Here is a 133742-nt window from a genome sequence, read left to right on the forward strand (position 1 = left end):
GAAATTTACAGTGCTAGGTTTTTACCATCTGCGCAGACTGTCAGATCTCATAGTTTCAGCTGCAGTCATGTACTTGCCTCCAAGTTGCCTCAATGAAGTCCTCTCTCTCTCGCACCAGAACTTCTCTTTGCAGGCAGCCCACACTGGCTTTTGTGCCATAGTCCACTTCTGATATGTGTGTGAAAAGCTTAAATTGGAATTGGGCCCATTTCCCCCTTTTTGTGTGTGTTTTTTTAGGCATTTTTTTAGGCATGGTTTAACACAGTAATCATACATGTGGAAGAAAGCAACAGCAGGACGCAGATCAAGATACAAGTGGTCTAGTTCCAGTCCCCGTAGCATTTTGAGGTGAGGATGTGATCTGACCTTGGTCTAACCAGACACATGTATATCCTCCTGAAGCCATGTGTGCATGTGCAAACCTTAGCAGCTTGTGTTGTTGTAGTTGTAGAAAGCTGGAGAATGAACTATAAGGTCTCAGTTGGACTAACAATCAACATAAATATTCTCTAGTGCCGGACACAGGACCTTCTTCTTGTGTTTGATTTCTTGCTTCTAACCCAGGTACATCTGATTAAAACGCATCAACTGATTGAAATACAAAATAATAAAATAGCGAAAAGTTGAACATTTGAAAAATGCACATGGATTTCAGAATATCTCGGTATTTGGTATGTTCCCCGTGTGCTTTTACAAGAGTGATATTACAGGATGATTAGACAACGTGTCACAAAATGCTCGGCTTCACAAACCTTCACTTGCCCACTTACAATCTCCATCAGGGTTCAGATCAGGTGACTGTGGAGGAAAGTCTATGACCCTCTGGACCTCCAGGTATTCTTTGTTCTTCAATATGTTCTTGCAAAGCTTTGAGAAGATTTGTGGCTCATTATCCTGCTGCAGTCGATCCCTCTCCACAAACATGCAAACCAGAGGGTGTAGTGTGCCTCTGAAGAAAGTAGTGGTACTTTTCCCTGGTCAGTGCAACTCCGAAGGAAAACATCATATCTAGACTTATGATAAAGTGCTATCATATTTATCTCCTTACATACACATTTCAGTTCATCCATCAATCTAAAACTTTGTCAGTAAATAGGACTTTCTTTGCTGTGAAACTGAGATGCGGGTGTTTCTTGGCCCACCCCGAGCGTTTGGCCTCATTTCCCCTCCAGAGAAGTGGTTTAGAAAACTGCTCCTTGTCCTCGGAGGCCTCTTCAAGGCAGTTTTATTTCGACAGTGTTTGGCTGATAGGAGCACATTTTGTATCTGTGATGAAGTTGCTTCTCTGTCTCACAGAGAACTCAGCTTTATGCCTTGATCTTCTGTGGTCACATTTGGTCTCCCCGATCGTGCTTTGCATACAACTGGTCCACTTTCTTCAACACAGTTTAGAGCTTGATCGGGAGCAGAAAAATCCCTTTTCTCAATTCCACTTATTTCTTAAACCAGTATACCCACTATCACATGGCTTCTTATATTAAGCAATGATCTACGTTGAGTTACTTGAATGTGCATCTGATGAGTTAGTCTATGCCTGACCTCTATAAACACATTGTCTATGTGAATATACAGAACCTGTAGGTGAGGGACAGTGATACATATATTGATACATAATAATAATCTGATCCATTCTAATGTTTATCCTGTCCCACCTAGGATGCATTGAATATGGGGAAGTTGTGTCAGAATCTTGGATTCCACTGTACGACACATCTATACACATGCAGTGCAAATCCTCGACCTGCATATCCTCCTTTTGCTGCTTGATTAAAGCAGAGTGGGCGTCATATATTTATATAGTGTACATTGTAAGTAGTCATTGAGGTCATTACATTTCTCCTGTGTCATTAATCTGATGTGGTTGTGGCTGTGCTTTACCCTGGTCAATCATATGCAGTACAAGTTAACAGAGCACTATTAAAGCTACGTGAAGTGTAATCAGGCTTTTCCTCTGGAGCAGGAGGGCAGCGCATTGATTCTTTTCTCCATTATTTACCTCCTTCCTGGGCAGAATTAAGGTGTAGTGGCTGAATAAGGACGTTTTAAATGCCAAACACGCCCATCTGAACAGGAGGCAAATGTCATTTAGAAGGTCAGTGTTCCATGATTGTAAGTAGGTGAAAAGGTAAACACTATATGTGATGGGCTTTTAACGTTTCCTCAATTTGGTGTGTGCAAAAATCCTCTTACTCATACCAGGTTATTCATATTAAGCTGCAATATGATAACATACTTTCTGTGTTATTGCATTTTGAGTACTCCTTCTGCTTATATTGCTTTATCCTGCTTGTATTGCCCACATACACACTGAAAGCATAAACAACAGTTTTAATCTCCAGACTCTGCTCGAGCTGCTGGTTCACAGGGAATATTTACGCTGAGAATATTTACTCTTCCCTTCTGCCGCTGCTGCAGCGAGAATGAAAAGCGAACAATACAGTAGAGGTGGGACTGGGTAATCATCAGGACACATGGGTTTATTAACCGCGCTGACCAGTGGAGAAGCCAACAAAACTGCCGTGGCCCCAGCCACAAACTGGGTTTATTGGGGGAATGTAGTGTTGCTGCTCACACCTGAAAGAAAGATATAAAAGCCAGGATATTTGTTTGTGTTGCACTACAATACAGACAAGCAGGGGCTCACCTTTACAGGCCCACATAACTGCACAGTTACTTAGCAGATTACAGCCTCGACAGCCTTTTGCTCTGCACCGATGAATAAGTAATAATCAGATAAGAAATTTATTGTCTGCAATGGTGTGTGTCAGGTATAATTGATCCAGTGGCTGAAAGCGCTCACTCAGCTGGGGCCCTTATGATTTCTGGCTCGGTCATATTACGGCTGCCTTTGACCTATTAAAAAACAACTTCTCCTTTTTGTCTGTTTTAGTTTTTTTTATATCCGTAGGTGTATTGATGGGTGGGTTGGGGGTGGGAACACGAACAGATGGACTTTAATCTCAAATTTCACACAGCCGAGGAACCACTTCAAAGTGGAACGGCCTGAAGGATGGAAGCAGCAAGAGAGTGGGGGGGCTGGAAGAATAAAGAACGGCAGCATTTACATGAGGAGAGAGATGTATCCAAGGCTGCAGTGGAGGGGAACATACAATATTTAAAAGGTTGGAGACTGAGACAGCCTTTGCAACACAAACTTGTTTGAGCTGTAAGTATTATTTCAAGGGCGTATCAAGGTAAATAGTATCCCTGCAGTGGTGAGGTTTTGAAGTTAGAAAAACATGCCAACTGCCAAAGCTCATCATGAGCGTTTCCCCATCGGATTTAATAGAACTATATTTAGTCCAGACTTCAATACTAACACTCATCAACCCTCAACAGTCGAAACAGTGGAATTGCCTTTATGATTTGTTTCCCAACATGACACACTGAGGTGAACACATACCCACTTTGAAGTGTGGTATCAAAGGAAAACCAGCTTTGCATTGTTGTCAGTACTTCACAATCACAACACACATTTTATTTTATCAGCAAGACGAGCGACTTTATTACTGGTATGTTTACAATCTAAACATGTTATCACTTAAAGCCTCAGTGAGTATAACACATAACAAAATGTGCACAATTCTTACACAGCATATGGTTGACGAGTACTGTACATACATAGACTTTACATTGGCATTTACTGGATTTAAACACATTCTTTGTCTCGGTTTTTCATCATGTGCTTCTCTGCCCTGGTGCCCACTCTTTCTCTCCCATTCCACTCGCTCGCTTTTTCACCTCTTGCTCTTAGATTTGACTCAAGGGCTAATTGCAAAAGTAATTACATTCCCTATACAAATGAGGAAAGGTTTAATGAGTGTATTGTCACCCTCCTTCTCATTATGTCTATTGGTTAGAATTACGAATGCGGAACATTCCCTCCTCTTGTCTTATTGCTTTTATTCACCCTTGATCATCCAAAGCCCGTGCAATAATCGATCTTTCACAATCAGAGCTTCCACTTAGCGTGCGACGCGAACTGACCCGTGGTCACATCAGTGCTCGCCATTAAAGGAGACAAAGGAACACATCAGCATTGATCAGAGTGTTTTAATCTCCATATTAAGATTAAGAGCACTCCAGTTAATTACAGAACAAAAGGCAGAACATGATGAAGTTCACTTCGCATATCAAAACACTATTGCTTTTTAAGACCAGAACATTTTGGTAAACACAGGGACATGTATAATTTCAAGCATGTTTAACTGATAGAAGATAATGAGCTTTGAATGTGCTGGTAATTTTTTATTTTTTTTTTAACCTTTGGCTATGCTAATCCTACATCCAGTCCATAGAATGTCCAGTCTTAGCTAAGCTACCAATTGCTGGATTCAGCTACATTCATAACAAGGAAAACTTATCATCTTTATATAAATGCTCTGATTGGTGTATCGAAATACATGGTAACACCGTTGTGCAACGAAACCCAACCTACTTCAAAGCAGTGATCAGAGGCAAATGGACAAATGGCAGACTCTATATAAAGATAGATGACATGACTGATATGAAAAGTGATGCCAAAACTCACTTATAGATATGTGTTTTAAGTGTTCATCCTTCTGGTAACTTTGGTTTTAATTAGTGACTGATAGTATGAATATGGGTTGCAACACCTTGATAGACAGCTAAGACAGACTTGCAATTTGTCATGTTCCTGTATTGGCAGGACCTCCATCTCCATAATCATGGAGTGGAGCTGGGAGCTAACCCTAACCCCTAACCCTCTACCGGACTGGCTCCAAATGATAGCAGTGCCCGTATCTGGGGTATTTTGGCTTCAATTTTGTAAAACCAGAAGAAGTGGAGACATGTTGTCCTTTTTTATTTACAGTCTGTGGGTGGAATACAGAACATTCCCATTTCAAACATTCAAAACTGTTCAAATATTGACAGAATAGTGTGTTGCATTAAAGGCTTCATTGCTCCTAGTAAAAAAAAAAAAACGATTGCGGAAAAAAGAGGGGTTCAGGGACTTAAGGATATTTCTAATTTTGTTCCAGATCCTCTGAAGCCTTTATTTAAAACAACAGCTTGTCCCTGTGACCAAAGTTCAGGACCAATCCATCTGTTTTCTAGATTTGAAATGGACTCGTCTGTCAGTGACTGATCACTACATCCTCCTTTGTGTGCATTCTTAATCAAATAAGCTGCTCTTGCCTTATTAACTTCGACATGCTTACTTCAGATAAGCCTGTTGTTTAAAGCCACTTCAGAAGGGGAATCCGTCCCTCGGGGTGATGAGCGTGGACTCCGGGAGCCCGAGATGCGAGCTCTGGGTTGCCATGTTATTGTCTGTGGCTTGGCCCGCGGCTCCAGAGAGAATCACTCCCTCTAATGGAAAACTATTGTCTGCCGCTAAGGACATATGACGGTGCGCACTGCGGATCAGCCTATCTGGACTTATGGACAAGACAGAATGAAGCTCTCTATCCCATAGAAAGCTATTTTCGAATTGTAATATCCACTGAAGTCGACTCTGATTAAGCAATACATCTGGAATAGAGTTGCTTTTATGTGGCTGAGTGGTGTTTTCCAGCACTATGGTAATGCATAAAGAAAACCTAGAAGCAGCATTAAAGAGGAAAACATAGCTACCGTTTCTAGCGTACTGCCTCGTATTTTAACTCCAGCAACAGGCCTAAGCATTCAAACCTGTCATGACAATGCAACAATAAGGCACTTGGTGAATTATTTATTCATTGGAGTGGATTGGATATAGGTTAATGAGCACAACAATATGGGTTTTAGAAGTGTCTTTGCGAGAAATATGTTGTTTTCCCCTCAGCATATCCTATTATTTATTTACTGATCTTGCCTGGTAGGCGACAGTCAGGCTAATGTAAGAGGTAGACACATCCACCCTCTCACAATTCAGAATCAAGAGAGACGTGGGGCAGGCTCGCAGTCGGATCACAGCACTCCTGGGTAGATGTAAAATGTAAACAGTGCCGGTGAAGCTCTGAAATGAATATTCTCCAACAGATCATCCCAGAGGATGAGGAACTCCATTTGCCTCACGGGTTTCCTCTTTCCCCTCTCTTTCACAGGAAAAGCACGATGTGCGATATATTTATTACTTCGCCTTCCCCGACCACCACCCCACCCCTCTACCCCTCTTCTCAGCAGGTCAGTCCACATCTCGTCCTCCGCAGGATTCACCTAGAGTCTGGACTGTGAGAGTTTGAAAGTCCACCCGAGGTTGTTTTTTCGTGACTCTGGATGATGGCCTTTTTTGGGATTCACTTCGACAGCGCAGGCTTGGATGTTTGGAGGAAAGCTTGCGTGTGGTTTGTCAAGTCTGTCAGGAAAGGAAGGAAAAGAGAGAGAGGAACAATATGAGCTTCAGCGGGAATGAAAAGAGAGATTTCTCCCCTAACTGTCTTTGTCACAATCTGTTAACTGCACTTCAATTTTCTTCGGGACTAACGCAATCAGGCATTACATGGCTCCACTTAATTCAAGCCCAGTGTCATTTTCAAACTGCAGCAACAAGGGCCCCATAGTGGTGCAGATGACACAGAGTGCTCTTATACACTAATTGCAGAGGTACACAGTGAGGCAGAGAGTCCGGCGGGACAGGAATCCCCTTGAGAGGATTGTGGGAGGCTATAAGAGGAGAACTGAAGGTCAACGCTCCGAACAAGGGGCGAAGCGAAAGGATTTCACAACTTCCCGAAAATATTTTCCACGTTAAACATGTCAAGAGAACATCAAGTTGCCTCAAAGGCACATTAATATTTGATGTATCAAGATAACGCTGTGTCCTCTGTAGAATATTTCATTTTGTACTTTCTTTGGAAATTGATATCCAGACAGGTCACCCCTTCATATGGGAGGATTTCTGTTGCTAGATTGTTGCTTATACTGGAAGGTTCAGGTCAGTACATTTAATTGTTTCCATAAGTAATACAACAACCTTAATCACAGCCGGTATGGTATGTTTAAAACCACAGTGTAAAGTAAAGGGTGTGTACAACATTAACGAAATTAAAAGTATCCCAGAGAAAACACAAACGTAGAAATGAGTTTGTAGTCTACATTCGCAGTCTCTTTGTGCATCTGCTTGATAATAGAGACTGTATACACACTGCATAGTTATGAACCGTTTAAGTCTTATTTAGCAATCAATGAATAAAACAAAATATAACTAAAATACAAAATGAAAATTCATTATATAAAAGGTTCCAACCATAATATTCAGGAAACAGTATTTTGCGGAAAGAAGAACTTCCAGTTAATTATTCATCTATGAATTTATTTGTATCTATTTATAAATGAGGTGTTCATATAAAGCTGTTTCTATTTAAGGGTATTAAACACGTCTTGATAATTTTGAGGTTCACTCTTCCTTCAAGCAGAGGCTGTGCAGTTTGATTGCACATCTTTTCATAATTGAATGAACAGTTCATTTGAGATTTTCAGTCGATGTTATGAAACCTTTTTCAGAAATCTTTATGTGTACATTAAACCTTAAAGCTCAAACTATTTCTGACTCATTTGACCCTTAAAAGGTTCTCATCATATTTACTTGTTTAAAATAAACAGAAACCGGAGACATAACATGCAAATTAACTAATTAACTAAAACTAAGATCCAACCTTCAGATTTGAAATACTTTTGACCTTTTTATTTGACACTATAGGTCATGTATCTTATATCACATTTAAACATGCATAATCAAAGTCAGATACATTAGAGCCATTACTCTTTAACGAATTGAGAGCTCCCTTACATTATTGAAAAAATGTTGCAGACCTCTTGGTAGTTTTGAGATAATCCCCAGGGTTTACCACATCCAACCTGCAAGCGTCTAATATTTCTCACCCTTATTCAACCCCATATATTTTGTATATCCTCATATTTATATCTATCCCATAGATCAATACACAAGGACGTGCATCTTTTAACAACTTAAATAACACTGTGCACTTCTAAGACGCATTTGAAGGATCCCTGTGGGTCCCCCAGATTTTACCTTGAAGCTTTCTGACCCCTTGTTGACCCCTTGATTCACTGTATCGCTGTGAGAGTTAAATAGTTGAAACTATTTTTTAATTTTTTAATGGATATCTTCCGAACCTTTTCATGAACGCCCGAAAGCTCAGGATATTTTTTACCCTCATTTAATCCTGTAACTTCAACGATTTCAGCGTTGTCATTCAAATCAGTATTATAAAAGCCTGAGAATAAAACTATAAATAAATAAACACCTTACCTTTTGCAGCGGGGAGATTGTTGGATAGATGTTCTGGTGTAGCTGGGACATCAACCTAAAAAAGGAATATAAACAACACTATGACCATGTAAGTTCACAACATAGACATATTTGACATCTATTCACATGAGAAGACATCATAATATGATATGGTTCAATTATTGTAACAGAGGACATATTTTATCAATGTCTTAGAATAAAGTTATTTCACTACACAGTTCGCTGAAACATGACTGCTATTTATCCAACTTATTTTCTTTTTACAGTGTGCTGTTACAGACGTCTAATTATTCCTAGCTTTGTGTCTAGATTATGGACTTAACAGAGACAGGAAAACATGTTACATTTAAGTTTAGAGAGGGTTTATGAGCAACTGCGTTAGGGGAGAGGTTAAACTGGGTCAGGTTGTTTACCTTGTGGGACGGAGGTCTTTTTAAACAGCTACTGCCATCCTCTCTCTGCGGAGGTCAGCTGGGGGTCATTTAGAGTCTCTTTAATGGACGGGGCAAAGGCAGGCTCTTTAAGCGACTGAGAGAGGGTCACATGACCGGAGGAGAACAGAAAGAGCAGAACAAGAAGAGAGAGCAGTCCCGTCCCACCCCCGACTGCGCCAAAGCGAACAAGGCGTAGAGGAGGTCAAGGAGGTTTTTGGTGCGGCGCTATGAACCGTCTCTGTCGGGGTAAACACTCAGGGAAGTTAATGCGTGTTTACTGATGATGCCCGACGTGATCGGCGTTCACCTCACATTGAATTATATGAACAAACACAGTAGATAGTGTTTCTAGAGCGGCGATGTCGCTATCGCTAAATCCCCTAAATCTCGGTCGGAGAGAGATTTTCCACAAAATGCATCACATGGCGTTCAAATACAAACGGGAAAAGCATTCTTATCAGATTACCAAGGTCAGCGACAAGGTCATAAGTAGCCATTTGCTGTTTGCACTGTTTATAAGTATTTTGGGTAATGTTCCGACACACATTGGATTTCATGTCCGGACATATGATGTTTTATTTAGTTTTTTGCGCAATTAAATATATCCAGCCCGTTTAATTAATGAGAGGCTTCCAAAATTGTCCAGCTTTATTTTCATTTGGATTATGTTAGTTTATATTATGAGTCCTTTTTATGAGGCCGTAATTATTCTCTCAAACACCAGTGTTTTCTTTCAAAATGTTTATTCAGCATCAACAAAGAGGAAAATATTAAAGGGCTTACATAAGCTCAAAATCAGTATCGTTGAACAAATCTCTACATGGAGATGATCACCAACTCACCAGCATGTGATTTAGTATCTCAAAATTGATTGTTATGCCTACAAAGTCAGAAAAAGGATGTTGTTTTAAATCAAAGAAATGACATCAAAATCCTTATTTAGAGCATCTAAAAAAATCACAAAAATCAAAAAAAGCTCCCGGACTGTTTTGCATCTCTGGTTGACGGGTGTACATAATGTATGAGCAGCTATTTATAGATGTATTAAGTGGATGTTTGGGGGCATGAACACAACTACACAGGCTTTTCAGAATAAAACAGCCGACAATATCCACATTTGCACACCATGCTTTTATAAGCCCTTTAACACTAAAGAACTATTATTTTACAAAAAGGAGGGAACAGCAATACAATATGTATACAGTATGTATGACGTTTCTCTTTTCTCAGATTGTAAATGCTCAATTTACAAGGGACACAATTCCACCAATTACCCTTCAGAAAGAAATATCTACTGTACTGCACTTTCCTAGAACTAAGCTACTACATTTTAAAGTGATCAACCACGCAGTTCAAGGTTTAAAGAATAGGGAGCGATAAATTACGTTGCGGCGGCAGCTGTGGAGAAACATTGTATCAAACCGCTTGCAGTGATTTACGAATCATTACCAAGTAAAATAGCTTGATACAATGTCATTCTTCACAATCACATCGAGAAACTTAATGTACTATGGCGTCTTTCTTTATCTCAACGTCCAGTCGATTTCTGCCCAGGAAAGGATAGATTACCTTAATTACTTACATAGTTTACCCAGCGGGAGTATGATTTAATAATCAGAGGGATTTTTTGTTTTTGCAAACCAGTTTTTAACTATTTCAGTGTTGTGCTATCTGTGTCTCATTTGCTTTTTAGTTTTTCAGCTCTAAAAAGGAGGGAGCGTCCATAAAAAATCCATTACTTGGGTTGAAACAGCCATGGGGACTCAGGTGCGGGTTGTATAAACAGTTCAATATCTGGTGTATGGCTGATCTCTGTACACTCCCTTGGCTGCTCGTGCCGACGTTGCCTTGCCGCGGTTGTTTGCCCACTCTTCCTGACCTGATTAAGAAGAACATAGAAGAAACAGATGGAGAGTGATCACAGGGACATGAAACTTAAATCATTCATTCAGAACAAAACCACGGTAAGTCTTTCGAGCTCTAGGCAAATGTGCACTGAAAATTATGCAGCAGGAAAATTTCTCAGAACTTTTGAGTGTCTGGTATTGACGTGGTTCATACAAAAGAGCCGTTGCAGCCCTTGAATGCAAACAGTGACTCACCCCGAGACATCGGACTTTCACCTCGAAAGATGCATCTCAGATAATTGAATGAGAGGATCAAATAGCTACTTGAAAAGGACCCATTTAGTGGCTCCCAGCAAAAAGGTCACAATTACCATTTTCCCAAATCAGCCTCTGTTCACCCCCTGGTACTGTCAATGGGAAAGTGCCAGTATCGATGGCACCCTTTGTCTGATCTTCAACCAGCGCTGAGACTTCCCTTGAGCTGCTGTTCACAAAGGTTTTTTTTTGTATGTGTACAGCCTCTCTCTGTTGGCAGCACACAGCCAATACCCCTTAATTAAACCTGTCACCCTTTCACTGACAGTCACTTTGAAGAAACACACCAAGGTAACCTTGTGTTTCTAGAACAGGGAGGCGCATCAGCACTGTTTATCTGTTTTATTTGAACTGTCGCCTTCTTTCTGTGTGACCCGAGCACCTGCAGTTTTTATTTCACTCAAATGAGTTGAAGGCTCTTAGTTCCTTCCGTTTGTGCCGTCAAAAAAGTTGGGGGAAGTTGATTCATTAGCAGTGACTCACTTTCAAAAAAACACATTTTAATCTCTAAAAGTATCAAAAGAGCACACACACAGTAGGTTCAATGATGCAGAGGACAGCCGCTTTCAATTAGAATGGATATTTGCATTTTAAAGGGAGAAAACCTCCCAGAACAAAATCATCTTCATTCTACTTAACGACATGACAAATATGCAACATATATCTTTATAAAAAAGAAATGATGCACTCTAACTAACAATATTAAAAATAGATTTTCATATAATGCATTGCACATGTAGAAAATCTTGTCTGAGAGCTGAATTAAAACTCCCCGGAAGATACAAGGGCAAAAATCAGTGCAGCTCAGTTTGAACACTGTTTATAAATGGGTCGCCAAGTGCTTGCTCACTTTGGAAACTGTTTCTATATTGTAAGGTCTTGAGTGCCTTGATATAACGTATGGCGTGATTTTGTGAAATACAAATAGCATTGAATTGAAATTGCATTCATTAACAGAACCAGAGCCTTATTATCTGCTATAATGACTTCATCATGATCAGGTGCCATATCTATTTAGTTCTAGGTTAACAATATGCTACATTTATTTGGAAATGACAAGTCGTACCAGCCGCCTGAGGATGACTCTCAGTTTGACCTGTTTTGTTTGTTTTGTGCTACTTCAAGTTTCCGGCTTAGATTTGTTTGTAAGGGCCCAAGAGCTGATGGCATGGAATTATCTCTGTCCACCAAGTGTGTCTTCCTGATTCAATATCTACTTCTGGCCTTGAAATTGCAGAGCACCCGTACCAATACATCAAAGCACTACCATGGTTATTATCAAAGAAGCAGCCTGGCTTATTATTCACTTGTTGCAAAAGCTCCACATACAATATTAGCTTTAGCGCAACCTTCAGCGGCACAGCTGCACGGTCTACTGTACTTTACATTAGCTGCACTATCATTTGAGTGCTGCGGCAGAAATGACCTTGGCCCACATTTCCCTGGATGTGACAGTAAGCTGACACAGTATTGTCGAACATCATCTCAGTGCTGTTAACTTTGTATGAACTTTGTGGCAACTGGAGCTTTTAAAACCCTCTTCAGACATAATAAAGGGCCTTCAAACAGGAAACCAGTCATTATTAAGTGGCCAGTGGCCTTAAACATAAAGCTGATCTATTTAACTGAGTGCGAGGGCAGACATAAGAATAAAACTAACTAAAGTTAAATGGTGGCTTGGGAAGAAGGACTTGGATTCTTGAATTCCCTCTTACTTGATTCGCTTGTATCATTGTATGATATGCGTACAATATAAAAAGGGGGATTTTCTAAATTAGATTTTCTTATATACATAAATGTCCACATATAACCCACTACGTGGAAGTATTGCGGGTAATGCTTAAAAATTAAGAACATTTGCTCATTCCACGAGAACTGCTCTAAATTCTTCAGGATCAGTATCATGGAGTAAAATCTTTCATTTGTGAATCACTTGTGCTTATTATGGCCGTATTTGCAATGCATCTAAGACCTCATGTAATAACCCAGGTGCTATGGCAACTGAGATGTTGCCAGCAGGACGAAGTCAGGAAATGCATATTTATATAGTTCTGACAACTGAAGATATATATATATAATGGAGAGAGAAAGGTTTGCAACTCACCATACGAATCATACGATTCCCCATTGTTTCCATATTCATAGTAGTCATCTGAGCTGTAAACAGACAGAACAGAAAGGTGAATACAAGTCTTCATGAGACGAGAGAAAAACAATACGCTCTGCATTGAATAAATTGCACTTATCAGGAAATGGAAAACAAAAACGGAATGAAACTTAATTTTTGTTCTATTGTTCAAAGTCATATGTATTATCAGAGCAATCATACACTAATTTATTCAGTGGTAATAAAGGAATGCATAGAGGAAGTTTCTTTCCCAGACACACACTGCTGAATATAAAAAGTAATGAACAAACAAGAGGCAGCTTTCAATCACTCAAAAGTTTGGCCACATTTGTGGTTCAACAAGGCAATTTCCTCCACCCTATATCTGCAGCAGCTTCCAGTTCCATATCACTGCATATGGAGATCAATGAGCGGTGGCAACTTTAATGAAAAATAAAAAGATGGGGAGGCGAGTTGCACAGCGGTTCGTTCCTCCCTTACTTATTTATTTATTTTTGCAGTCAGCGGTGAGATGCTGACAGAACAATCCAGCGTCAGTATCATTCAGTAACAGCGCTATCATTCAAGAGAGGCAATTCATCATAAGGCTGCCACTGAGCCGACACCAGCCATCACAGCTGGGTCCTCTCCGCCTGCCTGTCAGTCTGTCAGCGACAGCAGCACCTTCCTGCTCTCCGGATTAGAGAGCTGAAGGCGCCATCCAAAGCACCAACACATCACATCAACACCGCCCGACTGCTGAGGGCAAAGAGATGACAGTAATGACACACCAGTGTGGAAGTAACGAATTACATTTTTCTCTTGTTACTGTAATGGAGTAGCGTTTTGCGGTGTGATCTTTAAAAGCCAAACTGAGCTCCCAGAGTAATGGTTGAGACACTCTGCTCCTTTATCAGATTACACCAGTTTGCAGCTCTCCAGCAAATCAATTTCTACAAATTCACTCTGCTACTAACTTCCTTTATAGATAAGAAGCTGGACCAATTAGAACAAGTTTAGATGATTTACAACATTTACAGACTCAGAAAATATAAAGAGGATCAATTAATCCAATGTCTGATGTTGCTCTCTGCCTTTAATCTATTAGTTTTCATAAAGTGCCGCTATATATTTGTGTGTGGAAACAGAAATCTATTTGACTAAATTATTTTGTGATCATACGAGACATCACACATTCCATTTAACCTTTAGTATTCATTTAGTTGAAAATCACCTTTAATCCTGTCAAAGTATATTGACAACATCTTAATGTTTGGCTAAATGATAATCTGCTACACTAAACTAATTAGTAGCATTAGCATAAACTAGCATAGTGTACTTGTTAACCTCTTGTTGTAGGCAGAGGTAATTACTCCACACTAATACAACTAGAGTGACACGAATTTCAATTGTAGTGCTTGAAGAACCTACTTAAAAAAAGAATTGTAGAACTTTCTTTTTCTAGAAGCAGTTTTCTTGATACTCCTAGTGGGGCTGCATCCTTCTGCAAGACTGTAAGACATCCATTGAAGGTTCTGACAAATGTGTCCTTTTGTTCTCAAGCAACAAAGGATCCTACGGGTGGACCCCTCTTGGGCCAATCTATGCCAATAGGATAAGTGTTTAGGTTTGACAGAGCTAACTAGCTATGCCGGCTGCAGTAAGTGAAGCGGTTTAAAGTCGCTAAGTATTCAATGGAAAAGGCGGGAAAAGCTGGTGTCGCAAACAGGAAATCCTCTGTGGACTAGACATTTGGTTAGCCCTCTTGTTAGCCCCAAAATCTGCAATTCTCAGTGGAAGTGGATTTTACTGTTCTTCAATTCACTGCCATTTGATGGAAGCAAATATCTCAACAACACAGACATCAAACCCTGAGCAACATACTGTCAAATATTATTTGTGGCTAGACATCAGTAAAGGTTGTAATTTGATGCTTACTTTGTCAGCCTCTCTCGCTCTGATAATGCCTCTCAACAGCAAGAGCATGACAAAGTGATTGACTCCATTGTTTCCTGCAACATTTTCTTGGTAAGGATGAACAAGACAACATGACCAATTGAGGACAGTGGGAGGCGTCATTTTAAGAGCGCTATAGCGGCTCAATGAGACATGAGACAGCTCCCTAAAGAGGCTTGTGCCTTAAGTCAGGCTTAGCATAAATTTTACACAGTCCATAATTCAGCAACAAACAATGCCAAGCCAGCGGGAGCAAACAAGGCTTTTCCCCTGTGCTAATGCAGTCTCTCTCTGCAAGAAGTTAGGCCAGCTGCTATTGCTGTGAGCACAAGGTTTCCAGTCAGCCCCCGTGGCTGAGGTGCCACCATGCATCTGCCGCAAACGTTAAGTCACTGGAATATCACTGACACCCACCATTGGCCAACAGAGACACAGAATGGGAGGAGAGAGCGAGACAGCGATACATGTGACAAGTGAAGGCATGTTTTGGCTCGTCAGCGTGCAGCCCGAGACACGAGCTGACAGGATACTAAATAATTAGATTTCACACCATGCTAAAATGCAGGGGTGTATTCCAGAGAGGTTGCCTTTGAAATAAACATCAATTTTTATGAATGTCAGAAAATCAATTTGCCACAATTCACAGGTGCTTGCAGACATATTGTGGAGTATGTGAAATACTGGATTACTTGGGATCTTGTGCACAGCGCTTACAACAACAATGGAAAACATCCAGATAATACAAACCAGGATACAGCTCTGCTAAAACCATCTCAGAGGCTTGCTTACATGCTGTTGGCTGTCAGCATTTTTCCCTGTAATTTATTCCCATTATGTTCGTTTCACAAAAAAAAGGGAGCCAAGATTCTTCTAAAAAAAATAAACCTTTACTCACTTAACCCTTCTTGTTTCTCTGTTGCTAAAGGCAAAAAGGAAAGAACCGATAAAAGCAGCTGTCCGTGCTGAGAGCTGCCAGTGCAGACCTCCTCCTTACACAAAGGAGAAGAGGGCAACAAAAGCTGTTAGGCGCCTCTAATTTCCGAGGTGACATTTTATCAATAATGCTGCCCAACTTCTCTGCATAGTTACTTTCCCATCTCAGTTACAGAGGCCGGTGATTCTTGAGATGCAACCTGAAGGTCAATCCCTGCTACTCATTAAAATTAGACATGTTGCGCAGAAAATCGTCAAATGTGTGGGACCATTTCAAGCACAGAAAAGATGGTCCGTACAGGATGACTTGCAAACTCTGCAAGCAAAAATGTGCAAGTCATCGGCAGTGAAGAGTTCCTCGAGGTACCAACATATGGAACTCTAACCAGACGGAGGAATACATTACTGTCACTGCACAATTCATGTGTGAAGATTGGAAACAAAGATGTTGGAGGTAAACCACACAGCTGCCATCAACTCAGAGCAACCCCGGGAAGTGATAGAGAAATTTAAAGATCCCTACCAAGAAGAAGGTTGCAGTTGTAGACAATGATGCAGGGAATATGGTGCTGTGCCTTGAAATATTAACCAATGACCCATCCTTGGTCTACATACAGGGAGAAAATTGAAGGTGAAAAAAACTGATCTGAAACAAGACAGTCTGTTTTTGCAATCAGACGCCTTGTGGTGCATTTCAAGACACTGCCAACCAAAAAACTAAAACACGTGCCTGAACACAAATGCTTCCAACATAGAACTTCACATGCCTCATGCTGGAGTGCCTGCTAGAGCAGAGGGGGACAGTTACACTGTGCTTTCAAACCAATTACCAACCAATGGTCTGAGCTGAAACCTTTGATCACACTCACAGAGCTGCTCTCTGTAAATGCAAATGCATCTCTGTCTGCTATGCTGCCCATGCTAATAAATATAAAGAGACACCACTTGTTGCTGGATGATAGCATGACCGTGACAACCCACTCCTAGCTGCTGTGCTAGACCCATGTTTTAAGAACTTGACATTCCTGGATACACAGAAATGGGACATAGAACACTTGACGATGTTAGATCTTGCTGGAGGTTTATCTGCAGCAGCTGCTCAGAGAAAGAGAGAGAAGACCATAACAGCAGTGCAGAGTAGAGAGAGGCCACACCAGAGAAGAAAAAGGAGAAACAGCAGGAGATATGCATGGTGATGGCTACTGATGAAGAACAGCCACAGAGGGAGATAATGATGAAATCAAATCGTACTTGTAAGACCAAGGTTGATTCAGGTTGTCTGATTGCCACTATCTTAAGCTTGCCTGAACAGCTAAGTGCATGGGATCCATCTTTTCCACATCCACGCCATCAAAGTGCATCTTCTCCAACGGCAGCTTTACTGTGAGCAAGACACAGAGCTGGCTTCTGCTCAACAGTGGGGGCAAACTTGTGTTTCTATCTCAGAATATGAGAAGACTGAGAGAAGACAATTGTGAGTCATATTTGTGAAAAAACTAAATATGTATTCATATTTTTTTCTCATTCTAAACTATTTAGTTTGATTCCTGGCTACCTCTCCATAGACATATTTATTATTTAATATTCATTTAATTTATATAGTTTACATTTAATTTTAGACTTGGTAAGGTGCATGTAGCTTTTTTTTTAAAAACATATATTTTTTGGTATTCCATGTTCAGTAAACACACTTAAAAATAATAAATATTGCCATATAACAGCGTGCTATATGATATTACATTTTTAAAGGCTAATTATTACAGTTCTGTATTTCTCTGTATTTTAGTACCGAGTTAACATTGTTTCTGACACCATTCTAGCTCAGTTCTTGAACTTCTGTGATGCTCCAAAAATGTTGGCTTGAACTGACATATTGGTCTACTTAGTAATTCTTTGAAAGGAGGCAGCAATAAAACGCATTAAACATTAAAGTCATTCAGGGTGTCTCATTATGTACTTTATAATAATATGAGAAAAAGATACAAGAAAAACAACTCTACTCAAACAATATAATTTCTTACCATTGATCCCAAATCGCAGCTTCACCCAATTAAAAGTGTTCAGCTGGCAGCACAAACACATTATAGGCGTTAGATGAGGTGACCCAGGTGGTTAGTTTTTACTTGGGGATATCTTTCTATCATAGGTGTGAAAGTGCTCTGACTTTCTAAATAGGTCGGCTTTTGATTTGACATTCATTAGCAGGAGGCGTCCGCTGCTTTGTGTCTCCCTCAACTCGCCGGGCCAAGAAGAAGCGGAGGAGAGAGGGAAAAAAACACACACGCAGCTGTCTAAAGTGTCAGCGAGGAACGTGTGAGGCCAACACAACGCCCATTAGATAAGAGTGTCTCTTTCATCAGGCATCCGACGCCAGGCCTACTTTTCCACAGGTAGAGACGCAGCTCCTCTAACACATCTGTCATCTCTGTAAATGCTTTGTCTTGAGCCCTGATGTTGCTGTTCCTGGGCATCACGAAACAGATGGCGGTGTTAAATCTGAATGATGTAGTACATGTCCCTAGCGGTCTTTGTTTTCTTTCATCGCCATCACTCTTCCAGTCGTCTGTGATGAATTTGAAGAAATCGTGTAGGACATTACAGAAGGGCTGCAGAGGTAATACAGCACCGATCTGAAGTGGCAGAAGGCTGCTTTTCTCCTGTTCGCTCAGTTTCTTGATGCCTCTCGTGTGATGATCTTTTTCATTAATTCTTGCCACAAGGTTGAAAATGTAAACCGCTAAGAGGAAAAGCCTCACAGTGGTGATTTCCACAGATAACGATACACAAAACTAGCACTACCCTTTTTTTCTTACAATTTAGTATGAATTGAAGCTCTCATCATTTCAAATGGAAACCCTTCTCAGGGATACAATGGTGATTGCTCAATGTGGTGGCTGATTGCAAAGCCATCTCCACTGCTGACCTCCTGCTGAAGAGTCACAAAGACAGACACAATGGCCTAAAGCAAAGATTTGATTTTATAAATGAGACTTCACCCTGGTTTTCAGCTGAGCATTTATGCTACTTTCCTCCCTTTTTTGAAAAAAATCCTTCAGGGAAAGTAGTTTCTATTGTAGTCAAGTCGGTCTCCACTTTTCTCTCTAGAGGAATGTGTGGGGTTGTAACACTGACTGTGACTACCTGGATTCTGTGGCTTTGTTGTTGTTTTATGGAAAGAGCTTCATATTTACAATATGCCACTCTTTGTCTTGGGACAGAGAGACTGGTGTAAATTCCGCCCTCTGTCCCTTCAGATGGTCTAATTCCCTCCACAGCACCTGTCACTCATCTTGACAAGCTGTCCATATTAAAAACAGCATCTAGGTGCCCAGTATCTGTGAGACAATCACAGGTCTTTTTTCAAAATCAGACAGAGAACACAGCCAATCTGAGCTATGAAAAAAACACTGAATGTCTTGTAGTAAATGGCTGATGTCTGCCTTGGGGCTGCGACACCACGAGCAAACCTTGGAAAAGTGTCATTGATAAAGGCTATCAAACCTTTTGCATTACGTACAATTGAACACACAAAGACAACAACTAAATTCAAACGGGTATGTCCAACCTGTGCCTTTGTGAGGGGGCAGAACAAATCACAGTTCTGTATATGTAATTTGAATAGCATCGCAGAACAGAAGCACCCAACTGGCCTACCGTTTTACAGCCCAGCGTGAATCTTCTGTAAATGGTTTCATTATTTGCTCTGAATACACTGGCTTTGCTTTGGCATTGTCACCACAGGGCCCTCTTATAATAGTGAAATAAAATGGGGCCTGAGAAATATGCAACAGATTGCTCTTGTACCTAACTATTAACTGGTGCCAAGGGTTCTGGTAATACTACAAAATAAATTAATTGCTATGGAATTGTATACGAAAATTGGCGGTTCCCAGAGGATGAATCGTACTGACTTCGGTGATCCTGTTGTTAAGGCTCTCAGTGTCATTGGGAGCTTTTTGCTTTCACTGTAGGTAGATTCATCCTGCCTGCTACACCGTAGGCGAACAAATCAATGAATCAATAAATGACCACAATACTGTTTCCTTCGTGCCCAATCATGCTACCTACTCAAAAACATTTATTTTAGTAAATGTATGTCATCAGTCAGTTTGGTGGACAGACTGACAGAAACATGTAGAGCAGGTCTATTTTACCCACTGCCTCCCTGAACTGTCACCAACGTTACATTGCAATAGATGACTTTCTGATAACTCTGCTGTTAAGCTGCGTTAATGACCACAACACAGCTTATCCCTGGTAGCACCATATATATGAAACACTATAATTGTCTATCTTTAAACCTCTCGTCCTTACTTCTGTATTCATAGGCCTCTAGTATCCAATGACTCACTGCTATAATGACCACATCTTATAGCTGGAAGCTGGATGCTGGTGGCAATTATCTTATATTTTCTTTTCTTACAACCATAAGCAAATTGCTTCAAGCACACTTATGAACTTACCTTAGCATAAGCTTTTGTTATCTACCTCAAGTTCTCCCTTTGCTTTGTATAATGGGTGTATTTAGTGAGGGGATTCGTATTCAGAAAAATTCTACATGGACAAAACCGTCAAGGGTATAGTTCCATGTCTCACTATACAGCCCCTGTAGATATATTGTAGACATTTGAAGAATAAAGCAGTGTAAAAGATGACTGAATGGATTCACTGAGCAGTATTCTACCTGGAGGTTTGTCTGTGTGTTGATGTTGATGCTAGTTTGTGTAATTCAGGGGATCTCATGAGCAACCTAATCTAAAGTGCTTCACCATGAAACTTAGAAATCCGGCCACTCTCTCTTCCCTGTTCTCTTCTGTGCCCGTCTCCTGTGCTAAGATTTACAGTTGTTCCTTGGGGACATATCTGCCCTTTTAAAGCACTGTTATAGAGCTATCCTTGCACCCGCAGGCCTCAGGGATCCGGCCTGCAATGCAAAGCGTACCACAGCAAGATGCAAGGGAAGGTGCGAGGTGTCAGCAGCCGGCAGTCTCTGAGGTGTCAAGTATGAAATAATGCTTTGATTGCACCCGAGCTGCAGGAGACGACCTCGCCGTGACCTCGCCAAGTGTCCAGCCAGGGTTACGCCACAGCTGTCATCCTCCTCATTTCCCTACAGAGACATCACCTCCTCACTGCTAATAAAATTAGAGACGCTCCCCACAAAAGCAGTGTCCTCAAACCTCCTTGACCTTAGCACTTCATTGGTACCTAACCACTGCAGCGTCTGATAACCCTCCTGAGATAAAGCCCTCTGCCTCCTCTCCAAAAAAGGTTGTTAGGAAAGTGCTCTGTGTTGTATAAACATGGTTAGAGGAGGCTGTGATCTGGGAGCTGGCGGACGGACTGCCATGGCTGTCATGCTGAGGTAGCGTTCCACAAGGTTCCCACCAGGCGTCAGCGCTCTTCTGAAAAATGTAAATGTCGAGAAACGTCTTCGGGCGGTCTAAAAACTGCTTTTCAGTTCAAGTCTCATGTCTCATGGTTGAGGGTGCCTTATTTGCCTTTCAAATTTAATTATGTCTAAATTACCCTATTCTTGCTGCTCTGTGTGACACAATGTGTATAGTGTAGTTACACAGGTTGTCTTGTCGCATTTGTCAGTGGGTACTGTTTTTGCCTTTGTGGACAGTAATATGCAGTATAACAGTTTAACGCAGCACTAAACATTAAGATGTTATCATCTTGGTGTACAGTTGTTAAGCAGCTGAGTACAGTACAATTTTAAAGCCACTTTCAAATACTACTACAGATAGTAGCTTTAAAGTAGGAGTACATTTCCTGAGTGTTACCAGTTTGCCCCCTTCCTAAAAAAGTTTATTGGACTACTGCAACACAAAATGTGCCGTTCAACATTGTAAGTAGTCCCAGTCCACTTTAGCAAAATGTCTACGCCACTGTCTCATTAATAAATCCTCATCATGAGTCCTATTTAAAAAAAAAAAAAAAAAAATCCATTAATTACATCATGCTTGTGACAGTATGCTTATTTTATCTTTAGCTGAGGAGCTCAAATTAAGTCACAATTTGTCAAAATGGTAACGTAACTAACGATAAAGTAGTATTATTGGAGGCCTACAAGTAACATTAAAGTTACTCTAGCTCACAGAATGTTAAGTCAATGCATGACAGGGTGAAAGATTCAAGTAACTGACACTTAATTTTCAATGATTGAAAAAACAAGCAAATGTTGGTTGTAAGGATTTAAATTAATGATTTAAACATTTGTCAAAAGAGAATTATAATAATATTCTGATGGAAACTAATCAATTTAGCAACTTATGTATGGTCTTTTTCTTTGTGACTGCTCGCAGGGTTAGGGTGAGACGTTGTAGTAGACGTAAATCAATTGATCTTTTGTGGAGTTTACTGTAAATGTACACTATGGTAGTATAGTTGTTTTTAACAGGAAACCCATTAGCACCACCTACACCTAAATTAATTACATTAGTATTTCAAGTTAATTAATGGGTCAGTAAAGCCACTGCGGCTCCACATTTTTTTGTCAGAGCAGAAATAAAAAACACCCTCTGTCTTTCCCGTCATGTTCACAAATGGCAGGCCTGTTTCTAGCATGAGCCATCGGGGTAATACTATGACAGAGAGACTGTAAATTGTTCTGCTTGTTATCCTACGGCAACTGAAATCCTGCCACGCAGTCGGAGCTCAGATTGGTGAGTGGGAGCTCCTTAGGCTGCGAGAAACATTGTTAGGAGACTTCTTTTCCACACTAACACCCTCACACACACACATCAGCACACACTCTCCTCGAGGCCCTGCAGCAGCTGGGACCTGCGATGACTTTCCTCGGGCTTGGACTGAAAATAATGCACCTCTGTCCATCACTTGGCTAAATAGGATTGTGAACGTGAAGCAGCAGCTATGGGGCCTAGTATTATGTTGCAGCATTAAAGGTGCAGTAAGTTTAATATACTATCTGTCAAATTCAGTGACGATCTCATCATGGTGCGCTAGCTGTCCGTCCTGTCTGTGTGAAAAAATAGACAACCTCTGGGTTTTGTAGGCAGCCCTGGCTTTTTAATGGGAAAGTAATTAAAAAGCCAGAGCTTTGACATACAACACTATTACAGCCAATCAGCAACAGGGGGCTCATGCAGACAGGGTTAAGGTGAAGTTTAGGTTTCATCTGGTGATAGATCTGATCTGGTCTGCAGACTGCATCCGTGTCACAAAGTGGAAAAAATGGCAGGAGAACAGCAAAAGGAAATGGTCAGTAAAAGTAAGATTTAAAAAGAAGTGCTCTGATTAAATGCGAAAAGAAACGGGTTGCCTCTGGAGGAGCCTATAAATGGTTAGAATGGGAAGTAATTTCTGTCCTTGACCTATCCACTGGGACCACACATTGAGGGTGTGGCTAAAGAGACTGACGTGGATGGTGATACATTTTAAAACTTTCTGGAGAGACCTCTGAGAGTTGAAAGGCTTGAAGATATATTCAGAGCTTGCTCTGTTTCTGGCTGGCAAGCTGGTAACATTAGTTGTTCCATGTTTCATAGACCCAATAGATTTGTATTTATGTTTTCATGTTTGCTATGGGGTGTATTTGTTTGGTTGTGTGGATTTTCTCCAAAATTGCTCACTATACCTTTATTCCATGTTACTAAAATGCAATACTAAAAGGTAATTAATTGATTTCTATGAACATGTCGTCTGGTCTTGTGATCCCGAATAGAAGGATTTAAGATTTAAGAGAATAATAGAGTATCATATTGTAATAATTATATAGACAGGAGTAAACCGAGGACATTTAAACAGAACCCTAAGTTAATGGAATTTGATCAGTCACAAGACTGTGTATTGAAGTGCTGTGAACAGCTTCTAAAGTTGTGTACATGCATATCATATTGACGGCCTGCACCAACAGTAACTTTGAAACCAAATCCAGGACACGGGACACAAAAATATAAGAAGAAGAAAGTGAATCATCCGTCTCTGGAGGCACAGGCTTAGCTGTCTGGTCCCTATTAGTTGCTTCGTCTCTCGCCAGATAAGAGACATGAAAATCCCTGCGAGTCGACCCAGCCTCCAGCCTGTACTTGATGGACTCCCTTTTTCTTCTGCGCTGCCATCAAACCCCGCCCAATCCCCCACCCCCCAGCCCCATTATTCACAGGGCTGCTTTTAAAACAAATCGCTGCAGATTCCAGAGGCAGACCTGCATCCGCCCAGCGAGCATCTGCACACCACGCCGCGATACATCCCTCAGCGTGTTAGGAGAAGAGGAATGTCTGTACGTGTGGGTGTGTGATTTGGCCCAAAGAAAGAGAGCGAAAGATAGCACAGAAGATGGATGCAGCCTGGGTGACATACATCCTGACACCCCCACAAAATAAAACATTGACCACCTGACTCACAAGAGCCGAGAGACAGAATAATGTTTTTGTTTCCTCCTCTGTTTCCTCCTCCCTTTTTTCCTGCTGCTGCCAATACAATCCAATTTTGACACAAATGTGGCACAATCATTTCTCCTTTCATGGGGCACACACCGGCATACATACATGTAGCACATTATGTGCTGATTAAATACAGTGGGACAACAACTAACAAAAGCAAAAGCCTTTGACCTTGTGTGGCTTGCAGAGTGGGATAGCGGCCTGGGTATGAGAAAATCAATATTCTGCATTTAGCCGTGCAGGACCCTATGTTAAATGGAGCAGCATACCACTAAGACTGTTTGTTCTGCATTGAGAAACACATTGAAGTAAAAATGCACCTTTGGCCATATATTTTTCAGGCTGATTAAAATAATGATAATGCATTTAACGTAATGAGCTCCATTTAATTCCTTGGAGGGAAATCGGATTTCGTCACTGAGTCTACAGAGTGGTTTCATTTGAGGAAAGAGATTGGCTACTTAATAACTACAAGACTAATAGTTAAGGATCCCGCTCTGCATCCGGCCTTTTAAAATCTTCCACACCTCTACTTTTCTCTTAACTGCCATTTGGACATTGGAGACGTCCACGTTAAGTTCTGCCTCTCTGAGTTAATCTTAAAGGACAACTCAAAGGTCGGTCAAAACACTTAATTTCACCCTTCACAAAACACTTAACTAACAGGAAGTGATCTTTAGAGTTTCAAGCGGTGCAGAAAATGGGAAGAAATTACTCTTAAAAGCTCATGCACCATAATCCAGCTGTTCACGACCCTCAAAGATATATATTTTTATCTCATCTCACCTCTTACATTTACTCGAATGGCCAGCCAGCAGGCAAAACACACTGCTCTCAGGTGCTGTTCATAAACTAGTGAGTAATAATAACCATTATCCAAGTGCTATTTAATTGCACTGACTTGTTGGTTTGGAGTCCTGTGTGTGTGTTTTTTTTTCAAATGAGCAGTTTACTAGATACACCCTCCTAAATAACCGGACCTGTGAAACCTAGCTGTTGATTATACTGTGCTTGTGTCATTGTGTAGGATGCATGTTCTGATGCAGTAGAATTAAATTGTATTCATCTTCATTGATATAAATGAAGTGGATAAAGTGATACAGACAACTTGAAACAGATAATTCCAGATTTTATTCATGTATATTTTATATACAGTATGGTTAGGGTGTAGGGAGACGCTGTTTGCTGTTGTTGTGGTTTTAAAAATCAAACAATTAATGAAAAATTAAACATCAGAGTTATTTTTTGGGTCCTTTTTTTCACTTTAGTTTAAAATCCACTAATCAATTTTTAAAACATGTTAACATGTCCCTCTTGCACCTTTTATATGATTAAATATATATGTAGAACTGAATAAGCAGTATTTCCACTGCAGGAAATCTGTGATATTCACCTGCGTTCATGTCTGTGTGACTGCACTCTAACAGTGAAGTAAACAAAAGCCAGTTTAAAAAAAATTATAATACGAATTGGAACAGCCAGGGTTTGTGATGTCACAAACCTATGAAATGGTGTGGAAAGATGGGGGCAGGGCAGGGCCATAACAGCATATTCATAGCTCCAGGCAAGAAATGTGGAAAGAAATAGTAGCGTTACACTCGAGCAATTTCGAGGCCACGGGTTGAATATTTTTCAGGACAAACCTTTTGAATATATAATTTGAGGGTTCAAATCTTTGAGGATGTAATAAGAAAACATGTGGCTATTTATCCAGCAAACACCAAGTAACATCAGCATCTGAGGCTGGGTTTCCTGTTGCCATTTACATTTAGATCCTTGCCTCAGTTATTGGTCTCTACCAAATCCCGTATGACAGATCTAGCTCATCAGTCGCTTAGTATTGAATAGTGAGAGTTTGTTCGTCACTTACTTTTGTCCTTGATTAGTGTAGGTGTTGTCGTACGATTCGTATCCCTGGTCATCATAAGCTGTTCCGTAGTCTTCGTCATATTCCTGCAGTGGCAGACACAAAATGCAACCAGTAAGGTGAGGCAGAGAAGGCGAGTGCCGGTAAACGTTTTCACATTGAAGATAAGTTACGACGACCTCTGCACCGTCACAAACCTGTTGACATGAAGAGTGAGGAGGTTGAAAAGACTGTTTGTAGAAGGAGATCTGCTTTGTGCTGTGTTGTTTGGTATTCTATTGTACAATCCATCAAAGTCTTATCAGGTTCTTGAGTTGTAACATACATCACAATGCACTGAACTTCTCTTTAGCAGATATGTAGGTCAAACAGCTTCATGTGGGTACAGTGGAGCCTGTGCAGCAGCGAGTCAGTGGAAGCTGCAGCCCTGCCCTTGTCTCTGTGTCAAATGACTGACAGTGGGATGTAAAGACTCTCGCTGTGGCTACGTTTCATCACCACCTCAAAGGATGAGCCTTGAACATCTGTTTGTGCTGCGGCAATCTGCCCCGCCTCCCCCATCCGCACCCCACCCAGGCTCCCGCCAAGACGAACATCAAAGGAAACCAGTGCCGCACCCGTCCTAATTTGGGATAAATGGGACTTATGTTCCACAAAAGGCGTCGACCCCTTGCGACACATCTTTCATCCCCCCACACACGTCCTGGCTAATTCCATCTGCCCCTGATTTGCATGCTAGAAATGAATGTCTGTAAGATTTAGCAGCAGAAGAAAGTGCTCATCACATCTCATATTATTATTAAGGCCCCAAATCCTGATTAGAAACATGCATTTGGCAAATGACAGCATTTGAATTGACTCTTTTATCTTTAATCCTCCAGTAGCGAAGTGCCTGTGACGGAACTACGTACGTATGACTCTCATCAAAGAGACTGGTGAAGTGAGACTTCCTTGTTCTTAGTGCTAGGTCTGGTGCACTAGTTGCTTTAACAGTGCGTTACACTGTGGAGTGTCGGGCAGGTGCATTGTAGCAACATACGTGTTCGTGCGCAAACATTTCTCCATGGTCCTCCAAGGGGCGGATGGCCTTCAGGAACTATTTAACATGACCGTTTGTGTGATAGTGGGAGTTCTGTTGGTTTTTATGGAGGTTCTTTGTCAGCTCTGTTCTATTTGTCTAGTTCCAGCTCAAAGGGAATTCAAGTCCCTATTGGCCTTGTGGTTCTGCAGCTACAAGAGCTTTTGCAAAGTCAACAATTCCCCATGCTAATGCAAGGACTAAGTTTATTCAACCACGGTACTTTTGGCAATAGTAAACCCCCCTGAACCCATTTTGTGTCAATGTTGATTTGGTTTCAAGCACTTTTAAACAGGCTATTAACTTTCATTTGCACTTTTTCACCATGACCCTTTTCTGCTGGCTAAAAGAGAAAAGATGAAATAATTACCCTCGTGGAACAGGTCTTGTCAAAGTAAATCACAACACTGACATATTCATAAGTAACACATAAGGTAAAGTGGACTGTGGATGGGATTTCTTCCGGGAGTGGGCTTCAAAAGGCAAAGGGGGGGAAAAGGAGATACGATTCTTTAATTTTGGGAGAATTTGTAGTTCTGTTTATAGTCCTGGAATCAAAAATACATACAATTCATGTTAGTGACCAATTTAACATTATTAATTCTCTGTATAATAAATACTGCAATTGTGGAGAGATTTATTCAACTTACTCTTGATTTTAAGGCACTTTGTGTTGCCTCACACTGTATTGTACAGATGTTTTACAGTTATGTAATGTACTGTTTTGTGATTAAAATATAGCATTTATTCTTGAGCCATCTGCAAGCGATGATTCATTCTTTATCATTGTAATGTCAAAGACAAATTCATATTAATAACTGAACGTCCTGTGTCAACCTCTCAAACAGTAAAACATTCTGTAGCCAACCGCATGACAGGAGTATTTCTTTACAAAAATAAATACTCCTGTCATTTTTGTAGCATAAATCTTCCCAGCTAATGACTTTCCCAACACGAGATCGACCTCACATCACACCCGATACCGTGTTACCCCTTCAGTCCCGTCAGATCCACTTGGATATTGGACATTTTGACAAACAGACCTGAGTAAAACACAGACGGCAGTAAAACAAGACCCTGCCCGACACAATTAGACCGGGTAGAATTTAGATCTGGCCTGACTTGTCGACCTCGACAAGACATGTGAAGACCTCTACCGACAAGTGCTGATACCGATACCCAGTGATGAACGGATCCTTTACGTTATTCATGCCAGAAAACAGATGGAAAGTCAGTAGAGGGATCGGCCCAATAGATATTAATAATCATCAGTTTTATACTGATCTGACACCGGAACCAGGCCTGACTATGACTATGTATCAGAACAAAGATACTGATGATACTGTACTTTGTGGTCTAAGTCAACCAACGCTATTCTCTCATTAGTTCGCCAGACATCTTGATCTTTGGAATCTGTCTGTTTTCTTGCCGCTGCTCTCTTATATTCTTAGTGGTAGTTTATTACACTACAAAGGTCAGGGTACAGAAAAAACAATTGCATCCAACAATACAGATGCTTTTCCTCACATATACTTTAAATGGAGATCAGGCAACAATCTGTATTTTATATATGAAGTGATAATACTTCAAAATACAATGTGGCCCACACTATTTGCTCAAAGTCCAAACTCCAGTCTTTAGAAGCTGAAACTTCTGAAAGAGCTTTGAGTAAAAGGCCCGACAGAAGTTTTCTGTGTCGCCAGAAATGTCAGCACAGCTTTAAATTGAAATAAAGTCTGTGTTCTTATCGGACGCACGCCAATTATTGTCCAAAAAATTCCACTTGTTTGAGATCAATCTATTTCAAAGGTGTCTCTATTATACAGTGCCTACTGCAGGCTGGAATAAACAAGCATGCTTATGAATACTGAATGATCTCTGTGGCACAACAAGTGAAACCATGTAGCTGAGGTTGTAAAGGCAGCCTGGATGTCAAGTAAGATGCTGCCTTTGAGCACAGAAACATGAATGCAGTCAGAACCTGTACAAGACGACAAAACCAACTGTCTCCACCGAGCACTGCACACTGACCACAGACACATAAAATAAAGCCATGGCTATGTGTTGTTGCAATACGAAATGTCATCTTGCAAACTACAGGCAGAGACTGACCAGGTTGTTTGTTTTGTTAGGTATCAGTTCAACGTTAGTCTTGTTTGTGGTTACAACTATGGCAAAAATATATTAGATATACTATCATAATATTCCAAGGCCTAAAATTTAGATTTTTTAAATTTTATAGGGTTAGGGGTTAGGGACCGAGTGGAACCCTGGACAACTAAAGTGCATGTTAGAAACCATCTTTGAGAAAATTGTATATGAATTTTATGCAAAGTTTGATTATTTAAAATGTTTTCAGTACAATCGCACTGCAAGCCTCAGTGCTCGATTCAGATATTTTTTCCTAGATCCAATTTTTTCAAGAGAGCTGTTCACATTATCTTATCTAAGCCTGGATCAGAGTCCAATGTGAACTGGTCAGGGCCCTGATGTGAGTCGCATGCACAGAAGAACCATAAGACCTCACATGCAAGCTGTGTAGGGGAGTAAAAGAGGAGAAGAAGTCAGTAATAAAAATGGAGGCTACAGATGTGAGCATTTACAGTTTAAACTTAAGAAACACATGTCCATAATTTGCATTTCATGATCTTAAACCAAACTAACACAGTATATTAGCCCCCAGGATGTGAACTTGTGAAGGTCAGAAATGAAGCAACAAAGAAATACTAAGTCTGAGGACCACACTTCCTCGCTGCAGATATTTAAAATCTGCTGTGGAAAAATAATTCATCAAGGAATCAGAAACACAGACATCTGACTTCCTTTAGGGCTGAGTTTTCAGCGTTTGATGACAGAGCAGCAGTTATGATGAAACGCTGGCAGCAGCATACTGACGAGCAGGGTTAATTACAAATAACGAGCTGTGTGGGCTGGTTCCCGTCACATAAGCGGCGGATAGCGTGAACTTTTATAAAAGTTTTTTTTTCATTTTTTATATTATTTCACATCAATAGTACAAGTATCAATTCACAGCTGAAGCCCAGCAGAGATCAAAAAGGAACCATCTCCTACACCTTTTGAATGTTTACTTTGATTTTTTCTAAATTAGTTTAATGAATTCCATTTCCTTGTGCATAAGAGAAAGTAATTAAATAGACTTTTTTCATACATTCATTATTATGTTCCTGTGCTACAGAGGCAGCAGCAGATGTTTCACAGCGTGTCTCAATGAAATTTTCCTCATCATCACCTCAACTATCCATTATTCATGCTGTATTATCACTCAGTGATTTAAAGAAAAGTTCTTGTGCAAACAGAAATTGACTGCACCCGATTAATGTACTCGGTCTGAGATGAACATTTTGGGAAGAAATGTACCTAATGTTATGAAAGGAATAAGCACTGTGTTCGTCTGTAGTAATATAATATTACCGTAGGGAATTAAAATGATCCAGTAGAGCTTAGTGATGATACCCTGGCTTGCTTTTAACTATTCAATGAAATCATTAATACTACTATGGCATTAAATTAACACTTGTCACATTCTTCATCAATGAATATAGATTCTAAATGTAATTGCTCGCTGTCTTTACATTTGTCTCTGTTTATATTCTTGTACAAATGCTCAAGAATGAGATTATATAAATGGAATACTTTTTCATATTAAAGAGAGAGGGTGCTTGATTCTATAAAGGGATCGCATTTATTCTGAGCTTTTCTCAAAAACATTCTACGATTAGCTTCTCAATCAACAATCCACACACAGAATCACACACACAGCTCCCATTCAAAGCCCAGGCCTGAGCCTCAGGACCAGCTGGGGCTCAGCATATTGCTCAAACAGACTTTGCTTGAATTTTATTTTGCCAGTTCAGTCTGTGCAGGACATCCTGGGGCTATCCACACTATGCTAGGACTTGGTTTGCCAGTTGGTTCATTGAGACACATTTTATGCATTACATGATTTTATGCAATGACAACATGGCATCACTGGCTCATTTTCAAAAAAGCCTACTGGCAGCCCCAAAAGGCTGAAATGATGGCCCATTACGCACCCTGGTACTAAAAAGTTGGATGAAGTCGACAAAATAAAGATGTTGCTGCCAAATGGTTCGTTATAATCAAAAGACTTCACCCCCTCCAGAGTATGAATTCCATGGCATTCTACCAAGAAGGTTTTCCAGACAAGTAGTGGACTGATGGTGGCACTGTATGAACGAGTGAAGAGTAGACTTTATGATAAGTGGTCATCCTCTAATGAACATGGATGTTTTAAAGCAACAAATTCTGCCAAGAACATGAGGGCTTGAGGAAACTTTGGACAGTCTGAATTATTCACTGGGGGCTATCCACCGTTGATTTCACTGGAGTCGGTTCATTATTTTTGGAGTTAAAATGAGAAAACACGAAAACGTTTGATCTCTTCAATCCAGGCCTCTGAAGAAGTAGCATCAGGTCTGTGTATTGAAGGGAAACAGTCCTTCATCATAGTAAAGAGACAGCTACACACTCACACACAACAGGCGGCAAAATGTGGCCGTCAGCACAACTATAAGAGCCTCTGAAGACGTGCAGGGGCTGTCAGATCAATCAGGACGATGTGAGAGGCAGGCAGTGTTTTGCATCATTATTAGGCACACCCAGTTAAAACCATTATACTTAAACACAACAGTCCTGCAATAAACCCTATGAAGGGGTTGTTCTCTCTACAGTTGCCAAGTGTTTGCTAGTTGAGCGCCCTGTTGGGTTTCTCTATAATACTGTTAGGTCTCAACATTGACAGGTAAAGTTCCGTCAAATATTGTTTTGATATCATTCGGAGCTGTATAAATGTATTTAAATGTAGCTGAATTGAAGGGGGGGGGGGGGGGTTATTGGACTGTTGAATGAGACTGCATTGGTTCTAGATAGGGGTACCTAATGAGCTGGCAGCTGAGTATGGTCACAAGAGCTTATTCCCAGAAAATATTCAGACATTACATGTGGATGCATGTAAAACATTGGCAATGATCCCTAAGATGTCATTACTTAACTCCTATGACAGAGAAATGTAATTGAGACTTGATGTTTTATAGTTTAACCATAAACTTTACTCTTAATTACTATAAATAGAAAGAACAAGAACAAAACCAAATCAATCAAATAAATAAATGTACATATTTTTAGGTATTTAGGTATTATATATCATATGTAAAGTTTTCATAATGGCAAAAACATTAACACATATAGCAAAAATGTACGTGAAAGCTTGATTTAATAAGCTAATCGATAAAGGGAAAGGGCTCTGGTTATAGGTCAAATTCTTTATTGACTTTAGTTGCACTGAACGAACAGTAAATGGACTGTTCGTTCAGTGCAACGTCTAAAATCGTCTTTACAACAACTCTAAGTGCTTCACACGAGTCACATTCACCCACTCACACACACACACACATCCAGCGCTGCTACATATAGGGATTCTCTAAAGCATGCACATCCATTCATCAGTGTGTCATGGGCAAATTGGGGTTCAGATGTTTTTTCCCCCCCCAAGGACACTTCAACGGCCAGGGGATCGAACCACCGACCTTTCAATTAGTGGGATCTACCTTCACTCGACCTCCTGAGCCGCTGCCGCCCTGACCTTTTGTCTTGACCTTTTGTCAGGAGGTCACCAAATCAGAGGGAGGAATCATTCTCTCCTACATGGTGCATCCATCACAATTCCCGGGTTCAGTAGCTGTTAAAGTATCAGGACTAAAGTGTGTGAGACGGACTGACCCATATCCATGTTGTTACTGTGAGCAATAACAGAAGATGAACTTATCATCAAAGACTTTGTTTTTATGACTCCTGCTGTGACTGTGTGAAGATTAGTTTTCAGCACAGGCCCACGTGCCGCTGTTGTAAACTGGACCCTCTGCTCATCTTGATGGCGACTGTATAGATGCTGTCTACTCGCTCTGGAGCAGCACTGGTCTGGTATTAAGGAACACATTTAACTTTAACAAAGGCACATTACTGCCATTTATTAGAACAGCTATTCTGTAATTGAGTTACAAGCAAGCGGAGAGGAGAAACATACCTGGGTTTATAAATCATGTTGGCACATTTAAAGGGATTTCTCTGGTGCCACACATGACACGCGAGTGAGGCCGTTATATCATATCTCATGTGTTCGTATTGATATATCGCTTCCCGGGAATATCTTGGAAGGCACAATAGCGCAATGACACCGCAGTGCTGCGTTTCCAACACTAAACAGGATTAGTGTGACAGTGAGAGGTTGAGGGAGGGGAGTAGAGACACAGAAGGGAGAGAGAGATCAGCCCCTAAGTGAGTCTTTCATTTGTATGCCAGTGGATGGCTGAGAGGCGTGTTGTTAAAAGATAAGGACTGGCCTCTGAGGCCACTGAAGACTTACAGAGGGCCTGGCACTGCATGTTACAACAGCAGTATCGCAGCCGCTCCACTGTGCTCGACAATATCACTGTAACAGATAGGATGACACTGACGCCCAGAGCCGGCTTTTCAGGCACTGGATTTGTTCCCTGCACAGCACATTTAATCCAAATGAGTTTGACGGCACACCGCAACCGCATCATGGAATCGTGGAGAGACGCAAAAGGTGTCACAAATGCGAGCAACAAAGCAAGAGAATTAAGCAAATCAAACGAGAACAAAGCCTTGTTCTACCCAGACGGCTAAATGATGATACCATCTGCTGAAAGAAAAATGGCTTGCCTCCATACAGCTGTGCCAAACACTGCTATTAGCTTCTTAACGATAAAAGCAAAATGAGACACCATGGAAGAAAACAAATAATCGCGTACTTGTAACCCTCGGTCATCTGTCTTGGTCTCTAATCTCTCGAAGAAGCTGCGTGTCATTTATTTAGCTTTTTTTCTGCCAGCATATCTCAGACTGGAATTTGGTGAGGCCTTTCTTATGACTGAAGAGAACCCAACCCATGGGGTACATTGACTTTCTGTTGTACAAAAGACCCTATTGTGTCAATGTAAACAGGTTTTGTAGATATATTTTGTAAATTTGTATAAAAGTGAAGAAATTTAGAATACTAAGGTACACCATATTTCTATTGGATTGACACAACCTGTAAATAACCCCAACAGAGGCCACTACCAATATGATTATAATACCTATTATTAATTCCACTCCTTTATCATTGAAGACCATTCATCACTCTGTAAAAGTAGTTTTTGACCTTCTGATGGTGCAACAGGAAAAGGCGGAGGATCACCAGACCCATTGTGTCCGCTGAACAAATTTCATGTTGAACCATTCAACAGTCATTGAGATATTTCAGTCTGTACCGATTTCAGTCTGTACCTAAGTTGTGGGATCACCCACACTCTGCCATTGCCTTCCTTAGAGCCATGCTGCACGGATGCATATCTAATAAAAACAATTTGCTCGACAAAAACAAATTACAGCTTTGTTTACAAAAACATTAACAGGGAATTACTGAGATCTGTGATTCGTGGAGGAAAATGGAGAAGATTCACATTAGCAAGAGATAAAAAAAATATGACATTTTCTCTGCAATTATTATAAATCGTAGGTTTTGTCCCACATGAACAGGTTTCAAACTTATCTTCATGACCGGTCTTGTCTGCCACACCAGTTGGAAGCAGCCTTTTTGTGAGTGTATGTGAAATATTTTTCTACCCATTACACCCAATTCAGATTAAAACAGTTCCATAGAGGAGACAATTCAATTAACAACGCTTGGCCCTCAACAGGGCTCGACATGCGGAGAAGAGCCTGAGGGGGATGAGTTTTTTTTTCTTTTTTTTTTCATTGCAGCAACAGTCAGCAAGGAGCCACTACGCTCAGAATGGATTATTGTATCTGGAGGATTTAACATAAATAATGCCGCCCCATGTGCATTGTACATGTCTTGGTCCTCACACCCAAAGGAATTAAGCTTCCGTGTAAACACAAACAAACACAGTTACACAAGCATAAAGTTTTGGATTTAGCATGAAAATGAAGTTCTGCTACTTTGCTTCGCCTCGTGTTTCCACATTGGCAACACTCCATCTGCTCTGAAAGATGATGCGTTACCTCATTTATGACTTGAGAATTACATCATGTTTAATTCTTCTCCAATGGGATTAGCAGCAGGTACGACACAGACCTCAATGCATCTAATGAGTTATCTGAAATAAGATTTGGCTGCGATCATAGTCACCACCAAGACTGATGGGGCTGCCAAGACTGGATCATGGGGTAGTAACATATCTGTGATTTAGTTTGGTAACAATTAGACCCAGAGTAATTTGATAGGGATGCATCTAGTACAAACCAAGGCTTTAAAAGAGGTGGATTATGGAAGACAAAGAAACTGTACACCCTTGCTTTACAATGACAAAAACCATCAAGAGGTAACCCACGGCGGATCTCTTTTGTCTGAACAGGAGAGAAGAGACTGCCTCCAGCTGAACACAAGTTTTGGCCCGTGGCGATGCTGCTCAGAGGAAACAGAGCGCGAGTGAGCCCTAAGCAGCGATAAATGAAGGCGACAAATGTGAGCAAGAAACATCTCTTTGTCATTTCATTGATGAATACCAGAAGCTATTTGTTAGCACCCGATGGAGAACACTTGTCCTGGGATGGCTATGTGTTCCCATAATACAGAGCAGCTCATTCAGCCTCTAATTTGCAGCGATGTGGTTAGATTTATCATCTGGCAGATGCTGGGGGTCTTGTTTTTTTCTTCCCACCACTCAGATACACAGGTGCAGGTGTTGGGGGATGCAGTTTACAACTGTGACAATGATGGGAAACAGCTGGTCCAGGAGTCATTCTCCACGACCTCCGCGCATTTGAATTGCAACCTCTGAATAAACCTGTCAGATGTGGTTAGGTATGGGCCGCCAGGGCAATTTTCCAACATGGGCCATCTCCCCTCTGCTTCTATCTGCTAAATATGCGATGCTGATGCTGGCGTCCCGGGGGGAACTTGCCTTGACAGTGCTGCAGGAGACTCTCTTGGCGGATGCACAAAGGCTCTGACGCTAAGCCTAATATATTCGTCTCTGGCAGCTGTTGATATTAGAGCCAGGTTTCCCACAAGGCTGGGCAGGTGAGCCACAAAACTAATGACTACAATAACAACATCACACTTTATGCTAACACTCGATGTGTCCAGACACACGCCTCAATAGGACTGGCTGTGCAGTGTTCCATGTTTGAAGTCAGGCTCATATCTTACTACTCATGCATATATTTAGCTGAAAGGGGCATTTAAGGGGCCATTTCACTCAAATGAGAGGAACCATCATATTTTCTTTTATTAAGACGTATGTAGTGATGTAGATCAGTGGTTTACAAATTGTATCTACCCAAGGCACACCTGTATTCTTATTCATAACCCTTGATATCATCCAGAATTTCGGTGCACTACCCAATTTTTCACTGCGCCTTTTGACACCGCAGTAATTCAACTATTATAACTTTTCTTGACCACTCCCAGAGGCTTTGGTAATTTATTTACTAGGGCTTGATTCGATTCCATTCGATTTGTTCAATTGATTTAGTAAAACCTCTTGAAAATATAAAGGTAGGCCCTTCACAATGATCAATGTTGGTATGTGTGTGTGTGTGCACGACTGCACGCGCTTGTCATATTTTCAATGTGATTAAATACATGTCTTCTAAACTCTTGAGTTTACTGTTATGCCGAGATGATTTTCAAATAATAAGATCATTTCATCATTGTGACAAGTATGAGCTTGTCATGTTATACAAAAATACCTTTCTCCTTATTGCAATATACTCTTCAGCATGTCATAACATAACATGCTTAGTGTTATAACAAGATAACTCCTTCCAAGACAAACCTTTTTAAGGTTCAATTGAAGAATATTGCAAATTTTTTGATTTCAATGAAAAACACAATATGTCATTTTACTTGGCGCACAGTAGCAGCAGAAGAGCTGCTAGTGCTCTGGCCATAGCTTACATCTGCTAACATCACTGTAGCCAATTTGCATGTGTCTAACAAACGCTGACATTTTGTCACAACTATCAGACGTTTGGGGTCGATGCGTTTAACTGAAAAAGTTGGCGACCTTCTATCCTCCTACTCCAGTCCATGTTTGCATTTTACCATGATGAAACTGCCGGGCTGCCGACAACAATTGCTCTGATAAATGTTTGTGAAGAAATTATCAAGATCTAAAGTTTATTGTAAAAAAAAAAAAAAAAAAAAGGCTTAATTTAAAATTCACATCTGTCAGACAACCACAACACTGACGCAATCATAAAGAGGATATGATGTCATTGATGCGTGACGTAATGAACTGGATCATTATCTTGACTAAGATTAGGATCTGAAAAGTGCTGGGAGGACTTGGGATAATATAACTAGACATCTGTAATATAGGTGTAGTGATGACACAACATTTTAAATGTAGAAAAGTTACATATTTTAAATTTAAGTTCTACTTAATGTGCGGGTTGACAGTGAAGGATATTGTGCCACTCCACTAAGAGCATTATCAAATGCATGTGGCTGTCGTGAAGAATGAGTGTGTCACTCTGGAGGTAGCATCATTTGTTATGGATCAGATGAAGCAGCATTGACGGCTCCATGGATACAAGTGACGCCAGCTGCATCCATACTTGTAGGCTGTGAGGCATTTGTTAAAGTGTCGATACCCTCAGTTTATCATTGAGAAATGACGCTTCCTTCAGGGTCTGACTCATTCTTCACAATATCATCCAACTAGTCTCAACCTGCATGAAGTTAAACTTAAATTGTGTAAATTTGGATGCTTTCATTTCTGATGTTACCTTTACCTTGAGATCTGGCTCTTGTATACAAGCTGATTACAGTAAAACAATACAACCACATGAAAGTTACCGTGTACATAAATTACACAACAAATAGGTCAAGGACATGAACAAAAGGAATCCATTCAAAGAAAACATATTCACTGTTCTATGTCAGTCAGAAGGGATTTCAATTAATTAAAAGGGATTAGCTTTATGGATTTAGGGATTAGCTAAATGAGCCATATCCTGAATTTATCCGCACACATTTATTCATTCACTCAACTTTTACGTCATGACAATATTGGCTAAGTTATAACTTAAAACGTTTCACGTTACAACAAGATGAATAGTGTATTGTTAGGTCTGCTCAGGAGGTTATGTTTCCGCCTCTGTCCGTTCAATGGTTGGTTTTCATTTTTGTTTGTTTATGAACAAAATTGCACAAAGTCATTTTTTAGGGAGCTTGGTGGAATAGGATTGCAGGGCACAACCATGTTTGCAGTGTTTGTCAGTGTCTAAACCAAATGAATGGGACAATCTATGTTTAGAGCTCTCTTCTCTACTGCTCAGGGACAGAGGGGGTTTTGTGTTGGCCTGAATATAAGACAACAGACATTTAAGACTTTTTTTTCTGTGTGGAAGTTTAAAAAGTTGGGCATGTCTTATATTTAGACAACACAAGTGTGTCACTTCATTACACAGCGCATTCTTTTGAATGGAGAGCATATGAGTGTAACTACTGTCATTTACATTGTTGCATTATGGGTTATTTAAAGCCTAGTTATGTGGCTAGCCGAGTGAGCTTCTTCAAGTCTGTCTCTACTGTGTTTCTACCAAATAAATAAACGTTTAATGTGTCTGTTAGGGATGTTTGACCTTCAGGAGTCTATAAAGACTGCTGTAACACATTCTGTTGAAATATATTCATGACCAGTGAAAACAAGTTCTAAGCGTCATCCCAGATCTTACTGTCAAACAACCAAGAATTAGGTCTGTCACAGACTGAGTTCAACAAGACTGAAAAACTGTCAGACAAAATGATAATGTGAAAGTAAATAATGTTTGTGGAAATCTCATCCAAAAACTTAAGGTAAAACGTGGTTTTGTTTACATATCTCAACGGTGAATTGCACTTGAACCCATTTGCATACAGATGTTCATACTCACATATTCACCATACGTGTCCTGGACAATGGGAGGAGCTAGTCTGTATCCAGCAGCTGGTGGTGCACCTCTGGCTCTCTGCACCCCCCTCCCTCTGGAGGAGGGGGCGCGGCTGAGTGGGGCTCCTCTGGGTGCTGCTCCTCTGGGCACAGCAGCATGCAGGGAGGGAACTCCTCCTCGAGTCCTGACACAAGACACAAACATCAGGTTTAGATGAAAGAGCAGATATGCATTTTCATAAATATATTTCTTTGGAGCGAGATAGTCATGTATTCACAGACTGGATGTATTAGATAACATCTGAAAGACTCTCTTCTTACAAAACATGTTGAAACGATGACATTAAAAGGATATTATTACAGAGATACTATAATATATCATCAATGCGTGATGTCCAGCGCACTCCACGTCTTTATTATGAGCTGCAGTTACTTATATTTGTAGTCGAGCTGTCCTCTCTGCCTCCACTCCAGCAAATGATTTCCTACATTGGCTAGAACGACTTGATGAATTTGATACATTCAGCGTCGGGTTAGATGTGTAGGTGGAGAGAGAGGAACAGCGAGGGTGGAGGGCAAGTTTCTCCAGTCGAGAAAAAAGTGAGTCACATCCATTTCTCAAACCCATTTCTTGTGTCTGAATTGCTTTCTTGTCTATTAAAGAAAATGGACGTGTTTCTATCAGTTCAGTGAAGGATGCGTCGTGCAGTGTGTTACTGAATGTATCTTCCGTCTTGAAGTAAACCAAAAACCCCACAAAACGCACATTATTTTAATGTAAAACCTGCTTTAGATATCGAAGGGCAAATTTCTGGGTCTTACCTTTAACATTGAGTTAAACAAGTATGTCTCTCTGCAGAGAAACAGCCACAGTGAGATATTGATCTCTACAGTCATCTAGATGAATTAACACTGAACCCATGAGTCGATCCTGCTCTGTAATCAAAATGGAAGCAGAGTCAAGCTCCTCTGTTGGAAATGAAAGGCAGTCTGACCTTGTGGTTTGGTGAAACCTTGTTTGGGATTTTACCGCCGACTGAGCTTTCCTTTAAAAGCGGTTAACTGATCTGAAACAGCAGCAGAAAACCACCAAGGTTGCTCTCCAGGTCATTCTCACATTCTGTGCTCTCGTTTCAGCGGTGCTGCACACTGCAGAGGTGGATCATCACAGATTTGGGGCAGAAGTACAAAAAAAAAAAACACTGACTGATATCTCAAATTTTCGGACTAACGAGGACAGCGATAGATGTTTACTTGATAGAAATTGGGCCGCCCTCAAGCGCAGAATAAAAAAAAAACTGTTGAGTACTAAGAGTTTATTTAAGAGCGTCTCCTCCAGCAGCAGTTCAAGTCAAAGGAAAAATAAGAGAGGAATATGTGACGGCGACAAAGTCGAGCAGTTGGCGCTGATCAAAATCAAGCACATGTGAGTTCCACCATGTATAAAATATTGCTTGCTACTTCCTGTGCAGCAGCCTGTGGGACTTTTGTCTTATCACCCCCAAATTAGGCATGGTTAATGCTAATTACAGAGTAATTTAAAGCATGGGCAATTATATTCTGACTCAGAGCAATACAAACACCACATCTCGGTGACCTTGTTTATCTCGAAATGTGATGAAAGAAGTGTGTTTTCTTTTATAAACACAGAATAAACAAACAGTTCTTTTTTTGCAGTGCAGCGTTGACTCAAGGTATACTTTGACCCACAATCCAAGGTCATGCAGATGGAGACACTAAATGTACCATTGGTGTGAATGTGAGTGTGATGTCTTTGTATGTTGGCCTTGTGATATGCTGGAAACCTAGGTGTCATCTGCCTTTCACCCAATTTGGATGGATGGGACCAATGGATCAGGATGTAGTGCCTGAAGTCAGCTGTGAGATGAGGAGTTTCAGGCAAAAAGAACATTTCAGACTCGAAGACTACCAGCTGTGTGACTGGGCTGAGCTGGGCACTTGTGTAAAGCATGAAATCAGACTTTGGTTAGTAAGTTTGTTAAAGCACAATGAGGCTGTTTAGTTGCACCAGCTGTTATCCACTGCAACTTTAAAACCTGTCGCCAAATCAACCAGGATTGAATATACAAGTTTCACAATTCGATTTTCTATACGATTTCATTTTGTATAAAGGATTTGATTTTACAACGACCATAAATTGTCTTAGTCTGTCCCATTTAACATAAGGTGTCTAAAAGTGCAACTTTTCAACCAAACGACAAACGGCACTTTTACTGTAGCACATCTGACACCAGTTTGCCTCTGTCTGACTCTAAAGACAGCCTGACCAAGAGGATACATTGTTTCAACAGCAGAGGACAGTTGATTACGCTGTTGTTTTGAATTATGGCTGCAAGGAGAGTTTTATGGTTTTTCAAGCACACTGCCATTAACAACATGTCGAATCATGCAGAGGATGCATGATGACGGGAACAGTAAACAGAAAGGGAAGACGAGTTGTTCAGCTTTACAATGTTTACACGTCAACCTTACTGCTGAATAAAACAGCTTTATCTTATTTTCTCACCTAGTGTTCAAACTGCACCCCAAGGAGACGACACCCTGCAGTAATTGGGTAATTTGACACTCTATCCTGATTTGTGTACAGGTAAGTTAAAAAAACAAGTCAAATACCCAACACCGTAAGCATAATGCATATTCATTGTAGGGTTTAGCTCAGGTTTGCAAGTGAGCACTCACATGTTTATGTTACTTCACCACTTGATGGTGAGCGTGCTCGGCGACTTTCCTGCTTGGGACCCACACCATAGCTATTTTTTCTTGCTAATGTGCCATGCTAGCTGTCCATGCAATGCTTGAGGGACACTCATAGGAAATAATCTCCACAATGAAATGAATAAACCAGATATGTAACTTTTACGAACAGTTTTTACAACTAGATGAACATGCAGAATCTGTAGGCTAGGAAAAAAAATTGGGGGGCTGGAAGACTTCTGATTTCAGTTCCTAGTTTAACCAATCACGTTTGAGCAAGCTGCAGGTTCAGTGCGCGGGAGAGCAAAAGAGAGCAAAAGTCATTGGCTATTGGCTTTTTTAATTATTTACAATTCAATGCAGGTTGTCCTAACCCTAACGAACAAAGGGTGTGATATTTGCTTTTTACACAGGAAGAAGTTAAATGTTGGCCTTCGCCCCCTGAGGCTAATTTGTTCAGAATCAGAATCAGAATCAGAAGTTATTTATTTATTACAGGCAGTAGCCGATTGGCTCTGACAATGCTCCCCCTGTTACTTTTAAAGTGACAGGCAGCACGTGTATTTGCAACAATGTGCCTGGATTGGCTTTGCTGCAACTTGAAAAGTTTAGCTTTAACTTCCGCTGCTTGCCGTGCCAGTGAAGCAAAGCAACAAACTCATAGCCCATTATTGTGTTATACAGGATGATAGGGAAGGAGTGAGTAAATAAACGGAAATGATACAATGGTTGTGACAGTGATCTTTGAAAGAAAAGAGAAGATTTAATGTGTTTCTTAATTGAGCTTTCATTTGTGACTGCTCAGTCCAGGGGAAACTGGACTCACTGGTATTAGATGTATAACCTGTCACGTTGTCTTCACTCTGGGGAACAGGAAACATGCCGCTACGTTCATTAAATAACATCCATTTGCAAAGTCGCACAGAGCAACTTTAAAGAGATATGCGACACGTTTTGGTTTGTAGTTTCATGCCAATCATCGATATTTTCTCCTCCTCTTTGTAATTCCTGCTGAGGTCTGTACACAGTCAGTAGAGTTAGGCATATCAGGGCTCATTTTCCCTGCCTTCAGAGGAAGCTGTTTTTGCTGCCATTCATTCTTGGAGAATATGAGAAACAACTTCTACAGAGAGGGAGCGATAACACCTCCCGTTAAACAGGAAGTCTTTGTCTAGTCTCTTTGAGGTTTGATTTGTTCTGTATCAGTTTGTGCTTGTGCATTGTGATTTACTGTGCTCGCAGTCAATCAACACCAACAAGTCTTTGGGTGTCGTGTGTCAGTGCCTCCAGAAATGGCTCACTTCACTCTTGCAAAAACAGTTTCTCCCCGGATGGGAATCCCAGTTGCTTCACCATTGTTCTTATTTTAAGGGCCATTGATATAAAGTTATCCCATCATCAATCAATGCAAAGTATCAGTAAACAAATAAGATATACCCTGAACTAAATCTGGTTCTTAATATTTGTTTGTGTTGTTTTTGTCTTATTTTTTTGTTTGGGACTAAACAATCACATGACATCTGTGCATCCTGTCATCATTGTTTTGGGTTGCATCCAACGATACTTGGTTTTGAAATGGTTTGTAGACTGGTGTGTATCTGATGGTGACATGTTGTCAACTTGCTGGCACATCTCTCTGTTTGAACCAGTTCATTTTCGTTAATTCCAATATCATTATGTCATTACTACCAGCTTCAAACACAGTACTTGACACTAATTCAAATGCACGAAAAGAACATTGACGTTGAGAAATGCAAGTGATCCTGCGATACACTTATTTTTCAATCATATCTCAACTTCCTGTGACTTTTCAAAAGTCTTTTTTTGATCCACTTGGTCCGTGGCATGGTCCTAGAAACGTTTCACCCTTAATATGTTGGTCCAGATTAAAGAACCAAGAGAGTCTGAAGGTCTGGACCAAAAAAGGTAGATGTGAATGTGTCCAATTACTGTGTTATGAAATCCTACAGGATGCATCACTGCTGCCCTGTATTATGATTTTTTGTTCCTGTAATGATTTGAAAGTGTTCAACTCAGTATTGTAATGATACACCTTCTGTTTCTCCACCTGCTGCAGACTCAGGGCTGGGGCTTCGACCATGCCTTCACCATTCATATTTATTTGCACTTAATTGCATCTCTTTATTTAATTACTAACAAAGTCATAGAGATTGTCATTTTATAATTTTGTCAGGATTATATAATTGTTTTGCCTTTGGAGTTTATCTAAGTAAATGTTGTGGAATCAAGATCCCAGGGTTATCTTTTTATTTTTTCTAATCTATCACATTCCACACTCTGACCTGCGCCTGTGAGCTGCGTTCACTTGCAGCCGGCTCCTGCGGTGCCGTCCCAGGACCAGCACGGGAGCCGACTGCGTAATGAGCTGCTGCCTTCGTAAATCAGGAGCCAACACATTACAACCGCTGCCAACATTTGCGCTGACACATTTAGTAAATCTGGCCCAAATTGTTTAGTCATTTGAACAGAAAACCAGACTCATATGCATACAGAGAAAGAAAAATTGAAAGGTCTCTATCAAGAAATAAAACCTAAAAAACATAGTAAACTTTAATGTGACAAGAGTGTGTTTTATTATAAAAAACGGCACAAGGGAGAAGAATTTATCACTCGTATTATTGTAGCAGACACAGGCACTCGTAAATGTGCTCTAACTCTAAATGACACCATTAACTCTGGAATTGCAACAGGACACCGTACACATCCATTTACGGAGCAAAAAAACACTGCCTTCCCTGTCGCTGCCTAACTGTAAATAATACGTGGTCCCCAGCTGAGCCAAAGTGTGTGCCCAACACATGCATATACGTCCACACACAAACACACACATGGTTACCTGGGAGGCCCCGGAACAGGTGTCCCTCTTCCACGGACGGCTGCCTTGCCCCTCACCGCTGGCACCTTGGCATCCTCCGAGCCACCATTCAGGTACGTGAGCTCCTGCAGCTGGGCCTGTCTGATCTCATCATTGTAATCCTGCACACACAGAAGCAACATGTTCACACACACACACACAATAACACACCAGCAGCAGTTACTCCATATTAAATTACGTACTTTATCTCCAAGGCTACAGCCCCGGGAGTATCTAATTAATGTACTTTACAGTACTGCCGTGACCGCTGTTCCTGAGGCAGCTAAACATTTCAGATCTCCCGCTGATAAATCTTCGGGATCCGATTTGCCTTTATCTTCTCACACAGTAGTTTTTTTGCCCCCCCCCACAAAATTTCAACACATAGATAATTAACATGTAAATAGGTCTTTAATCTTAGAAACGATTGATATGATTGTCATGTGTCTATCGATAAATATGTTTTACGGCAACGGTGAGAAGAGGTTACATGGAGTGGGAGGGGGCGGCGGTGGGGGATAGATAATTAATGATGAGATGTAAGTCGTCATAGCTCTGAGCGTTGGAGAGATCATCCATAATGAATGGAGGAAGAGTAAATAAGCTCCATGCTGTCTGTCGCTGCCAACCAGGGTTTGGCCGATAGAGGACAAAATCCCCTCCTGTGCTCTTTTTATTTTGTGTTATATCCACGGTTTTTAACCCAAATCACACACTCTCACAAACACAAACCCACGCACACACACACTCAGATACACACACCGACAGAATTCCAGTGTAAGTTACAGACAGAGAGTGAGTAAAAGAGCAGGCTGTCTCTGCTGTTTCTCTCTGGATTCACTGTGAACAGGCTGAGAATTAGTTTGCCTTGTCCAAAGAGCAGCAGCAAAGCAAAGAGGTTCAGGAGGAGGAAGAAGACGGACAACCTAAGGAAAATGTCTGTGTGTGTGTGTGTGTGTGTGCGGGCGGCGTGGAGAGACAAGGGAACGCACTGGTATGAGAAACTTCTTGATCTCCTCCAGAGCGTGACCCATCCTGGCGTAGGCCTCAGATGGGGGGGCGAACACCTCGATGAGAACGTGCAGGTCTTCATTCAGGTGGTGATATTTGGCCTCGCCGCTCTGCCGTAGCTCCTCTTCCTGATGGAATAAGAACATAAAAAAGTCATACTTGTGAGTTGGCTGTCAGAGTCCATGATATTTATCTTTTTTTTTTGTCTTTATTTCATGCAAAGGATTTACTGCAGAAAATGTATCCATAATGGTAACATAATGAGGTTTGATGCTTCCGTTCTACGAAAAGACAAACGGAAAATGTTTGTGTGGGTTGTTGTAAACTTGTTTTTCCTGCGCACAGGAAATCCCGGCAATCTTTTCAGCTGCAGGTGTCAAATGTAACCGATTGCCTCTGTCCTCACACAGCTGCCTGTCTTCATAACAAATGTACAGATGAACAATGTGCTCTCATGCACTTCATCATAATATCTCCTCTCTTTGTTGCACTGTTTCTTATATTTATAATGCAGCAACTCTGGAAAGACAAGATTATATTTTATGGCACGGGATATTTGCATGTTTTGAAACTAGCATTGGCTCGTTAAAAGAAAGTCAGGCATGTTTTATTAGGTTTGGATTTTATTTCACTCTGTACATGGTCTAAGAAGTTATTGGAGTGTAAATAATATTTGCTGCATGGTCAATTATCTGTCATAGTGCAATGGGAAATCATACCATTCATGATTTGTCCAGACTTTATTTCTTACAAATCACAATCTTGTTGTCTGTGACAGTACAAGATAAATAACTAAATAAGAGTTGTTGTACAGTCAGTTTCATCAACAGACCAGAAGGGAAATCATTATACCAGTATACCACAACCAAGGCCCAACATGAAAACCCATTTAAATTCACTAGATTCCGATATTTATTTTGATCTGCACCAAATTGCTCACTCTCATAAAAATCAGTCCCTTAAACAGGCCTTTTTTCCCATGAATTATTTAAAATGTTGTTTAACATCATATCTCACAATGTTAAAGATAGTCATACAAAAAATCCTAATCCTGGATCTGCCCTCTGCACGAATTCAAATGGGTTTTTTCTTGATCCATAACAAATCCTTCCACCTAGTGTCATGGTAACCCATTCGTAATACCGCTCACTTACATTCAGACAGACACAAAAACACAGATGACAATATGAAAACGTAACCTCCTCGGCACTGTAATCTTACCAAAGTGGATCCAATCGTGGACACCCTGTTCCAGTAAGAGGAGATCATCCTGTACTAAGCCTGAGTGATTTGCTTTGCCACCTATATTGTTCCTAGTAGCTGTTGAGGTTAACTTTATTATAGAGATCTTCACATGGCAATCAACCTGTATTGGGGCCTTTCTAGGCAAATATTATTGGATCAGTTTCAGCCAAAACAGAGCGTTTCATATTTTTTTTGCAATGTTCAGCTAGTTTTTAGGGATGTTCACCATCTTGAGTCTGTTAGTGTGCAAACATTAGCACACTGGCATTGTAGCTATAAGGCTAATAGGAATCCCCTCGGCTCTTGTCAGGAAACAATTAATTGAACACATTTTGAGTACAATTCATTATTCGGAGAAAAATAGTGTCTGTAATAAATTTCATGACTATATATTTAATCCTATTCAGTATATTTTAAATATCACAAAAGTCAGCTGCATGACCAACTGAATGTCAGGACTTCATCAAAATTATGATAATTCATAATTTGAGGGTCATAAATATCTTCTAATAGTTGCTGAGAAATTTGTACCAGTGAGGGGGACTAACCAAACAAAGCAACCCTGCAGATACGATGCTAAAAATGTTAGTTTACTATTTCACTTTTGTTCTGTGTGTTAAAAGTATCGTAAAAAAAATGCAACAGTCAGCTAGTTGGGTCAGACATGTCATCAAATCCAACAACATAGAACCAACAGTAACTCAATTAATCATGTAAGAATATAGCCAATTTTCTAGAGCCGTGTTTCGACACCATTCACCATACAATTCAAAAACCTGTGACCATCACAGAAAGCATCAACTTAAGGACATTCACAGATTTGAGCTTTTAAGGGACCGCTGTGTTGGGTTCAGCTGCATCACGTGGCAGAAGTTGTATAAAACAAACACTAATTATAATTATTTATGTTTATTGTCACCTGGCACTAAGAACTGTTGCACATCTTTATCTGTTATATCTATACTAACAGCAGGTCATTTTCCATGGAGTCCTCCATGTTGCACCACCATGTTTCTAGTGGCCCATAAAGGACAAAGCAAGCAGTGGATCAAGAGAGGGCCTGGCTCCGCCACACACATGGAGAGGGAGGGGTGTTGAGTTGATTGCAATTTTGATCTACACCTCTAGATGTTACTTAGTCCTACATGCTGTTCCTTTAAGCAGGTGCAAGTAGACCTGAATGACTAAAAAGCATGAATTTGTTCCATTCAAACTGCTGAAAGTGGAGCAGATGTAACCTCTGCCTTCTGATGCACAGTTCATTTTGACAGAAACAGTAAAGTGTACCATGTAAACAGTGAGGGGCCGATCAGGCCTGACAGAAGCAGGCCAGTATAATGATATTGATGGCAGGAAATAGGACAGAAAAAAACCCATATGTCTCCCACCAAAGTGCACAAAGGAAACAACAGGTTTAGCGTCCCAGTTTCTCCTTTTCCAAAAAAAAAAGTCTTCTCCGGGGCCTTTCCAATGGCAGCAACTTCCTCTCCCCCCTTTTCCCTCTCCAGCGCCATGCAACTCAGTGTCTCTGATGTCACCTAATTATAAATAACCTTCTTTTAAGAGTGCCTGTGGTATGTTAATGATATGTTAATTTCCCCCATAAATCGGTGCTTTACGAGCAGAGGGCTCTTTTGCACATAGCTCCAGCACTGACTGTGAAGAGCAGCGAGGGTAAGCAGGGTGTTGGAAAGAGACGACATCATGCAGATCTGTCTCACTTCTTCCCTTTTATGTGTTTTTTAGTATATTTGCATGGAATACTAGGAAGGGAAAAAACAGTCATTATCTTGCCCTTTAACTCATGAGCGGAAAAAACATACAGCTGAGTCTATTGTTAGCATCTGTCATTTGTCAGGACTTTCCAAAGTACTGCTCCATCTACACGATCCATCTAACTTCATAAGCAATCTGTACGTGTGTCCACATCACTCGCATGTGATATCAGGTATATATTACAGATAGGTATTAAAGCAGTTTTCTAACATGGCGGGCCCCTCGCCCAGCGCCGATAAGAAGCATTCATCATCCAGCTCAGTGCTATAGCAGCTAAGCAGCCCACAGCAGGAGATTACAGCTGTCTGTTTGTCATATCTATTGCCAGCATCTTCCTACGGTTTACATGTTTGTTTTCACAGTAAATCTGCTTATGAAAAGCCGTTCACCCGGGAAACAAAGGCCACGGCGCTCTGGACGCAGGAGCTCCTGCAGACGGAGCTTATGGAGGTAACGTATGATGTCAGCTCTCAAAATATCCACGTTCAAATGAAATATTTAAGGACAGATGCTGGAAAATGGAGCTAATTTTCTATTATTCTGTCTGAATGACAGGGCTCCTCAGCTCTATCAGCCCTGCTCATCTACACTTCTGAAAGTCAAAGTGGCTTCTAAATACAGAGACTAGATTTTATGATTAATGAATGGTTTTGTGTCTGTCTACAGCAGAATCCTCATCTGTAACTAAAACAGAGTGTCTCCCCTGCACCGAGTTGAGATTATTTTATCTATTTTACCTCCAGGTCCCTGAGATCTACTGACCAATCAGCGCTCTTAACTTCACACACAAAGATCCAACATTTTCAGCTGTTGTACCACTGTTTTATATTAGATTTGAATCACCTTTTAAAAGGTCTTCACAACTATTGGATGAATTGCCATGAATGTTGGTTAACTTAATGATTTTGTTTATTCTCGTCATCAGGTCAAACTTAGGATTTATTCAGTATTTATGACCAAACTGAGTCCTTCTAAACTTGAATGGTGACCATGGGGGAAACAACATGGGGGAAAAAGTGCACCTGCTACACTGCAACATGCTAACATTGTCACATGAATATGTTGAACATGCTGAGCTCAGCATGTAGCTCAAAGCACCACTTTGCTCAGGTTCAGCCTCACAGGGCTGCTACCAGGGTCCACGCTCAGACATTTTTTTAATCCATTGTTGAGCGAAGCTGTGGGTGGTTTCTCAGTTGAAATATTAATTCCACATTTATCAAAAATGTTGAATGTATCACTTCCTGTGTGTCACATGATGTTTTTTTCCTGAGGACTATACGAGACTGAAAACAGAAAGTGATTCAATCAATATAGTGTATTGTACAAGAGTGTTAATTCCACAAGAGCTTTGGGCAAGACAAGAAGAATTCTCCATAAAAAACGTTCTCCCTCATAGTGGATGAGTTGACAAAAGATAGAGGGACGGAGCATTAAATAGAAATCAACAAGTAAACAATGACAATAAGAGAATGATAACGAAACATTAATTATAATAATTTGAACCAAACCGATATATTGCATTGTCCAATAATATCGACCGATATGAGCCTATCACAGATTGTATTAGTATCAGCATTTATACTTGCAGATATGTGCTAACAGTATACTTTTATCACACAGAATAAAACATGTAGAGAACATATTAATTTAAGTTTATTTTCTTAATTCAAGTTCCATATATTTGGTTTTATTTGTCCTTTTTTCTTTTTAGCTTGCGGGTACAATAACATGTGTTGTTTGCTCAAACTCTGTTTGGCCTTTATCTCCTGTAATTCATTTCCATCGTAATGTGATTTTAAGCACCAACCACTATCAATGTATCTGAAAGGATCACACACAGTATCTTCTGATTGGAGGACAGTTCTGACATATGCAGTTCAGACCAGTCGTCACCAGCACTGAAGGTATGACTCCGCTCGCCAAAAGTAACACAAAGAAAATGGGGTTGATTGTTTTGTCCGTCAGGAAAATTAAAACGGAGAGTACAAGTCCCAGGGATCCAAATGGATGAGTTAATCAAGGCGCTAACGAGGAGGAGAGGGTGGGGGTGTGGAGCGCAGACTCCTTTACATCTTCCCGCTCTGACAGCAGCGGGACAACTGAGGTGCCATAACCGGGGGGGGGGGGGCTCCGACAGCTCTGTGCCTTTCAACCTCTCCGCACTAACATTCTCGTCAAGATCCAGGTCACTGCAGCAGCAAATATTTGAGCAATTATCTCAGCTCTTTGTAGCGTCTCCAGCAAACATAAGAGCTTATAAAAGGAAGGTACTGAAGGCTGTACAGTTTCATCCTGCAGCGGTTGTACTGTATGTTTTTGTCTATGCCAGGATAAAACCTGTACATTAGTCCTTTCCTGTCAGTCAGGTGCCCCCCAGAAGCAAAGTACAGGATGTGTATTGTATCAATATATGTAGGAACATGTTGTTTAAGGCGACAGAGTCTCTGTCTGTGCTTCTGAAAAATAACAGCTTTGTTGTTGACTTGAAAAAAGCCTTTTAGTAAAAGTTGACCTGTCTTTTTGCTCTGCAGGGGCCCGGCGGTCTGACCTACACCAGGAATTTTAAGTGCCAAAGAGAACAATGACACATGCTGCGCAGCAACCAGCTGAAGATAAAGCAGCAGATTTGTAGCGATGGGTGTGTCCCTCTCTCCTGCTTTACTAGAGGAAGCAGCTCTGCGCAGGGACGGCTGTCACTCATAAATCCCGCAGTGGGCTTGTGCAGACAGGTGAGGGCTGCCGAGGTCAGCACATCTCTATTTGGATCTTTTATTATTTTTTCTCCAGGAGTCGACCATCAAAGAGTATTGATCACAGTAATCAAAAAGAATGTGCTGCGTGATGGAGAAAATCATCGGCACCAACAAATCACCTCCGACGAACAGAGAGAGGGAGATGAGCTAAGTGTAGTCGATTTATTCCCAGTTAGCCAGTCCACTGTGCAATCAAGTCACTGTTAGAGCCTTTTATATCCTCTCTTTATGTGACAATATGATTATGGATGATGGAGGTCATTTAACTGGATTTCCATTAAACGCTTTTTCATTAAATCCATTCTTTCTTGGACCAACACCACAACTACAATATCTACTGCACAAATCATGAAGCCTGTTTCAGACTCCATATGAAAACAATACATATTTTCTAATTTCAATTTACAATTACTTCAGTGTTTAATCAGGAAATTTAAACAAACAAATCTTTAGGCAGCCCTGACAAACGAAATTATCTCTTTTAATGGTTAATTACATAATTACATTAAAGCATTGCTTGATTATGGTTGTATTATGTTAATATAAATACATAATCTTAAATGAACTGTTATTATTATTATTAATAATTTGATTATAAATGATTCATATTCATTAAATTCAATCTAATGGATTAATTAACGTGAAATAAGATACTAACCTAAAAACCCCATGGATAAATATAGATCTTTTAAGTGGTTTTCTATCAGATTTGTTTTACAGTACGATGTTGTCTTGTTCAGCTGATCTGACTCGGTTCTCCTTCCTTTGAGAGAGAGAGAGAGAGAGAGCGATGGAGAGCAGGCTCTGAAAGCTGTCACACCGTCTTTGGCAAACCTCCCCATCGTTCAAATTTACATAAACCTCTGAAATTTGTTTTTTAAGAAGAGGCTGTTTTTCAAATCAGTGCAGAGTCCATGTGATCCGAGAGCTGTCAGTCAAATATAGTCCGAGCTACAGGAAGTGATCAGCTCCCGTCTGACATACTGTGTTCTAGCTGTTTTTCTTTTCTTCTAAGTATGAAGTAGTAATTTGTAATGTAATTGAAGCAAGTACTTTAGAACTCAATTAAAAGTTTCAAAGTATCTGTTTAATTAACTCACGACATTTCAAACAAGCTGCAGTTGTTGAATTCAAACAGAGAGTTGGTTAGGAAATGTATCTCTGTAGAGTTGAAAACATGAAAACCAGTTAGTTGACTGAGATCAAATTAATCAGCAACACTTAATTTGGATTTAAGCCAAATAGAGAAAAATCACCAGTTTCGGTTTCTAAAAGGTGAATATTTTATTGTTTTTTTAATCCTTAATGAAACTTCAGTGAATATTTTGCATATTGTTAGTCAGAGAAAAACAAGATAATTATCGCATTGGCCTCTTGGGAGCTCTTACTATTTTAAACATTTTATCCACCTAAAAAATTGTTTTAGATAATTGATTGTTAATTGAAATAATCAAACACAGCCCTAATTCCAATCATAAATATGACTCAACTTCATTAAAAGCAAGACTCTTAACTTTTGTTAATTTGATCTGTCGCCCTGCAGAAATACAACTAAGTTGGAACATTTGGGGAAAGTGAAACAAGAGGAGAAGAGTCGTCCTGTGTCAATGCATTTGCTTCAGATTTGAGTTGGATCGTACATAAAACTGTTTCTCTTCCTCTACTTCAAAGCCATGTCCAGTCCACCTTGACTTCAAACCATGTGAAAGACTTAGAGCAGCAGACCGAGATAAAATGATGTGCAGGTAAAAGAGTGGCAGGAGAGGCGCGAGCAGGATTAAAGCAGGAAATAAAAAAAAGAAAAAGGGGGCTGGAGTGTTACCTTCTCTTTGTCTCTCATGGATCCTTTTCCGAGAATTGACATCTTCGTGAGGGTGTCCTCCTGTAGCCTCTTTAACGAGTTCCCGCGTGGCCCGAGGAGTTTGCCGACGAAGTTAAACTGCAACAGAGAGCGAGAGCGCCGATCAGTCAGGATGTTTGTGTTTGAGATACAGAGCAAAGACATCTCTCATGTCAATCGCACACGAGTCAAACAGTGACTGAAGCTAATGAAAACGTATGAGCAGTGTTTCTGGCCCATGTTAAGACAGAATCAATGTGACAGCATTCTGAGCATCTTATATCACAGGTTCACATGTGTCAGCCTTACATGGGTTTAAGTAAAATTCTTCTACATGATTGACATAAAATGTGAACACAATGAAGTATTTGAAGATGAATAATGATTCCTTTATAGATTTGATAGCTGTATAACATTTAAAAGACAACATTCTGTATATATTTCTCTATAAGCAATAAGAAACTTAAGGGCTGCCTGACACCCAGGTTTATTCCTTACACATCTGACTCACGTATTTATCATTCATATGATAAATCAGAATCAGCTTTATTCGCCATGTTTGCATGAACATATAAGGAATTTGACCTTTTGCCATTGCTCTCAACACAAAGAAACAGACAAATTAGCATAGTAGAACACAGTTAAGCAAACATTTAACTACTATGTAGAAGTATGAATATAAATATTTATGCAAAAAGTATGTGTAATTGTACATACAAAATGATGTAGTTTCCATGTTTCCTGTAAAGCAGGGGTCGGCAACCTTTTGTTAACATGTTCTTGTTAATTAGTGTGCCATATCAACATCATTTTTCACATTAAGTTTTATTATTGAACCACATTATTTTTTGGGGGGGGGGTATCTTTGCACGCGCAGTCCATTTACTCGAGCAGCGGCTGGAACTGTCCGTGCGTCAGTGAAGATCGCTTAACTGTAAAGTTAATCCTCTTTACCACTGTAGCCATTACCTCAAATTCAGATCTGACTTTGACAGAGGTTTTCTTGGTGTATTATGCAGTGGAGTTTCATGATGGGGTGACCGGCTTTTCTTCTATTAATCCGACTGCTCCCCTCTGTCTGCCGACCAAGGCAGGGGTGCCATCTGTTGTTACTGCAAAAAATCGTACCGATGTCAATGTCCCTGGCTATGTCCTCACCTTTGGTTGTGTCAGACATTGGCTTTAGACGATAGGGGGTTCTCTCTTACAGTCGAATCACAGAATTTTGCCATGACTGCCAAGCGTGGTACGTCATTCACGCCGACTCTCTCATCGAGTGTAATGCTAAATACCGTGGCATCTTTTATCCCAGCTGTTTGCTGCGCCCCCTGACATTTTCTGCCATTTCTTAGATGCGTCGCTCAACACTCTAATTCTTGATTTGATTGTCTGTTTGTTTGATAGTCCTTCAAACAGAACCTCAGAGCTACAGAGGAACGCCTCCTTTATATATTTTGCCATCAGTAAATGGCTTTCCATGTTTCACTATGCATTTAGCAACGCGAAAGCTTGCTTCAGTCGCACTGGTAAAGCCCCAATGACATCAAACTAAAAGTTTAAAAAGTAAATGGATTACATTGGATCTTTCCAATCTTATCAACCAAGTGCTTGAAAGTACAAGTCATATTCACACACACATTCATACAGTGTGTCTATCTGTGGAACTTGTTCTATTCATACATTCATTACTGTTGGCACAGCTGTCAGGGGCAATTTGGGGTTCAGTATCTTGCCCAAAGACACTTCAGAATACAGACTGGAGTCGAGCCACGGATGTTCTAGTTAGCGGACGACCCTCTCTACAACTCTAACTTTTACCAACTACAATCTAGAGAAACCTCAAAGGGTCAGACTGGTCAGATCTAACCTCTCAGACTGGAATTACTTCTCAAATTAGGCAACATTACATAAGAAAGTATAACAACATCATTACATCTACATTATATTAAATGGGAAATTTCACCAGTACATGCAAAAATCATGTATGTACTATGTATGTTATAATACCCAAACATGCATACAGACTTTCAGTATGATCCCATTGTGTTCGGGCAAAGTTTGAACTCTGCCACATCTGGCACGTTGTCGTCCATCACCGGCTCCCCGGCTGTAGATTGCTTCACAAGGTCACTGCTTTTTAGCCGTAAAAACCCAAATGTTGTGCACGACTATGTCGGAGTATGTACTGAGCAGACACCTATCAAAGTCATACAGCCTTAACACGGGCGAAGCACAATTCCACCAGCAGCTGGAGGTGGTCGGAGAGACAAAGGGAGAGCGATGCTTTGCTCCCCCTTCCCATGTTTCCCTTTAACAGTGAGTTATACAGCTGTCTCCCTCAACTATCTAGGTCATCAATTAGCTGGCAGGAGGTAAAAAACAGCCAGTTTTGCTCCACACCTCACACATACCTCTCCTGCCTTTTGTCGAGGAAGCGAGTGCTTATTAGGAGGCTGCCGCCAATTCCTGGGTGAGGGATTTGAGAGGTGAGCTTTAGTGATTCGCTCTAATGCAGTAACTGACTGTTGGCTTTTCATCCCGGTCAGGCTGAACACCAGCAGCTCTCGGCTACAGTATCTTCCACAATGTTCCGAAAAGTCCTGTGACTGGATCTGAGCATGCAGTGTTCAGCCCTTGCCTCACAGTAAATACCATGCCCCACTGTGCTAATTCCAACCCTGCCATTGCAAATGGGAATAAGTGGCCCCCTGCAAAGTTCCGACCTTGGTCGGATAAATATGTAAGACGAGTTCGCTCTCACATTGAAATGTGTGCAGACTTTTATGCGCCGGATCTCCATTCAAATCACCTAAAAGGCTGCAGCACCTCTGCTCAAATTGACAAACTGATTAACCTGAAATACAATTTATCGAATACGACATGAATTGTTGTTTCATGAAAATTCAATTTAAAGTTATCTAAGCAAACAAAATGTGGTCTGCCTCTAATGTATTCAAGTTTACAAAGGGATGATCAGAGCAGACAGTAGCGCCCGGGCGAACAGAGGGTGTCAGGAAATGTTTTAAATGTGCTGAGTTTAACCGATGTCCTGCGCATCCATCATTTCCACCTGGATAGTGCCTTGATCACTGAGCTGAGCCGTCTCTTGAACAATGATTTGCGGAGCCAGATCACACAGCCGACATCTCTCAGTGTTACTACAGCTTTCGTGCATCCGTTCCTCCTGACGGGTTGAGAATGGGACAAGCTGTCCACGATGTGTTGGCGTGGATCTCTCAGCTCCTCCCATTGCTAAGGGATAAATAAGCTTGAACAAGGGGAAAAGCTTTTTTTTTTTCCCTGATCAAGAAGTACTGTTAGTGCCTCTGCGTTGTTTTCAACATTATATTGCCGGAGCTATTATCCACTGTGTTTGGCATTAGCATCAGACAGCAAACACAAAGGAGCAAATTTACAGAAACAAGAAAATGAGACAGACTGTGAAACTGAATGTAATGCAGACATAAATGTACTGTCTGCAGACAGGGTTTCATCAGGGAAACAATTAGAGGCTGGCTTGTTATTGAACTGAGGCCAGAACAAATCAGTTTTTTTTTCTATTTTAGAAAATACAACATTGTCTGTTGTGAAGAGTTAAGAGTAAAAAAACCTGAATCTGCTGAAGCGGAAAATTGTGACAATGTTCTTTGTCTGAATCCAAATTCATCTTCAGCTATAACTGAGGTGCCAGTTTCACCTGAAGAAACGAAGCTACTGAAATGACACACTTTTAATTACTGGTCACTTACATTTCAGAATTTAATTATGTCCGATTTTGTGAACGGTGAGAATTGATTCAATAAATAACCTGTTTGCAAGTTTGTAATTGAATCAATCTGTCATGAAAACTAATTAAAGGCACACATACTGAAAAAGAAAAAAAACACAATTGTATTAATTGGCTGGCGGCTTTTATCCTATTACAGTGGAAACCGCTTATCGTGATTTCAGATATAGTGATCATGGACATAGTGATCAAATATTTATATTGATCAAAAGCTTGGGACACTTCCAATACAAATGTTGTTTACAATATTTGGTTATAGTGATCAAGTAGTCTGCTCACAGTGTTCATTTTGAGTCTTTTCATTCACGGTTGGACTGTAAACCATTTATTTAATTAATCTTTTACAGTGTTTACAGGCTCTGTTAGTAATTTACTGCTGCAATGTGTCTCTATCATTCGTGCAGTGCACTGCCAACTGAATGTAGCCAAACCAAGCATGCCCCGTCATTTTTAAATGCTCAGGGTTTAAGCCTGCAATTTCTGTACCTGTAAATCTAATCTATAATAATGACTTAAATGCCCCAAAAAGACATCATGAGCTTCCAGCTTCACAGCCTCATCATCCGGCGTCAACACCCTTCCATTTATTTAATCGTAAGGTTATGGTTATATATGGGTGAATGACGCCTCTAAAGCACAATAGCTGGACATGATAAGGGCTAAGTACCATTTACATACTAACTTGTTTGGCCAGTTATGTTCTGATGAGAAATGTAATTACTGCCTGGATGTATTTTTTCCTCAGTCAAGTACAGGAGAGTATTTCTGTATGCAAGTTGTAGGTAGGGAGTCGTGGTGATGTTCGGGTTAAGGCATAGATGTTACCTGTTGTCTCAGGTCAGCATACACCAGCATATTTCTTTATCTTTAATCAAGTACCTATAACATTACTGTGGTTTAGTGGATTTAAGCATGTATCGTATTGCTGCAGCGGATATTGTATGGGGAATAACATATATCAACATTTAGAGTATGTGGAGGAGATAAATTATTTCCATATTCAGGCAAGTTTGACTTGTGTTATAACTTGAAAAATGTTCTCTTTTCAGCCTGTTTAAAACACTTGGTTTTAGCTCCTGTCTCTCTAGGCAGCCCCTCTCGATAAAACTCAGTCTGCTCTGATTGGTCAGCTGACCCACACTGCTGTGATTGGTGAACCGCTTCCAGTGTTTGTAGGAAATTTTGGCTTCCGCTGTTGTTTATTGGATTTATTAAGTGTCGGCCAAACTACTGACAAGGTGTTTCAGGGGAGCTCCCTTTCCCAAAGACTTTGGGCTTTCTAAATAAACTCAAACACTACAGGAAAGAAAAACAGTCAAAACATAGAACTTCTGCTTTAATAAAATAATATAAATTATATAAGTTAGATAGTTTCCGAGAGATAGAGTTACATTTTGGGGTTTAAATCAAATCCAGAACTTTACTGTTAGGGCTGATTGTGCTTAAATCTTGTATATTGCAATTTTCATTTGTTTAATCAAATCGCCAAATAGAAAAACCTTAGTCTGAGTAAAACGCTGTAGTCAATGTTGAGTGAAGGGGACAAACAGAGACCCTGTAAATCTTCCCTAGGCTCTATAAAAAAAGCTGATTAATGTAGGCGTACAACTTCTTGCAACTTGTTCACGTATTCGATTTACACAGTTTTTATCCACTTCAGACAATCACATGTGCATGATATAGTGATATTGGTTTCTGACCATTTTAACTTCTTCACTATTTAACAAGAGATCAGGAGGATTTGCTTGATATTTATTCGACTAATGCCAGTAAATGTCAGACAGAAGTCTTAATCTTGATATTTAAACACATCAGCTTTCAGTTAATACATTTGCAGAGACACACACAAAAACACACACAAACACACACACACACATCTCCTCATATGGACAATCCAAATATATGAGTCTTACTGAACACATAACTGTAATCCCCGCTGTTTATCAGATATCAAAATCCGTCTGGGGTTTTTGCTAATGCTTACGTTATCACGAGGGATTATGAGGCTTACGAAAACCTGCCTGGGCTCCTGTACCGGTTCATGTCATTAGACTTTGTGAGAGGATTGTGCTGCCTCTGTCTGTAATCACCAGAATAAAAGCCGATGTGTTTAATCACAGGTTGCTTCCTGCTGCGGCGCCGTGCTGCCAGTTGCACGCAAGAAAAATGGCCGAAAATAAAATACGCAAACGAAGCAATGACTAAAATTATACAAAAAAACGGATTCGATCTGTTTGCACCATATCCCAGTTGTCTGTCGAGCGAGAGAGGAAATGGATGAATGGAGAGACAGCGGACACAAGTAGAGAGATAACGTATGATTAATCACACGCAACTTGGTTTGGGGGGATGGTGGCGAGGGGGGTGGGCTTCTGAGATCTGTTCATCATGTGCTGAATGTATATCTGCGAGGCTGGCGAAGGTGCGCTCGCAGAGAGCCGCCGCAGTGATTGTGCTGAGGACAGCAGGACGGGAGCGACAGCAGAAGGATAAATCACCGCTCCCAGCGCAGAGAAAAGCCACAGTCTGAACTGGAAATAAACCAGTGGGACTCCTTACGCCTCGCTAATGGCCTGCAGTGCTGTCTGCCAAAATGTGCTCTCTGAGATGGGCCCTGCAGTTTTGGTGGCTGTACAGATAATAGCACATGCTTGTTCCAAAGGTGGAATAGTTTTTTTTCCTGAGTAGGGGTGACATCATGCTATTATCAGTTAAATCATGGTTTAAAATCTTTCTGCTGATAATCTTACATGTAGAAGGCTGTCCACACAGTATACTCACTGGCATAGTAACATGGTCGTGATGTTCTGAATCAAACATGGCTGTCAAATATTTGACAGCCTGCTTTGCACACATATGTGTCACGCCATATGTCCTCCTTCATCAACCACCCTTTTTCACAAATTAGAAAAAATAATAGTGCATTTCCCATAATAAACTCCGTTTGGAATAGGCTGTTAGTTTCACCGGTGGTAATGCTAGTTGCAGTTTTATTTCTGAAACTGTAAAAGTGACCTGCAGTTGTTGAGCTGCGGCAAATCAAGACCTGCTGCAGGACTCAGTCCACAGAACCATGAAGCTGCTCCACCGCTGCTGCATGAAGAGCTGTTCACATATTTACTCAAATTCCTGTGAAGACTCAGCATGCAGAACCCCCAACTGGAGAATCAGTTGTCGTTGCTGCAGTTGAGTCCCAGCCCCCCCACTGCTACAGAGCGCCTGTCTATTCAAAGTTTAATAATATTCAGCGTATTTCGATTCAAGATTGCACCAAATTCGATACTGCTCTTCCTTGTGTGTTTAACAATACACACGCCAAGTGGGAAGCCATTCGAATGAGCAGTTCTCAAGATATGCATTTTACAGACAGACAGAGATGGCGACCATTTTGACCAATGTTATGTCCTAATACCTGCCAGTGTGATGGCACTAACAGACTCAACTGTAAGAATAGGAGTATTGGAAGCGAGACACAGAATTAGACTCTTTCTATTACATAGAAAATGTTTTAATTATGTCTCCTCTTCTTTTTTTTTATAAATAAATGGCTCTTGGGTGAGGATAAAGAAAAGGTGAAGAAGTGACAGAAAAGACCTATCCCATGTAACACTATAATATAATCACTCTTCTAAACATCTTAGAAAGTCTAGAAATCCATCAGTGTTTGGTTTTAAAAAATCCCTTGCGAGGAACAGCTCTATCACTGGGAATCAGCAGAGTGGAACCTGCAGCGTGGTGTCCTTACCTGCTTCATTTTGATGAAAAGCTATGTTTGTGGAGGATGGATTTAACCTCTCTGCACATGCCTCTAAATGTCTATTTGGAAAATGGCTGTGCCACTTCAATGCCAGAAGCCAAAAGGTGATGCTCGCAGCTCAGAAGCAAACCCATTCAAGTCAAACCGATCACTCTTGCCATTGCTACCTGTCAGACAGAACAAATTGAATTTGTCTTCCTCTGCTGGCTTGTTGGAGCTCTAAACAGCGTATTAGTGGCTCTACTTATCAAAGCTGTCAAAGCAAATCTGTTTAGCTGTGAACCTAGGAGACTCAGATCAGCTTTCTGAGGACACGGCATACAGTACATATGTAGTACATCAGTGCTCATCAAGATTGTTTTCGGAGAATTAATGTCAGCTCTACATGTCATCACCTAATGACTCAGAATTCAAGCAAAGTTTCCTAAAGATCATAACTACACTGATATATGGTCACCTATGTCAGGTTGAAATGCTGCTAGTTAGGTTAGCTTTTAGTGTCACGTAAATGTACATAAATATGAACATGCAGTACTTATTGATATATGAGACTTTTTATATGTTGAAAATTCGTTTTTTTCTAGTCACTGTGGCCACTTCATAACTGATATACTGTAAAAACTATCAATGTAAAGGACGGTACAAAAAACAATATAATCTTAAAGATGTGGCATCTCCCAACCTAGAAAACAGTCTGACATTTCAACAATGCAATTCAGCTGGAGCATCAGCAAAAGCCCACGGATTGTACTTGATATTGTAAGCTGTCCTTGGGTGTCTAGAAAGGCACAGTGGAATATGTGTATTATTATTATTATTATTATTATTATTATTATTATTGACAGTAATGTAGGTCTGTCAGTCTAACAATTTGATCCTGACGGAAATATCCTAACAACTGTTGGATGCATGCAGCTTGCTACAGACCTTACTGCTCTCAGGGTGAATAATATTACCATTTGAATATTTAAAAGAAAAATATCATTTTGATTTGACCAGCACAGATTTGAAGGTAGTAAAGGTAACACTTCCTCTGAAGATAAACCAGTTTCACCACATGCATGACAGATCATCATCTGTGTGTGTGTTACAAGCAGAGTATACATATGTAGGTGTTTAACCAGCCTTTAAAATAATCATAAAGTGAAATAGAGTGCAAATGACTTCAGACCATGTTTGTTTGCTCGAGTCCGATTCTATTGTGGTGCTTGGCTTTGGTTCTAAGGCCCAAAATCTTTTTAACAATAGTTTAGAATTTGGAAAGATCTTTACTACCAATATAACCTGTGTTATAAATATTATTACAACTATTGTTTCACTTTTGCCTGGTACTCAATCTTTCCTTATTTTAAATTAAAGAGTCTTGTGGAGTGAGGATGTGTCACTGAACTGATACGACTCTGTGGTGGGTCTTTAAAGCCACAATGAAGTGTTGGAGTAAACGCTGGGTGTGCTGTGGACTAATATAAAATCTGGTATATTGCTGGTTTTTACACCCAGAAACTGGGTATGTCATTAAAATGCATTAAAATGCTCGTGATTTTGATGAGGAAAAGCTCCAGGAAACCAAACCCAAATCCACCTCAAGGGTATTATTGGTACAGTGTCTAACACCTGTGCTGTTTCCTCCCTGCTCCCTCCATCCACTCACTGAAGGTCTCCACTCCCCTCCCCCCTGGAGGGCCGAGGTGAAAACTGGAGAGACGTATAAGAGTGGCCCTCTTACTCTAACATCAGCCTCCCCATCCCGCTCCCAGTGGGAAATCCCTGTCGTGCACAGTGTGTGTGGCGCCAATAAACCGCTGCATGGCTCCTTGTGAGGCTGAAGTGCTCTCGAATGTGGCAACTGCAAAACGACTTCACATGGAGGTCACGCCGAAGCTGACTGTCGAGTACTCGATACATGTGAGTTCTGTGTCGAGTTGCACATACACTCTCAGCTGAGGCACGGATCTACAATGTATCAGAGGAAATCTACTGTACCCTCAAAACAATGATTTAATTATTAATCAATATTCATTGACCAACTTCCTTGGGAGGGGTTGTTGAGCCAAATGTATCTGACACGATTGTCTATCTCGAAGCCCTTCGGCTGTCGTTCTATGAATAGGGGCAAGGGCCAATATTTTGTGTCTTCCTGTGTAGACAGCAGGAATATTTTCCGCTCACTGTTTACTGTTCAAAGTCTGACTACGTTCTTTAATCACATGAGTATCCACACAAAACATCAGCAGTGAAACTTATTGTAGGTGATTTAGGTCCAGACGACATCTCAGCAAATGTTTAACATCTATCTGCCTATGACTTCAGGTAAATTAAACAGCAGATAGCCAATGTATTTCTGTCAATGTGTTCCCTCTCTTTTGCTCTGTTTAACAGCGGGCAACCAAAGCCTGCTTAAACATGATCAGTCAAACTAGAAGGCAGACGGTTTGCGTATCCACAAACACTTGTTCATCTCACACACCTCAATATTGATGAACTTGTCATTCAAAATACAGAAAGTCCTGGTTCAAATATTTTATATACGGTTTGTGAGCGTATGTCATCAATATTATTTCATTAAAAATTAATTTCGAAAAATGCCATTCCTGACAGAGACATGGAACAAAACACTAAGACGTCTCACTCTGTTAGATTTGTTAGAACTGGTTGTGCTGTTGTGTTACAGAGTGTCAGTTTCTCTTGGACAAACTATCTTTGACAAGACAGAGAGCGCACAAACTGACAACAGTTTCACTTAGGCCTGCCTTCAACTCAATTAGCTGCAGTCACCATCAGCAGAAGATGGAAATGAGAAGCCGCAGCTGAATGTTTTCTACACAGCGTTGCATTTCACTGCACACATGGTCATACGTCAAATCAGCAGACATCCCCCAACTCAGAGATATCAGCCCATCTTTGACCAATGTCAGAGCGATGGAGAGGTGTGTGTCTGAGGGAGGAGCGAGGTTTACAGTTGCAACATTTCAGAAGCTCCAATGATCCTTCAGACAGGAAGTAACTTCCCTTATATAGTTCTACCCCAGTTCTGTCAGCCGACACTCCGCCTGTTTGCCGTCTTCCAGATACGCTACATCTAATAACATGAAGCATCAACAAAAACTGTCAAGTGGCTGTTGTAGGAAATTTAAATCAAAACCAGAGCAACTGTATTTGGCTTCATTATCTATAAATAACACTATCTAAAATTCTCTATCTGTGCACATCACATTCTTGAAGAAGTCTCTGGAGGTGGTACTATAGCACTTACTTTAGGAAACTGCTTGACTGGTATTAAAACTTTCTGGCCCAGTTTCATGTTCTTGTTGATGACAACGTCGATGAACTTCTCCTCCTCCTTCCCCTCGTCTTTCTGAATTTTTTCGATCTCTAAAAAAGAAAGGCAAGAAGAAGAGTAATGGGTTAGTGATGAAAATCAGCAGATATTAGATAAGCAGGATTGTAACTTCAGATATTAACACCATCATCGGTTAAAAGCATATATTTATGTCATGAAATTCACTTGTTTTTTCATTTCCCAAAGAATCGAGATTCCATGTTCTTGTTACCCAGGTTTCTGTCCGCTCTCAAGTACAAGGAGATTTATGTGCTGCAACTGTTTCAGTCCACCTGCATTTCTGTGCATGCGCTCAGGCTGGAACTCTGGTTGCCAGGTCAGCGAGCACAGGTTTGGGTTTTGGCTCGGGACAACCACATTGGTACCAAAAACTTACTGTGGCAACAATAATCAGGCACCCTTCGCCCAACAGAAGGTTTCAGCATGCAACGAACCCTCAAACTAGAAACAGCTCCTCCTCCATTACTGTTTGTTTTTGTAAATTGCAGGTTAATAAGGGAACTCTGAATGTGTTGGCAGTTGTATTTTTGATCGCGAGCCAGGTGTTTATCCCTGCTCACAGTTTTTACTGAAAGCAATGCTTTCACCTCCAATTTCTATATTGGTAGAGCAATAAAATGAGAGATTAAGTAATAAGTACTTATTTTACAGAAAATTAATTAGCTATTGACTATTTTCATGACTGATTAATCACTTAAGCCAATTGTAAAGCCAACTGTGAATATATATGTATGCTTCGTCTATGATGATTAACCACATATCTCTGGCGTCGTGCATGGTCTTACAAAAAAAGGAATCTGAATATGACAGCTTGGGCTTTAGTACATTGTGATGGGTGTTTTCTTTTTTAATATTTTCTGACATGTATATACCAAGCAAGCTGTTTATGGAAACACTCTTTACGTTGCTGACCAATTTGTCAGGATGTTCTTATCTCAAAAATGATGTGGCAAATTAGATTAATTTCCCAAATTGTTTGACTGTTCTTGTAATCTTGTGATTTGTATCGGTTGATAGACTGTTCAGAAGGAATTCAAAGTCATATCTTCAAACTCCAAAGATATCAAAAGCAGAAAATCTTTAGATTTAATAAGATGGAAAAAGCTAATGTTTAGTCATTTTACTTGATAGTTCTCCCAGAGGGAAGCTCCACCATATCACAAATTCAGGTCAAGGTTCATAGTCATGACGACTTCGACACATCTGTGGCTCTGGAGGCGTTGGACAAGGACTGACAAAGTATCCTTTGATGACTTCATGGACTTAGCTCTGGGATTGAAGACTACAAATAAAAAGCAGTCAGCGTAACACACTGGCAGCAACTGGGAGACAGTTGAATCATCGTCAGCAGATTTGCTCAACAATTTGACGGTCAGCTTTGCGAACCCTACAAATTCTGCTTCTTTTGACAAATGAAAAATTGTTAGGATTCTTTAGCGTCATTCATCTCCCCTTTTGAGAGGACACACCAATTTACTTGTACAGATACGACATGTGCTAGAGTCCCTTTCATGTTCCTAATAAAAAAAATGATGGGGAGGACACTGGAGCCTGCACCTCCGGGCAACCCAAAAATATTGGCTGTCACGCTTCTTCATTTGGGAGAGGTAGACTTTGATGTATTTGGAGATGTAACCTTGAAAGTTTAATCAGATGGATAACATCTGTGTTTCAGTGCCAGGAAAATTGTTTTGCAGAGAGGGCAGCTGAGAGGTGCAGGAGGGCTACGACAAAGACTCCAGGCTAAAAGCCCAGCAGGGGAAAGGGTAAGGCAGCGAGTGAACTCCATCACAGATTTACTTCTCCTACGCAAAGTGATTTTAAATGGAAAAAACACAGCAATCGTGATGCTTTAGCTTTTCATTTTTTGAAGCGTGCTTAAAAATCCGAAGTGATGATTAGATTCAGGCAGAAATAAGGTCTGTTATGTAAAAGCATGATAAACTCAAACATGTTCGTGTGTTTAAACACCCAGATTCACCACATGCCCATATTTTTCAATTACACAAGATGAGAAATGAGCCAGGCAAACAAGAAACTAAAAAGGTGCTTGTGATTCCTCAGCAAAGCTCTGCAGCGTTCATTCTGGAATGTAATGAAAACCTCTGATATGAGGTTTAACGAGGATAAAAGACATATCTTCAGATGGAGATATCTTTAAGCTTCAGTTTATCCCAAGGGAGGGCTTTAATATTAATGCATTGCCTAGCAACATGCCAAGATGGAGTTTCCTCCTGTACACCAAGCCTTGTCCTCAAAACATTCAGGCTCTGATATGTTGGGAGATTAAGAACGAAAACATTTCAACTAAAAACCATCCTCTCTCTCAAGCTTTCAGCACAATTTCCAGTTTTGCCCCAAAAATATTTTTTTTGCATTTCAAGAGCAAACAAACCCCAGAGGGGTCTCTACAATCAGCCGGTGTAATAAGCAGCCAAAGTAAATGACTCTGAACACGGCAATAGAGAATCGACGGTGTGAATTAACTAACCACAGTGAGAAGAACCCTCCACCTTCGAGTCATAACAAAGTGTTCAAAAGAAAGAGATTTGAACATGAATCACTGACACAAGCACAGTATGCCTGCTGTCGAAAGTCCTCTCTTCTGGCTGCAAGTGGATCTTGCGTAGCTTGATATTCCCTTTTTGATCCTTTGAGAAATAGCATCGGTAAAGATCTCTTTGTCTATTGTCATGGCTGCAGTTCCTGCTAAAATGTCCTCATGGTCTGCCAGCTGTAACTTCTGAGTGTGTGCTGTAAAACATTACTGTCTAAAAGCACAGCACACAGGGGGTGAAGGGGAAGTGGGAGGGGGACCAAGGTAAAACAAGGAAACATTACGTGTAAAATCTCAAACAAGATAATGTAATCATTGTTTTGCCTTCTCTTATCAGATAACGTACAACAGTTTCAGAATAAAACAACTAGTGTTAGTCACTGGAAATGCTTACAGCACCATGGCTAACCCTCTGAATGAAACTCTTCAGTGGCCAATATGTGTCTCAGCTGCTCGAACATTCAAATGAAATGACTCAAAGAAATATTGTATGTTGAAGATGTCCTTATTTCTGAATCTATGAGCTCTGGGGGCGTCCCTCTGTGTATATATTATTGAATATGCATGTACACCGTGTTCCCCTGATAAAGGTCGGTGCTGCTTATACATGATTTCCTTTTCTTACTCCTGAACAGCAGATACAACCTTTTCATTGCTTTGCTTCTAATTGAGGATGGCAGGAGCAGCACACTTTCAACTGAGTCCTATATGTGTATATATATTTATTATTGTTCTGATTAAATTTGAATAGATTTAATCCAAAATCCAAGTATAAATACGTGACATTACCACTATCGAGTCTGACATGATAAGTAAGACGATTAGTAAGTAGTAAAAGTAACATGATTACTTTATGTGAAGGAGAAACTGAGAGCAATAACACCTGACATGTCAGTAATAAACCCTTTTTCTGCACCAAAATAATTGATACATGCAAACTGGATATTGTACTCAAAGAAGTGTCAACTTGCAAGGTGCCATGTTTTTTTGATTTGAAACCAACAATCCAAATGTCTTAATCAGTCCAGGTATGCAGAGGTAGGAAAGTTGGAAGAATTTGAACTTCCCTTTAGATAAAGTTCTCTTTCTTTGGTCTTCAGACACTCAAACAAGTAAAAAACCAAGGCTGCCTCTGAGGGAAGACAGTTGAGACGTGTGTAGCTGTTTTCCCCATTGGTACGACAGGCCCTCTAAAAGAGAGCAGGTTTTCCATTCCACCTTCAAGTGTGGCCGTTCGGGACAGCTCTGCCTTTAGACATGATCAGATGACATACTGAAAAAATCTGCTTTGTTCCATGCAAACATCAGCTATAAAAACAAGAATTTAAAATGAAACAAAGACATAGAATTAAATAAAAATGTAAATCTTATATACATATTCAAATCATTTTGGAGAGCTAAAAAAAGCAAAGCAGATAAAAACTACTGAATGTGTTGCATATTAGCAGCTTCTCTAAGCTGCTTTTCAGTTATAACCAACATGTCCCAGCTGCATCAGATCTCATCATACATATTCAACAATATACTGTATAGATCAAGCGGCTGCTCCAAAGCCCAAAGAGTCAAACCGTGCCAAGAATAACTTAAATAAATTCAATATTTTATTCAATAACTCAATATTTCCTTCATTAGTTGGTTTGAATCTGTTAGCAGGTAATGCATTTTGGTTTATAGAGATGAACTGCCTTTATTTTTCAAAGATTTAGAAATAAACTGAGTACACAACTTCAAAAAAAAAAACAGAGTTGTAACCAACCATTTTTATACTTTTCATTTGAGATGAGAGCATGAGCATCTCAGAATATGGTGTCCCCCCCGAGTTCTTCATGTTTACAATCTACAAAGACAGATGGTCCCGCTTGAAACATCTCAACTTTACAACCTTTGCACACATTAAAAATGTATTTATCGTCTCTAAAATGCATCCGGCTTCGTGATGACACCCCACAATGGGAAAGCATCCCAGCTGTCTGCTTTTCTATTAGAAATGCTCTCGCCTAAAAGCAGCTCTATGATTTAGGCCTCCCCATTTAAAATTCATAAGCCGGGTAGATTTGGTGGGATTATGCATGACTTCAGCTGCGTGCTGGAGAGTCGAGATGGGGACGGAGGCAACTGGGTCATTAAGTCGACCAATTTCATGTTGAGGGTTCTGCACACCGGGTGTTCCCACTTGTTAGTGGACAAGGCCAAGGACTAATGGGATCATATGTCACTTTGGTTCACGTGCCCTGAACGTCAGTTCTGTCATTCTGATCTGCAATGCATACAGAATCAATGTGAAACTGTCTTTTTTTATGTTTTGCTTTTCTGGTTTTCAAAATATTAAAGAATAGGCGTAATTTAAAAATTCTGGCTTCCATTACATTTAAGTACAATTTAGTGGTAATCACTTTCTTCTACATCTCATTGAACCTCTTAGGAGGGAGAAGCCCAAAACCATACATGCTTTGCTATGTAGTTAAACTGTGTTCTATTTATTAATGTTCACATGTCATTTTTAGTATCAATACCCTTCACATGAAGTACAAAAATAAAAAAAAAATTTAAAAGTGGTTTCTGTAATTATTCCCTGGTGAAGATTTAGTCAGCTGCATGGTCAGCCGTCTTTGTAGTTAATGCACAGACATGAACTTGTATTGATCCCATCATTCTGCCCACAAAAGCAGATTTCCCAAAATGTTCAACTATTCCTTTAATGTCAGTGAAGCAGATCCATAAGAAATTGATGCTCATGTTAAGTGCATGTTGGAGTATACGGCAAGATACACTGAAGAGAGCAGAGACACAGATCTGTTAATAATTGCTTTACATTCCAGTATTAAAGATTTTTTTTGTTTTTACTTTGTGAATAACCCTAGAGGCATTGTCTATAACATATTCTCAACAATATTACAGAAGTAAGAGCCAGTGTTGCTTTAATCCAAACGCAAAAAATAGGATTTGGTCAGCAGTTCTCTAATAAGGCAGTTTGTGTTTAAACAATATGTGTGAAGCCAAAGTTCACAGGCAGCAAATATAATGAGAACTGCATTACCCCCGCTGCGTGCACCAATTCAAACACTAATTACCCAAAAGCTCACTGTTGCTTTTGAATGTGGATTCTGTGATATCGCTGTGCGTCTCCACTTTGAGTTAAGTCAACACAGACTTTGAATTGTAGATTTGATGACACTTTTTTTGAGGTGTGAGTGAAAGCTATGGAGGAGTGAGAAGAGAGCCATGGAAATTAAGGGTTTTCTTTCATAGAGTGGAGTCGGTAAAAATTCTGAATTGATTGTACGTAACAAGGGTTTCATGCCACATTGTTTTACAGTTAGATAAGAACTTACTTATAGTTAGATAAGAACTTACTTATCTAACATATTGTAGATATAGATACTTATTCTGTACACTGCAGTAAATACAGACTGTCAGGACCTATATCATTAAGACACAACTAATGAATAAATTATATAAATAAATAATACGAGAAACATTGGAACTTACACAACATGTTATGGTAGTTTTTGATGGTATTTGATGTATAAAGTGATGTATTGGATGCCGCTCACGTTCCTAATCACGGAATATCAGACAAGAGATAATTTTCTGTTTTCTTTTGTATTTAGCAAAGGTTATTATTATTTAAACCATTCTACATTCACCAGTTTGCACCCCCACAGACAGATCTTAGCTCTCAATGCGCTTTCCTCCGTAAATAATTGAACTGAAAATTGAGAGACTTTCTCCTCTGCTTCTGCGAGCGTCTCAGACAATGAAAATACTATAGCTTGTGTAAACGGCACGATGCTAGTTTGTCAGCAGCTTTCCGCCACTTGCTCTGTGCAACTGATGCGGCACGGTGCTTTCCATCGCAGACAGACTCATTATTTTGTTGTTTTGCAATTACGGGTCAAATGAATGAAATGCTCAAACAGGAATGTCACATCATTATTCTCATTTTCCAGTTTCTATCCACGGTAGCGTGCTTACACAAACCAAATCAAAGGACATTGAGTTCACTCAGACAATTGAAATATGGAGGAACATTCAAGATGGAAGCTTCCTAACAAAATACTCTGTATACAACTATATACAACCTATTTTTCCAATGTGCAATGGAATGTGACAAAAGCTAAATCTGTTTTACAATATGAGAGACTTTTATATTTCTGTTTATGGCTTTTCCCACCAGTTTGAAGGGCTAATTTTGAAAAACATGATTTCTTACCCCAATCAGAGATTAGCAATATTTAAATCAACACAGCAGCATATGTAAAGGTGAAAAAAATCGAAATACTGAGAAACAAATGACATATTAATCTTGAAAAATTACGATTTAACCCTCAGTCATTCTTACTGGAACACAGAACTGATGCATAAATACTAAGTCCACCCATGTGATGATGAAATGTACACAATTTCCAATAACACCATGTTGCTATGGCCTTTATTTATTTCCCTATATTGTCTCCTCTTCCCATAAAGACTCTGTGCAAGAGTCTGACTGACTTCTGAGGGTTTCAGGCCGTATGGTCGGTGCCAGAAACAGTTTGCCCCGCACACATTTCATGTGTGCTCCCAGTGTGACCACACACGTTTAGCGTGAGTCATGGTGTCAAGGCTATGACCCTTGAAAGGGAAACGCTACTGCTAAAAGAATAAATAAATAAATAAAAAACGCCTCGACACGCTCCTGTCCTGAAATCTCAATTTCACTCTGGCTCCTCCATTGCCTTGACAAGGTCAGGCTGGCAGCAGGAATTCGTCTCGCCCCCTAATCTAGAGATTACATTCTCGGCGGCTGGGCGAAACCCTCCCTCCTTCCCCTTTCCTTTCTGCCTCTATTCCCTGCAACCCTGCCAGCCTGGCTCTCCACTGCGAGGTAACGAGCCAAGACCCACTTACAGTGTAGAGATAATGTCCACGGATTAAGACAGAGAGCCCCTCGAGTGGTGCCTCTTTCATTTCAGTATCCGGCTCGTGACGCATCATAAACACACCAGACAGTCAGGGACTCCATTCCGCGGATCTCTGTGGAAGACAAACTCTGTCCTATTGTGGATGTGTACGGTGGCATATGATTTTAATCCACCAAAGTCAGTGGTAATGGCTACGGCATTACACAGATACAAAAGAGCATTTTCTCTGAAAAAATCCAGGGACCTTAAGGGATTCTCTTGTCACCCTCAGGGTGAGTCACAAATTTTAAATGGTTGAGTAAGAACCTTAAAGTTCCCTGAAGATCCCTTTGGGTGGCAGGGTTGTTCAAAGTGCACGCGCTTGTTTTTTAAGGCCTTTAAAGGTTCTACTCACTTCCAAGATGCAAGAATTGCTACAGGCTTCTACCTTGTGTGACAGCATTTCACACACTCCAGGCCTATGTTTGTTTGCTTATCATTAGGATAGTTGCAGGGCGCATTTATCTTGGCACCTGTTCATTTTAAGGCTGGCTCACCAGGAGATTATCAAAGTGTTCTCAACTTGCCGGGGGATTTTGCTCTACAAATTAGCCTTCATCCGTGACATGATGAGCGTCTGCATGAAACAGGAAGGTGTAATAGACAGAGGCTTTCTAGGATAACGCATCAGCAAGCTTGTATGTGTTGTTTGTAGTGTTACTTGAGGTCACATATGGTTGGAAATGAAAGTGAATATTTTGTTTTTAAATAAATAAGTTGAGAAGCAGGGAATAAAATATTTGATGATCAATCAATTATTTTTATCAATCAAGTAGTATGTCAGCCATCGTCAAATTATATACAAATAAATGTTCTGGGTTCTTGGTTTTCTTCTCACTGAATGACAGCGTAAAGAAACGGAGGGTCTTTTAAACTGCATTAGTGTTTGTATTTTCACTGAGCAGTCCTTCAGTAAGGCTCAGAGGATTTCAGGACACATAAAAGGATGTGTGAGCGGGCTTGTGGGCTTCACTTTACAACCCACCTCCTTCTCCTCTGAGCCTGGGTACCAAACTATTATGGCTCTGATACACTTTGAAAAGAATCGACTATCAAAACATAAACCTTGTCATTTTGGTGCCAAAGGAATAAATCTCATGAGCATCATTAAGCCAATAGTCACGTAGCATCTTTGTACAAACATCTAACAAGGCTGGTGATTGGCTGTCAAACTCAACGGTTACACAAATCAGTTGTGTAAATTTGTGGTTGGACTTGTAGACTCTAATCCAAGAGGCAGAGAAATACAACGTTTCTCCCAGATACCGGCTCATGTGCCAGTGGGTTGCTGCACCATGAGAGGCTTGAACATGTCTTTAGACTTCAAAACTGTGGTTCCATTTTATCAGGCTGGATGAGGCAGAATGCAAAACATGGAGATACAAAAATTCTTGCCACTACCGGCACCACAACAAATTTGATTGAACGCTTGATGCATGAAATGAAACGGAGAGCCGAAAGTGGCTCTGTGTCCAACTGCAAGAAGAAACAGACCACAGCCGTCTTCCTCTCAGCGTTCAGTTCCCTCTAATGTTACAGAACCTCCTTGCAAGTCTCCATTAAATTCCACTGCATCCAAGTTCTTTTAAGGAAAGAGTTATGACTTTAATAGTTATGAATTTAATAGATAACGTTAACAAACATTAAACAGGCGCCCAACTGCATAGTGGATATACTTCCTGCTTTTAACAAATGTATGGTATATAATGGAGGCTACCAATGTATTTGTATTGGTAAAATACCCAGGTCTGTTTCTTTTATATGATAAATGTGTCTTTTGTATGATGCAAACAATGGAAACCGACTCGGTGATTGTATAAAAAGTGTCCAAACTACAGAAATTAAGTTTTGCTTCATCTCTTGTAAAATTGTCTGGGGATGCATTTGCTGAGGTTTTAAGAAACAATAAAATGTTGATGAAAGCAAATTCACCAGTGAAAAACAAATACTTCTGATCAAAAACATAACTGTGAGCGAGTTGTTGAGCTCCTGCTTGTCGCGTCTACAGAAGTGCTAAGTGTATTCATGAAAATCCGAATAAGACACACTGTATTTTGCTGACGATACTTTACACAGTGGATGTAAGTTCCAAAGCAAATTTATAGAATATTTTAAACTGTGCCTGAATATGAATGAGTTTGATCCTCAAACATTCTATCTAGGTTAATTATGTCTCCCCATACATAATTCACAATATCCCTCATCATAAAAAAAATTCTGTTTTCACACAATAGATGAAAAAAAACTCAAAATACATTGAGGTTTTCTAGCAGCAGACTTACAGCAACAAGCAGCAAGTCCGACTGAAACAAACTCATGGTTTATTATAGAGGGTTTACAGAGCCCTAAGATAAGTTAGAGATTAAACAAAGCCTTCATTACAAAACAAAGTGTAAATGAATTGTTTATGAAATCGATGCAGAAGGTTTTCAGCTGCACTTAGAATTAATGTCTGTCAGGGCTACAGTACCATTCAGTCTAAAAGTATTTGTCAGCAATAGTTGCTTATAATGAAGCTGGAGTGAAAAAAGGCAAATGAGACTTAAGGTCCTACATTTGAATACTGTGACTGTATTAAATGCTATAAGTAGTGTTAGTCTAGTTTCTACAAATGGCCAAAAAACATGTGGTTACACTTGAGAGTGAAAATGTAAACTGTTTAGCGCAAAAGTTTAATATAACAGATCACTTGACGATGTATTTCACTCAAAAGCCTAAAGCTAAAAAAAAATTACAAGGTCTTTTGATGTGATATACAGGCTACTTGCTTTGAACAACGGATTATCCAGGGCATGGCTCATACACTGCATTCATTGGAACACTGGTTGTAAATGAAATTAGTAAATCTTCCTTCTACTGCTCTGTTGTGTTTTAATATATTCAGGATGAGATGAAATAGGTACAGTCCATTTACAGTGGTGATATAATGCTGGGTCTCACTAAAGAGTTCAGCTAAATAATTTGGTAGATCTCGCTTTATTTCAGACATTGGACTGACTCTTCATGCGTTAGGTTTACACTCAAATGTAGCACACACTCTAAATGGATTTTAAAAAAGATTTACACAACAAGATATGAGTCAAAGCATGTTTCTATCATCGACCATTGAGCTAATATTAGGAGTTGGGATTCTCCAGTTTCATCAATTCACCCATTTGTCCATGTCATCCAAGCGTATTTTTATTTTCACTTGAACTAAAAATTGGAAACAAACAGTTCTGCAGCAAAAAAACATCAGAGTAGAAATTCCCTCTGGTAGATATATATTCAACCCCGAGTTAAATGAAATTCTGTTGCAAATGTTCGCATATAGGTTAGTAAAACGCATAGAGATGTAGAAATTAAGCTGATAAAGACGCTGCTCTCTTGCACATTTGGAGCCAGACTCTGCACAGTAGCAGTCGGGAGATGTAGCCATGAGAGTGCACGAGTTGGACCAATCATGAGTTTTTATAGCATCAAAAAACGATTCAAAACCAAACTTATTGGAGAAATTAACATATGAACAAACATCAATGGGATACGAACTAACTTAATTATTTGACCTGTATTTTGACTTTTTATTTTGTTCTGTGTTCGATCTGCTAACATGGAGGAGGCGGGATTCAGGGCCCATACTGCAGCCAACCACCAGGGGTGATGGAGACAATTTGGCTTCACTCTTTGGGGATCGTCCGTCTTTACAGTCCAGATAGATGGATGGACAAATAGATGGAGAGAAGGATGGCGGAGAGATGGATAGATCACATTAAGTGAATAAATAACACATGTAATGAGACTACAGGGTAATTGTATACTTTAGATGGACAACGTCAGCTGATATCTGATAACAGGCCTGAATGAACCCAAAACATTGGCCCCACACAAGAAGACACTCTTTTTCTGTCCTCTGCTCAGATTACAACTGAGATGAATCACTGTCTTTGTTTAGCCGTCCTCAGTGGCAGAGCAGCCTGTAATGCTTTCTCTTCATTAGGCAGATCTGTAGACCACTGTATCCAACAGAACATCAAGCCCCAGTGCGTGCATGTCCTCAGCCAACAGGAAGCAAAGGAAAAGGAAGATGACTCATTTTAAACATGTATCAATTAATAATAAATCATCTGTCAGGTCACAGCCCGACCTCAACAGTGAACCTTTTTGTTTCAGTGAGGGACCCCAGCATGCAGGGACCACAGCAAGGCCACTTTATCCCACAATTAACATAGGCTGATGTTTATCGGTTCAACATCCCGTTGCCTAATGAAGTTTCCCATAAAACTGTCATTAGGCTGTGAAAGGGCGGGGAGCCGGGAGGGGGGGGGGGGATTTGGGGATGAAGATGAAAACTCTGCAGCTTAATGTACATCATTATCTGGGCCTTGTCCCAGGCTGCACGGTGGAAATACACTGAATCATCATAACTCATAATGAACAGACCACCTTCATTTTTTATTTCAATTACTCATCGCTTGTTTGTTAAAACTACAGAAATATGCTTGTGAAAGAGCAAGTGCATCTTGAAAGTGTTCGGCACTCGTGAAGCCACACACACACACACACACACACATTGTCCTGAATTCTGTTAAACACAGAAATTAATTTCCACACTAAGTCAGCAAGCATTACGGGAAGCATTAAAGGAAGCACGAGTGGTAATGAAATTATCACATGCATATTATTTTCGAGTATTTTCCAACACACAGGTTTTGTGCTAATACGCTGACTCTCAGCGTCGCTTGTCCTCTGATCGCATCAAGCTCAGTCAGCTCCTGCTCCTAACTGGGCCAAATCAATTACATTGCAGTTTGTCGTCTTTTCATGGTGGTGAGCATCAAACAATTCAAGATGGGAAAAAGATCAATATTGCAAATGAAATAAGGCACTTGATGTTCTCCATTGGAGATGCACTTATGTCTACAAAGAGGCAGAGACAGTGTTTGGAATCAGCTGCGACGGGGCTGGCACAGACTCTGGATCAGCTCTACAAATGCGTCCTCTGTTGTTTTATTACCACAGATTATCTGACAGTTTTGTATTTGGGTCTAATAGTTGATCCTGCTGAGCATGTAGTTACACAGGAGACAAGCACGTCTGAATCTCTCCACCTGCTCATCTTTCTAAACTCCAGCACTTTGACAGTAGAAGCAAGATGGAAAAGCTGCTCTCACAGAGGTTTTTAACTGTGTTTTCTTAGTATAAATAATTGGTTTCCCTATTCGAATCCCATTCGGACGGATCTGGATCTTTATAGAAATAAGTCCCAATATCTCAACCTCTCCTGCTTTGATTTTGACTTCTCCTTTATTTTCTAAATCTTCACCGAAATGCCAAAGTGCTAAATATGTGGAATCTCCCTTAAAGTTACCGAAACCCTGTGAAAAGCAAAAGTGCAAACTAATCATTAATTATGTAAATCACAGAAAGCAAAATGAAATTAGTATCAATTATTAATTGTATATATTATTAAGTATATAAGCAAGTTTATACATCCTATATATCACAGCCCTTAGTGTGCACTAAGCTGTTAAGAGAGAACGGAACCCAGAGCTTAGCAGGAAAGGGTCATTTAAAATCCACAAAGGAGGAATATTCCTGCTGCATCACCTCTGGTGCTGGAGGTGTTACACACAGGATCTGTCAGCTTCACTGCAGCAGCACAAACAGCAGCTGTCATGGAGATTAGTGCACATGTGATGTACGGTATTCTTTACCTGTAGTGTGAAGTAGGGCTGGGGGATATCACTTCTAATCAATATCACAACTTCTACCTCAATTATGATTAATGAAAGTTAACACATTGCAGTGTTTTACCTTTGTTTTTAATAGCAAGATCAAATATGATGTACTTATTTGGATTATCGTGGTGCTCTCCACATCAATGCACTGAGGACAGTGTGGTGAAAAGCTCCTTTACATTATTATAGCCTCTGCAGTATCCTGTTGGCCTCCTGTTTGAGGATCAGGTCATTAGGAAAGTGTGGAGGGAGGAAAGCATTAACCGGATTAACAAGGAGGAGCAAGATTGAGTCGGTGAGAGGGTATAAATGTTGGTTTTGATATATGCACGGTTAATTGCTCAGCCCTACTTTGAAAGATATTATTCTGACTCAAACTGCCGCTTATGCCCAAAATATAACCTCATTCATAAACTCAACGTCAATAAACTCCCTGAAGTTGTTTTACTTCAACATTTGAAAAAAACTGTGTGATTGATATTGGATTTACAGTTGTTTGGGTAGTTAAACATAAACCCCAGCGGCTCTAAGGCAACTTGCTAATATTCCCACTATAAGAAGTTATATTATAATGCAAAGGTAGTTGCAGTTGCTTGGGGTTCCAAACCACATTGTAAATTTGTTTCCTTTTTGAACATTTACGAAATATACTGCCTTTCTTGTCACGCCAAAAACGAATGTAAATCTCTCTCAGATAAAAAAATAGATCTGTAAACTTGTAAATGAGAGCTTGCATTTGGGCTGTCTCTAAAAAAAACTGTAGTGCACCATTCCACCTTCTACAACTTCTAGCGTCACTGCCACCGCCGGTTGCAGCGAGGTAGCTACAGTGTATGGAGGAAAGTGTCAGAGGTGACACTGACATACAGCGGCAGACGACCACAAACCAAGACCCCCGCTCAGAGTCCGACCGCTCCGGATCAGCCTCCAGCAGCAGCAATTACAGCGCCATCACAGAGCGCCCTGAGCAGCGCCAGAGAGCGACCACTTTGTGGCATTGTGGATAAGCTACATTGATGACAGGTAAAGAGAGGTCCGAACAGAGCAGCACAGAGGATAATAATGCTTGAAGGACATAATGATAGGACAGGGCGACCAGCCAGTACAATAGGAGCAGAGAGAACGGGTGGAATAGATTAAAACAGCAGAGCACTATAAAACAACAACACCCAACAGTTTGACGTACAGAAGAAAGACACAACACAACAGCAGGGCAGAAAATATAGTGGAGAAGAGCAGGCGTGAGCATATAGGCACCATACCAAGTCATTAAATCACACCAGACTACACAGAGAGGTATACAGTCATACACTAACTCTTCACTCATTAAATCCAACGCCGATTGGATCCAGACTGCCCTTGAGGTTAGGAGGGAAGCTTCTGGTCAAAGATTGGAAATCCTCTTCGTCACATTCATTAGTCAAAACTATATACCAGACATTTTTCATTTCAGGACCTAAAGAGTAAACTAAGACAAAGTCTTGAAGTACATACAGCTTAATAAGTGAGTAACAGAGAACACTAACCTCACTTCACTTTAATTACCTGGGCCCGTTATTTGTCTAAACACAGATTCATAATGAACCCCCAATTTGTTTTTACACTTTTCACTATAACATTTAAGTTGTCTTACTTAGTATTTTTGCACTGTTGCTTCACTGGAGAGCTATGTGTAACCACCGGTAACACCGGAAGAAATCCCACAACGTCAGTGGGCCATCAAAACATCCATTAAGCTTTTACCGTCCTCGAGGGCGGACAGACCTTGTCATGGTCTCTGTTGTAGCCGTGCACCTTCCCTCAAGGTGCATGCAGCTCTCAGCAGGCAGGCAGACTTAGGTTTAACACATGCACTCTCCGTGTACCTGTCACTCGCTCTGTTGCTGAGAGCGAACTCCTCAACTCAATCTTTTAAATGTGACCCTCTCACACATGCTTTTGTACCCTGAGAAAATACGAATGCCTAAGAAGAACATTGAACACCAATCTGTAATGACAAAGTCAAATTTTTGCCAATGATTTATTTTTTCAAAGTGTAAAACAAGATGCCGAACTGGAGGGCACATATTGTTATTGTTGTTAGTCTATAAGAAACTGGGAAAATAAGAAACAACACCTACGTTTCGAAAATCAAAAATAAAGGACCATGTCAGAGGAAAGTAATAAAGAGCCACAATTACACAAGATACAAAGCTTGAAAGTGCTTTGAAATATCGACACCTTTAGTAAAACGGCAATTTGATGCTGTCTGCTCATTGAAATGTAAAAATAAATGCACTTACATCGAAAAATCTGTCACTGCTGACTCCGTTTCCATATAATTGTAAAGCAAATTTAAAGCGAGCTTTTGAAATGTTACAAAAAGACAGAAAAATTAAATGTGAATTATCCGTATTTACGTCAACTGATTTGGAGTAAAAACCTAGGCTGCGTAGGGTCAGCTTCTTCTTGTCATTCCTATTTTCTAGAAGAGGAAACAGTTCAGAGATCATTTACGTGACTTTGATTCGTCCAAGATTATTTAGGAAAAAGGTGTTTCTCCGATAAAGTGAATTAACTTGTTTTCAGGAAAGTCAAAAATGCATCTTGGGGTAAAATTTAGCTTTTGTCTTTCAAACTTTTCTGACGTGACACTTCCAAAGTGCGTATAAAGAATACGTTGATGGGGACATGGCTAATGACACTAGCTGTGACCTCAGCTGTTAACTCCAATGTCCCCGCTCACATTCTCATTACGCCTTGCAACATTGAGACTTCAGCCCCATTAAAGATAAGAGCATCTTTTATGTAATCGGTTGTGAAGAATGGAAGTCATAGACTACACACTTCTGCCAAAGCACAAAATTGCACATACTCATAGATATGTTTTTCATTGGGAACAAAATCTTTGATAATGTGAAAAAAACACCCAATCTCACAATATTTGAGTGAGAAAGAAAATCCTGAATCTGACCTTTTGTCTGGTTCCATTTGAAAATGTTATGGGTTCTTTCTCGGCTCATGTCTCATCCTTCGACAAAAAACAAACCGGGTGAAAACAACAAAATCCCACTTCCTAGTTCCTACTAATATGTTTAACTATCAAGTAAAAAGCTGCTGTGGAGCTGAGGACAATAAGAAGGGGGCAAAGTAAGACATGAATGCGGCCATTTTGAAGCACAGCCTGAAGGCCCAGATGCCGAAGCAGATTCCATGTAGGTTTTTACAGTTATGAGGGGAGGTGCTAATGAGTCTCCAAAGCCTCCGAAGGATGAAGAGAGACGCCTGCTGCCTCAACCAAGGTTCTAAGTCCAGCTGCACAGATGATATTCCTCTTGTGAGGGGGGAAAAAACTCCTCTATCCCTCCTTAGCTCTTATTTTATTTCTCTTCCTTGTTCCCTCACTTTGCACTTACACAATCCTTCTTAGGTCACGTCAATATTTTAAGGCCACTACAGCTCCAAAGCCTTTTGGTTTCCTGTGAATATTTCTGTTACCGGGAGTCTGGAAGTCACTTAGGATGGAGGCATCGGCTGAAAATGTAAAAATGTCATTGCCTGCAAGTGGGAGAAATCATATGATCTGAGCTCCAGGATTCACAGCGGACAAATCTCAGGCTTACAGTTTATTGATGCTGCGCTGAAACGGATTGATTTGACCGTGAACTCCACTCAGCAGGGGGCGGGATAAAAAAACCAACAGCTCTATTTTGTGTTTGCTGAATATACTCCATTTCCTCTCCCGTTGCACCGTGACAGGTTGTCCCTACTGAGGCTGCTTCAAGACCGAGCAGAGGAAGAGGAGGAAGAGATCCTCAAGCTGGTTATTGCATATGCATCTGTCAATCATTCTATTTTTTTCTGCTTATAAAATCATACATTTTGTAATTATTTATTTGCACATATCTTAATTATGTAAAGGACATGAAAAGAGTCTATCTTTACTTCCTCAGTCTAACAATGGCCCACCATGTCCCCCCATTAGGAAGTGATCAGATTGATATGTGACGTACAACGTAGGAACTCTTTAATGAGTTTGGGAAGTAATTAAATAATTATGCGATATCTTCCATTTCTTTTGCCGAACCTCCATTACACCACTGTCAAAAGTTTAATTACAAAAGGAGATTAAAATGATTTCACAGTGATCAAATATTAATACGGCGAGTGTGATCACTTCTCGTGGCCCTCATATTTCTTCATAATAAGTTGACTTGTACGGGATATTTTTCACTAGCACATCATTTGTCTGCGAGAGCCTTGACCTCGGCCGAGACGCAGGGACAAATTACTCAAGATGAAGATTTTGTCTGAAGTTGTGAATCATTCGAGTACATTTAATTATGTGTATGATCACCTCTTAACTTGCAGCCATCTCAATTTTTTTTCCCTCACAGCATTTTATGGAGGGAGTCTTTTCAGCTGAGATATATCATGGAGAATATTACATTACTCCTCGGACGTGCTCCTCACTGCCTTGGACACAGTTTGGACAACAGTGAAAAGTACCTGAGCACCTACTCAGTGTCCCATGACGGCGTATAGAGTTACAGTAAGTGATATCCTTGAATGGACAAGAAATGGATACACGCTGCTCTCCTGTTTCCAGGCATTCACACTGAAAGCATTGTTCACTTTTACTTTTTCCCCTGCAGCTTTCACTCCTAAACTAAGAATGACACACAGATGCTAAATTTAACTGGAAGAGCAGATGTTGTAGGGCATCTCCAGGATAGGAAACCAAAGGAATTATATCTGAGGATAGGGAACAGGTGGGTTTAATCTGAGGTGACAGATTAGGAAACTAAACATATAGTCCATGAATCATTAATTCAAGGGGTGGAATTACTACAAATTATTTAGTAACTCAATGTACTTTAAATATAAAGTTATGTTAAATATTAATATCAAATATGGAGAATCAACACTGCCAGTAGCTTTTGCGTGAGGGAGCCGCATTATCAAGGTTCTGCCTAAAAAGAAAGAAAACATATCTGGGAATAATGTACTTTGTCCATGTCCCATCTACTAGCATGGAGGAGGCAGGGTTTATGACCAATACTTCATGTAGCCACCAGATGGGTGATTGAGCAGCTTTGGCTTCATTTTTGGGGAGCTGGCATAGTGTGTTGGCCTGCTTATTGCGTGGCTAGTTAGAGCAGGCAAAACCAAAGCCCAAGAGATGCAGTATTTTTAAAGCGGTGTTTGCTAAAAGGTACAATGTTCAGCCTTTTTAGAACATATTCAAATTTCCGTTGTAGTGACTGCATAATTTTGTAAAATGTGCATTTTCAGTGGAAACTCAAGGAAACAAAAAAGTTGAGTGCTGTAGGTAGGGAAGCTGCAACAGGGAAACCTCTTTTTGGTCTGTCTGTGAGTTTTGTTGACAGACACAAAAATGTAAGATTTCTATTTAAGTGAAGTGTTGTTTATGAAAGACACAATTCTTTTAAACGGCTCTTTGAGTAGAGTGAAGGGAACCGAGTCATGGGCAACTTGAGCCATTCCCTTTATAATTGCTTCCATATTTTGCTGCCCTGAAGCCGTGTGAAAAGTGAAAACACAAGATTTCTATTGCTGAGAAGGACAAAGCGTAGCGGGGACTTCTTACAACTCATTAATTTCACTGTTTACTATTCAATTAATTGGTGTAAAACCTAGTCCACACATAGATAGAGAAATTGATGGGATGTCTCAGTTTGATCCTGATCCAAATCTTACCCAATCATATCATTAAGCAAGAGATTATTACATTAACCTTGTTATCTCCATCCCCTAACAAACCGCTCTCAGAACAGAGTCATACGATCTGGCTTGAGTCTGGAGCCACTGCAAACCAGTCTGTAGTTTAATATGAATTTTTTGTATTTTTCTTGCTTCTGTTTGAGGTCATGTCGGCTGCGAATTATCAAGTTTGATGACTTCTAAAGTCTAGCCAGGCTTTTAGAGTGCGCTGTTGCCAGCAGGAGACCTCGGGGGAGGAGAATGACAAAAAAGAGAGATGTTGATAGAGGGGTGGGGGCCGGCAGTCCGAGAGCGAGGTGGAGGGGTGGTTAGCAGTAGGCAGCTGGGGCCTGCTGTGCTGAACAGGCAGCAGCCAAGCTGATGGATTACACCGGCTCTCTCCTGGGTAAACGGACACCGCCACCCCTCCCCTCTTAACAATGTCTCAGCCTGTATCGTCATTGAAATGTCTCCAAAGATGGAGGTGAACATGCAGCTGAGCCACTTAATCTGAGAGACTGCATTTCTACCACAAAGCAGTGGATTCAAAAGATCCCTGCAAAAAAGGTATTTTCTAAACAAATCTGATATCCTGTTCGCAGAAATGACTCGTCCACCAGCACCAGTATTATCTGCAGGCCCCAGAGCAAGGCGGAAAAACAAGACAATCCAGCTGGTCATCGATTCAGTCAAGACTAATTGCCGGGAAAGAGGCCCATATTGTTTTCATACATATTTCCCATCTCATTGTCATTTGCAGTGCAGCAAAGTGTGTAGTGACTCCTCGGCTGTGGCTTGACATGTGGTTTTAGAGGTTATGACACCGAGGATCATCGTTGCCTCCCCTGATATGAAGGAAACGTTTCTGCTAGCAAGACGGGCCATCTCAATCAGGTCTGCGCTAAAAGGTCACGCTGCTTAAGAGTGTTCTCCGACTAAATAAATAATGAGAAATTGGAATGTGCAAAGCAGCGCTGAACACTGTCAGACACACACACTTGCACTTTTCAGGTTTCTTCTCACAGTGTCTATGTCAAGGGGCTGTCGGCATGTTTCACACCGACAAACTGGGTCCTCGGTGAGGTCCTTGACTTTTTTTTCAAGTACTTCATCAAGATTTGAAACGAACAAGTCCCACTGCTAAATGCTTTCCTGTGCTGGGTTTGAGAGTAAAAAATTACAGCAAACACAGTTAAATCACAGCGGTTGTAGGCCCCCTTTTTAATAATAAATGATTTACGTGACAGCAGGCCTTGTTTTGGAGGTAACCCAATATTTAAATATGTAATGATTCTAGTGGAAAAAACACGCTTAAGTTTATAGCTAATCCCTTAGATTCCCTAAAAGTGTGCCTTGAGGCAAAAGACCTATAAAATTATAGATGAAACAATTATGGCTGAAAATAATTGTAACATCAGTGGGATAACAGCTGGGTAATTGGAATTGACCATTTACAATACTCTAAATGGCTGCTAATTGTTCAGTGTGCAGTTCAATCATCACTGCTAATTGTGGATCTTTTCTCAGACTGGACCGTTACTAATACAAATACAGACTACAGAGAGTTCATGCTGAGTCACTGATAAAACTCACTAATGGTTAAACCTCATTCCCATGTATTTACCAAATAGATGGAGAACTTTCGGTTTTGCCGTTGCTAAGTGATCATGGTGATATGGTGCACTGAAACATACGACAACCTGTTATAGTTAACTGTGCATTCCTCCACCAAGGTCCAACAGTGCCCTTATAACACCACATCACTAGATCCTGATTTTTTGGGGATCTGCATTAAACAGGATCATACATTTTCTCAATTCTTCTCTGAGAAAAATAATACTGGCTCTGCCCCTTGATCTGGATCCTCACCGAACTGTACTACCCAAATTGGAGTACATTTAAGTAATGCTGCTCACTAACGAACAAATTCAGACTAAGACGCACCTCCCATGGCCGATATAATCATTCATAAGACCACGTCCTGATCTGACATCAGTATGGTTTTGTCAGGATAACAGAACCGTCATTGTCAGAAAGTACCATCTGTTTGCAGGAGACAGGAGCCTAACAGCGGATTGTCATAGTCTGCCTGATTCATTCGTCCACCTCAGCTTCCACCCTCTGCAGATTTTAGGGTGTTTTAAGAGCCAAACTAATTCCACTTTTATTCCAAAATCATCCGTTCATCTTCAGTGAGTAACAGTCTGCAGAAAATTTTGAAAACGCAGGATCCAAGTCTTCAGAGCCTCAAGTGATGTCAAATTGCTCTTCTCGTCAGACCAAAAGGCACAAAGCCAAAAGATTTTCAATTCACCATGACAGAAAAAAGAGAGGACAAGAAAATCTCCCATTTGAGAGTTGAGAAACAGGACAAGTCTAAAATTTGCTCCTACTTTAAACCTGCAACAAATAATTTGGAGGCTCCACCTTTAAAGCTGCTATAGCCAACATGACATTGAATATCCAGCAACAGTAGCATTCATTTAAGAAGACATGCTTTCGCTTGGTGAATTTAAGTCTGATGTTTGCTCTCTTTTAGCTCAGTCAGCTTAGCTTCATTTGTATCTTAAAGAAGCTACAGTCACCAGCTTGTCTACCTGTGTCTGTTTGTTGCTGAGCTGTAGTTTGTCTGCTGCGGCCAAAAGCAGTGACTGAGAACCAAAGCCAAACTGTTGTGGTTCACATAAGTTGTGTTGTATTAAAAAAATATTAAAGCTGCTTTAACGCGTTATCATATATCAAGATGTCGTTGCCTAATTTCCTGTGACTCAACTAATACATTACTCAATAAATGCTTTTACTGAAATTGGCTAAAGGTTATTCCACTTAGTGTTGTGACAGTGATAGGACCATACCATCCAACAGCACATCATCCATTTTCACCTTCCTTACCCGCCTTCTCTGTATTTTTGTGGCAACACAACAGAGTGATCGTTATTGACTGATTCATCTGCAGTCCTTTTTTGCTACTTTGATAGCACAGTGTCCAGGAGGTCATGATATCTGATTAAGCTTTTGTGTGTGGCCAAGCTTTTAAAAGCAAGGTGGAGACATGAACGGAGCGTCCCTACATTCCTCTCCTATTCAAAGTGATTAAATCAATTGCGAGTGCTTAGCCTCGCTTCAGGCCCATGCTGAAGGCGCGATAGTGTCAGCCGGCTGAATCCGCGTGCGGCTGAGTCACCCAGCGTGCTCTGCCAAGAACTTAGCACATCCCCGGGAAGCACATCAAACCGGGGATTTTATGAAAGGGGGAAAACTGCAGAGAGCAACGATGGGGAGCTGGCTTGGTGACAAGATCAACGGGAAGAAAATGAGAAAAAAAAAAAGCGATTAAAGAGAATATGCGCCTTTGTAAGGCTCGTTCTGCTTGGCCACAGCCTGAAGCCAAGGGTATGCTTGTCCTGCGGCCACTTAAACCTTGATGGTCTGGTAGCATCAGGTCACCAGTTGCTTGCAGGCTTGAAGTTGCAAAGAAGTCTGCTATTAATCATCCAACACGGGACTTAACAAAGAGATTTGTTCACCATCTTTATTAAAGATATTGAATTACGGAGCGGTTTTCATTTGTGCAGTGGATTTTCCATCCCTTCTTTATCCTACCCCATAGGAGGTGATATGTGCGATCAAGTAGCGAGCGGACTGATGGAAAATAATGGCTCAGTGTTACTGGACTTGGCCTGTGGGGAGAGATTAAGAAAATGAAAAGGAGTTCATGCCGCTCCCCCTCGTCTCATTATCGACCACACACCGGAGGGAATGACACTTTGGCTCCCTGCACCTGCATCCTGCACTCGCAATGACTCCAAACAATATCTGGATGGAGAAAATTAAAGCTGTAACTGAGCCTTGCAAGGGCGACGGGGCAGGAGGGCAAAAGCCATACGTGCACACACTCATTCACTCTATGGATGGACTTCAGTGGATCTGAGCATACGTATTTCAAACCTCCAAAAGGTCACAACTGCACAAAACTTAGTTTGTCGTAATTGTGGAAGGAGATTATTGGAAAGATAATTAACACATTTTCTTGAGAGCTCTTTGGGGAGAAGAGATGGTGAGTTGTTAGCAGAAGCACTGAGCTTACTGTCTTTGTTAGTTTAAACATTGCAGAGAAGTGTGAATGTATGCTCATGACTATGCACATTGTTTTGCTCTCATCTTCTCCCTTGGCGATTTTTTTTGGCAAATTTTGCACATTTAAATGCATCTTTAACTTGAGTGGGTGGTTCGTTTTGTAAAGGCCGCCGTGGCATGTGAAACGAGCGGATGCACCAACTGCTCCACACCACGGAGAGCTTTCTCCCCGAGCATCTGAAACGTCGAGCTGCATTGAATGCTCCAGGTGGAGCCAGCTTTCTGTGGTAGCATGCATCCACAGGTGGTTTGGTGAGGTGGCAATGTGCAATGTGGAGGACATTTTTCAGGATGGTTGCCTGTAAAACATAGGATTGACTTTAAGGTTCTCCTCCTTTCAAGGCTGTGAATGAGCTCAGGCCGAGTTGCTGACTCTCTAGTTTACTTATGTCCCTTCTAGAACACTGAGATCATCTGCAGCAAAACTATTAAAGGTTCCCAACAACCGACGAAAGAAAATCGGAGATACAGCTATTGTAAATATTGCTCCGAAATCGTGGAACTGAATGCCTCTAGATATCATAGAAGCTAGTTAAGTTAATGTCTTTAAAAGAAAATGTAAAACATTTATCTTTGGTTTAGCCGTTGTGGCACATGTTCCTTACACAGAGCAACAGTGGCCATGTGCAAAGTCAGCGGTGATGTCATTGCCTTCCCAAAATCTGTGTTTAACATGTCACTCAGACAGACAGAAATCTGAGTTTTAAAAAATCTGCACAAAAAAAATTGTTTAAGTGACTGAATGTTTGCTTGTGGCTGAAAAGCCCATACCCCTGAGTTTGTTTTGCAACATATCCGGATTAGCATGAACAGAGCTTTGAGTTTGTTCTGAAGCATAAAAGCTCTTTGACCATTTGTCTATAAAGAGATATATCCCTTTGTGTTCATGCCATATCGTGTTTGTTAAATTGTGTCATAACTGGAACAGAATTATTGAGTGAATTCCAAAATTCAACCACCAAAGTGTAATCATTTCACTCTTGAATCCAAGTGAATATCTGTGCCAAAGAGTTGCTTTAATTTTTAATTGAGTGGTATTCAGCTTCAATATTCTTTTCATTTAATGCATTAGGCTCCTGCCAGGCTCTGCATTACATCTCAGGAAGTGTGTAAAGCTGCTCTTACACTTTTCCAGGACAGGAAGGACTGTTGTTGAACATTTTTTAAATCCTGGGTCTTCATCACTGGTGTCCTCCACTTTCATTGGGTTTGGAAACGAGTATTGTCTAACCGGTATCATGTGTTCTGTTATACAATATGAAACTGCACTCGCTATTTCCCTGCTTCTTTCTCAAAATCTTTTGTCAGATCAGGTATCGCAGATAGGAAAGACAGCTGCTGGGATTCGAGCTAACGCTGCATGCTACAGTAGAACCCAAGGTTTTCTGTATACTCAGACACTGTGACGGGAAAGTTAACTTCTCAAAAGAGGGAACAGTTTGTTTTGGTCTGCAGTCTCCATCTGTACAATTGATTGATAAATATGAAACATTCACAAATCTCTTACATTGTGTGACCTCTCTTTGCCGCCTGTTCCAGTTGCACTTCTTATTGGCTCGAGGCCTGGTAAAAGCGCAGTGGATATTGGACTTTGATTTACTAGAGGATCGGAGTTGAATTCTGCTGTTGATAATTCGTTAGTCATAGCAACTTCTCCTCACAAGGATGTGTTGCTCTCAGTTTGCTTGACATACAGGGCCACTGAAAGCGTAGATAATTCTGAGACATAAGCCTCAGCTCGACCTCTTATAACCCTCTCTGCAAAGCTCCTCGGAGACTTGTATCTTTGCAGAAATATAATTTTAGCCTAAGCTGAGAGCGGCAACAAAAAAAAATCACAGCAATCTACTGACCATAATCAATCTTAAATAATATCTGACAAAACTCAACAGCCCACTTACTTGTATATTGTCGAGTTTTTACCCGCATCCTATAGTCTACACATCAACAGGTGGAGCATGAGATGCAGATTTGATCTTGTCAACACTATCATTATCAAAACGCTGATTGAATTATTGATTTAGCTACGGGATTAACAGCATGCATTTATGTCAAGTCATCCAAGAAGTGAGTGCACATCACTTACACACACATCAAAAAGTTTGTGAAGCAGCTAAGAAGCAGTGGATGGACATGCTGCGGCTGCTGCATTGTGTTTTATCAGACGCTGGTGTTTCCAGCGTTCAACAGGGATGTGCTGTGTTGCTGTTGTTGTGTTCCGGGGTTAGACAATTACTAAGTCTCTTGCTGCGTCTGCAGTGGAGCACTTCAACAGTCACACTGTAGGTGGTTTGTGAACATGTGCGCAAGTCTAACAACTTCCTTTACACCCTGCTTCTATTGATGTTGCCTGGATACTGTAGCTTTGGGCTGGTACGGCTCATTTGAACTCGGGAGATTAAACAAGCTTAACTTAGACAAGTCAGCAGTCGGATGGTTATGTCATTCATATCGACTTGTAGAAAAGCTTCAAGAAATTATAACCCTTCTGACTTTTTTTAAATTGTCCCTTGGTAAGGGCACTGAGGAAGACGAATTGTGGTTCTCTGGCAATTCCAGTTGAATTTTAAGAGAACAAATTACATCATTTCTGACTCCAGAGCAGTTCAACATCTAAGGTATAAAACCGTCAAGGTGTTCAGCAATGTCATTTTTCTAGAAAGTACATGTTCTATAGTGGAAAATTCACCGTGGGATATATGGTGACCCCAGCTTCCTTTTCCCCACTGCAATAAAATCTATGGCTCTGAAAAAGAGACAAAAAAAGAAAAGTGGAGTATAAATGATGTAGTGGTCTGTGCATCAGCATCTGGGCCAATCGTGCCAGCAGAAATGTGGCAGAATGTGCCGGCTGACACAGACCTCCATCTCCCACGGTTGCACCTGCAGCCAGGCTGTCAGGAAGATGAAAATATGCCTGCCTTCATTTAGTGCTGTGGGGATCCTGTGGAGAAACGGGGAAGGTAGAGCTAATGGACTACTCTAGGACACAGCAGGGCTGTCGACTCAGCAATGCCGCCGGCTATCTCCCCAGGACGCGCCATTTTTATGACAATCTCTGCGAGGCCACTGCAGGCGTCCAGGAGGACCCAGGAGCCGTCACCTCTGTGCCCAGATTGCACAGGATTTACTGTAAACAAAATCCATTTTCAGGGGATTCCACATTCCCTCAGTACCACCCTTGTTGATGTAAATCATGAGGGCTGCTCTTTTGTATGCTACAAAAAAACAAAATAGCCAATTTAATCCTGAATGAAATTACTAGACAGCTAGATTTAGGGAATGTTGTGTTCATCCTTAGTGTCTGTGCAGTTTGCTTTATTGCAAGATATAGCTTTGTCTCTATAGAGCTCAACAGCGTGCTTCCAAAAATCCAATTAATTCTCTGAATAGAGATTTTGATTGTCAGCTGTAATACTGTATCCAAGTCTCTGATTGGTGGAACTAACTGTTACCATGGAAATGTTTAGCACAACCGCAAAAATAATGTCGACTTTGATCACATAATTCAGGGTGAGTACACTAGTTTACTTTAATATATACTATATGAAACTATATATATATATATATATACATAAAAGGTATAACCCACAATATATTGAAACACTATATTAACTAGATTAAAGTCAAGAAGCGTGCTGGTTGTTGGAATGGCATCATTTGCAATGGCTAATGGGTTGGGTAGTTCCATATACTCTTATAGTCTGCATGCGGAAGTGTCCTTGGGCAAGATACTGAACCCCGAATTGCCCCTTCTCATAGTGGAAGGGGCAGCAAATAGACAGCCCACTATTAATGGGAAATTGACCTCTGCAATCAGAGCTTGTTTCACTTGTTACAGAAATGAATAACTTAAAGGTTCAGTGTGTAAGATTTTGGTGAAAAGGATATATTGGCAGAAAATTAATATAAAATAAACCAGTTTTCTTTTAGTGTGTTTCATCTAAATTGTACAAATTGTTGTTTAATTTACCTAAGAATGGGTTAGGGTTAGGGTTTAAATACTTTATATTTACATCAGTAGTGGTTCCTCTCTACGGAGGCCACCATGTTTTATACAGTAGCCCAAACTTGACAAACTAAACACCTTTTGAGTTGTTATGACAACTGAAGGTTACCACAGGTCGTCTCTCATGCATGTAAGGGGAGGGTGAGGTGAGGAGTGTTCAGCTGCAACATGCAACTTCACCACTAGATGTCACTAAATTCTACACACTGAACCTTTAAATGGTGTGTATACTGAGATGTATAAGATGCATACTGTCTGTGCACATTAGTGGTACAAACAGGTGCATGTAGTTCATGATTGCATATATATATATATATATATTTATATATATGTATAAATATATATACACACACACACACATTTGCATGCTTGTGTGTTTACACATTTCTTCTGCTAACCAAGATCTGGATCTATCATGAGCTGTCAGTCTTGTGGTGCAATAAGAGAGATACAGCAGCTGCACTGATTGACAGTACGGAAATTGAAGTGTCACATGAAACATGTTAACCACATTTTGCTGCCTGTTGTCACCCACTGGCTCGTAACTTCAGCGTGGCAACCAGAGCAGGGGTGACAACAACAACAGGAGTGAAAATGCAATGGAAGGGTAAGCTGGAATAACGGGGTCGTATCCAAATTACTGAGCAGCTTAAATGTCAGGTAAGACATTACTGTTCCCTCCAGTGTCCTCTACATTTGAGCTGTAGACTGGTACTCTAGCTCTGGGTATATTGTCTGACAGTAAAATTTGACAGCTATGTCAATGTCAGACCCGTGACCTGAGACGTATGAGCAAATAAGGCTGTGAAATGAGAAAAAACAGGGGACTGCGAAGGGTACGAATACTCTTCAGGGTGACAGTTCGGGGTGTTAAACATCGAAGACGTGGCTTTATGTCATCTGAAAGTGAGAATGCATTCTCACACCATGGCAGAGGCATGTGTGATGCCTCAGTGCATCACCATCCACTACAAATCATTAGCACGGCAAGCTCCGAGTTGAAAAATACGGGAGGCAGCTGTCCACTGCTGTCGTCAAGCTCACCCTGTTCGGGTCTGAGTCGCAGCTCAGAATTAAAATTGCACCTCACTGTGATAATGGCTTGTTTAAATCTGCCCCAAAACATCTGGACTGTTGTTGTGTGGCGACAATGGCAGATAATAGAAAGTGTGTTTGCATGAAATTTGGCTATGAAAACTCTCATATAAACAAACGCTGTGAAAGTCCGGGTGTGAAACGTCCCTTCGAAGCACATGCATGCCAACTGTAGGCAGGTGATAATGGGATGGAATCTCAGCAGCAAAAGGTCACAAACACACACACTCTCACACACACACACACATTAAGTGTTGTTAACCGTCATGCTGGAGGACAGAATGCACCAATCGATTAATTTTTAATGGTGAAAAATAAAACACTTTATAAAAATGTCTTTATTATGATCAGTTACCCACCAAACATCGAAACCTCTCACTGTTTCTAAAAAAATAATAAACTCTTCTTTTAGCCTTGTAGCAGTAAAAATAAACCAGCTATAGTTTAAAACAGAAGTCATGTCAAGTCACTCTCCAATTTGAAAACATTGAGAAAAAATGTTGATAAAAAGCCAGATACTGCTACTAAATGTTGCTGTTGTGCAGAACCAAAGCCGTTATTCTTATGCAAAAACATAACATTTCCTGTTTATGATGATTTCAGCACAGACACAGGGATTTTATTCATTGTGCTAAAGTAGCTTTGTTGTTATTCTTGTTTTTACTACTCTGCTTTCCAGAGCTCTCAATGACTAAACTAGATGAGCCAAACGACTGTAACTCTGTGCAGGCGTGTTCGACAGCCCATACTGATTGAAATATTGATGATTACAAGTGTTTTTGGACTGCTGCCGCTCCCCCCCTCCCCCTCCACCTTCAAGGACTGCAGCTGGCTTTAAATACAGAGATGCAGAGTTCCACAACTCATGTTCCTGGCTCTGAGCTCTGATTGGAGTTCTGACAAAAATCCACGTTTTCACCTTTAGCAATTAACAGGTGTGTTTACAGTGTTTCTGCCCTGGTAGACATCGAAGCGTGAAAAGAGGGGGGGAGAATCAGCGTGTCCACCCAGCTGTCGTGTTTACATCGCTGCTAATCAGAGCTGCAGCCAGTAAATTCCTGTAACTGTGATTTAACCCCTTCACACTGAAGACGAGAGCTTAGTGGGTGTGATGGGACTTTGGTTCCACATACAGGGAACTTCAGGTAGCTCGTTTAACAACTGGACACAAATTGTTCAGATTGTCTAATACAAAACAAGGAGAAGACCTCAAAGGGTCTTCAGCAGGGCAAAAAATAACAAAAACAGAATGAAACTGGCACTTTATATTCAAGAAAATACCTCCAAAACCATAAATTTTGATAATAACCCTGACCAAGAGTTTTTTTTAAATCTTTTTCTGTTTGTTTTCTCGGTTTGTTTGTTATTAAGCAAATTAACGCAAAAAGCTACCAGACGCATTACGACGAAACTTGGTTGTAGAATTATTGGTCAGGAAAGAACCCATAGAATATTGGATCTTTCACATTGAGAGTATATTTTCAAGAGAGTAATGAATGGAACCTGATGTAAAAAATGTGGCATGTTTAAGGGAATGATATTTATGTGTGTGTGCAATTTAGCAGAGATCAAAATAAAAATTTGGATCTTCTGAATTTAAATTGGTTTTCCAAAGGGGGCTGTTATATGCACTCTACTGTGTCATGTCAATCTAGAAATCAAAACGTTCTGGATTTGAACCTACCAGCAGACCAGGGACCAGGTAAGTGCAGTGTGGTTTCCCAGGGCACCACAGTTAAAGACATGCAGCTCAAGTTAATTGGCGACTCTAAATTGCCCTGAGGTGTGAATGGGAGCCTAAATGGTTGTGGTGACTTGTCCAGGGTTTTTTCCGCCTCAGTCACCACACAACCCTCAAAGGATAAGCGATTAAGATAATGGATGATGCTCACCACCCTGCATGCAATGATGAACTGGATGGAAAGAACCAAGGACAAGGAGTAATCTATTCAGAGGTTGGGTTTTCGTTGAGAACAGATGCAGAATATGTAAGAATCTCCCCCTTTATAAATCTGCTCTTCTTTAAAGTTACGGTTCAAATAACTAGGGGAGCAGAACATATCAGATAATTGAGATGAGGACAACAATGACCATGATTTCGAAGATTCATACAGACTTTAAAGCACACGCTGAGCCGGCAGCCAACACACAGTGGGTGAGAGACGAGAAGGAGGAGGAGGATTTCAGGGAGTGAGAGCCAGTATCACCGCAAGCCAGAGATATAAATTGACCCAATGCAACGCTTTTACAGTCACCTTTATTTTCTAACCCTGCGAAGTAGATAGAAACATGAAATGAAAACCATTTGAGAGCTACAAGATTTCACTTTTACCCTGATGTTTTATCCTATCAATCATCTATACTGACATTGGGCTAGAGGCGGGGTACAGCCTGGAAGTGTCACCAGCGTATCGCTAGCACGTAGAGATCAAAACAACCATTCATGCTCACCTTCACAGCTAATAAGGGTCTCCAATTAATCGTCCACCAATCTGTATGTCTCTGACTGTGTGAGAAAGCTGGAGGACCCGGAGAAAACCCACGCAGACACAGGAAGAACATGAAAACTCCGTCCAGAAAACCCCCGGCTGACCCTGGGAGCCTTCTAGCTGTGATACGACAGTGCTAACACCACACTGCTCCACCCCTTAAATTAAATAAACTTGTTATGTTAACTTAATATGTTTACACATGTGCTCGTTGTTTTGATTGAGATTATATAGCTTGATGGACTTGTTTCAAAGTCCAGCACTAAACAAGCACGACTGTGATAAGTAAAACAGAGTCACAGGCGAGCAAACTCAAAGACAATGCAGTCAGCATGTTTTGTTTTTTTCTCTTGCAGAACACATGAAATTGCTTGTTATAGTGGTTTCTGTGTTGCTGCACCCCAGTAACTGCAGTGAGACTCTGCTTCTCTTCCTGCTGCTATACTTAGTCCCAGCAGACGTCTTACAGCGCTTCACTTAGAGGAGAGAGAACCAGGCATGCACGTCTCAGTGATTATGTCTCAGTTGAAATATCAGCATTGAGCTCCCAGCCATTTGACTAAGGCAGAGGTAATGAAACCCGGTGCACTGAAGCTACACAAAAAAGAAGGTGGGACACGGGGTTGGCGGAAGGGAAGTGAGCTAAATCTGAGGACTACAGCCAGAGCTGAGGTTAAGTCAAAGCGAGGATAAAGTCTGAAGGTAAAACACAGAGTGGGCTAGGCTAGGTTTTCAGAGGATAACATCATGGCTTTGGCTACCACAAGCCTTTAACACAGTCTCATCACCCCAGCTCAAGCAAAGCAGGACAGTCCTGATACAATGTGCTTCAAACCAGCGGAATAATCTGAAACAAACCAGTGATCTACGTCTCTCAGCCACATCGTATCACAGCACTTATCAATAAATGTTTGCTAAATGTAAAGAATTGAGAAGGTCACGGTCAATTACACGTATAAAGTAACAGTCGTGACATTTACGTTGTCACAAAAGGAGAGGGCTTGACCCTTGGGGACCGAGGGCCACATGGAGTTGAGACCTTCTGCCAATGGCCACATCTGCAGGAAGTCAATGACTGATGCCAACGGAGACAGCAATGTTTTTGCCTTTGTGCAAATTGAAGAAACATAACCATAAATTTGCAAGCGGAAGATCGATAAAGCCCAGACGTGGCCAAGTCCCGAGAAACATATCCAGGGGGCAAGCATTCGATAACTTTGATCGGAGATGGACCGGCAGCCTGCTATTAATCTTCCATTACCAGCCACAGGCCAGTGGCCATTGTGAACGAGCCCGAGACGTTTACTGACAGATTCGGCCATTAGAGCTTACACTGATGTGTACACCTGGCAATCAGACAGATTTCTCCGTGTATTATTGGTGCAATCATGGCCGTTCATCAGATGTGGTCCATTAGAGTGGTCACGTTACAGAGGGCAGCACCACAGCCCTTTCCTTTCACCAACATGACTCCATTCACTACATCACTCGCCGGCGGGCAAACATATTCACTATTTCATCTCATATTGCTTACATGACAGATCATTGATCGAGTGAGTTGGATTTCCAGCATTCCCTCCGTGGAAAGATGGAGGGCTCTTGAGTTTTACAGCTTGTAATAATACTCGGTTATATATCTGTAATGATGCAGTCATTGTAACCTAACACAATAGGTTAGGAGCAGAACAAGTGTTTCTCTTTTCCTTTTAATGACAAGGACAGGCCGGTGACTATGCGTAATAGTAATGTTCCCATTATGCACAGCAGCATCTCTGGAGACTACCCTTAAATATGGGACTACTCAATCATGACGAGAGGAGCCCATGTTGGAATGAAATGGGTCATACCATACTTTAAATAAATATGATAATGAGGCAGACACCACCGATTGCCGGGGGGGTTATTTGTGTTATAGGGAGAGAACAGAAGGTAGACTGGAAGTGAATAATACTGCCTCAGTTAGGGTGGAAAGTGGCCTCCAGCAGCACATGGCAGTTGAGACGGGGGGTGCTCCGCCGGTGGACTGTGAATGAGATCGTTTTTAGCATAAAGGTTCTGAAGTGTTCACATAATGTGTGTTTGTTAAATCGACAAATGTTAATTCCATAAAGAACTTAGTGTTGTATTTTTTCAATGAGGCTGTAAAGTCATAGTAGAAGAAACGTTAGATTAGTAGCTCAATATGAAAGATGTAAAAGTAGTATTTTATAATACTGTATTATTCAGTTTAATAAAAAGTAATGTATGAAGTTATTGAGTAATAATAATCTTATGTTGAAGGCTATTGGTAATGTGTAATTTATTTGTTATGTGATTTGTGAGAAGAAAGGAATCATATTCCAAGTATATTTTTTTGATTTTAGATTGCATTGAAATAAAGGAATTAAACTAAACAGCTGATAAAAATGGAAATAGAACATTGATGCTCTTAAAAGTGTTAAAAAACCTTTTGTAATTTTTGTAGCAAACAGAAGTGTCATTAATATGTCAATAAATAATATATAATAAGAAAATAATAAATTAGATTTAGCAAAACAGGAACACCGCTAAAGTATTCAAACTGATCAAATATATCTTTAAGTTTACACAAATTAAATACCATAATCTATATCAGACCTATATCAGCACACTGAACTGATCATGGGAGCATTGTATTGCTCGAGAGGTAGAACTGTTGATCATAAGAGGGAGAATGTTTTAATTATTTATTTTTCCCAATGTATAAAATTTAAAGATGGTTCAAAAAAGGTAATTTACTGCTATTCAGAAATATAGAAGGAGATATCCATACTTAATTTGTTGGAATGGAATTTGATTTCTTTACAAAAAAAATATGTCTAAACTGAAATAGCAAATGTGCTTTTTTGCCCACTCAGGGATTCTAAAATTGAAACTCATTGAAAATAGAAATCTAATAAAGCTCAGAAGTCGACATCTGAGATAAAACAAGTCACAGAGGAGGTTGTAGACAGACTTTAATTTCTGCACACTGTTAATTAAAAAGGCTGAAATGGAAATCTGCCGACTCCGAGGGCCCCATGCTGTAACACGCACCAAACATGGAAAGGTGGGAAGAGAAACATCACAGGGCCGAGGCCAGGAAAAGGCTTTGAACGGGAGCTTTGTGATGAATGGAGAGTGGCTCCTGTAAGTTGGGCTTTTCCCTCTCAGCAGGGGTCACAATTACCTCTCGCTGGGCGACCTGAGGAGCTCAGTGGGGGTAATGTACTTCTGCCAGTGAGATCTATAACACATACAGTGCAGCGCCTCACAGGCTTTGAGGAAAAGAGTCGAAGGAGGAATAAGTCAAGTGTTTGGAGTGATGTCACTTTATGCCAGGGTTAGCTGCGTGTATTATTTGGCTTTCATTACACATCAAATATTGATTGGTGATGTGATCCTGCTCTGATATATGAGGGCTCCTCTCTGACCAGACCACGGCTGAATCGGCCTGAAAGAAGTCTGCAGTGAAACATGTGATTTTTTTTTTTTATCAATACTGTTTAGTGAATTCATTATTCTGTAACTAACCTCATTCATCTTTCACTTTCTGTGTATTTATCCTGTTATAAAAGCAGTTTCTAGAGAATTTTCCTCTTTGATCAGAGTAAAATAGAATATGTGTCAAATACTTTCACAAGGTCAAAGAGAAACAGCAAAAAATATTTAATAATGGGGAAATGATCTATACTCAGTCATGGGTTATGATTGTTACATGATAAAATGACTTTACAGTTAGATTCACAAATGATACTGTAATCATCTCTATCATTGGAACTTAATAATCACTTTCCATACAATAAATCAGTCTAAAACAAAGATGTGCACATGAATCCTCCTTTGTCCCTGAGCAGATGCTCCACTAAACAAAGCAGCATCCAAACATAAAGGCTGCAGAAAGAGCTTCAGTGTTTCTGTTTTGTTTCGTGAATCAATGCACTTTCCCCTCATTGATTTTGAATACGATGCTTCTCGTGCATGTGGCCCTTTCATTTACGCTACAAGGTTACGAGCTCTTTGCCCGCGCGTGCGACCTGCTCGGCCACTTTGTCCCCGAGCTGCGGACAGCACCGACTTCCAGCTGCCTTTGTGTCTGTGGACGCTGGGTACGGCTGCTGAGCACGGGACCTCTAAGGCTCACCAAGTCCCAGAAAACAGCTCAGATTCCCGGCCCTGACATGCAATCCACTCCCTCTGTGCGTCTCCCCCGGATCCCGTGTTCTTATCAGCTCCTCCAGGATGAGAAGCTGTCAATACAACAACCACAGAGAAAGAAAACCATGCCTCCCCTCTCCTTGCTCCTCGTATCAATGGGGCCCATCTTCACACAGAACCAGCCCCGGTCAGACAGCAATTAAAAACCCCGGCCCCTTCGGTGGAGGGGTGGGAGCGTGCGAACCACAGATCTATAAACTTGATTTCTATCATTTCACCTCGTGCAGCCTCCCATCGACACGCCACCAGGAGGCATCGACTGTGTGGACTGGCTGTTCGCCGTAATTACAATCATATTTGCCAGAGATGGATTACACATGACAGGGAAGAATTGAGCTGTGATACTTGTGTTGATGTCACTAATTAATGACTCTAATGAATAACTACAGCTGCAGAGACTGGACTTTATAAATATCTGTCAGTGACAGAGATGCTTTATTTTAAAATAATTCAAAAATTAAATCAATTGCACTTATGGGATAAGATTGACGATTTTCTATTTTTCAAATATGACGTATACATTCTACTTTTATAATTCATAGAAATAAAAGCCAAATACAACAATGCATGATATATCTTATTCCTATTAAAAATGCATCAAACTCCGCATACACCACACCTCCTGGTGGTCGAGATCAATCCACATCTGAAAATAGTCCCCCCAATGCTTGTTATCCTGTCTGTTTTAGTAACATTTGCCTGGAAACCACAGCATCCAACACTTTCAGTAAAGGATCAAGACCTTTTCTAGAGAGATAAGTATTTGTGACATGTGTCTGAGTGATTAGAAAAAGGTGATTACTGGCAGTAAGGTAAGTACAGAATAAGTATTGTCCCATCTTTTACCCCTTCCCCTGTGTGTGTTTCATGGCTTAATCCCAAAATCCAAAAGTCAATGGTTTGCTTTTAAAATTACACTGAGGTGACACCAAATTAAGCTGAAAGCAATTTCACGAAATCAATTTTAATGACAGGTATGAGCTGTAGGATTTTGAAATCATTTAACTGTGACAAAACTCAAATGTGACCAAAAAACAGTGGAGGATAAAATTTCTAACAATGAAAATTTGACGTTTTCCCGAGTGCACACTCTCATAAATATCAGTCCATAACATATGTCTGATTTTTTAAATCAAAATCCAAGTATAATTCTCTGACAAAAATCAAAGAAAATGGAAATGAAGTGAAGAAAGTATCTGGAGCGAACTCTGCACCAAATGTGTTTCTTCCCTGACCTGTATCGCATCCTACCATCAAGTTTAATGGTAATCCGTCCAGTAGCTTTTACATAATCCTGGTAAAAAAACGGGAAAATGTAGACGTTAACGTAACCTCCTTGGCCTATAGGTAAAAATAAAGTTAGGTTAGGGTAAGGGTTAGGGTGAGGGTTAGGGTTAGAAATTAATTATTTGCAATGAGCGACATATAAACAAGAGAGCACAGTAAAGTCAGGTCTGTGTTGCTAAAACCTGCCGCGAGGTTGCAGTTTTGTTGTTGGGAGAAAAAAACAATCCCCAAACATTTCCTGCAGACTAATGATGGCTGCAGAGACAGACGGAGGTTTAACGAGCGGACGGACGGAGACACCTACCTCGAGGTCAAACTTTAACAAGCCTCTTATTGGGAAAAGCCTGGGTCAAACTTTAACAACAAGCGCTGCCAAATGGCACAGCGAGGAGCATGGATGAGCCACCGGTCCAAATGTGTCAGAGTGTGGTCGTTTATTACCAAGCAGCAGTGACTTGATAACATGGGCTTGTGATGAGGGTTGTATATTCTGGCTTGACCCCTTGTTTATTGTTTGCCCATAAGACTTAATGAATGTTTTACAGCCAATCGCAGCAGTAGTGACACATTCACAGGGCTAACAAGAAACTATGTACACACTGCATCCGGTGGCTGTGCTGCACTAATGGAGACGAGGAGAGGAGATTATTCAGCATGTTTAATACAAATTAAACCGTGCTTTGCGTCCTCTTTTTTTTATTTCAAGATTTGCCTGGCAAGCCATGGGATGGAGGAAAAAAGAGGGTTTCACTATAGAAACAGAGGGAGATGTTCCTTAAAAGCACAATTAGGCTTTAATATCGGTTTCTTAAAATAGAGAGGGGAGACACAGCGAAGCAAGCAGGACACGGGGAAAAAAGGTCTCTCTGGAGCTGCTGGTAAATGAGCATCCATCTCTCCTCCTCCCCCAGCACAGGATAACGTCTCCTGCTCCAAAAACCCAGAAAGTGCACTTAACTTTCATTTACTGATGCCGCCCTCGCCCATTAAAGATTCATGCCCACCACCACCGAAGCTTCGGCGTCTCCTTCCAAAAGGTGAGGAGGATATTTAATACTTTACACAACAGAGAAGATGAATGATGTTAATTGTTACTTTGTGAAAGAGTGATGACTTTGTAAAATCTTCTGCTTCTTGCCATAACATCAAAATGACAATTAACACAAAATATTCTTCAGACGTGAACTGCAGTTTGTGTTTATGGCTCCTCTTTTTCATCCAGAGATATTTATTTTTTGCTGTTCTGCATCTGCTGCGTGTTAGAAAAGTTTCCAACACACCCACTCACTTGCAATAAATCCTACGGAGGAACTTCTGCTGTTTTCTCAAACGGACTTACTCACACATCAGAGTTTTTACAAGGAGGCTGGCGGGAGAAACTCCAGGGAATGTTCGCAGCAACTGACTCTGACATTTGCACTCTCACATACAGACCCTCTGGATAATTCTGAAGATTATCCAGGGGTTCAGTACATGTGGAAAAGAGACTTTATGCAGGGGGCTCTGATTTTTGCCCTTTAATTGTAAATGGGTAAAAGTGCCGATTTTTGCCCATCCATCTACACTCAGAAACATAAAAACAAGGATTTTTAACCATTTATTATAAATCTAAATTTGAGTTCTTGCATTTGCAAAAATATTCAAAAGCTTAATTCGGTAAACTAGAAGCAGACGAGTGTTTGGCAGCGGTTTACAGCTTTGACTCTTCTTCTGTACAAGCTTGGATTTGGATCAGTGTATCTCCTGCTTCCTGTCATTGTCAGGTCTCCCTCCAGATCAGAAGCAGCTCCACTTAAAGTATCACTCTGTATTTGGCTGCTTTCAGCCTCCCCTCAGTTCTGACCATGGATCCCTATCAGGCTGAAATGTGGGACCTCAGATACACAGGCAAGTGCCTTTTTAAACTGTGGCCTCCAAACGGTTTCTAGAATCAGTTGGAAAAGCAAAATCACGGTAAACAGCATTCACCAAACTGCTATGCAAAGGCAAGATGTATAAAAGCTTGGTATTTGCATTTGTATCAATCGCAAATAAAATCTACGACACAATAAGGCGAGCTAAAAGAGAAAGGGTCAGACTAATTCCTGTTGACAGAATGATGTAACCTGGTCATGTTTCTTTTTTTAAGGGATTTGCAATATGCATACTTTTCAAGAAACTGCAGACCTCCCTTGTCTGTGCTGGGCTATAACAATGTTGTTTTATTTAAAAGAACAAAAATCCCCCATTGCAATATGGAAAAAATGAAATAAAATAATAGGAAACAGGCTTTTTCCTGAAAGCAGAGCTACGGGCATCGGATCAGAGTTTGTGTGACGGAGAAGCACTCAGGACAGAAAACAGAGCAGGGTCTATTCTTTGCTTTTCACCCTCGCATCCTGTTGGGCTGCGACATCAGCAGCTCGGTGCGGTCGACTATGCCAACAAGTCTCTGGAAAACGGTTCGGAGGCATTTCTCAACAATATAGAAATTCTGACATCAACACCCGCAGATCATGAATACACTTAATCTCAAAAAGACACAGTTCTGAGGAGTAATTGCTGCATTCAGACAAAAAAGAGAGATTCCGATTTGCTGGGCAATCTGTGAGCCTCTGAACCGTGCGTATTGCGCTTAAAAGAACTATTTTTAGGCTTTGATTGTGAGCTTTTGATATCTAATGCCAAGACTAGACTTGCAGAAGTAATAAAGAGGGCTGTATACAGAGTGGGAACACTAATTCTCAGAGGGGCCGAGGGATGTGCGGCCTGCTTAACTGCACAAATTCCCATAACATCAAAAATAACGGAGGTTGTGATCTTCAACCTTGGGTATTTCCCCCCCCACGCCACAGCGATGTTTGAGATGAGCTCAGAAATCATAATATTGTACCTAGCGCAGTATTTACTGAGAGTGTAGGTGACTTACACCATCTGTTTATAAAGCAACAGGGCTCAGGCAGACGCTCTGCCAGCAAAAAGGCACAAGGTCCCCGGGCTTATCTTGGTAGAGGTGTGCTGCCGCCGCTCCTCGGCACCAGCGAGGTGGAACGATAAACATAATTAAATTGAGTTGGATTACACAAAATGGATCGGATCAGTAGGGAAGGCGGAGAAGCTAATCCAGTGCAATCCTCTCTATAGAGGTGCCAGCCACACAAAACGACATAAATAAAGAAGAGGGGAAGGGAAGCGGGCGGCTGTCAAAGGGAGATCAAGGCAGGGGCACAGGAAGGACCCCTTCAAGTAAGAAACAAGCTCCAAAGTCGGAAAAGTCAACTGCCTGGTGCAGTTCAATGAAGGAAATCAGAACCTGAGTAAATACAACAATTTCAGTTTAAATGTTTGCTACTGGACGTTAGTATGGAGCACAGGATGTGTCTGGGAGGCTTCCACGAAGTCCGAGAGGAGCAGGCAATGACTCTACACGGCTCTCCTCCCAGGGAGTGGGAAATCACACTTTGCTCACAGCAGTAATGACAGTGATTTAGTCACGGATGAGGTGCGGCCCTCCCTCCAGATCTTCACCTTTAAGTGCAGTTACACACGCACGCTGAAAAAAATGTGTTTTACTTAACAGTGGCGGGGAGTTTCTGTGTTTTCCTCTAAGACATCTGAACTTTTTTATTTATCACTAACACATCTACGACAGCACTCCCATCAACTTTTTTTTTTCTTTTTCGATTTCAACTCCCTTTCCATTACACTCCTCCATTTTTTGTGCCCCCCCCCCTTCCCTCAGATTCCATTTTCCCTTCCGTAACTGACTTTGGTACAATCCCCTTACAAATAACCTTTCCCCGGGGGAGAGAGACTCTTACTTTCTCCGCAGCCGTGCCAACCCACTCCCCTCTTTTCTATCCCCAACTCCCATTGTCTCTCAGCCTCAGGCACAGTTAACAGATTGACACAGTCTGGCAGTTTTTTTCTTCTGCTTCTCAAACTAATCCAGTGTAATCCTAGTCTGTCCGTGTCCTGTCTCTGGCTTCACATTATCATCCAATAAAATGATGATTAATGGATCCATAAGGGAAGCAGGAAAAGCACCAAGTATCAAAAATGTCAATTAGAGAAAGTCTATGTTTGACGTCAGGTTGTGGTCTTGTTTACGCTAATGTTTCTCCTAATTACAATCTTCTTATGTGGCTGCTATTTGTTAACCTTCATAGATTGGATGCAACACACATGGTATCCATTGGCAACCGTATTTACGTGTATCACTTTAAAGTGTTGATAGCAAGGTCAATGCGCTGCTATTGTCTTGAATACACACAGGGGAGGAAAATGCTTGGTGGGGGATGTATTTACTTGGTTGGTTTCCAGTGCATATGCCCACAAAAGGTTTCAGACAATGGATGATGACCTGAGGGGAGAGACATTGAAGCGGAATACAGCAGTTACTTTGACTATGATAATGACATAAACGGCTTTCAGACATTCACTGACCTCCGGATAATCTCAGGACATTCTTCACAGGGGCTGTATGTGAGAACGCAAATGTCTGAGTGAGAGGCTACTCACTTTCTCCACAGTTCCTACAGCCAGCCTCCTAGTAAAAAAAACTCAGGAGAATGTCCGAATGAGAGCATGTGAGACCCAGCAAGAGAATCCTTCGGAGGATTCACCGCGAGTTTGCCTCGAGTCACGTCGAGTTCCTGAGGCAAAGGTAATGATTTACAATAAGAGTCAAAAGTTAAGTTCACAAATTGTTTTCATTTCATGTTTCTATCTGCTTCATAGGCTCATAATTAAGGTTTTAGTCAACGGCGACTTTTCAGAAAACCCTCAGGTTTTCAGTTTCAAAACAATGCTCAGATTTTAGAAAGCTTTCTGTAATTTGCCTTAGGCCCTAATGTGTTCATGAAAAAAGTCAAGTGTAAGGTATAAAAAAAAATGTATTGTTGTATCAGAAAATTTAAAACAACACCCAGCAGCATCAGACCTAGAAACACATATCTCTATAAATGATCCCCCCACTAGAACTGTGGGATCAGCTTTCAGCGTACTCCTGCCCAAACAAGTGCAGTTTGCATTATTTAAGCTGCCCTGGCCGCTTTAATTGGTGAGGCTCCTCTTGGATAGTTGTTCCAGCTCAGACAGCTCAAGGCGGGCGTGCAGCGATGGATGCACACAGGTGGAAGGGGGAAATGAACATCTCCGTGGCACTTGAAATATGAACGCAGCATCTGTGCTGGAGCACCTTGTTCTACATGGAAGTTTGACAGTCTCAACATTAAATCAACAAGCTGAGCCTACAACAAGCTTTGTGCCAGGTGGAGATCATCACCAATGGGTGGATGGGATTGCGCAGATGATGACAGAGATGCATGAAAGGACCAAGGAACCAACAGCTGGAGAGGAGTAAATGGAGTAAATAAGCACTGGTGCCTGCTCTGACTCTTAAACATGGTGAAGATGTGAAAACAAGTCCAGAAAAAAAGTCATTAATATTCCAAATCGTACTCCAGAAGTATTTTTTGCAAGTAAATCTTTGAAAGGGCAGACTCGAACATCTTTCATGGGTAGACATAAAGGTTGACGACACGTCCTCCCTTCCTCAGCCAAAATTTCTCTGATGAGGATGCCACCATATTGTGCTTTTCATGTCATTAGGAGCCAGAGTGTGCACAGCTGGGAGCCAGGGTATCAAAGTCCTGCCAATACACGAGCACAGCCAATCACGGGTCAGAATCCACTTTCAATCATGACCTTTCATCCCAGAAACCGTCTTTAGAAAAATGTATTTGAAGTGTACTTTTTACTTATTTGTTTGGTCTATGTCCCACCTGCTAACATGGAGGAGGCAAGATTTATGATCTAAAATGTAGCCTGCCACCAGGGGGCTATGAAGATGGTTTGGCTTCACTTCACATTTGTCCTCCATCTTTATACACTGTATGGAGTCATGGTCGAAAGCCAATTAAGACCCTCTAGCCACCCTTTTCCTTGTTAGCTGTTTCACTTTTTTTGCTAGCTAGCAGCTAACTTTGCTTGTATTCTGTTGGGTACAAATAGCATTCCTCAATATTGTATTACTGAAAACTGCTCTCTGCCACTGGTAAAGAAGTTGTTTATGGCAGCATTGAGAGTGAAATAGGAAATTGTTTCTTTTGTTTTTTTACTTCAAGCTATTTTTTTACTTTACAAATCATTTTAATTGCTCATATGAAAATATGAATCTGAACCTGTCAAGCTTTACATTTTTTATTGTTTAAATTTCTTTCTGGCGTCATTTCCAGTTATTAGGTACAAATCTGCTTACTATAAAATTACTGCATATGTCTTTCTTCCATTACATCATAATATGTCACCATATATTGGATATCTTCTTACTGATAACTGCAGTGTGTGTTTGTCTACATGCAGAGGAAAGCAAGTTACTCATGTTAATATTCCAGGTTTCACGTTTCCCTGTATTAAAGCCGAGGAAGTGCTGAATCTGAGTGACATATACGCTAAATGGCAGCATCTCCGGCTCATTATTGCCCCCATATGGAGTGAGAACGAGCCTTCCTCATTAGCAGTGAAATCAATGCGGCCTTGTGACTCGTCGCATCTCCAAACGACTCGCTGTTAAGGTTTTATAGCCCGAGTCTGCCTGTGTTCGCTCTGGCTCCCGTTTCACCCCTGGACTCCGGTGGGAGCTGCGGCACGGCACAGACACGGCTCTGCAAACACCTCGTAGCCACGGCTCGGCACAGCAGCCACCCACTGCTCGTCTGAATGCAAAGCGGGCCTCTCCGGAGCTCCCCTGTCGTCTGGCCTTTTTTACAGTTCACTTGCGAGTTCACTGCATCTGAGGGCAGAAAAATCGCCGCGCGGCTCTCGGGCCTCCACCTCACTGTGGGGCTCGGCGTGTCGGCCGGCCGCAGATCCACAGATCATTATCACTCTCAAGCGATGTTTCCCCGACAAAACGATATCTCTGCCTTTGATCCTTTGCCAGAGCTTATTTTTGTTCACTTCTGGGCATTCTCACCCAGGAACTGCTATCACTTGGGGCAAGACTCGAGCTCGGCTAAAAATACCCGTCTGCTTTGCTTATGGGATGGCACTGTATGGATTAGAAACAGGGCCTCATGTCTGAAATCAGGATACTTCTGCAGACCTGCTCAGTCTGTGCAGATACTGTAGTTGTTTTTTTGTGCATCTTTTAGTTGTTTTTTCTTTCTTTTCTGTGGGTAAGCAGTCTGAGGCTGTTAATGTAATTCAAACAGTGCGCTGGACTCCTGCTGGGGAATGTCCAATTAAAAAGCACTAGATATGGAGCTTATGTGCAGCGCTGAGGTTACAACGTCCAAACTGGGCCAGAGTGGGCTCCACGCTGCTCTGCATCCACACACCCAACAAACAGAATTCACCACAGTGCACAGAGACCCTTTTAACTCAGTATTGTTTACAGCAATCTTTCCTGGAGAGCGACGCAATTCATCACACTTTGAAGCGATTTAGATTCTATTTAACTTGTATCAAAAACATTTAATAATCATAATAACAATACTTATCTACATTCTGTCTGCAAGATGGAGTGAAACAAAAGGATGAAAGATTTAATGAAATATAACATTTCATTTCTCTGGCTTTTTATTGTACAGCCTTTCACTTCAGTCCAGAGCCGAAACAAACCCATTCAATCAGCCAGTTTGTTTTGTATATTTGATATATTAATGTCTTTACACACTTTGAATAATTTAATTTAATGTTAACATGTGGTAAAGATGCTGTATAAAGATGCTCTTGAGGATCTGAAGATTCCTTTTCTTTTTACTATTTCGCATTATTTCCTGAACATGTTCTTGACAAAATCGATACATTTTTAGGTTCAACTTCTTTACTGGGGATTTCCACCACATGTCAGTGCTCATGAATGTTGACCAGAGAAACCCACTGGAGTGGGACGAGTTAACGTCAGTAAGCCGATTACATTTCACAAAGTCAGCAAACAGCCTCTCTTTTATCCAACATGTGATCCACACATGATGCTCTGGCGTCACGACTTTCTGGCAAAGCTCGCTTGATTTCTCGTCATTTAGCGTTATCAAAGAAAACAACAACAACAACAAGCTCGTTTTCTGAGGGCAGAACGTGTCGGATGGGATATTGGCTCTATTCTCACATTTGATCTGCAATTTTCAGTCCAGTTTTTTTTTTCTATCAAGTTGCTGTTTCCATGGTTAGAAAGAAATGTTCAGAATTGAACAAATCACACATTAATAAATATTTTAAGTACGTGTGACTTGCAGCACGTGTGTCCCTGTGCACTGAGGGGCTGTGCTGTCTTAATGTAAATAACAGATGCACTTCATGTCACCCGAGGTGTTTCCGTACCTTGAAGCCACTCATCAGTATGCTGCTGAGTGTTTTTCATTCCATGTAGGCTGCTGGTCCTGCTTGTCTCCTATTTTGGCTTAAGAAATGTCTTGAGCTCCAAGTGCCGGCTGCTGAACTGTATGAAGCTTGTCACAGGGGCAGAGATATGGTCCTTGTGGGAGAGGAGCTCTGAGAACGACCCGTACTTATCAAAGCAGTCCGTCTCCGTCCCCGAGCTTCCAACACAATGCCCTCCCCTCTAATTTCTCCTGAATGGAAGTCTCTCCAGACCCGGGTAGTAATCTCCTATTTGCCGTTTTGAGCGCGGCAATTCTTAGTTACTCTAGCTCTGCTCCCCCGCAGCCCCCTGCCAATTGCATAATCAAGTCCAGAACTCATCAGCAAGATGGCAGAAGAAGTGCTCTATTAAGCTGCATCGTGTTCCATCTGTTGTGCGAGAGAGAGATAACAGTATTTACAGTTTTTGGAGTCGCGGCAGACTGTTTCGGCCAAATTTTGTGCACCGCAAAGTTCCGCTTACTTCATGAAATGTCACGGATTAATTCCGCCGCTTGCGATGGTGTCCAACAGCAGTCTTTGCCCCCACCAGAAATAACACAAACTAACTTCAGTGGAAGTGAGGCAAGAACTTTAGGGGACTGTAAAACTATTAGAATGTTTAAAAACAGCGGGGGAAATTACTCTAAAACTCTTTGCCTGTTTGTTCTGGCTCTTATCACTTTTATTCCATTCCATTCCAAATTTCTGTCCTAACTCTACTGAGGGCATGCAGTGTGGAATAAGGACTATAGGGTAGAAGAGGTGGTAGGTAAGTATTAAGTGTTCTAGTTGTCTCTATCAGAGAGCGGAATATTTGTACTTGGAAGAAAAATAAAAGACTAACCCAGATTTGAAAAACTAGCTGATGACAAAAAAGTTGCTGAGTGAAGCAGTTTTATCTGCCTCCCGGAGTAGAATAAATTGATCTTACTGTACATGAAAGAGCTCACGGAAAAACGCATTAACCCAAAGATGTTCTTTGGGACAAGAGCCTAATCAATAACCAAACATTAATAACAGAAACATACAGTGACTGTAGAAGTACGGAGCTGTTTCACTTAATACATCTGGATATTTAAAGGTCACAAGGGCGAAAGCTGGAATCAAGAGACCTACATAATTCATTCACTACACTACTGAGATGAATGAGGCACACTTTAACACTAGTTCATTACAATTATTTTATCAGTCGGCGATCCGAGGACAGAGCAGCAACGCACCAACTCTTTCATGTCGGGAACTCTCAGCAGTTTCACTCTGCAATTAATTTGACCACGAAAAAACCCAATTTAACGAGATTCAATCTGATTATATCAGAGGGGAAGATTTGCATGAGCGATAATGTGATGGACTTGGAGCCAAAGTGATTAGTCAATTAATCGTTTAGTCAGTCGAGGGAAAATTAAACGGAAATTATTTTGATAAACAACAAGTCCTTAAAGTCATGATTGGAAAATGCCAAGTGCTTCTTATTGCAATGATTTGCTGTTTCTCTCTGTTAATGTGTCTCAAACAAACCATTCAATGATGGCAACTTGAAGAAATTGTAAGGGACATTTTTCTCTATTTTCAGACATTTGCTGCACTTTCTAGTTAATTGATTACTTGAGAAAATGATCAGCGGAACAATAAATAACGAAATAAACCCTGAAGCTTAAGACAGGGAGTTCAAAAGGTTCCAGTGAAGTCAGAAAAGTAATTCTGCTTGCCACTTGTAAACTCCAGCAAGTAAACAACATTCAAATTAAATCAAGCCTCCCTTTGCCAGTGGCCCTCTGGAACCCTTTTAAGGAGCCCTCGAGGTCCCAGGCAGCGGCAGCCTCAGAAGTGACACGGCTGTGTGTGTGTGAAACCAGGCTGCTGCAGCATCTGGAGCTTCAGAGAAACGAGTTACAGTGCAGCAGGACTGTTTACAGTCAACTCATGCTGCCTGTCTGTTACCTTTAAAGCCAACAACAGCCGTCCTACACGGAGTCCAGACAAAAGCCCACGAGTGGAGCTCCAAGCGTGCGCCTCGGATGCTGTAACAGTGCACTCCCCCCCCCCCACACACACCAGGAGCTCCACGCCGCCGCGTCTGAAGAAGTGTTTGCGGGGAATAGAAAAAAATATTCTGACAGCTTCAAAGCAGAAAGGCTGTCCAACGGATTAATTAAAGCGTCTGCCGCTGCTCCATCCGTTCAAGATTCCATTTCAGTCACGTCCACTTCTTCAAAGGGGGGGAAACACATGTAGTACATTTGAATATGAGTGAGATTATTCCACTACTTGAACCACAGCCATACACACACCGGTCTGCACTGGATAGAGATGCCTGCTGCCTGAAAGCTGGGATGTCAAGTGGGTTTGGATTTAGTTTGCTTCACTTAAGTTTATACAAGAATTGCCAATTTGTTTTATTAACTTCTGTGATGTCTGTTCAATGCAAACATTTTTTTTATATCATGTATCGTATTATATGATTGTACTTATAACAGTTTTGCACTGTCCTCCTTTTATGGTACTATTTGCACAGTCTATCTATCTATCTATCTATCTATCTATCTATCTATCTATCTATCTATCTATCTATCTATCTATCTATCTATCTATCTATCTATCTATCTATCTATCTATCTATCTATCTATCTTTAGTTTACAGACAGTGCCTCCATTAATAGCTGTTTAAGAGATGCCATCTGAAGTGTGAGTGTGAGTGTGAGTCTACACATATTCGCCATCATTCACCTGCATCAACATTTCATATTTCTTAGTGTTTAGCAACGATATATATAATATTTTGCAAAAAGTGTGATATTTTTGAGCAAGTGCAAACACAAAGGCTATTATTGTATTCGTCCTATCCCTGTTCGTCCCCTGCTTGTCTTGTCCACATGAAAGTTTCTATCCTGTGGTTTAACTAATGGAGCAGGTGCAGTCTTCAGTCAAACCCTGGCCTTTGCAATCTGCTGGTACATTAGGCTAAAACCTGGCAAAACTGATTCATGATTAAAAATAAACAAATGGACCAGGCAATATGAATGTGTCCAAAACAGGAACTAGGAAGCAGAGCCACAAACCTCTTATTTTTAACTTAAAGGTGGGCGGGCTGCTGGAGTCATGCAGCCCGCAGCACCGACACCCTGCAAGCCGTTCAACCTGCTGAGGCGCGCACCCCCCACCAGCACCTTCCACACCCCCCACCGGGCATTTACCTTGATCCAGTAGCCGCAGGGAGTGAAGAAAAGACGGGTCCATCGTGTCCTTCTCTGCCATGAGCTCCGGCAAGTACTTCTCGCTCTCCATGTCGTCCTGGACCTCGGGCTCCAACTCAGCGACTTCGGGGGGTGTTGTTCAAAGTAAAGAACAATGCAAAGAAGAAAAAAAAAACAACAACAACAAAAAAAACTTAGAATCGGCGTCCACGCAGCTCCAAGTTAGGACACCGCCGAAGGTTTGAGGGAAGCAGCGTGAAGAGCCGACCGGGCGGGAGAGGCTGTCATTCGGGCTGCGGGAGGAGCATCTCTCGGTCCTCACGGAAAACACACACGCACGGGGGGCGGACACGCACGCACACACGCACGGTGAGATGTGTTAGATGTGAGCGGGAGCTTTGTGTGTGTCTGGTCAGCGTGTTGTTGGATGGGGGATCAGAGCCGCTCTGCGCGTCACAGCCGGTCCGGGGCTGCCTCTCCTCTCCGGTCACAAAGTCTCTGTGAAGCCGCCGCTCATCTCTCCGGAGCTCCGCGCGGAGGGCTCGGCCTGCCATTGGTCGGTCGGTGTAAAAGGGGGCGGGGCCACAGCGGCCAAAGCGGAGCTGTCCGCGGTGCTGAACCCGCAACCACGTTATTATTTTTTTTGTAATTATTATTATTATGATTATGTAACGCAGTATATTTACTTCGTTGCTGTACTTCAGAACATATTGTATGTATGTGTACTCAAGTCGATTTATTTAATTAATGATGTATCTTTATGCCACAGCATATATCAGCAAATAATTATCTCTGCTACATTTTAACAATGCAATATGTGCTACGCGCTCACAACGTTTTGAAAGTTTTAAAAGTCATATAAGTGAACAATGATATCCGACCATCCAGTCTCAGCCATTCATTAATATGTTTTTAGTATCTGCATCATTATTTGATTCTATACACGCAAGTCCTTTTACTTTAAAACTTAGTTATATTTAAATGCAAGTATATTTGCTTAAACTCATCCCGAAAGCTACTGTTGTACTTTAACTTCTACTTGAAGTCTATTTTACTTTTACTCAAGTAAAAATAATTGGGTAGTTCCTCCATCACTGTTTGTATGTAATGTTGGAATCACTCATCTTATTATGCCCTGTACTTTTAAAGATGACCAGCAGTGCATTTTGGACTGTTTTGAATGAAATTCTGTACGCATATCATCATCACCAAAATCTCCAAACCTGCTTGATAAACAGATTTGAGATGAAACTCACTCAGTCACTAACACATAGATTTGACCCAGAAGCCAAAAACAATACTCCCGTATAGGAATACTGCTTTTAATGAGCAATGAAAACCAAACCAATCCATATGGTATACCTATTAACAGATGAATACATATTAATTACAAAGCAGATAGATGATGCATTTTGGTCAATGTTTTGATGTCTCTTTTTCGCTCCACATGGACTATTTACCTTGGGGCAACCTTAATGTGATTGGTCCACCTCAAAATTGAATCCAAAAGACTTCCAGCCCCAAAATCACTTGCCCCCAGCTCCAGATTCTGCATATTCACGCGCAGAATACAATCGTAGAGATTATAAGAGTTAAAGAGTAAGTACTCTAATTTGGTAGATCCCAGTAGGCATTGTATTTTTCAATCAGACTCATTTTCAATAACAATTTCAAACATCACAGAGAGGGTTTACAAGAGCAACATCATCAATATATATCCACGAAAATTTTAAAGGCAATGAAAAATGCTGGTATATTATCTGCACAGACAGAGTGACTCACTGCACAGACTGTTTCAGGGCAAAAGCTGCTCCACACATATTTCCCAGTGTTTTCTCACATTTAATTAGATTAGATATAGAAACACAAGGTGCAGGCATACCATGACCTCTGAGAGCTGCCGACATATCCAGCAATTATACATAACGCATATATGAAATTGACATAGTCATTCATCAGCTGAGAGACTAGCAGCCGTGCAGTAAAGACATCAGAGCCAGATGATGTATTTTATTGGAAGTACAGTTGACCTTTTATATTTTAGGTCAGTATAGTTACAGGAACAAGCTCAGTAAGCTTCATAATTGTCCTCTTTACTCGTTTAGGCAATTGATTGGGACTGCATGACTCCTCAGCTTCTACTTGTTAGGACAAGCTGTCAATAGCTCTCAAGAAATCCATTCCCCTTCTCATAGACCTCACATGCTTTTCTCCGAGGCGTGTTTATGAATTAATTACATAAGAAAACCCTGTTGTTGTTGTTGTTTAGTAAACACACAGGCATATTAAAGTCCCCATCACTACTTGAGGGACACAAGAGTCTCCGGTTTTGTAGAACAGAGAGTGAAACATAGTGACATTAAGGGACAGACACAGAGTTTGTCCAGACGGCAGATATCTACAGATACAGCCACAGATCCACTTTATCAGACATCCTGAGAGTTGCGTTTCCTGGAAACATACAATAATTCCATCTTTATAGCCGAGCCTTTTTATAGACCTCCATCCCTGTCTAATGTTCCGCTTCATTTAAGTCTGCTCTGTCTCTCACATCGCTGTGAATTATATCGTAATGTATCCTTACTTTATTTGTTTTTCCATCTATATTTTTATTCTATGAGTGTGTGCGAGAGAGAAGCACTTTTTGTTGTGTGTTTTAAAAAGTGTGATACAAATACAGCTTTACTTACTTACTTACAATGGATACAAACATGTCTTTGTGAGGAATGGAAGGTGCTTAAAGGTCGCGTGCAAAACAGGATTTGTATACAGCTTCATATTTGTTCGAAAATAAGGGAAAGAGATAAGAATTCTGTCAATATTTGTGGAGGATGCTGGGTAGTTTCAGGTGGGCGGTTATCTGTAGGCTGATCAGCGCTGGTTATATAATTGAGATTTTTTTTTTTCCTGCCTTTCTATTTCAATAACTTGGAGAAATGTGACCAACTGGCTAAAACCAAGAACGATTCATGTATATTTATCAACATTATATCCTCCATGAACTTTGGATGGGTATTTATATATATATTTATATATATATATATATAAATGTGTGTGTGTGCGTGTGTGTGTGTGTGTGTCTGTGTGTGTGTCTGTGTGTACTAGGAGACTTTTTCCTCCCGAGTCTTTCCAGATTCTTGTTTATGAGTGATTCACCCCAAAGAGAAATGCATTATGAATCAGCTTACTTTTTAATCTCTCCCAGAGACCATTAAAAACCAGCTCAAATGCACTAATCTCCTGTTCAGGAGAGCGACTTATTTATAGATATGCTTGCCATCTGTTGTTCCCTGCACGTCTTCATAAACGAAAACCTCACATTGTCGCTGATGTTCGAATCAAAAGTTGCTGGCCCATACGTCTTCCTTCGAGACGCCTGTGTTGGAAAGGGGCAATTCGCTAAGTGATTGCAATACATCAATTGCAATGAAAATAATCACGCTTGATGGGGCGACATTTCACAGGGAGTCACAGGCGACCACAGGGGCAGCAGCACGGGTGTAAACAAAGCTATGAGAAATGTTCAGTCAGTTGGGTGTAAAGAATGAAGAACAGCGGGCTATTACATTGACAGAGTGTTATTTTGATCATTAGAGAATGGTCGCTCCCCCTCTATCCCCCCCCTGTTGCCCCCCAGCCTGTCCCTGCCCATTAAATATGATATTGACTGCACCTAGAACTAGACAGCCCGTGGTGCAACGCCCCAGGGTGTCATATGTGCTTGGATATACACACCCATACTATTATGTCTGCACCTTTTCCTTTCAGAGTCCGTGTTTTCTCCCTCTCTTAACAAGATGCAGGGATCTAATCGGCACTGCCGTCTCCCTCTCAGAAAGGTGATCAAATCCCACCAGATTTAAACAGAAGCACTTGTCTCGTCAGCTTTCAATCTTCATAAAATCCTGTTTCGGGGGGAGGATGTCATGGATGGAGGGGGGTGGGGGTCTTGTCACCTGAGGAGTGATTAGACCTTGATTTGTCCGCAAGCTGATTGCTGTGTCACTTTGTGTCACGGAGAGCTGCACGGCATATTCCCAGGCGAGGGCACTTTTGCCAAATTTGCACTCTGTTTGGGCCCGGTGAGATGCACTGGCTTACAGTAACGAATCAAAAGTGCTTTTAACACCTTAAATAAGTGGATTCCTTTCTATCCACACACTGAGGTGGTGGGAGGAGGGCTGTGAGGAGAGTGACAACACTGCCTCCTTGTGACCGCATCAAACCATTAAGCAGATATGAGAGGTCCTCCTGAGGAAGACTTTTTAGGCTTTTTCTATTAAACCGAAACAAGGAGTGGTAGCAAAGTGTTGTAAAAGTCTGCGCGCTAACTGCACCAAAACTATAAATGGTGCAGTTGGTTTAATTGATCAGCAGCAGCGTGCAGCTCTGTAGGTGAAAGCATCATTACAGAGATCTAAAGGTTTTACATTTAAATCCAAATTTGGAGGCGTTTGGGGGAAAATGGTTTTAATAGGTCATGAGAAAATGAGAAGAGGCCAACAAAAACTGAGAAAATCGTTTTTTAATGTCATCCTGTTGCCCTTTATCTTTATTTCTCCTCTGTTTACTAAAGTTCTTCAGACTGCATGCACACTATTTGAAAGATTTACACAAAAATGCCTTAACAGTGCTGAGATCTATTTGGATTTAAGCTTTGCAAAAAATTTAAATATTCTCCAGTATCAGTGGGAGAATACATAGTATCTCCCACAGTCTCCTACATCCTCCAAAGGGTTTTTAACAAAGCCCTTCTTTAACAGTCTTGTTTTCCTCCTCATGCAACCCCACAATGCTGCCTCAGTCACAAAAGCCCCCTCATTGTGGCTACTAAATGGAGCGCTTGCATCCATTAAACAGCCATTCAGCGTAATTATATTGCCAGCACCAATCTATCAGGTACATTGATCACGCATCGTCGGCTGTGAAGTGCAGACTCTGGTCTCCTCTCCTGGAAGTGTTGTGCAAAAGAAACCTAATGAGAAACTGTCAGTAGCGCACAGGTAAACAAATCAATGGCACCAAGCAGGGCTACCAAGGTCAATCCACACACACACACACATGCACACATACGGACGCACACACACACACACACACACACAGCTTTAACCCTCCCTAATAAAGCCGGGGTTTCAGCAGCTGTCACTATCTGACTTTTCACGAGATAAACAAGGTTTGGAGTAAAGGATTACTTTGCTCTGATTTGTATCAGTGTTTTACTTTAAAGGAATAGTTCCACATCGCGGGAAATACATGTGCTATCTCTTCGCCAAGTCCCCCATTGGTTTGTGAACTGCTGGTTTGAACTCTCGAGTTTGGCATTTGGTCCATCTGTTACTTGAAGTAACCATATTTAGAGGAGCTGGGGGTGGAACCTGTCTGAAAGCTTGAGGACCCAGCATGCCCACCTACTGTACATCTGTCGCCTGCACCCATTGGACTCCTTGTAGAAGTGGAGTTGCCCTGCTGGTTATTTGACAAAATACAAATGTCAGGCATTTCTGCATAGACTTCATTTTCTGGGCCCATATTCTATGTCCATTTAAATCTAAAGTCCATGGAGTGTGGTTAGTATTAAACTAAACCCCGGAAGCCGGTTGGCTTAGCTTAGTGTAAAGACCGGAGCAGCAGAAACAGCTGGTCTGTGTCTGTCTGTAGATAATACCAGCTGTAGGGTTAGGGTTAGGGGCTGAGCAAAAATTATGTCTGACTCGGCACTTCCAAAAAAATGTCCAGAGATACATGTTAGAAAATATATAAAAATAGGTTATTTATTATAAACAAAACTTTCACAACGCTCAGACGTCTTACACGGATCCCAAAGAGGAACTAACCTTGAGAATGTGAGGTCAAAGACTTCTCTTCCTGCTATGGCCACACCCTCCAGGGAGGGTTAGCACATAATGGCTCCTACACCTTCATCCACTTATTAAAAGGGTTAAGTGCAGGACTTTGCCTTTGACTTTGTCTACAGTGATTTTATTTTCAATTTCATTTTTCTATTAGTAAATCAAATGTGGTAAAAAAAATGGTTTAGAAATGTCGTTCTTTCTTTCTTTCTTTCTTTCTTTCTTTCTCTTTGCTATTTGCACATGTTAGTCCATGCTCTATGAAGTATGTATCTTTAATTTGGTACAGGCTACATGAGTGTACTTGGATGTAGATCTGACCAGATGCTGTTCACATCTGCAGTGTGTGTTCTAAAGCAGAGAGTTGGAGTGAAATTCCAGTGATTTGTAACAATGAAAATGATGACAAGGCTTATGAAGCACAATCAATAACCCAGCAACTGCGAGGGAATCCAGAAATATTAGTGCACTGGCATGTTCCATTAGGCTTCACAATGCCAGAGCAAGTGTTGTGTTGTTACTCTTCTAAACTGCGCGATCCTGACAGAACTGATAACGATCACTAGTGTAACAAACAGCATCTCGTCATGTCACCATTGTTTTATCACACACATCCTACTTGTTCCCAACAGGGGCCACATATACGTGAACTCAGCTGCTCAGTTTGCGTAGTGCACGAGCTCAATAGAGCAGTCAGAAGCAGTGCATGATATGTAGTGACTGAGTGTGTGCTGAGAGTTATCACCCCGCATTTGCATATACAAGAGCGAGAGAGGCACAAGGTCAACAGCAGCAATTATTCTGTGGGACGCGTGTTGGTCTTCAGTGGGTGATTTCATTTCCTGTCATTAGCCACAGCAATTAAGCACGAGAACAATGATACCACGATAGCATCAGCAGCCACTACACAGCCGCAAGCTGTTCGCCAATATTCTCCAATATTCTCGAAATGTTGCTTTGCATGGTTTCACCCCCCCGCGGTGCTCAGGTAGCCAGGATCAAAAAGCTTTTCACTGCTTGCTTCAATTAGCAAATGATCATAATGGACAGATGAGATCTAATTATGAGACCCCCATAACACACACACACACACACACACGGACATACACACACACACACACACTCTCATACTACTTCATGGTGATTTTTGCACCCAGCTGTGAGAAAAAGGTTTAAAAGGAAAATCGGTTTGTCCACAAAATATAACAGAAACATGTTTTTTCAATCTTTATTCAAGAGCGTGGTCTTTCAGTTCGAGGGCAAAGCTTATTGATTTCACATTCAGATTTTGTAATGCTCTCACTGAAAATTACCCCGCCTTCCCACTCAAATAGCCCCGGCTTGTGCTTAAATTTGCATGTAACAGCGTTACCATGCATGGTACTAACCTCCCAAAGCTGTAAGAGAAACAGTACACGTGACGTTATGGGTGTCATGGCAGCTTTATATGTTGACAAATTATCTCTGGGTTCTAAAGAAGCAACAGACACGCAGATGAAATAAAGGTTTTCCACATTAACTTAAAATTAGGTTTTTTCCCACCCATATAATCCAACATTCATGCGCTCATAATCGGTTTAAAATGATCAAGCCAGCTATGACACATCCTTAATCAGAGATGAACTGTCCAAGAGCATCAGATCATTTAAATTATACCGGACTCAACTGTCACTAAGAAAGTGGAAAGAAAATAAACAAGATTGCCAGATGAGAAATTAATTTTCCACTGTTGGTGAAACATTATCACATTGTGACATTTGACATTGAAATCCAACGTCAGGTGTTTCAGATGGAAGAAAGTTTTGTCCGTAAGAACATAAGATGGACAGAAAGATGGTAATTAGTTGTGTTCCTGGTTGTAGGAGTGTTTGAGCCATTAGGTTCTGTGATGCTGGATCAAAGACTGAATGCAATGAGAGGAAAAGGGATGAAAGGAGGATTTACATGCCAAGGCCAGACAAGTGATCTGTGGGGATGAAGAAAAGTGCTTTTTACTAAATCCTCCACTTCGCTTACTACTGTACCTCCACTTCATCAGCAGCATGGGAATCAAGGAGAAGGCATAGTTTTCATTCTGAGGGGCTGAGATGTACAAACACAATGAGTTTAATACTGAGATGAAGACTGAGAACCAATGATTTGTTGTAAATGTGCAGGAAAATGTAGGATGTATGAGACAAGGCACTTTGTACAGGAAGGAACACACCCACAGGGGATTAAATATGGATCATTTTATTCACTAGGAAGGTTTTGTTAAGTGGAAGGGGCAGACTAGTTCATCCTGGAGCAGGGAGATTACAGGAAGGTCACAGGTTTGATCGCCTCCAATGTCAATATCCATCAAACCCTAAGCTGTTCACTCACTTGATTTATATCTGGGACAAGGAGTCAGTTACAGAAAATTGTTATTGTAGAGTAAAGATGAAAAAGCTTCCATGCATCCGTCTTGTAAGTAAATAGCTTTATTTGTAGCCAATGTTTTCTGTATCCGCTTGTTCCAACATATGATACCAGGAGTATGACCAGGGCCAGGGGAGGGCAGTACATTATATTAAGATTGTATATAATGAACATTTTCATATGAGCCGATATTGATCATTTTCACAATAAAATTTTGAGCAGAGAATGACTTGAAAGTGATGAAAATAACAATCCTATTATCAGTAATATTATTTCATACATATTTAATTAAATGTGGTATTCCATGAAAACATTGTGATCTGCACTAGAATTTAAATCAAAATAAAGCCCTTCTCTTCCCGCTGGTAACAGTTACATTTTAGTGTATACAGATGTTTCAATCAGGGTGTATTTTATTACTGAATACCCATGTTGCTTTAATGATCTTTTTATTTTGGTTGCCTGTTATATACTTGCTATTGACAAGTGTTTGATGGAAAATATACAAATTGTGCATTTATTAAATGTATTTGTATTATTATTTCAGGCATTTAGGAGCATCTGCTTTTTTCCGATCAGGCTGAACCATCTCACAGGTATAGTATATTTTCTTATTTAAAGTTCATATATTTAATATAGATTTAAGTCTTGCTGAATAGTATTATTTATTTATTTTGTATTGTTTGGGATTATTTGTTATTTGAAATCATGCCATTTATACCCCTTGAAAAACATACACTTTAAAGAAATGTTTCTGTCACTGGCTTTCTTTAACATTAGAGTATTTTTATTACATTAAGTTATTCTTAACCACAAATTAATTATCAACTTATTGTAATAGCAGAACTCATGCTGTTGGTATCTTCACTGTTTCCACATCCTGACGTGCTAAATAAGATAAGTGAGAAAGCGAATGTGAAATGAAGAGGCAATAACGCTGTTAGTCAGATCATGATAATAGCTGGAAATGAACACCTACAAAAAAGTGTTAAGTGTGTGTGTTTGTGTGTAACAAATACTGAGCCAGAGCAAAGTTTTGTCTGTATTCCCTGAGGAATTAACATGTCAAACACGCTGGGGGGAGTCGGAACGTGAGATCAAACAGTTTTCTCAGTCCTAGTGAAAAGAAAGAGGAACAATTTATAGAATCACGATTAAAAATATAATATCCCTGAGCACTGTTCTCGGGAGGGAATATCACACAGTGTGCAAGGTTCTGTGGCGTTTCTCAAGGAATGAACATTTTTTATGTCCAAGAGCAATTACAGATGGCACAGCAGAGCTTTCATCTAGAAAATATGCTCTAAGTAAGAAAAGTAAAATAAAAGACACAGTCATTCAATATCTGAAATAAGGTTAAAAAAAAATTTTTTTGAAGAAATATCAAATAAAAAAGTAGATAATAAAAGTATCATGGACTCCCTACAGAGCGTGAAGGTTAGGAATAATAATCTAGGAATTAAGGAATTGAATTCACCCAAAGCAGTTAAGAAACAGGAGGAGAAAAATGTGCCCGGACAAAGGTTCCTGTCAGAGCAAACCTCCATTAGCCCTTGTAAACGACAGAAAAAGAAAAGACAGAGGTGCCGCTGGGGGAAACGAAGGGTAATTGGCTCCCTACCAACCAGCAAACAGTCAATGTGTGATTGTGCAGCGGTCGGTCTGCTGGTCCTGAGAAACATCCTTGTCAGCACGAGGCTGAGAGCGGCTTATTACACAGGGAGCAGCGGTGAGTGGCAGCTAACAATGGTGGAGATTCTGACGAATGATAATTATCTCCTAAAGTGGGGAATGCTCCAAACAAGTGCTGGGGCCCCTGGGTAGTGAGAGATTGCTGGACAGTTTGGATTCGATGTTCTGTCGGGGGAACGGAGCGAGGAATCCCGCTCCTTCTACACCTGCAAGACCGTCAGTGCCTGGAAATCCCACTGGAAACCAGTGAAATGTATCCTCACACGTTCTGTTGAGCTGTCACCACATCTCAGGGAAGATTCTACATGAAATCTGTGGATATGCAGCGACAGTCATCAAGGAATATAATTATTTCTTGATTGTTAGGAAACATGTTCACACAGTGTTTATATTGTCACAGAATCCAATGTGCTTTGCACCTTGTTAATGAGAAACATTTACTCAAGTCCTGTCTTCTTTTTATGGGACCTCGCTTGTCTCAGAAATTGTTTAGCGACATTTTTGTATACCCTTTATAGGGAACTCATTCTATCCCACAGTGAATCCCACAGATAGTAGCGAACCGAGCAATATATACCCTCATGCATTGTGCGTGTTGATTGGAAGAAAAAAGGCAGAAAGACAGGAGGAGAGAGAGAACAGCACGTCGCGATTCTACACCTTTTTATAACAAATATATATACAATCATTGTTGTTGTATAAGTTACATTTGTAATATTAGTTACGTCTGTTTAAACAGTCCGAGATAATGGGAGAACATAACCCCTCCAGTCACTGTGTCCCACAGCCGAGCGCTCACTCCTGTCGGCAGCTGTCAGGAAGCCTGCAAGGCTATCAGGGCTGGACAGGCGGTTTGTGCTCCCCATTAGAACTGTCAGCTCCTCTGAATCACTCGCTTTAATCACTTCAAATATCATTTCACACGCGGCATTTCACTCTCCTCCAGAGCAGCAGAGACGACATGAGGCACACGAAGCAAAGGCCTTGTGAGAGCCTTTCCGGGCTGGCGGCTGAGAACGTTGCATGCAGGAAACTTCTCAAGGAGAGAGTGCGAGCAGGTTGTTTGTGCGAAACAGCTAAATTAGAAAATCTGAATTTATTACTGTAAAATCACATTTGAGTTTGACTGCTCCTATCCACACAGCAAAAGCATCCCTCCTTTGATTCATGCCGCGCTCTTGCATGAGTGACACATCCTCTGAGCCATGATTCTGACATGACCAAGTGATCCCTCATGATGGAACTGATCAAAGACTCAATTTTCTGCTTGTCTGATATTTCAATGTCAAACCTATTTGCTGGGAAGCTTTGTTTCAACGCCTGAAAGACGATCTTCCCCCGCCCCGATGTTTGCTGCCGATGAACAGTCGCTGTAAATCCTTGTATCTTCTTCCTGGGATTTGCTATATCATTCTCCTTCCTGTATTTTCGCACTTCCTCAAAGTTATTCCAACCGTGATCCCACCACAAACCATACAGTTACATTTTCTGTTTCCTATTGCTCTATTGTTGAACTTTACTCCTGGCTGAGGGCAGCAGTCATGAGGTTGTGGAGGTTGCTGATGCAGTAGCTTTTCTGCGGGGGCTATCAGCTCCAACATACACTCCCTTATTTATGCAGCAGCAGCAGCGTGGAAGAGTTGGTCTTTTTTTTCAAATCGGAGAGGTCAAAGGTGAGTTGTGTGAGTGGAGCCAGTTACATCAGTAATCCAGTTTCTCCCTCTTTTCAAAAACTACGACCGACTATGTTATTTGCTCGTCATTGGAAGCTTGTTCATTGTGCTTCAACAACATTGCTTCCACTACTTATTGTATTGTTTATAAAAGCCACACTGCCCAACACTGTTCAGAAAGCAAGCCACGAGCTACACAGCAGCACTGACATCGATAACCCTTCAGCAACCGGTCACTGGTCTGGAGGAATATTGGAATATTTTTACAAAAAAAAGGCCATCTCAAAGATTATTAATGGTGTAACCTCTCCAACACCTATAAGATAACTCTGAATAATTCTTACATACTCTTACATTTAATTTACAGCTGTGGTGCTATTCAGAAAAATAATGATCCCCTCATATGAATAATAACAATCCACATCTACGTACTGCATGTTAAAAGTTACAGATTGGTCCTACTAGCTACTACTAGCAAATGGATAAAAATGCATGATATTTTTCTCCACATGTGGAAAAATGCATGTTCTTCATGTAGCTACGCAATAGTTCACATTACGAAACTATTTTCTACAGTAAATCTCACAAGAAAAAAAGGTGAAATATCCAATACAATTTTTAAAAATAGATAACACCACCAATTTCTTAAGTCCAGCCTCTAAAGCTGTACTGGAAAAGTGCTGAAGTCAACAAAGGTTGGTTTGACTTGTTTATGAATTGGAATGGTGTAATCTCGTCTTTCATATGTGACCTAGTCTTTCTCTAATCGAAAAATACAAAACTTATTCAAATGATAAATGTCATAATGTCTGACTGACAACTAAGTGTCAGTGGCAGTCTGGTTTGTTCCTGTCACGAACCGGAGCTCGCAATATCCATTACCTCTGTCCTCTTCAACCTTTGAGGAACGATGGCCCATGTTTCTCTGTGAAAGGACATGGCTCCAGCATCAGGCGGCACATCCCTCTCTGTCTCTGCAAGGCCTGCTGGGACCTCTTAGGTGACAGCGTCACTCGAGCTGAGGTTGAGGGCTTCCTCCAGCCGGTTGCTTGGCCGCCTGCCTGCCCTCTCTTCCTCCGTACTCAATGGACATTGATCCCCCAGCAGCGACACCGTGTCCCAGGGAGGGGTAAGCGGATACACCTCGTTGCCTCCAACAATCATTCTGCCCCTGTAGGGACGGGTCGTGGTAAATTAATAGTGTGCTTGCAGCTACTAGATATTGTTAATGTATTTGCTATTGATGGAGTGAGATAACATGAGTAGCTTCAGCCTTACTTAACACAGAACGTAAAAGCACCATGGCCATAGAGGAGGAGGCGCAGCACGGTCACTGAGTTATTTCAAGCTTTTAGCATAAGTACAGCAGAGCCACACTAATTTCCTTCACATGGATAAAACCAAGGGTATCGTTAGAACAAGTTTAACTTATAGATCATCACATTATGTCATTATAAAATGTGTTGAGTAAATACATTACTACTTCAATTTTTTTTTTTTACTTTCTTAATAATCTTATCGTAAAGTGGCAAAAACCATGTAGTGAGGAACGTATAGGACAGAGGGCAGGTAGTAAAAACCTACTAGACCTTGTAATTCTCTACTCAAAATCCCAACCAGATATTTTTGATTATTACAAAGCAAATTCTGTTTCTTTTTATAAAAAAACATTGACTGCAACATCTTCGTTGCAGATACACCAGGTAGGATGAACACAAACTCCGCACCATAGACATTATAAAAAGCTCTGCCCCCAACATCCATCACGCAAACAATAAAAAAGTGACTATATATTTTAGAAACAGTTTGAGCAGAAGTCACTAATGACAAGGAGCAATTCTGAAGGAGGCTCCAGAGCCACAGGCCAAGCAAACAGCTCATTTATAACCAGTATTTTTAGTACGGGCACTGCAGTGGTGTTTAGAAATGTGAGCTTCAGTGTATGACAGCATGCTCTATCCATCGACCACGTGATGCTTGGCAAAAGTGGTGATAATGCTTCTGTTTACCAAAACACCTTTAACCTACACGATTACCATTTTCATATTGCTGTGAAAAAACCTCTATGCACTCTTTTAAAAACCTCGGGCATAATCCACTTGATCCTTCATAAGAGCTGTCACAGCGCTGCACATACACTGCCTAAGCCCACTTTGAACTTTTGGATTTGACAAGCTTTGGCGTGCTGTAACATGACTGACAACACTGATCAACTTTAAACTGGCTTCCCGACGAAAGGAAAGACCCCTGGGTATAGGTCCATCACTTAACAAGTCTGCCCCACAGGCGGCTGTGTGTCCTAATGAAGCACACACAATATGTACAGTGAATACACCTGGGACCCTGTACTGTCTTGATGTTAGGCTTTTGTCACCCACCATTATCATGATGCTCAAAATGTTGTATACGTCATTTAAAACCCTTATTCCACAAAAGTCTGTCTGTCAGGCTTTTTATGTGGTACACATATCTCAGGAACCATTCATCTTATCTACTTAACACTTGCCATGTGTGTTGAAAATTGCCCAGGGAAGGGCAGTACCAAGTTTTGGTGTGATTTGGAACATGTGATACATTGAATAGTAGCAGTCAGTAGGGTTGGGGCAGTGTGCCTTCAGGCTGTGGACCGAGTTGAACACGTCTTAGCAGTGGTCGGCAACTCGGTATTTATCATGTTGATAATTTCATTATTTTATTTTTCCATATTGGACTGACACAGACAGACTTACCCAGTACAGGTGCTGGTGGAAACAACAAAACCTCTTCCTGTTTGACTATTTGTCCTCAATGTAAAAGCACAAGTTCTTTTATTTTGAAAAACTGACTATTGTTTGACTAAAGGCCCCATTTCTCTAGTAAAACTGAAACGCCCCTGATGAAGCAGTAACCTTATCCTTGTGTAATAACTGCTATTCATATATGTCCCTCTACATTGTGTGTTGGAGTCCCAGAGGAAACTCTGGGTCACTAATACAATAGACTGTATTTAAAGATGGACAACATATTTGGCTTCAGTAAAGCTCATAAACCCTGCCCTCTCCGTGTCAGTGGATGGGATGGGTTTATTGTGTTTTTGATCTTACAAAAACAGGTTGAACACCCTGCTGCATAAACAGAGGCTTTTTGTCATCACAACTTTGATCTATACACAATTAATATCTACTTCGAGACACCACAGTCTGTCTGCATGTATCTCAAAAACCGTTCATCTTAAGAGCTTATCACTTGGCATGTCTATTGTTAAGTGCAGTGTCTAATTTGGTCGATTTGCAGATGGGCTTGTCAACAACAATGGCGCTTTCAAGACAACCGGTGTGTTCACAACAATAGCAAGTTTTCTGTGTCTGTTGGATCCACAACTTTCTGCAATCAAGTACCCTGTAACAACTTTATGGGTTGCGTCAGAGGACTGAGTGCCCTTGTACCTCTCTTTAAGGTTGCAAAGATACTGAATGCAAGGTTGTAGTATGTCCCATAGAAGAAGATCATTCTTTTACCAGCACTGCACCGAACACCTACATGAGGCCTCTGTGCACTACAACGTCTACCGGGTCACAAGGTCTGTATGCGATTTTCCATGATGGGATTGAATGTATATTGCTTTCTGGAATATGGAGTATATTGAATATTGCGTCCCACCCCCCACACAGCCCACTAACCCACTTTCTTTGAAGGAGAACAAAGGGGACATGAAGCTGAAGGAAATGAGCATCACCGCTGGTATGTGTTAACCAATGAAATGCAATGACCTTTGGGTGTAATTGAAGGACTCCAAAGTGTCTAAAACCATTGTGTTTATGATCTGTTGTCACACTGTGGCTTAAAAAGTCTGACTTCAGAATAAAAATGATAAGGTTTGAATTACATGCATATTTACCAGGTCGGTGGAATACGAGGGTGTCAGCATTCTCCCTCAAAGTTTAGCTCGCACCACGTGTCTGTGGGGGGGCGCTCCTGTTTCTACAAAAATCCAATGACAAGCACATCAGCTGAATTAGATACTTAGAATTATCGATAGGGTTGCATGTTGGAAAGTGGTTAGCGCTGTCACCTCACAGCAAGAAGGTTCCTGAATTGAAACCCATCATAGTTAGGTTAATTGGAGGTTAAATTGTCCATGTGAGTGTGAATGGTTGTGTGTCTCGATGCCAATAGTGTATCCGACTCTCTCCCAGTGTGAGTGAGGATTGGCTGCAACTCCCCCCACGACCCTCAAAAGGACAAGCAGTATGAATAGTACAACGGGTGGAATCGTCCATAGGTATGAATCTGCTACATTTGTCTCATGATGGAGTGTCAGGATTTATAGTCGTGGCGATTTAATATCACAGTTTGCTAGCACAGTAGGATTATTTGATGTGATGGATAAAATCCCAAACGAAAAAGATAACATCTTCATTGATAGCTTGTTTACTAATTGACCTTTCTCTCTCCTGTAGTATTATAAAAACAACCAGAAGTAAGAAGTAAGTATCACTAGTTTCCATTATCAATATTATGCTGGTTGCTGTGTTTTATATGCATGTCTGATAAATTATGTTTTATATATTAATGTTTGTTTTGGTTCAACTATGAGAAACTGAATTTTGTTATACTTTAATTGTATTATCAACAAGGAGTGCATGTGTACATTAGAAAAAAATACCACCTCTGTCAAAATAAGACATAAGCAAACTGGCATGTACAGCTATATAAGTAAAACAAAGAATATTGAAGTAATTGATAAGTATTACAATTGCAATTTAATGAGTAGAGACAACATCAGTAACATACAGCATAATAATAGAAAACATGCACATGCACCTTTGAATAATAGAAAAAAGTATTACTTCCATGCTATCATATTTTTTTCCTCGTCAGTAGCAGAGCTGTTAATATCGTTGCCTTAATACTTTCGCAATATGTGTCCTTAAAAAAGTATATTACTTCCTTTAATTCAATTATAATGATATAGGCTGTTTGATTTGTGTTGATAGTATATAGATACCTGACACAGTGTCCATGTTTCTCGGTTATTTTGTCCACCCACTTTGTATTATTGAAATAACAGAAACACCTTCTGTGTTTAATACAATACAGCTAAACAGCTTTATATATTATATCAATAATGAATACGTATATATAATGTATACATACAATAACATGTTAATTATACATTTTTTAACTAATGCTAAATATTAACACAATAGTAATTCCACATTTTATATATATATATGTGTGTGTGTATAAAATTACATATATAAGGTATATTCCCACAGTATGATATATTGATAGAATATGAATTCCACCTATTTACATTGAGAGCATGGTTCCATTTTATCTGACACCACATGCTCCATAGAGCTCAACATGTTTGGGATGTTTGGCTGAAAGCACATGACAACACACCCTCTTAGTGTGTGAGCGCTCTCGCTTATGAATCTGTTCACATCTCGCAAAAGGCTCTACAAGGAGAAACTGTTCCACTCCACTGCACAGAGAAAATCAGTCTCTCTCATAATAGCTCTGGGCAATTTCAGACCACACAGAATGACAAGGGAATCAATTTCCCTGGTTAGGTTATAGATGGATTTTCTTCACACGGGCTTCTCATAAGAAATGACTGAGATATGTTATATTAATTATTAAGCAATCTTCAGCTGAGGGCTACACCACTTTTCTGAAACCTAATGAATATTTTTATTATTATATGTTCAGAGAGAATTTTACAAATTTGCTGATTTTGCTCCACATTGTTGACCCCCCAAAAAATGTACTTAGGGTAATCTACAGCAAAAACACATTCATGAACTGAATATCAAATGATGAATAAATGTTCTGCTGCACATCCCAAGAGTTAACAGTTCACTCTGTTCCACTGGTGAAGGAAATAATGGCAGATGGATCCAGCCTGACCTCATGTGGAGGATACGGTTCAGAGCAGTTTATAAAAACTGCCACTTTGTCCACATAACTCCTTGATGGTTTGATCAATGTATTTCTCTGACAATATCACAAAGTTAAATCATCCCCTTACCCGAGAGTACTCTGTCAGTGCGTCCTTGAGCAAGGCAGCATGCTCAGAGGCTTTTACTATTGAAAATGTAAAAACAATATCCCCTGTGGCGAAGAATGCAAGATCACAAAGGTGGAGAGGAGACAATTATGATCCAAACGTATCCCTTCATTCTTAAAACACAACATTAAAATTAAAATTAAAATAATAAATAGGCTTGTCAATAAATGACATCAGTAGTCTTGGTTAACACAAAGGTGGGAGGAAACTTGATACCTTTAAAAAAATTAAGTAGACAGTCATAAGCTGAGGCACATCAGCTGGTCAGTGACCAAGAAGCTTCAAGACATTTGCCAAAGTACTTTTAAGTCAGGTGACATGTGAAGAAAGGATGAGAGATGTTAACTGTCATACTGCCTCCAAATTATCTGGATTGCAAATAAACCAGGTAAGATGAGCACAAGGTTTTCTAAGTGTAGAGCAGTTTGAGGAGGACTCATGACTAGTGAACAATTCTGAAACAAAAGAGGCCAAACAAACAGCCCAATTCATAATATAATATGATATGCCACTTTATACATGAATTTACTGATTATTTGTTTAATGTTTAAGTAATTAAGCATTTACTCATTTACTTCCCCACTGTCTACAGTTGGGAACAATCATCTATTACAAATAAAAATAAAAATGTATTTTGTAATGGTGTAATGTATATTTAGTATTTGTAATAACTGCTTTTGCATTACATTTTCTCATTGTTTTAGGTTTTTACTCATCCAAACACACCACGGAGCTCCCATGCTATTTTAATGGACCACTTTAGATACTTTGAGTGCATTTTTCTTATGAAAGTAACTTACTCTTACCTACATTTTATTTTAAAAGTGAGGTTTTTGGTGTGAGTGGTGAATATATTTTTTATTTCTGTTGAAAAATGAGGGTTACAAATTAAGGGGGCTAAAAAGGTTATTCAACAAAACAGGCTTGTTTAAAAACATAGTTGTGGACTCAAAAATATGTATAACATCTGTATTCAAAAGACTTTTTACAAAGGTATATTGGTCATTGACCCATATTTACTGTATATAAGAGCAGTGAGTTCGGGTTGTGATGCTGGTCAGGAGCTAATGGCTAAATGTGGAAAGTGAAATTAGTGACCTTTGTCCAGTAATTTTGATATTTTGAGTACATTTTTCTGTTTTAACTTTTAGTTTTAACTTCTGCCTTACTATTATTGTTAAAATTATGGTTTCTTAAACATCCACTTATCCAGTATTATTATTTGATAATGTTGTGTTTGTTCTTTAACTCAGGATCTCACTACTTACTTTTCAACATTGCTCACAGCCACCTGGATTTCTTACATTGGCAGTAGCACAGACCCGTGTAACTTTTTATTAGCCTGGTCATGGTAAGTGTTTAACTATAATATATATATATATATGTGTAAATTTCAATATTGCCCATAGTCCAATACTTTATTATTGCCATATGTGTTGTTTTCTTTTACTTTAATGGCAGTTTTATTGCTTAATACTGTTAGTACTGTTTGCTCTTTTACTCAGGTACATGATCTCACCACTACCTCCTCGCCATCGCTCAAAGCACAAAGCTGTGTAGCTTTGTAATTGTCTGGCCATGGTAAGTGTCTCACTGCATGTGTATGTATATAAACGTATACATACATGAATATAGATAAAGATATATATATATATAAGAGCAGTGGATTGGGTGTGAGATACTGTTCAGGAGTGCAAGTTAATAGCTAAATATGGAATATGTTAATGCGCTTATTGTCCAGTCAGTTTGATACTTTGAGTACATTTTTCTTAATTATAATTTGTTTACTTCTACCTGAGTATGTTAATAAAATTATTTTTTCTATTACTTAAAATTGAGTACTATCATTTATTGCTGTTGTGTTTGTTCTTTTACTCAGGTGCAGGATCTCACCAGTGCTCACAGAGCTGCTTTTTGCGATGCTCGTCCATGGTAAGTGTTTAACTGCATGTATATGTATTTGTAAATGTATACAGGTATATGTATGTGTGTGTATATAAGAGCAGCGGATTGGGTGTGACATGCTCTTAAGTTTGTGGCTAAATGAGGGAAATGTTAATGTAATTATTGCCCCTGTGTCCGACTCCGGGTGGGCGGGACTCTGTTGCCATGACAATGACGTCAATGTTGGTGTCGAGTAACCAAAGGTCAAAATAAAGACAAGTGAATGAAAACGGAAGGAAACTTCGCAGGCTGCCGAGAACAGAGCCGAACCCGAGTCAACCCGCTCACACGACCCACTCGCTCCCGGTCACCGGCTGCCGAGCCGCCGCTGCCCGGGGAACAGCCGCCGGAGCCGCTGCTGAGGAGCCGTCAGGCAGCAGAAGGTTAGGGTCACACACACACGAGCTAACAGCAGCTAGCTGGCTGAGCGAGCTAGCTGTAGCCTAGGTCGTTGGCTAGCAGGAGCTAGTGCTAACAGTTAGCGCGTTCTAATGTTTGCTTTGGACCGACGCCCGACAGCACAAAGTTACTTTCAGGGTTCCGAGTGCGAAAGGAGTGTCCTCGCCACATTTGACGCATGTTACCAGGGGCGGTGGAGCTAGTTAAGTTAGCTTTACCCAGTGTTGAAGTGTCAGGGTCGGACACGGTTAGCCGGCCTTGTGAACAGAGAGTGTTTCCCTGTCACTTCACTGACATCACAGCACCGTTATCTGCTGCTGTCCCCGAGCCACCGTGTCCCAGCTGCTAGCATCTAACCTGTGCTCCACTTAACGAGGCACAGCAAGGTGACTGTTTGTCAAAGCCGTGCACTGAGTCCAGGTCAAGGTCCAGATAAATAAAGTTGATCAAATGGATTTAGAAGTCACCAGGACATATTCAGACTGATGAGATGCTTGGCAGTGAGCTTTCTCTTTGAATATCTGTGTGTGCTGTCAGTTTAAGGCGTCATCAGCATCAGTATGCTGAGCCTGTTAGACTTGTAGCATAATGGAAATGAGGTCAGGCTAACTTTTCTTCTTCCCTAGTGTGTGTGTTGTGTGTGTGTGTGTGTGGAGGCACAGGGCTGCAGACAATGCTGTCTTTGATGCAGGAATCTGGATTCACTACAGACGTCCTCCACAGCGGCAGACTGTCGGTGTGGCTGTCCTGCGTCAGATGACCTTTTCCCACACTGTTACCTGCCCCCCTATGAAAGTGACACCTGCAGGTAGAAGCCCGCACGGCTCTAACGTGTTTGAAAGGGATCTCACAAGTCTTTGAGTCCCTGCTCCTACGTCCAGATTTTCAACCACTCGTCAACGTCATGCCTTTTGTGTCTGACTGCGCACGCTGCTGTCACGGACTGAGGTCACAAGTGCACTGGGTGGTTTGGGGCTGTAAACATCCCCGACTGGAAGCTGTCTGTTCACAGAGCTTTCAGTCTGATGTTTGCTGCTGCCGACTGCCTCCGCCCTCCAGCCCTCCTGCACAAATGGACAAATGGTCTTTACTTATTTATCAGACTGGCTCTGTTTTTTAAGTCCACATGGATATGTTCCACTACTTGGGGGATCTTTTGGTCGCCCGTGTGCTCAATGACAGTCGTTCAGACGTCAGACGTAGTTCCTGTAAACATCCTACACTCAGCTGTAATCAGTTGCAGCGGAGGCTGAGGGAAGGTTGTTTACTTGAACTGGCTGGAGGTGACACTTGGACATGAAGCAAGCTCAGTGAAGAACATCCACCCCAGGGTCACACACAGGTTTATCAGGTGGACTGGCGACAAAACAAATCTATATGTTCATGCATGGTTAAATAAACACAAAAACATGACCTCTACTCACGACCTTATGGGTTTTTGCACTGCTCGGCACTTGTTTATATTTGACAATGAAATTCTAAATCATTTATCAAGTTTAATGAGAAATCAAGGATATAATCATTAGCTGCAGCCAATAGTTGAATGATAATGAAAGTAGAAGCCGACCTGGAGACATCAGGCTAACTAAGATGGCTGTAAGTGGAAGATATAAAAGCATTATTTTATAAAACAATAACTATCCCTAAGTATTAGAGCCCAGGAAATCACTAGAAGTAGAGAACAGTGCAGTAAGATAAGGTTTGATAGCTGAGGATGAGCAGCTGAGCACCTCCCTCAGAGTTCCTGTTCCTGCTTTCATGTGACCTCTTAAATGGAGTTCTATAAATAGAGATCCTGGTGTAGGGCCTCACGGAGCAGTCT

The 133742-nt window shown here is 40.7% G+C and overlaps 1 protein-coding gene across 1 annotated transcript; it reads right to left on the reverse strand.

Annotated features, from left to right (window-relative positions):
* Positions 1 to 10439: 10439 nt before the first annotated feature.
* On the reverse strand, positions 10440 to 111999 carry khdrbs3 (KH domain containing, RNA binding, signal transduction associated 3). The gene is made up of 9 exons (XM_061093292.1): positions 111909 to 111999; positions 64127 to 64245; positions 53312 to 53428; positions 45694 to 45840; positions 44684 to 44823; positions 39116 to 39296; positions 26092 to 26174; positions 12919 to 12971; positions 10440 to 10531 (listed from the first exon to the last, which is right to left on the reverse strand). The coding sequence occupies exons 1-9, from the start codon at positions 111997 to 111999 to the stop codon at positions 10440 to 10442; spliced, it is 1023 nt and encodes a 340-aa protein (XP_060949275.1).
* Positions 112000 to 133742: the final 21743 nt, after the last annotated feature.

This window comes from Limanda limanda, chromosome 19 (genome assembly GCF_963576545.1).
Source record: "Limanda limanda chromosome 19, fLimLim1.1, whole genome shotgun sequence".
In the NCBI taxonomy this organism is placed as follows: Eukaryota; Metazoa; Chordata; class Actinopteri; order Pleuronectiformes; family Pleuronectidae; genus Limanda; species Limanda limanda.

Coding starts and splice junctions, on each gene's coding strand:
- khdrbs3 (XM_061093292.1), bottom strand. CDS start 111,999: ATGGAGAGCGAGAAGTACTTGCCGGAGCTCATGGCAGAGAAGGACACG. Junction 53,429..64,126: donor CAGTCAAGCAGTTTCCTAAA/GTAAGTGCTATA, acceptor TCTCTGTTGCAG/TTTAACTTCGTCGGCAAACT. Junction 39,297..44,683: donor CCTGTTCCGGGGCCTCCCAG/GTAACCATGTGT, acceptor GTCTTGTGTCAG/GACTCGAGGAGGAGTTCCCT.